Source organism: Bemisia tabaci, chromosome 7, assembly GCF_918797505.1.
Source record: "Bemisia tabaci chromosome 7, PGI_BMITA_v3".
Lineage (NCBI taxonomy): Eukaryota > Metazoa > Arthropoda > Insecta > Hemiptera > Aleyrodidae > Bemisia > Bemisia tabaci.
The window spans coordinates 21,365,639-21,509,817 of NC_092799.1; the positions used below are offsets into that span (position 1 = coordinate 21,365,639).

The 144,179-nt window shown below is 41.2% G+C and overlaps 1 protein-coding gene and 1 long non-coding RNA gene across 2 annotated transcripts; both read right to left on the minus strand.

Annotated features, from left to right (window-relative positions):
* Positions 1–2,096: 2,096 nt before the first annotated feature.
* Positions 2,097–8,567, minus strand: LOC140225014 (uncharacterized). Its single transcript, XR_011900215.1, has 2 exons — positions 7,984–8,567; positions 2,097–3,368 (listed from the first exon to the last, which is right to left on the minus strand). It is a non-coding gene; the product is annotated as an uncharacterized lncRNA (long non-coding RNA).
* Positions 8,568–10,810: 2,243 nt separating this feature from the next.
* Positions 10,811–97,759, minus strand: LOC109029692 (T-box protein H15). The gene is made up of 7 exons (XM_019040274.2): positions 97,378–97,759; positions 81,649–82,130; positions 76,950–77,214; positions 50,058–50,331; positions 47,230–47,394; positions 20,459–20,535; positions 10,811–13,994 (listed from the first exon to the last, which is right to left on the minus strand). The coding sequence occupies exons 2-7, from the start codon at positions 81,815–81,817 to the stop codon at positions 13,565–13,567; spliced, it is 1,380 nt and encodes a 459-aa protein (XP_018895819.2). The 5' UTR covers positions 81,818–82,130; positions 97,378–97,759; the 3' UTR covers positions 10,811–13,564.
* Positions 97,760–144,179: the final 46,420 nt, after the last annotated feature.

Sequence of the window (144,179 nt, forward strand, 5' to 3'; positions counted from 1 at the left end):
TAAACCTCGGTAAAAAACTCCCAAACCTCGATGCTAGACAAGGTGCACGAATAACATGCACGACTTCAGCATCCTGTTGAATAGAGATGTTGCACGTGTAAGGAATTTGCGATTTGACTTTGGATTCTTAAGTAAAAGTTCGTGAGAAACACGACGGTGCCACTGGTTTTCTCTGAAATCAACTGCCAAGCTCAAAAAAAGCTCTCAAGTTGAGGCCAAAATGGAGGGGATACTCCACGCTATCCTGAGAGTCCACCTCTACATCAAGCCAAACTCTCCATGCAAAGATAGGGAGAAAGTACATCAGCAGGTTTGCCGTGTTTTCAGTCGTGGAGTCCCCAAATAAAGTGGCAGCCCTGTTAATGTATTTATTCCTCCCTATCTTTGGCATGGAGAGTTCGTCTTGATGTAGAGGGGGGACTCTCAGGATAGCGTGGGATATCCCCTCCATTTTGGCCTCAACTTGAGAGCTTTTTTTGAGCTTGGGAGTTGATTTCAGAGAAAACCAGTGGCACCATCGTGTTTCTCGCGAACTTTTACATGAGAATCAACAGTCAAATCGCAATTTCCTCACACATGCAACATCTCCATTACAGGCGTTTCGTACGCCATTCGGAAGCAGAAGAACGAGAATGGCGGCTCATTTATCAGGGAGGAAAAGATAGAGGTCGATGATGTTATTGGCCGGGCGTGGCAGGGCGTAGAAGGTGTGATGAGTGGTGCAACGGAGACGTTCCGAACGAGGACGTCGGAAGAAAAGAAGAATCCCGTCCTAGGAAGCATTCCGAATCGCTCGACTCCCCGCAACGACCGTTGCTAGGCAACAGGGGCTGTCAAGGCATGCCCCGGGTCGGGTCGGGCAGCGCCGAGGGATGGTGTAACAACAGCTTTTCGGTAATCCTTCACACGTAAAGCGCTAAAACCATTTTCCACATTTTCCTTCGTCCTCCCCGATTCTCGGGCGAGGAAACTGCGGGACAGGGCGAGTTCCCGGGTATCCAATAACAACGGCAGTAAAACCTGCGGGCACGATACATTATTAAGATAGCTCGCCGGAGAGAAATATGGACGCTATTTCAGCGCGATAAGACGTTAATGGGTTCAACTTCGCACTCCATACCCGCGGAGTCACCGCCGCTGCCCAAAGCCGCCTCCGCTATTCTCGCGGGGACCCTCGCGTATCCGGGCACCGCTCCGCGGCCCCTCTCCTTTTATTTTCCGCGATGAATGACTTTCCTCGGCCGACCGCCTTCGCTTCTGCCATGGCTTTCACCGGATTAATTTTTCTGAGCTCCTGTGCTCCGAGAGCTACGCTTATCCCCTCCGAGTCTAGCTCTGCCTAGAGTACCTCTAATGTACCTCTAAAGGAAGAAAATTTGAGTTGTGACAGGAGCCGCGGGGCGGAAGAGTTAAAAGAGGTAATGCAAACTCGTGTTACACTCACCAAATCAGCTCGCAAACGAGTCACTCATGCTCGCAATCGAGATATCGTGTCCCCACGAGCACAATCAGGACCAATCCATTGGGGTCCCTGACCCAGTACGGAAATGTGTCCCGGGGGCGGTCTTCCCCAAAGTCAGAGGATCCATCCATCCCAATTGGACCCCTCTTCAGATTGTCTTTAACCACAATGGAATTGAATTTTACATGAAAAAATATCTTCAAACAAGAATTATTGCACATATATGAAATAACTTAACATAACGAGTTTCCTTAGCACAAGCAGCTCGTACTGTTAATAGAATCCGAGGTCGTGGCCTCGTGGCAAACATTTTTTGTTTTTGTTTTAACATCTCAATGAGCAAGGAAATCTTTACACAACGACTACAATTCTCATCGGAATTTTTACAAAATCTGGGGCCTAATTTCATGTAATTGAGTGAAACAGGAAGGAACCTAACCACATTTTGTAGGAGAATGCGTTAAAAAAATGTTAAGCTCGACTAATAGCACATTTTCTTCTGTCAAAGATCGACCCCCCCCCCCCCTAAAAAAAATTGAGTTAAAAACCATTCAGTCTTTTGCAGCTATGAAACTTCTATCATCCCTTTTCTCTCGGTTCAGTCTTGCTGTGGCTTGGTTCCTTTTTGTTTAACTCCGCCCATCTGGAGTACATGTTTGGAATACAATGGCATAAATAGTTATACAAAAAAGAGTTAAATAAAATTCATTTTTTTCTTTATATTCTTCCTTTTTCCTCTTTTTCTGTTTTTCTTTGAATTTTCTCATTTATCTTCTTTTGTTTTTCTTTTATTTTTCTCCTTTATTATTTTTCTTCTTCTTTTGTTTTTCTTTTCTTTTTTCTTTTTTTCTTTTTTCTCTTTTTTCTCTTTTATTTTTCTTTTTCTTTTGTTTTTCTATTATTTTTCTTTTTCATTTTACTTTTTTCATCTTTCTTCAGTTTTTATTTATTTTTGTCTCTTTCTTTTTTACTCCTGTCACGCACATAACATAAGATGAAAGTACAATAATAATATAAGTTTAAAATAATAAATAAGTTTATAGTCATAAGAAAATTTGCAGAATTGAACCGACCGTGAGACCTTTGTGGGGAAATTTTGATATAGGTTGAAATTGAATAAAATTAAAGTAGAATATTTGGAACACGAAATTTCGAATAGGCTGGATTAATATTATACAATGTATTTTTTTCTTTACTTTTTAATGCCTCTTTATTCTTTTATACTTTACTAAGAACTAAGAACTAAAGAATTATAAGTAGTATTATTATTATATTATTATTTGTATTGTTTGTGTATATAATGAGAAAACATATTTGTTACACTTTTAACTGTCTTGGTTGCCAAATTAGTATGTTTCAATTGTTTCAACTGTCTGTATTCGGTTTATATCATGGATGTTCACCTGTGTTCGTGAAAAATAAAATAAAATGTGTAGTTAAGTCTTAAATCTCTACAAATTTTATTTAACGTGACACCATCCCTTAAATTCACTGAAACATTCAAACGTACATTCATGTTCCTTGACTAAATGGTGATTTTTACAAGAGAGAATGAGTGAGGCCATTGCGTTGGTCATTGTCAAAGGAGTTTATGAATACATAGTCTCTAAAAATCTGTATGTTATTGAGTTATGTCCTTCTCATTCCGAGTACCATTCGAGCATTTTCATCGTCAAACGATTATAACTTCCTCGAACTTGGTATTTCTTACCTTACATCCAGAAATGAATCGAGGAAGTAGCCTTGCGAGGCCAGGTCTTTAGAATTCTTAACACCAATAAAATGCACGATCCGAATGAATGCCACATCCACCATCCGCTAGGTTCAACAGAGGGCACTGCTTGTTGGCTCGAAAACAGTTTCAATGGGCTCTGACGCTGTAGAATCTCTCGAAGACCGAACTTCCCTGTTTTGAAAAACCAAACAATTTAATTTAGGACTCTCAATTGAATATATGTTAACATACCATGCCTTTACGAAGGGGACGGACAAAATGAATATCATTTTCCTCAGATAATACATAATTTTTGGTGCGATTTTGTGAGATCGGTGAAAGACTTCCCCTAATTTCTAGCAGCATATGCTTTACGTTTAAACTCTGATGTAGTAAAAATACGACACATTTAACACATTTTCTTAAAAGTAATCACTATAGCCATTTCAACGTTTGATCGTCTTTATAAGATAAGGAGGAAGAAACCGAAAATGCGGAATTTCTGTAGCACATTCTTCTGTTATACCTTAATAATGTAGGAAGGATGAAAGCACTAGCAACACTTGTGAACAAAACCAGAGATTCTGATACCACTATTCAAACTCTTGAGAGCGCATATTGCCTACCTTCTTAAATGAAGGAAAATTAGAGGCAAGAAGCTGCACCGCAAACAACATTTCGTCACCTTCCGGCTAAAGTATCACAAACGTCATTTGACGTTTACAAATTTCTGCCGCCATTTAATTTGTTTACAGAGAAATTGTTCCAGAAAGCCGTCCAAAAATTTCACTGCATTTTCTTTGTGCTGCCGATAAAATTCAGTGAAATTTTCAAACAGACCAACCAAAATTGTTTATGTATAAAAATAAAATGGCGGCGGAAATTTTTAAACGTCGCATGGCGCTTGTGATACTTTGGCCGGGAGTTGACGATTTCTTAGATTAATATTCACGAATTTCATTTTCCACAAGAGATCACAAGGTAGGTGCAGATTCCAGCATTCTGATATACTTAATATTCAACTAACATTTCACGTAGAAAACGATTTGCGCAACAATAATAGGATGGCGTAAGCCGGAAGGTGCCTCAGTAATTAATAAATATTCAATACAACACCTTGGTTCTCATTCAAATTTCCAAATTAAAATGGTGGTGTTCCAATCAAACCTTATCAATAATAATTGAAATTGACTTCTAATTAAAGATAGCAACGTTTTCGGTTATTTACATTGAATACGGGAAATTTGAATTGCCCGGGCGCGAGAAAAACAATAGTCTACTTGAATCAAATCCCGTACTACAACGGTTCTGGCAGGCTTCTTAATCGAGCATTGTTCCTTCCCCAATTTGTGTTGTTCTAAGTGTTAACAACGTGCAACAGCTGCGCCAAAGCACCGAACTTGAGGTTGCCATAGGTTCTTACCGTAGAGACTGCCCGCGGCTGAGATATTTAGTGCGAAATTTGATCCACGTAGACTTGAATTTTTTTCATGATCGGAAAATTTAAATTTTACGCGTCATGGGGCATTCAATACCTTAGTTAGGAGTTAGTTTAAGTAATTTTCGTTGAACAAATCGTGTTCTTTGTGAAATTTCAGTTAGGAACATATAGTGGTCCTCCGGAGGAAGGAACATAGTTACATTTCAATGTTGCCAAAATTCACCTCGCAAATTGCAATTTTACATGGTGAAACTTGGATATTTTTAACTGAAAATTCTACTGATTTTTCTCATGATCTCATGCAAAAATTGAACAAATTTTGGACAAAACTTGCAAATGTACATTATTGTAAAACATTGAATTGTTTGAGTCAATTGTGCAACCTTGGACTAGAGTTACGTTCCTTCGACCAGATCACGGCGATATATCAGAATGATCGAATTTGCATCTATCTAGTGGCCCATCGCGGAGAATTAAATGTCATGAATATTGCCCTGATTAATGTTGTTTGTGGTGCAGCGTCTAGCGTTCAATATTCCTTCATTTAAGAGGGTAGGCAATATGCGCTCTCAAGAGTTTGAATAGTGGTATCAGAAGCCTTGGTCTTGTTCAAGCGCATGTTACCGCAGTGCTTTCACCCCTCCTACAACAATACGTAAACAGAAAAGAGGGTGCTACGGAAATTTTACATGCGTTTTGGATCCTTCCTCCACGCACCTGACAAGACGTGCTCAATGTTGAAATAGCGTTGAATTCTAAAATTTATACCTTGTACACTGGCACAATAATTAATTGAATCATTGAATTGAATTAATTGAATAATGAATTGATCGCGGGAATTTTGGATTCCTAGCTCACAAGAAAAACAATAGTGTACTTGAATCAATGAGCGCACTACAACTGTTTTGGCAGGCATCTTACCTAATTAATACCCTCACTAAATACGCGATTGACATTTGGCTCACGTGAACTATTGTTTTTTCATAAACTATAGGTTTTTAGTTCAGCATCAGAAAACGTTAAAAATCTTGGTCAAGAATTACTTTCAGAAATTTTAGTTGCCCAAATTGTGTTCTACGTAAAATTTTAAGTAGGAAACGTGAGTAAAAATGTTTTAATTCGTCCTTTGTTTACTGGTCCATTAAGAACTTAAAAAAATTGGAATTACCCCCATTAGATTGTCAAATTTTACTTCAAACACGTTTTCCTTCTCCTCCTCTTTATTTAAAACTCACTTCCTTTCACATAAAAAAGGCATCATATAAATTACGATACTTACTCTTAATCAATCGTCTGATTTAAAAATTTCATTTAAATTCCTCATTCGATTGCAAGTTTGCATTTCGAGGGCTGAGGAACAACTGCCTGCCTAACTGACAATTTTGCCGCATTCGGTAGTATAAAATACGCAAGCTGATAATTTTAGTTTTTCCCCCAGTTCTGTAGGGAAGCGCTGCAATGACGCTGTAAAGTATAAAAAAATTGCAAATCTGACTTCAAAATTACAAAAATGGAGAACTTTTCTCTTTGTTCTACAAAATTCTGTGTTTGTCGATAGGTGGCATCGTTCCCTAGCCGTCAATTTGCTTCACGTTACGTGCATTTTCATAAGCTCGCGACTAATGTAAATTAAATGAGAATATTTATAGTTAGCATGTTAATTTCTATAAGCATCATACATAACGAAGCGTTCTTTCAACTCAAAACATCGCGAAGAACAATGGAAAAATATATAAAGTTGGGTTCAAACCCAACATGCAACTATTTTAACTCCACGGTAGGCCGGGTTGCATACGCTAGATTTGGCGGGCGAAATATGAGTGCTGCACATGGCCTACGCGCGCTGGTCCCCCCAGTCTCCCTTTTTTCAAAAAGACGCACGTTTCTCCTGACTCCTACCTCCCACATTAAAAAGACCCTCTTACGCAGGAATGAACTAAGTCACATCAATCATTGCCAGATTGCACCGAACACCTCACTTTTTTACAGGAGGACGGTTCCAATCAACCTTCTGAAAGTTAAAATATTTCATCTCACAACACAATCGCCTGAAATGTTCAAAAGAATCTACACTTCCGTTCTTTCGTAATAAAAATGAATTATCCGATGAAATTTGGCAATGACTGCTGGTTCCTTGCTATACGTATAACTGTAACAAACCGGCCAAGTTACATAAAAATTGAGCAATGGGCGCATTTCCGTGGATAGACTGACTAATTTTAAAACAGTAATAATTTTGAAGAGCTATCACGTCACTTGGGTTTCTACTTATACATTTAGTTCAAACAAATTTATAAAACCTATATTTGACGTATAATATTACCTCCCTGTAAGTACAGCGGTGATATTGCGGAAAGAATAAACCATCACACTGGTAGACAAGCCAGAGATAGTCTAAAAGCCAACATTTTAACAAGGAGTTGTCACTATATTGATATAATTTTAATGAGAGACTTCTTTTTATTTTTTTTAAATTAAAAGAAACAATGGATCCTAATCATTGTTGTGACATATTAGTTGCCTGTACTCCAGGTTCAACTTGCGAACCAGACCAAACGAAAAGGCAAGATAAAGATGGAGGGGAGGGGAAAAAACAGAAATGAGTTGATCAGTCTTAGTAAAACTTTATGCATATCCTAACAAGCTTTTGAATGGGAAGGTCATTATTTAGTTTGATGCTTTTAATGTATAGGCACCCCACACAAAAGGGCGCAAATTCAGACTGACAAAACAAAAGTAAATAAACAGAGCCGACTCATCTAGGTAAGTAAAATTCATTTCCCTCCTTTTTCTAATCTCATTTTATTTTAACTATTGAAGGAATTATTTGTCGAAAAATATTTAAATTACTGTTTTTAAATTATTCGCTGTGAAGAATACTTTCCTCTTTTTTTTCGACCGACTGACTAAGTCAAGTGAAGATCCCCACAGTATTCCCTCGAGACAGGTTTGCCACTTTAATGCAGGAGAAGAAAACGAGGACTTTCACAGTGGCGTGCTTTGCGACGTATCGATTGTTATGCCATTTAAATCTATGGAAAAGGATCGATAAACAGGGTGTTCGCAGCGAACATCTTAAAAATCGATATTTTACCATAGGTTTAAATGGCAGAACAATCGATAAATCGCAATCCACGCCACGCCACTGGACTTTCATCAAAGAGGACAAAAATACATTTTTAACAGACATTAAACACTTAATCCAAAACTTTGTCACTGAATTCTTCAATTGTTTTGTTGGGATCAATAACGCACGGAAAATTCGAGACGAAAAGAATATTGAAAATTGAAAAAACCTCCAGCAAAGACTCTTTATTCGATGGGTGTTAGGGTTTGGGAATAGTTAAAATTTCAAAAATCACTTACCACTATTGGTTAATTGTAGCAAGCTTCATATTGCATCATGCTATTAAACGAAACTGATGGCAAAAACTAGGCCGAGCACAAGTCCAACATCGTCCTGCGAAGTAATTTCTGATGCGCGATTGATCACTTTTCCACGTTGAATACATCTCGACGACACCGAGATAAATCGATCGCAGTAAATTGGTGTGAAAACGAAAAACCGATCGAAAAATGTTCTTCACAAGTGTCCGTACAGTTAGAGGCGAGATATTGATTACGGCACTTCATATCGAACCTTTCAAATCAGATCGGCACTGCTGAAAACGAAAACTATCTAGTGATATGCGCGACTCGGGAGTAAAACGCAAGTCTTGATCGAATAGATAACCGTCAGTATCGGTCGGTATCTTGGATCGATGAGGTGATGCTGACTGGTAATCAGAAAGAAGACTGATCTGATGGTAACAGCAAGCCTTTACTCAAAGGCTCGGTTTGACGTAATACTTGGAGTGGGGAGGCTTGTGCGAGAGCGACTGAAAATTCCACTTGGGCGAAATTCCCGCCAACGCGCATTTTGGGGACTTCCGAAACCGCGACACGGCCGTCTAACCTCTAACCCGTGACCTGTGGATTAAGACACCCGGCGCCTATCAGCTGCGGTAGCCCATATCTTCGTTTTCAAAATAATTAGAAATTGTAGTTTTGATCCTTAGTGCCTTATATTGAATATCCTTTGAAAAAACCTAAATGTAAAAAATGTTAAATTCGGCGATATGCATCAAACATTTTTAGACAATTTTACTAAAAAAATTTAGTGTTGATGGGTGATTTTGACTCCTACTTTGAAGTAAGGAGCTAAATTATTCGAAATACTTTGAGTGCCCTATCAATAAACTCATTAGAGCGTCTAACATAGGAAACAGTTGAGGACTTTTTTTCGTAAAAGGGCGCATAAGGCTTGCAAAGCTGCTAAAGATTGTGCAATTTTTTACAGCATTTGCGGCAGATTAAATTCATTCACTGTCGACTTACTTCCTTATAATGGTGAGAAAAAATTCGAAGGAGATTCAGGGGAAAATGCATAGTAGAACTGTCCGATAAGTTACTTACAACTAGAAAACTACGTTGCAAAATCTTAGTAGCATTGGAAGTCTTATGCGCCCTTTTACCGAAAAATGCCTAACTTATTGATGCTTTTCACTCGATAAAATGTTTGATAAGCTTACTTCCAGTTTTGAGGTACACACCTTACGCTATGAGATACAAAATATTTCGATTTTGACCACACGGAGAAAAGCAAATTTTTGCATAAGAGTCAAAGTTCAGGCCATATGAATCACTGAAGTTTTCGGATTGTGCATCCGACAACTTGAGGTACAGGTGCCAATGTTCGGGTCTACTACTTCAATTCATACTTCAATGGAGTCAACCGAGGTAATTCAGATGTGCGACTCGAAATTCGGCAGCTAGACCTCAAGTTTTTGGACGCACCGATCATAAAAACCTCAGAGAACCTTATGACTTTAACTCCAGGTCCCACGCACGAAGCTTTTCTCTCCGTATGACCAACCGAGATGTCCCATATGATACGCTACGAAAAGTGTTCGAAATAAATTCGCTGCCCACCACCAAACAGAAAATTGAAATTGTTGAAGTGAAAAAATGAGCAGATTTCATTTCGTCCTGACATTGAAGTGAACGTCAGGACACGATGGCTGGTAAGTTTTCTGAGGTCAGTGTACATTTTCATGAATCGCTGTAATCGAGTAATTTTCATAGAGCCTCGATAGATAATCAAATTCCAAACCAATTCCGATCAAAGTATAGACCATTTGATGACTGTTGGAAATGTAGCATTCTTTTTTTATTTAAACAGAGATGCCGCCGTTCATCATTTTTTGCCGGACGGAACAGTTCTGCCAAGTTTTAATTTGAGGATCATCCAAAGTAACGTTTTTAGGACTGATGACTCTCGACACTTGGATGGAAATTGGTTCCTGCATTTGATAGTCTATCAAAACCTATTGGGCATTAGCAGATTTTTGCAAAAGGGTCTAAAATTTTCGAGTGTGTAAACTGCTTCGTCGGGGTCAATTTGCTTCTACATTCCAGAATATTCGTACTGAAAGATATTGGAATCATCACTACAAATAAAACTGTTTTCTTGAGAGTTTTTTGTTGAGCTAAGAAAAAATTATGTTCCATCAAGGTAACGACTTGTTGTGCCAAGTAAAATTTTGATTGTGACAAAAGTTTTCTCGTTATTGCGATTTTTTCAGATTTTTACAACTAAGAAAAAAAGGTAAATATACCAACAACTAACTGTGTTTTTCTTCAGCCACGAGATGACTTTTCCTATTCTCGTATAATCTTACTGAGAAAGGTTACTTCACTTGTATATGTTAAACTTCGTTCTCAGGTATTTTAGTATTACCATGCGCACTTTTGCATTAAAAGCCTTGGTCCAAATGTATTTTTTCATTAAACCGACGAGTGAAGGATTTAAATCAACATGGATGAAAAACGATGTTAGTGGCCATTAATTCCTAATCAATATTATTCTCAGGAAATATAGTGACCATTGGCAGATGTATAACAATGTTAATCGTGCATCTGATCACGTATGCCAGCCGACTGAATGACACTGTCAAAAATCTGGCACTGGCCATAAGATTTCCAGTTGATCATCATTAATTATCAAGGATCTGCTATGTCCTGCCAGTATTTTTTCCGAGTGTAGGAATTTTTAAAGTTTTATCACATGCATATTTTTCTCTATGCGAATATGAATTTTCGACCAGTGGATTGATCCATATTCTGGATGAGACGATTAAATGAAATTCACATGTAGACATTGCGATTAAAATTACTATATTCCATACAATAAATTACAAATAATACAGTTTCAGGTTCACTTAAAATTACAGTTTTTGGTATAGTTTGCAACTTCATTATAATATGTATATAGGATTTAAAATTTATATCACAAGGAAAGATTTCTACATGACTATGATACATAAATCAAAATATATGAGGGAACTTATCCTCTCAAAGAAAGTATTTGATTTGATATTTCATGCTCATAACGAGCAAAATTTGCTCATCACCGTTGGCAAGGGACCAATAGTTCAGTGCATTTTGACCCTCGCACTCTTTTGAAACTGCTTCAATATCGTTAAAGTACTCTTGCTTCCTTTGAGTCCGTATACAAACACTTTACTTATTGAATATTTGATTTGAATGAAACCTAATTTTTCTCTAAAACACTTAATTTTTCCTCAGGATACAAAGACACGATAAATTTTGAACGTAAAATAATTGGAGCAATGACTGACGCCTCTGATAAATTGAAGAGGGATTTTTACTGTTCTTAATAGGAAACGTGTAAAACTGTTTTCAATTAGAAATCACAACTGTTTTTTTTTTCTATGTATGCTTGATTTTTTGTGAAAAAAGTCTAAATTTTGCATCCAATGTAAACCCAACACCTGACCAACCATCAGCTATTAATTCTTCATCTTCATTAAAAACAAATTGGACGAGAGAAGCAGAATTATGACGTTTCGTTACTCCTCTGACGTAAGGGGTTATCTCAGTTTTAACGCGAGCCCTGATCCTCGTAAAACTATATGCTTGATGGAGCTCATATGGAAAAAGAGATACACCCTTGCGTTTCAGGAACGACGGTTTGCGACGATAATAATAATTAAATATGAATTTTTACATTTTTAACATGGCAAAATAATTTTCTGAGTATACTAATCATAAAAAATTCCTGATCTGGAATTAACTTTGCTTCCTCTGCACTTGATTCACAATTCAAGTTCAAGTTGATTTAAACTAAAAATAATGCAGTTATTGCATCGTATTCCTTTTTTTATTTGGTTTACTCACGAGTAAAATCATACGTCAATATTTCAGCGTGCTTCTTTACAGACCCTATCTCAGAAAATTCATTTAATCTTTCATTGTTCCTCGCTTATGAACATCAACAAAAACCATTAGGGAGAATAAGGACGACAAAGGTAAGAAAAGGGCACTGCCTTAGTAATGAATATTTTGTCTCGCATATTTTTCACCTGAGTGAAATGAATGAAAAAATACAAATGCTAGTTAAAGGATATGAATTTGCATAAATCGATAAAAGGCTGATTCCGTTCATTAAAAAATAGATGGCAGAATTAGAAAATGAGTGTTATAAACACCGTGATACTGTCCTTTCAAATCAAGAATAATCCCTTCGAAATTTCACTTAAAAGTATTGACCAATACAAGAGGGTGAATTTTAAAACATCAAATCGGGTCGTATTTCTCATTAAAAACCAAAACCTTTCACTTTAATGGCATTGAGCCGGATAAATATTGATAAAGAATGAATTAATTGACAGTTATACAAATGTAAGTTACCGATTATGTTTCCTTTTTGAATACATCATCTTGCATTAGATAGAGGCTCAATTTTTTTAGAAATGAACATGCGGCCTGAGAGAATCTTTAGTTACTTTATTGCAATTAATTTACCTCCCAGCTCATGAGATGACGAAACAATGGACTTTCCTTTCCAAAGTGCAAAATGGATTGTTCTAGATTAACCTTTGGTACAAAGTCAGTGGAATAAAAACTATAATCTTACGTCAGGGGTATCAAAGTAGTCTAATTTTAGAGATGGGGATACTTGTTGAAAGATCGCAAAATGCGCTCAGAGGGGATCCCCCAAAATTTTCAAATTTGCCTTAACATCGACCAAAATTACTCCCCGAAAATTAAAAAATTCAAATGTCCAATCCTCGCCTCTCTGTTTTCCCCGATGGATCTTCTGCAACCTTTTGAAGGAGGAAATGTTTCCTGAGAAAAATATCTTTAAAAAACGCATCGGTTGGAGGGTCTGAAATATTCTCCTGATTTTAAAATCTGCATGTAAATTTTGTGTATTTCAGAGCTTCTCACTCCAAAAAGTATAAAACGGGAAAGGCATACTTTTATATGAGCAACCCAGATTCCACAACTCCACGTTAAGCTATAAAAATGACCTTCATCATGTGTCACAGTTTTTCAATTGAAACAACCAAGGAGCATACGCCATTTTTAGCCGACATCCTCTTTTCTCTGTGTTTCAAATTAGGCTGCAGAAAAAAGAGGTCCTTGTTTAGTTTCTCCTTATGTAAGGAACTATCTCATATGACGACGACGACGACCATTTCTAGTTTTGTGTATGGAGATGTAAAATCAAGTTAATTCATCAGTTTCAAGTTGTCTTTGTCGTAGTGCACTTTTTGAAGTGTAAGCTGAAATGGACGTATTTCTGCCAAACGGATTTAGGCATGAGCCCTGAGACCCATACGAATGTATGCATAACAGGGCTCACGTCATTATGCACATAGATCCATTCGGTAGAGATACATATATGTCCAAATCTGCGCAAGTTTTTGCGCAGATTATGGAAGTAAGCGTGTACTTTTCACATTCTCCAATGCGTTCATCGTCAGTTTTAAGGCATTTTCCTCAAGAAACAATTTTAATTTTTTTTCTCCGGCAAAAATGTATGATGACACCTCTGACGTACGTAAGAAATGAATGAACAATGGTTCTCAAACAAGAGATTTTAGGTGGGGCTATGCGGAGATGAATCCTGCGTGTCTCTCAGACTGTCAGGTGACGAAACAGGCGACCTGCTCTCGGATTTGACGGGAATGCTATAAGGGGAGAAGCGATGTTGCTTAAGCACCGAAGGGGGAGGCAAAGGGGGTGAAAAGGACGAAGAAGACGAGGAAGTCGAGGCCATGGCCAACTGATGCTGGGCCGCGATGAGGGAGGGCGCTATGTAGGCCCACTGGTTCCAGAATGGGACGCTGTTGTTGCCGGCGGCCCAAAGGGGCCCCAGGGCCGCGTAAGGGCCCGAGGACGCTGCAGCCCGGAAGTAAATTTGTTGCCTAGCTAACAGGACCGCCCTGTCCTCCATCGTTAGGTTGTTACTCTCGAACAGCGGCGAGCGGAGCAAGTTCTGCTCGTTCAGCATCGATTCCATTGTCTCTCTGAAACAAAAAAATTGAGGAAAAATTAGTACTCGTAGTTTCAGAAATTTCAGAAGGAAGTGAATTGGCGGATCCAGCAAAATGGCAACATTGTTTTTCTCCATTCAATCCTCTATGGCGTATAGGAATTCGTAACGACGCATTTTTGGGGTTTTTAAAAATTTAATCTGACTCTTAATGACTCTTGACTCTCGACTCTTTAATCTCTACATAGCGTGATTTTGCAAATTTTCATTGTTTTTTTCTTTTTTCGAAAAACGAATACCCTTAAATTTAATATTTTGAAAAAAATTGGTACTCTCTGTTTTTTATGCAAGCTACAAAATAGATTTGTGTCCCCTAGAATCTGAGCTCCAAAATTGATTCATGCCATAATAGAGGGTTAAACCAATGGAAATGTGTCGATTCTTGGAGGGGCCAGGTGCTCCGACAAGAATCAATGTTTTAACGTAGATTTAAATGGAGGGAACCCAGTGTTGCCAAATTGCTGGATCCGCTTCTGAGAAAGAAGTGCGTATGCATAACACTCTGGGGAGAAAGATGGTCTAAGCCTGCGTTACGGATGCGTTACAGGGTGGGGAAAGAGCCCAGGGTTGCGGTGGCTGGCAGCTGATTTTTTGGATATTCAAGATAAAAAATCGACACGAGAAGGGAATTTTTCTTTCAAAAATCACTAGAAAACGCGATTTTGAGGCAAGAGGTCGAAAAGAGCTTTCCGTAATGTTTAAGGAGGGTATGCAGACCTCCAGGTGTATGCGGATAGTAATATGCGTGAATTATCTTAGATGTGCGTTGTGCGTTTTGCTTATTCAAAAATTGGAGGCGTTTCTGCTCAACGAAGACTAGACTAAATAACTGTAGCGCCTTGTTGCGACTATTCGTGTTCCATGGATGTGCGTGTTGCGTGTTTAAAATTGAAGGCGCTTTCGTGTTTCTCACTTCTTCAGAGATGCACGGGACTAATCAAACGGGGACGGCCAGTTCGCGGACGCACAGTGGATCGAGTCAATAGGAGAGGTTGGACAAAATTTAGAACCTTTAAAAGCTCATAACTCCGTTAACACAAAATTATAGGTCATGCAAGTAGTTCCAATGGTTTCCTCCTGAAATTTTCCTCTAGGGCTCCCCTCAAAATTTAAAATGTAACGAAATGAACATCAAAAATTGCAATTTTAGTCTCAAATTTTATGTCCGACCTCTATGATTGACTCGATTCACTGTGGGACGGGGCAAAACATTTGTTCAGTCCATGGACAGGAAAGAAAATTTATTTAGTCCACGGATTGGGCAATTTTGACAACAGAGCATAACATTCATCAGCATTATTTGGCAATTTTATTCGAAAAATTGCTTATCAATCTTTATTAGGCAAAAAATGTCTCCGACGCAACCGACCTGAACTTTCGCCCTACCCGATCAATTTGGCCAGATTTTTGGTTCCGAATCTTTGAAGTAAATAATCTCTGCTACCGCTGCACCATTGCCAAAAACGGGGCTTGAAAAACTCTCCATTTGGAAAAGTTCTTCATCACTTTCACAATTAAATTTAAAATAAATGCCTTTCGTCAAATTGTCATAATGACTATAATTTTAGTATCGTGTATGCGCGCCATAAGATGTAGTGAATTTCCTTGAAAATCCCATCAAACAGCTGCGACACGATGAAGACATGATCAAATGCGAAGGTGTTGTATGCCTTCGACCATCGCGATTATAAGCAACGAAGGAAACTTTGACAGTCAAAATGGTCTTCAATCAACGAACTGCATTTTCAAGGTAGAAAACTTTAGGTCGGCGTTGTCATATTTCTGAAAATAATTGTTGCAAACTTTTCAAATCTGCTACCCTTAACAGATCGGTTGAAACTACAACATGCAGGATTTCTCAGATGAAAATCGGTGGTTGTTCATTGTCAGCACTTCTGATAACGTATCAATGGGAACAGTGCAAGCAGAGACAACAAATTTTATAGACTCCTCACTGCTATTTTCTCAAGTATGTAAAAGTTCCAGTGGCGAGGCATACTTTGCGATATATTCACTGATCTGCCTAAACCTATAGAAGAGGCTAGATAAACAGGGTGTTCCCAATGAACACCCTGATAATCGAGTCTCTTCCACAGTTTCAAATGGAAGAATGTCGAAAATCGATCATTCACGCCTAGCCACTAAAAAGTTCCTCTCGATAGCCAACTCTCAGATACCGTTAATGACTGACCACCAAAAAGTTGAGCTTTCGGTTTAGCAATTCGAATCTAAATTGAAAAATAAAACTCGCCTAACAGAGTCCTCTCCCACATTTGGACATTTTGCAATTGGGATCTAACATTTCTAGCTCAGTTTAGAAAAATGTATGTATGTATGTATGTATGTGTATGTATGTGCCGCTTTTATAGCGCTCTTTGGCACTCTGTGACCCCTAGCCGCCAAAGTCCCCTATCCTCTCAAAGCCCCTCAGGCAGTTGGCAAACCCTCATTTCTTCTAAAACCCCCTGTCGCCACCCTTTCACTGGGCGTCCCCTTCGTCTCCTCCTAGGAGCAAGCAACTTCTTTGGCAGCCTTTTGTCCGTCATTCTATTGACATGACCATACCAGACAAGCCAGACAACGTATGTGCCATTATTTTTCCCACGTACATTAGTGTTTTTCAACTTGAGCTAGAAATTGTAGTTCCTACTTGCGAAATGAAATCCATTTATCATTCATTAGTAGGCAAAAATTTAATTCTTAGCTCGACAAGTTGCTCTTCAGCCATCTTAAGGTGGTAAATAGAATTGAATCCAGCGGCGAGGGGACTATCGATTCCGTTCGACTATCGATATTTCCCCATTTGAAGCTATGGTGAAGAGTCAATCATTAGGGTGTTCGTTACAACCACCCTGTTTATCGATTCTTTACCATAGGTTGAGATGACAGATCTATCGATGTATCGCAAATCACGCTACGCCACAGGTTGAATCCAAAATTTAACTTTCGCCTCACTCGACTTCATCAAATTGTTAGAACGGGGTCTCTAAAATATACTCTCCGAGTGCGAGTTTCAAAACGTGCGGGGAAAATGGGACTAGTTTCTCCACGATTTGACAACACCGGAGGAAATGCACACGTGCAATTTCGTGCAACTCGCGAGCTTCATCGCTCACCTGTCAACGCGCGCCTGCACCTCGTGTTTCACTCGCTCAGTCTTCTCATCGTCTATTTTTTTCTTTCCTCTGCATTTTCTTAAAACGCCTGAAAGTCATGTTTCCCCGAGAAGTTTAGACTTGTATGGCAGCTCTATAATGCTCTGTATTACGGTGAAACTGGAATACGAGGGAAACTTGGTCTGTATAACTTTATTACTGGGTGACATTTTGAAGAAAATTATTAACTTTCCTCCTACCCTTCCTCCTTGGCGGATCCAGCAATTTGGCAACACCAGATTTCCTCCATTTAAAACCTATGGAAATGTATCGATTCTTGGAGGGGCCAGGTGCTCCGACAAGAATCGATTATTTAGCATAGGTTTAAATGGAGGAAATCTGGTGTTGCCGAATTGCTGGATCCGCCTCCACCCTTCCTGGATGAATTGAAGTTCAGATGGCGATGATTTTGGTAAGGAAATCAATAGTTATTCTACCATTTACTCAGAATAAGTCAGAGCGTCGCCTTACATGGCCGTATGGGGGAAGTACAAACGAGCGGAAAATACCCCGTTCAATTAAGAGCGATGCATTCCCATGCACTTTCGGAACGATGTCATCTTAGAGGCAAAAGTGTTTTCCCCGTGTATTTACCCGTTAGTTTTACATCTTGGCATCGCTAAAATTACTGCTGCAGGAGTTAATTCAGCATTTTGTAAGTTCTCGCACACTTTTTTTTACATCCAGAATGTTAAATCAACTTCACTTTTTTTTCAGTGCATCCTTCAAATTTGTATAGGAATCGTCAGGTGAAAAAAGACGGATCCGCCGGGGATTTCGCGAAGCCGCGGCTTTTCTCGACTTGAAGAGGGACCGGAAGGTGGCTTTAATGGAACAATGGCATTCCTGGCGGCGCGGAGAGGAAAGACAGAGCAGAACAATCAGATTGACATCAAACATCGACAGGAAACAGAGGCAAAGAGTGGAAAAATGCAGGCTCCCGCACGAGTCGGAGCCGGACAGGAACAGCCGGAACGAATCGCTCGCGCCCGTCTTGGTCGTGGCTACTAATTAAAATGGCATTAGTAAATAAGGCGCTGAGTCCTCCTCTCCAGCTCCTCTCAACTCTGACAAACCGCACACCTATTCCGTCGTCCTAGGGAAAAACGACATATGAACAATGTTCAATGAACAAATGTTCATTGAACATTCGAGAGTTGCCAAATTATTCCGGAGGAAAGCTACACGGAGAAAAAACTTCGTGCGTGGGACCCAAAGTTCAGGTCATATGGATTTCTGAAGTTTTCAGATTGAGCATCCGAACACTTAAGGTCCAGCTACTGAGGTTTGAATCACACGTCTGAAACTTCAATTCTTACATCTGAGGTACTTCGGTTTTCGCATCCGAAAAACTTCAGTTCTCACATCCGAAAAACTTCGGTTCTCACATCTGAAGTACTTCACATGTAAGAACTGAAGTTTCAAATGTGTGATCCGAACCTCGACAGCTAGACCTAAAGTGTTCAGATGCTCAATCTGAAAACTTCAAAGATCCATATGACCTAAACTTCGGGTCCCATGCACGAGGTTTTTTTTTCTCCGTGTATGCATATTTTTTCTTGAAATTTTCACATACACGGAGAAAAGAACTTCGTGCATGGGATCCGAAGTTGAGGTCATATGGATCTCTGAAGTTTTTGAATCGCGCATCCAAAAACTTGAGGTCCAACTGCCGAAGTTCGGGTTAGACATCTGAACTATCTGAAGTGCTTAGGTATGTACCGGATACTTCGGGTGTCTGACCCGAACTTCGGCAGCTGCACCTCAAGTTTTCAGATGCGTGATCAGAAAAATTCAGAGATCCATATTATTACCTCAACTTTGAGTCCCATGCTCTAAGCTTTTTCCCCCGTATATTGTAGATTAAATTGCAAACAAAATTGTCTGAAAAATGTGCAGAAAAATATCCACAATATTCCCAGTCATTTCGTATTTTATTTACTAAAGGAAATATGACAACGTTGGAGGGCTCATACGGCATTCTTCCTCTGCACGGTAGTATTCTCCTGTGCTACGGAAAAACGACGTATTAATCAGAGTTGAGACATTTTATCGGATAAAACATAGATTTTCTAGGAATTTAAGATGGCAAAATATTCATGAATCGAGAATCTCCAAGAAAAAAGTGAATTGTTTCATCCGAGGGTGCTTCATGAGCTGAGTTCTCAATTTTTCATGATTTTTTTCTGAAATGGGAAATTGCAGGAAAATAAATTTGAAAGCTCGAAAATGTGCCGCTTTTCAACTTCATCTTGCGGCATTTCCAATTTTGATACATGTATTCTGACGGATTAGGTTATTTTGTCTTGCTTTCACTAAACATTGTTCAATTTAAAAACCAAGGATATCTTCGCACTTAGTTCTCTTAGCAGTTTGTCAAATTTTAGACACTTGCGAATTCTCCATTGAATGAAAAATGAGTGTTTCATCAGAGGAAATTCGGCAACTCCCTAATGTTCATACGGCGTTCTTTCTCAGCGGGGCAATATTCTTCAACGCGCGATTAATGATAAAACGAACCGTTACACTGCGCAAGAAACAGCGATGTAAAGATGAAAAAAAAGACATGAACATTTAAAAGGTGGGGTTGGAGACAGAGTGAGGAACAATAAAGGGAATGGCAAAATATCCGGCGGAAGAAAAATGACGCTCACCACGTATAGGAGATACTAAAACAGAGAAGGGAGGAGTGTAAATGAACGGCCGGGAAAACAAAGAACACCAAAAACACTGTTAGGTTGCGCCACCTCACAGCAACTAATTAAATAGTTTACTTTGCATCATCCATCCCTTTTTTTTATTCAATTTTTCCCTCGCGGATCAAAAGAGAACTTGAACACTTGGTGGATAAAATTCCTGTAATAGATTTCTAATACTGCCCTTATCATGACTATAGTAAACGTAACGAGATGCTGACAGATATCTAGTGGACCATACTGCCGTGATGAGGAAGAACGCCGTATGAGCATTCGGGGGTTGCCAAATTTCCCTCGATAAATCATTCCTTTTTGAGGAAAATCATGAATATGTTTCCTTAAAATTTTCGAGAATTTCAGGTGAAATTGCAAACAAAATTATCTGAAGAATTGGAGGAAAATTATTTAAAAATTTTCCCTGAAAATTCATGATTTATCAAAGGAAATCTGGCAACGCCAGAAGGTTCATACGGCGTTTTTCCTCAGCACGGCAGTATATACCTAAGTGCAAAGGAGCTGGCCAATAGATAATGTTTCCGCCTGATTTAATTGAAGCAATAAACGTAAAATAGAAAACTGTAGATTACCTTTCAAATTCAGTCAGTCTTGAAGAGTCTCTAAAACCTTTGGCGAATGGATTGCAGTCAATTTTCAACTTTGTGATCTGAAACAACGAAAACGTGAGAACTGTAATGAATCAGTCGTGGTAAATATTTTGATCAAAACGAGTAAGCATCTTGCGGGTGTAAAATACGGTCGCGTGAAGGTGTTCACCACACGTAATGAGAGAGGCCATCGCGGCTTCGATTCTTTAAGTAGGCAACATGGATGATTGTCAAGCACTTATAGTTGCATTGAATGGTTGTCGTGTTAAATACATAAAATCCGTGTTTTCAGCCTCGCTACTGGCTGATTTTCTTGAAACCACCTCTCTCGAAACATAGAAAGTTTCCTTTTTTTTGTTTTCCTCATTTTTCTGTATGGAGTTTGTACATCTGACAACTGAAGACAACCCACTAAAATTTCATGTGACAATCATTTGCCAAGGTACAGAATAAAATATACGATTATACCAATCGACATGTATTTTTATTCTCAAACCTCGGCCACCATCAAGTATGTCTCAGGTTTTTTCGACATTTTTTTTCCCATTTATTTCTCCGACCGATAATGGCTCAGTTCTGAGCCGAAACGTCTCGGTGTTTTGATGTGTATTTTTAGCTGTGTTTCCCGTTCTTTCTCCCTTTTTTTACATGTCGTACCATTGTCGCGGGCTGCTGTGTAAAAATTCGTATCAAAGTATTTTTTTTCTACGAATACTCATGAATGAATGAAAAAAAGACAGACAATGCTCGATAGAACTAATATCATTGGACGTACTGATGCTGAAAGGAACTACGTGCTAATGAGTGCTATTCTGAAAAAAACGATCGTCATTAATTTGTGACGATATCGAATTCCTTCAGTGTCATAACGCTCGTTAAAAGCCTCTAATATATTTGTAAAAGACAGCATAAAACTCTTGTAACCCTCAGCTCATGTATACAGAATGCTCTGAATGAGTGTCTTGACTTTACTAAGTAAATCACCAATAATAATTTGAATCTGCGTATGATTATATTCAGCCACCTATACCGAGGCATTTGAAAAAATGTTTAATCTGACTATTGCATGCGTCATGTGCATCTGAATCCCATGTGTTTCTTTTTTATTTTATTCTCGTGCACCCGGTTGCTTTCAGCATAAAAACACCCACGCTATCGTGATACTTGGATCGTTGGGAAGCTTCGAAGCTACCCTGATAGTATAATAATCCTGTTAAGTGCGCAGAGAATCTCAACCGACTCGTCTTCATTAGGCGGTTGGAAGAACATGATTCCAGCGAGAAATATTTGCATGGAAACAACATGAATATGCACACATGAAGGCCCATGTGCTCGGGAGTATATTCCTAGAATGTTCATAATCATAACGACCCTCGTTCAGCACGGACACCGTGTTGAACACGGAAAATAATTGAGGGAGCCAGAAGCGAGGCATGACTGATCGATTATCGATATTTCCCCGTTTGACACTATGATAAAGAATCGATTATTAAGGAACACATTGTTTATCGATCCTTTTCCATGAGTTTCAATGGCAGATCGATCGATGTATCGCAAGGCACGCGGAAAATAATAGACGGAACTAATTAAACAAGATAATTACACATAAATGATGATGACGGCGGCTGAAAGGTCGCGCGCAAGGGTTGCATCCGAGGGACAAAGTCGCTCACGATTAACCCCTCCGTTGGATATAATTCACGTTACATCTGAATTGGACTTGTTTGTGCTAAAAGGAACTATGAGCATAGGGTCGGCGTGGAGCATAGTTCCTTTTAGCGTGAATACGTCCAATTGGAATATGCATAAGTTGGAGTGGGTGTTGCGCCTGCGTCGTGTGTACATGCGCGTGTTCATATTTTATGGGCGACCGCCACGACGACGACCTACCGCCTCTCTCGGAGACATCTGGTGGACACGGGGCTCGTAAATCCTCTCACCGATCAATTGGACGGGTGAGAGGTGCGTGAAACCCGTGTTGTTTCATCGTAATAACACGTGGTTCCTCGGTGAGCGCCTACTGGATTGTCGTGTTGTCGGAGCAACTATGTGTGTCATAGGCCTAATTATCGGTGATAAGTCATTTTTAATGATTTTTAGATTTTTTAATATTTATATGATCTCTTGTGTTTGATACTGGATGGCCTGACAAAGTAGGATAGGCCCTGATAGAAGAAAGAGAAGAAAAAGAAGAAGAAGAGGAAGTCGTTTTTTGCTGTGAGCTTTCATTGAGGTTAAGTTGGACGGAGACAAAAAAAACATTAAAAATGTGGCCCGCGAGCTGTTTAAGTAACAGCGTAGTACAAAAGTGCTGGGTCCACACTCCTCTGCGGGGAGATCCACCCAGAATGCGAATGTTGCATGTGTGAGGAATTTGCGATTTGACTATTGATTCTTATGTGAATGTTCGCGAGAAACACGATGGTTCCACTGGTTTTCTCTAAAATCAACTCCCAAGCTCAAAAAAGCTCTCAAGTCTAGGCCAAAATGGGAAGAGATATCCACGCTATCCTGAGAGTCCACCTCTACATCAAGACAAATTCTTCAGTTTTAGAGTCCCCAAATAAAGTGGCAGCCCTGTCAATGTATTTTGCTCCCTAACTTTGCATGGAGAGTTTTTCTTGATGTAGAGGTGGACTCTCAGGATAGCGTGATAAATCCCCTCCAGTTTGGCCTCAACTTAAGAGCTTTTTTTGAGCTTAGGAGTTGATTTCAGAGAAAACCAGTGACACCGTCGTGTCTCTAAGAATAATTACCACCAAAATAGAGATTGGCGCCTCCGTGTTTTGGAAAATAATCAGTTCAATTGCCGTTTACGACGTTAATTGTTCATTGTAGCCAAAAGTCAAAAGAGGCAATCTTCGAGTACTTTCATCGTAATCCACATTCCTATATCGTATCATTCCTGATTCGAACAGATGATTCTTCGATCTTAGAATCTCGATTCCCTTGACAAGCCATCAAAACCAATTTGGCCGCGATAGAACGACACGACACGAGCGTCTACCCGCACAATCTCTTCATTTTTCAAGAGTGGACAAATCATTTCGAAACTGGGCTGCTTCGGATATGAATCCGTGCTAAATCATTAGTGCCGACACTTGCCCCCTCCACCCCTCCCCGTCCTCAAACAACGCAACCAGCGGCGGCAATGCCGGTAATTGCTTGAATTTATTGCGTACGCGACCATTTTTTCCTGTCTCTCTCTCTCTCTTTCGCCCTCCTCCAAGTGGGAGTTACTGCGTTTCATTGTTCCCGTTTTGATTTGTTTTGAAAGGAGACTCTAACCGTGAAACGCTCGCTTACTTCATCGTCGGACGGAGGTGAGGAGAATTATCCTCGCCACCCAGAACTCAGAGAAGTGTTAAAAATGATGTTTCCCCTCCCCCCCCCTCCCCTCCGGCCGCTCACGCGGGCACTCTTGCATTAACAATGACAAAAAAGAGGAGGTATTAGATAAAAATGACAATAATAACAGGTACGGCATTATGCAGCGTGCAGATATACGGGGGGTTTCGTTTTCTCGAGTGAGACCAGTAGCACTTGCAGCTCGGCCGCGGCCAAACATTAAAAATTAACATAGTCGTAAATTTCCCTCCGGTGCTGCTGAGGTGCACGGCAGGGCTTCCAAAGATTAATTTTTTTATCACTACATCTGTACGGTGGCAACTACGCGTTGGCTCTTCATCATCGGGCAACGTCCCCCCGCCACCCCCCCCCCCCCGAACTCCCCACAGGAGTTGGTTTCCAGACGCGGGTAAAGCCTGCAATTATTAAGATAATTTTTGCATGAAATATCTTCCCCTTTTCAGTCCGCATACGTGCTGGCAATCGGTGGGTGCTGAGGATAACGTTTCACGCGGGCAGAGAGGCTGCCTCACACTCGCGCGGTGGGTTCGCGCATGCGCTTATAAAATGAGCATCATGATGAGCACGGCACTGAGGAAAACGCCGTATGTAGCATGGAACGTTGCCGAATTTCCTCCGACAAAAGAGGAATTTGCCAGGAAAATTTTGGCTATTTTTCCTAGAATTTTTTATAGGGTAATCCGTGCGTTTCGCTCTCTTACGCTTACAAATTTTCGGGGGAGATATTCGTAACTTTTTTCATAAATAAATATTTTATCGAAGGAAGTCTGGATCCTTCAGAATGGACGTACGGCGTTCTTCCTTAGCTTGGCAGATAACGAGATGGGAGCCACGGAGCGAGAAGAATATAAGTTCAAATATTTTCATTGTTAACGACAGCTCACGCGGATCTGTGTGCACGAACTCTGGCCGTATCTTTGGTTTTTAACAGGTCTCCACGTCACTTTTGTGGCATTGCGTTCGTTTTGGACTCCCGGCTGATCTGGTGTGTCACTCCTCATAATGCTGGAGTAGAATTCGTCGCTTTTACGGCGAGAGGGAACAACTGCATTCCAAATTGGATCTTCGGAAACGAGGAGGTATATCGATGGTTATGGTAAATTTATAGCGAAAGTACGAGCAAGCATCGGAATATCGAAGCACATTTCGCTAAAATACTGTTTTTTTTTCTTTTTTTAAAAAAAAATTGAGGTTAGAATTTGGTCTTCCGGTGCAATGGTCCTTATGGATATAGCATAGTGTTTCATAGCCATGCTAGAAAAGAGCAGTAAAACCGATGGTGGGACTTGAATAATCGATTATATCGATATTTTCCGATTCGGAGCTATGGTAAACCATCGATTACTAAGGTGTTCTTTGCAAACACCCTTATAACCATAATAAACATTTCCATTATTAAATGATGGGACAGTCAACTCTTCGCGAAGGACACCACGCCTCTGAGTGACATCCGAATTTTTTAAATAAAGTTATCTTCAAAGTCCAACTTATCCAATAAAAATATATTAACTGATTCAATTATCACAGTTAGCCTCGTTTCATATATCGATGGCGAAAATGCGGAACCATGCATCTCCTTTCGCACCGTTGCAGACTTACCAGAGAAAAGACCAGTCAACGTTATTTTTTGAAAATTCCTTGAAGTTTTCTTCTTTTTTAACAGAATCTGTATAAATTTCAAGCCATGAAGTTGGCTCAATTTTCTTCGAAAAAATAAAATACAAGCGGAAATTTTGTAACGCCACGATGAAGTTACGAGGTTTCGCACTTTAGCCATCGATATGTAAGAAAACGAGTCATGAGAAAGCAGTGAGTGCGTACAAATTAGTGTTAATCCAGACAAAACAGTAGTATGTTCACATGTCTCGGGAAAAAGCATACCATGTCCTGCCAAATTCTAAACATAAACTTTGTCAAAACATGACCACGCAAGTATAAGGAAGATATCACATAAATACTACTGTCTTGCCTAGCATGAAATGTATAACGCCTATTTTATATCGTCGAATGTCAAATTTATCGATTTTTAACCACCTGAGCAATTTATAAGCCGCTTTTATATTGTTAGTGACATTGTTACAGCAGAGGCCTCGTTCGATTAAGTTTTAAGCTTGGACTCCACATGATCTATATTTTCTCGAAACTTCAATTTTGCAATTCGCTCTTCGGGAATGTGGCAAATCAGATGAGGACTACTACGTTGCGTAATGCCCGAATCGGGAAATTTGTAAACCGTATGGATTCCCTTTCGAAGGCCAATTGCACCTACTGCATCAAACCCTGGTTTTGGGTTTTCCCCAAGCCGCGATTTTGCAAGGACTCACTCGAATTTCAGTATCAACAAAATTTTGCTCAGGCCTAATTCTGGATATTTCCGATTTAGTATGATTAGTGTGTTGATTGGCATTATCAATCAGTGGCGAGGCGCGAATGATCGATTTTCGATATTTCCCCATTTGCGGCTATGTAAAGAATCGATCATTATAAGGTGTTCATTGCGAACGCCCAGCTGTTTATCGATTCTTTGCTATAGGTTTAAATGACAGATCAATCGATAAATCCCAAGGCATATCACGCCACGGGAGCGAATGGGTATTGCAAACATTACCCGGTCTACCCTCAGTAATGTAAAAAAGTATATTGATAATCACATTCCAATCATCATCCCTGAAAGTTGCTGAAAGTTTCAGCCTAGCAAGTATCAATCTGAAAGAGCTTTAAAATCGGAAAAATGGTAGGTTGGGTGGGTGCTGTTGCATATTTTTCTCGACTCTCATTCATACGGTGAACAGAAAAATAAAGGGACAGGGGGGGGGGGGGGAGGCCACGTGTAAAAAAGAGGGAGGGGGGCACGTGAGTGCGGCGCGGCGCGGCGTCGAGTCGGGCGTCGGGGTGCCGAGTGAACGCAGGGGCAAGGTCCCAGATTGCGTGCAAAACTGGATATTTTACGCTGAGTTAAGTCGAGAAGAGAGCACACTCTGGCAGCAATGCGAAGGGATCAAATATCGAGAGCTTATACGTAAGTAATGTGAGAGACTCTCCACAACCAGGATCGGAAACGGGGCCAAAAATATAAAAAATTAAGGGCTCGCGCGCTGCATCCTATCATTGGCATGGTAGCCAAGTGGTGAAAAAATTAATTGATGTGCGGCAAGTTTCAAGTTCACGAATGTCTCCCCTTAATATGTGGCAACGATGCAAAAATGATCAATATGACGATTGATTTTTGTGTTTTTATACAGTGAAAAAAAAAACTCTGGCCGTGTAAGCCGTGCTTACAGGTTATAGACATACCGCCCGCTTTCCGGGCTCAGAGACCGAATGTTCCGGGCGTAGCACCCGGAGCAGTGGAGGGTACGGCTCCAGCACTCGGAACTTTCGGCCTCTGAGCTCGGAACGAACGGTATGTCTATATAGCTCGTAACTTTTTTTTCAGTGTATTCGTGGGGGAATGTTAATGATTTGAAGTAAAACAAGTCATAATGCATAGTGCAGAGCCGCTGCCACCCTGCATTGGGGAAAAAGTTCAATTGTCGAGACTGCATTTTATTGGTGCATATAGAACATCAAACTTTTTTCGCTGAGTTAAGTAACTTTTGGAGAGTTGAGCTAATATTCGATTCCTATTCCAAAAACTTTGGTTACTTATGCCAAAAAGGTTCGGTGTTCAACATTAGCCAAATATTTTTCTCCGTATGGGCTGGTTAGAGCTACATCCCTGCATGAAGATTTGAAATTTTTAGAAAAATTGAACTATAAGGTCAATTTTAGAGCGTGAGATTTGACACTAACGCTTGGCTGACTGCTACGTGTGTGGCACGAATCTGTATCAGTGTCTAATTGGGGTTAAAATTCGGGACGAACTTCAGAAGGGCTGGCCGGGAGCCGGCAAAAAGACGGCATTGAGGGTTGTAACCCGATCAAATGCCCCTCCCCCTTGAGTAAGCCGATTAAAGTAAGTCAAACTATTTCCTTTTCGTTAGGTGTTTTTAATTAGTCACACTCGGGAACGAAAATAGGAAACGCCCTCATAAGTAGGTCAACCCACTGACTTAATCCTTGGGGTGTGTTCCTGGTGTCATTGAAAAAGCTCGAATGGCTCCTCCTGTCGTAGTGGCTCCAAATTTAACTATAAAAGAATGTAAATTTTATTCCGATTGGAACAAAATAAAATTCATTGAAAACTGTGCAGGCATGCAGCATTCAATGAAGTTTAAAACTTCTCGGCGGAGAAACAGTAGTGCCCCTCATACCCTCTCTGATCCGAATGATCCTTTCCCCGAAACCATAATTTTTACCTTTGACTCAATGGGATTATTTACCCATAATGGAGAATTTGCAGGTGTCTGCAATTTTGTGAAATCCATGTTTGAAATGAAACTTCTACGGACACTAAGCACGAGGATATCCTCGGTTTCTAATTGGAGGAGATACGACCGAAATACTGAATCTGCTGAAGTACATGTGTTTAAATGGGAAATGCCGTCAAATGACGTCACAAGGCGATGAATTTTCTCTCTCTTAAGTCTATTTTTATACCATTTCCCATATCAGAAAGAAATGCCTTAAATACTGTAAAACGCCAGCCTTTTACGCACTCTCAGACCCTGGTAAAAATTGGCAGTAGAACCTGTGTTCCAAAATACCATAGCCTTACGACCAGCTGTAAGATTTCCAATAGCTTCTATAGCCGGCTACACAATTTCTTACAGCCTTTTATAGCCGATGGCGATTAAGCAACTCACAGCCGGGCGAGAAAGTGTATGCTAAACGTCACTAATTACGGATGCTAGGACTTAGTGAGTTTTTGGACCACTGCTCTCTTTTTGGGCCATAGTATCTTGATTTATTTTGCGAGGAAAGCTCCGTACTTTTGATGGATGCCTGCCATTCCTAATATATTAGAGCGCTTTCAGTTTCGTATGATACTGTGCAATACCTCTGGTGTGAAATAGTTGCTTCAAGCGCCGTGGCACGCTGCGGTGCGGCAGGCGGGCAGCCAGCGCGAAACGCGCATTGGCGCCTACAAACCTAACAGGGATACTTCACGCGTTGCGCAATGCGTGAAGTATCCCTGTTAGGTTTGTAGGCGCCAGTGCGTCACCGCTCCGCTTTGTGTAAGGCTCTAATATGTATTTAGCGGAGTCAGCGTTATTCAACTCATGATTTTGAAATGTTTGCACATTCTGTATGGATTATTCTCATTTTAATTGATGAAAAAAAATATGTATTAAAGGAAAATATAACGCGTGTTTTGTAAGTATTAAGGTGGTTCCGTATCAAACTTAATAATTTCCAAAGCACACGAATTTTTACATAATTTCTTATAGCCTTTTATAATCGATGGCGAAAAAGCAACAGCCAGGCGATAAAGTGTAAAGCCCGGCTATAGGAACTATCGCCCGGCCCGGCTGCATGATTTTTTATCGCTTCGTATAGCTGTCCCTATGATTTTCTCCGCATTTTACAGCCAGCTAAAGGATTTTTTGTAGCCTTCTTTAGACGGCTATAAGATTTCCAATGGTATTTTGAAACGCAGCTCTCATCGCCAATTTTTACCAGGGGATGAAGCGATATAAAAATTTGCGAGCAAAGTCGCCATTAAGGGAATACGATAAATTGATATAGAGATGAGTATAAGAACGAGCCCTTCAATTGACAGAAATAACAACTCTGAAAAGACGAATCCGTGCCAAGTTAAATTTCACACATCCTAGATGCTCACGTTATTTTATTTTGTCTCTTCTTTTTGTATGTTTCGACCTCAAAGCAGTCGCAGACCTCACGCGTGTAAACATTAAACGGCACACTCGCTTGTTAGTCATTAAGCGGCGCTGTAACTGTGCCATGCCATTCCCTATTAAACAATCGTGACGAAATACAGGGTGTCCCCTCAGGCTCAAACCGTCACTCTGCAGGAATATTTTCTGTAGATAAAAATCAGAATTTTTTCCCTCAAGAAGTTTTATTCAAAAGTGCCTTCCACCGAAGCTGCGCCAACTAGCCCACCCATAAATTTTTGGTAGAACTATAGTTTTTCCTGAATTAAAACGATGGTCATAGAAGGAAGCTAATGGAAAATGGTAATTACTCATATTTTTTAGTAGTAAATTCATTAATAGCCAGAAAAATTGAAAAATAATAATGAAGAGAGATTTAGGGGATCCAACCGAAGGTTCAGTTTAACAAACCATAGTCTCAGTTCACCCAGCCGAAAACTTTGGCAGGTATGTACATAGAGAATACTCCGCACGTGCGAACCAAATTTTCTCGGTTCGTTAAACTAAATCTTCGGTTTGAAGAACTAGACTACGTTTTGCTATGAGGAACTACTTACGGCTCACCCATAAAAGCGCATACTTACACGAAGAGACTAATAGCACACATGGTTTTTCTAAAATTAGCCAGACATAGCAGTTTCTTAACCACGCATACTTCAATTTGCGACGTTACAAATCTCCTGTCACATAACAATATCCAAAGTAGACTTACTCGTTTTTCTCAACATATCTTCCGTTAATTCCAATTTTTTACGAAATATTTAAAAGTTTTTTTTTTTTTTTAAAAAAAAAAAAAAAAAAGTCGATTAGTATTTTTATGTAATGATGAAAAACGAGTGAAACTTTTCAAACCGAAAAATGAACCGTATCAGAGGCCCAATACTAAGTATTTTCGCTATGGCTGTGTATACTAAGCACCAGCGTGTGGCGCAGTGCGATGCATGCGCTTTGCGTGCATCTTGGTGCGAGCAAGAAATACCGCCTTCAATTTTTTTCACGCAACACGCGCATCCATAGAGCGCGAATAGTTGCATCCAGGTGCTTTGGTAAACTTAGCCTCCTTTGGCGCATCCATTGGATGCAAAACTAAAGACAAATAGAAGCGGTCAGTTCGCCCGACTGTGGATTCAGTCCCCTGAAAGAAAATTGTCTACCGAATAATTCGCTTCGTATGACCGATATTTTTTTCTCTCCATAGAGGAAAAAAAAGTAGTTTGCATTTCGGGCATCATGGACGTTTCCTGCCGTAGGTCGGCTCGGAGATTTTTATAATCGATTTCCTTGGTAATGGTGTAGTTTATGGATAAAATTCATACTATAAAAAGTGTTTGAAATTATATCACAAGCTGATTTAAGCAAAACAATCGGACGTTGTGGTCCATTTTTCAAACTTCGACTTTCGGATTTTGCTTGAGCACCTGTACCGACCTACGTCACGGGGTAAACAATCCTCAAGATGCAAACTCCTCCTTTTTTTTCTCCATGTTTCCTCCGCGCAAAACAAACGTAACCGAAATCTGCACTCCAATTAAAGCAAAAGTGACACGCTCGTTTTTTTGTTTTAAACTTCTCCTCCGGACAGCCCTCCCTCCATACTCTGAGCGATCATTATCCGAGCACACGACAGACGACAGAATCTGTAAATTTACAACCGCTCATTAATAGCCCGCGTGCCGGCTCGTCAAAAACCGCCGCGGACGACGCGAAAGCGCAGGCAGAAGCGGTGAGTTGTGGAAGTCGAAGAAATATCGACGTCCCTCTCGCGTAACCGCGTACGTCAATCCCCACGTGAGCCTTTCTCTCCATTCAACTACACGCATTTCAGGGCTCACGCGCGGGTAGAGTTACGCCCTTACGTCAGAGGAGCGACGATATTTAGTTGAGCATGGCAATTAAAAGTCGGCGGGAGTGGGCGCGGGGCCACGGGACCGGTGGGAGGGGGGGGGGGGGTCAGGTGAGGGCTTTGATAGATGTGTCGGGCTCAACGAGTAAATTTGGGTGGGACGCGCGACCGACGACCTTCCGCGGACGATTTGAGCCCCTCGCGGCCCCGGCGTCGCGCCCTCGCGCGCATTCTGGTGGCTAACTAACTCACTAATGAGTGCTAATGTGGCGACACATTGGGTTGGCACCCGCGCTTCTCCTCGTTTGCGATAGTCCTTGTTGCCCGATCGTCGGCTCCTCAGGTTTAGTTAGGTACACGATCGAATCGAGCCATCAAACTGAAGCTCTGATTGGCGGAAAAAGGCCTGAGGTGAGGATGCAACCAATGAGAGGCCCAATTTGATGGCTCAATTTGATCGTGTAACTGGACCTTTACAAATCAAATTTTGGACAGAGTACTATTGGTCAGGGATTGGATCGGTCTTGGATCTTTGAGGGTCAAAAGCTTGGGAAAAACCTCCCTCTTGGACCCCTGAAACCCCTCTCTATTTCGGATTTTGAATTTTGAAATCATGGAAGATTTCAGCGCTATGAATTGTGAAGATCAGCCAGTTTGTATGATTTTTGTCTGAATCCGTCCTTCAAAATTTAGAACAAATTGTGATTCGCCCCCAAACATTGCGAGAAGGGGACTGTGGTTCCGATTGAGGCACTTTTGAAGGAAACTTTTGAAGGAAGTCTTATTACTGAGCGTGAGCTTGCAATCAATAGTTAATGCTCACCAAAAACTGGAGTGAAAAAGTAATTTTGTGTAGAAGTCATAAAAAAGCCTTTATACGGGTGCTTATAAAAAATCTCCTGCTCGAGACCAGATAAAACAGCCTTCACTATTTGTTCTTGGTAGTTTCATCAATGTTTTTGTAGGAAAGCGTGAGCTCATCGGAAAACATGAAAATTATCAAAAACGGTTCATTTTTGCGAGATTCGTCGATTTTGAAACATTCTAGGAACGCATTTTATACAAACCACTGTGGTCTTCAAAAATATTTAACGCAGTAATTGTTAAAAATAATGCTCGTGAAAATTTTTGGATTATTTTTAGGTGAAATTTACGTATCCTCAAATATTCGTAAAAAGTCCCCAAAAAATACTGTGTATGGCGCAATGCGTGAAGTATTGCTGCACTCTCGTAGGCGCTAACATGATTTCTGCGCTGACTAGCGCAGTGCCTGCGACCGCACTGTGTTACGCGTAAAGCGTGAAGTATTTCTCTACCTTTGTAGGCGCTAATATGCGTCTCGCGCCGACCGCGGCGGCCGCACTATGTTTGGCGAAATTGGAAACGATGATACAGCAATGGATTTGAAAAAAACTGTAGAAATAGAGGAACTTTTGATACATTGTTCAAGTCATAAGGTAATAAGGTCAATAAATACTCTCAAAAAACTTTCAGCCATGGTTGACAAACATTTAGAGTGGTAAAAACTACGACAAATTTTTAAAGACTTTTTGACTCCAGAATTACAGCTTGTAACATCGCTTAGGAAAATACCTCAAACGGCCTCCAATCATCATCATTATTTATAAAAGTTATCATCTTAAAAGTTACGAGTTTTTTTCAACTTTTTATGAAAGTTATTGCTGCAAGGGATCCCACGAGCTTGCACTTTTGTAACTCATTTGAGAAAATTTCAACAGTGCACTGGAAAAAAAACACATTGGATCTAGAGTCCAGACTCTTAAAAACATCGACAAGAAAAAATACTCTTGATTCAATCAGATTTAAGTTTAAATAAAGAACCAAGCCTCTTAATTTGAGCGGATTTCCTTTTGATTTAAGCTTAAATCTGATTGAATCAAGAGTCTGGACTCTAGATCCAATGTGTTTTTTTTTCCAGTGTGCGAAACAATTTACAAGAATGAATTCCGACTCGGGAAAGTAGGCAACGTGGCGCTTCACCTTTCGCTACGCCCAAGTCTTGGCCGATGAATTGTGCCGCGCTTACGATCAATCGACTTTTGGCCGAGGATCAGCATACCTGAGGAACACCTTCCTCGATACGCAATAATTGTGACAGTTTAAACTTTATTTTTGGATCGGGCTCATCATAATCACCCGAGCAAATTAGACGTTTGGAATAAATCTCCGAGCCGCGCTTGGACTGGACACCTCATTGAAGAGGTAATTTTAACTCGATGGTCCGAACTGCACACACCTCAACAACACCGACAGGCATTTGTCGTCCTCGAGATGGTCGCAGAGGTAGATACGGACTTTAACGCAACGTTTAACCACCACATCAGACTGAAAATTTGTTGAAAATTTTGAAATTTCAAGTCATTTAATGGGAAACGCGTCCTATTTCGACAGGGGTGCTGATACTGCTCATCAGGCTTTATTGGAACTGCATTTTGCTTTTCGGAGCTATAAATTCTGGCTCATCTTCAAAAACACTTATATGCCTAGGAATACTGATGGTACATACGTTTTTTCTTATCTGAGCCAGAAATTGTAGTTGCAAAATGTAGTCCATTTTGCACTGAGAGACTACGGCATCTGGCTTATTTCAGAAACAAAAGCAGCTACTGGTTATATGCAGATAGATGCTTTTATGAATGCGCCGGAAAAGTTAGTTCCTAATTGCAAAATTCAATCCAAAATCGCTCTCAATCGAGAGGTAGTGATAAAATTATCGACGCGTCCAAGTGATTGTGGCGGCCGAGAAAGTTTTCCATTCATTTTTTTGTTTTTTGTCTTCCGTGCAACTATGCAATTTTCGCACTTACCCACCTCTGAATGACAACCCGTGATACGTACCTGATGATACGTACTTGAGGATTCGTGCCTGAAACCCTAATATCCTGCTGAAACGTATTTTATATTTTTAAGGAAACACAGGGCGTTCAAAAGTATCCCATCATACATCAATGAGAGCTTCGCATCGATTGTGAAAACTAAAGGTGTCATAATAGTGTCAAAAAATTTTAATCAAGTGTTGACTTTTTTTTGCAAAAATCTAACGCTTTGCAGAAAGTTGCGGAGGTCTCGACCTGTTTGCACCCCTTTATTTCACTACGCGCTACGAATCATCCATAATCTCAGAATAATAAATACTTGTATAAAAGAGCACTTAGAAAATGACGACGAAGAGGCCATTTCTAAGTAATTGTGAATGGACCATGACTTATTAGGATTCAGCTGCAAAGTGTTGCGGTCTAACCATAGGTAGAGTTCAGATGCAGCTCTAATTAATTGGAAATGCACTAGAGAAAAAACACACTTGATCTTGAGTCCAGACTCTTAAAAACATTTACAAGAAAAAATACTCTTGATTCAATCGAATTTTTGCTTGAATTAAAACGAAATCCGCTTAAATTAAGAGGCTTGGTTCTTGATTTGAGCTAGATTCTGATTGAATCAAGAGTACTTTTTCCTGTCGATGTTTTTAAGAGTCTGGACCATAGATTCAATGTGTTTTTTTTTTTTCAGGGTGGCCATTTCATCCAATAAATTGTGGCTGGAGCATAAATATAAGCATTTGGACGCAATTTTTTTCCACTCGACGGTCGCGTCTAGATCTGGCAATAGTGAAGGAGCGAAATGTAGAAGCTTGATGGCCCAACTTAAAAATGGAAGTTAAACCAGTGACACGCGATGGAAATTGAGGATAGATGCGGATGAAAGTGGTCAGTCGTATCGACAGCTGCGTGATGGCTCCAAATCCTACTTTCGTTAGATACGTATACGTATACACGTCCACGTCCAGCTACTTTTTAAGCCTTCCCAACAGCTACTCGCACTAATGGGCCAACTTGTCAACAATATGAGCGTGCATACATCTCCACGCGTCATCGAGTAATCCAGAGCCCTCATCGAAAACCCCCTTCCTCTTATCCCGCTGCCCCCCCTACCCCTGCTCCTGCGCACCAAGGCTTATCAATTCGCATCACTCAAAGTTTATCCTATCCCTAGCTGAAAATTCCCATTTTTTTCGCGCCTCTTTATCCCCTCTGATCTAAAAAATATTATTTATTCCCTTTTTCGAGCGTATCTCTGGCTGGCAACCCTACTACTGTGATAACAATCACGCGGTTAAGCCCTCAGCAGAATTTGTCCGGTTCGTTCGTTAAACAAAGGTTTCAGTTTTTCCGGCTTGAAAACACTTGACTGTTTTGTTCTCCTTTTTTACAATTTACCGCGCTGATAAATCTGGGATAAAGTACATTACAACAGGAAAATACCGAAAATAGCCGAAAACAGACAAAATTAACCGAGAATAAACATATCAAAAGCAACAGGTGATTGAAGACGTCATAGGGAAGAAATCCTGGAGGATCCACCAGCCCCCTCATAGATGTAAAGGGACCAGGAAATCAGGAAAAACCACAATGTTTTAAAGGAGATGGGAAGAACTTAAAATTTCCGCACCGATTCTCGAGAAGACTCAGAGGAGATCAAAACGACTACATTTTATACAATGAGGAACTAAAAAATCTCGCCCGTACCTAAAATCACGTATCCGCATAGAAAAACTAAAAGCACATATATTGTTTTTAAAACGAGGCAGTAATAGTAATTCTTATTTGCAAAATTAGTCCGAAAGTAATATTGCCCACTTTTTTCTCTTTATCTTTTTATCTTTATCTTTCTCTTTATCTCTTCAAATTTTGCGTACCTGACGTGCAATAAAGCAATGTGATGCTTGAAAATTCTTGCGAAAGTTTGTGCGACCGGACAACCCTTAGGGAAAAGATTACCTGGACGACCGTCTAAGAGATGGGCACAAAGCTGGCTCTCTCCTCCTGAGGATAATGGACGATTTTATGCTGTTTTTATTGATTTGATGAGTTTATTTTTTGGCGATTTTTAGATTTTTAATACTTATATATAGTTTATTGTGCTCGATACTGGATGGCCTGACAAACACGGCTATGCCTCAGGCCTTGTCTCCACGGGACGTTTTCATGGGATTTGTCCCAAGTTCGAATCGCAAGAATGAAACTTCTGGGATTTTTCCCAGTTACCATCTCCACGGGACGAGGCTCATGCGATCCTGCGACAAGTTTGCGCGGGAAGGTAAAGTTAGTAAAAATCGAATGTTTAACCGGGATTAACACAATTGACAATTAGATACATCATTTTAACTAAACAAACACGAACAATGGAGTTACCAACAAAATATCGTATATAGTTCGCTTTAACTTCTTCTCCCTCTCTCAGTTAGTCCTAGGGGTAGAGGGACCATACTTGGTACTGGAAAAAATATTGATTGACTCAATATTTTTCCCGACTTCGTAAGTGGGATTTTTCCCTGAGACAAATCCCGTGAAACGACCCGCGGAGACTAGGCCCAAGTCATTAGGAGAAGACGAAGAAGTAGAAGTAGAAAATTCTTAAGGAATGTCCTAAAACCCTAAAACGAACAGTTGATCGATCGACTATCAAATCGTTCTCCACAGCGCTGAGGAACCGAAGTAAAGGAGTAGAGTTGAACCCTTACGTCAAAAGTACACGGACGAGAACATCAACGATGAACCTGCTGAGGCCACTTTGTACCAGGTTCAATGTAGTTTCATCGAAGCAATGTTTAAGTTGCGAAGCTCTTCGGAGCAGTTGAGCGTAGCCGTGCGGCGGTGCGGCGGTGTTCTCAAACTATTGGGTCATCCCATTTAGTTAATTGCGGTCATTCGGGAACAACCCCGACAAGTTCACACTCAAACGCGGGGCGCGCAAATTGGTTGCGCATCGATGCGACGATTTATGGACTCGGGCAATCGATTCAAGCGCCATGTTTCCCTCGAGCCACGCTTCCACAAGCGAAGCGCGACGCCGAGTTGACCGCGCCGAGGGAATCGCGCTCTAGATTCCCTTTATGTACTGAAATGCCGGAATTGCACGCTGAATTTGTCCTGTCTTAAATGTTAGTTTAAATTTAAGTCTTACGCTCCATAGCGCCCAGATCGAATAATTTTAAAGGGAGAGCAGGAGCTGTAGTTTGCGCACCACGCGCCGTTTCCTTTCGGGCATCAATTAGAGTGCTTATGGCAGTGGCCAGCGCTCCAACCAGTTCGCCTTCAAAACTCGAGCAGGCAATATGAGTGGCTTAGGAGCTGTTTTAGTTGCTTGCCGTAGGTTGGCCACGATCAGAACGTTCATTCGGTTTCCGTATCATTCGCGCATCGATTAGAGGGCTCAGAGCAATGTTCAGCATCTCAACTAGTTCGCCTTCCTTGAGCATGCAAATTGAGCGGCTTAAGAGCAGTAATAGCCGCTTTCTGTAGTTAATCTGAGTTTAAGACGTTTATTCTCTTTCTATGTCATTGGCGTATCAATGGAACTCTTCCAATTTTTCACACGCAAAATTTCGCGACAAAAAAATGATGCTACTTGTTTTTTTTTCTGAAACAAACTCCCAAGCTTTTAAAGAGCTTTCAAAGTCGAGACCACATAATGGATGGATCTAATCTCTTGCGTTTCAGTGACAGTCCACCTTTATATCCAGTCAAACTCTCCATACGTAAAAATATCTAGGTAGCTGATACGTCAGCAAGATCTTTAATTTGTAATGGGATCCAAAGGCTGCAAAAACATCCACTTTACTGATGTATTTGCTCCTCATATGTTGTAGATGGAGGGTTTGACTGGAAATGGAAGGGGACTTTAACCATACCGTAGGCGACCTGCTCTTTTATGGCCTTAACTTCGAGAGCTTTTTTTGAGCTTGAGACTTTGTTCTAAAGAAAACCAGAGGCGCCACCGTGTTTTTCATGAAATACTACATAAGAAGTAATGCTTGATTTGCAAGTTCCTGCGGCGTGCATGAGCTATGCGTCTCCATCGTCTAGGGCCGTAGATGTTTAGGTTACACTGGTAAAAAAAAAACCTCTTGAACCAATGCCACGGTGCATTGACTTAAGAGTGCAGTTTCTTGTCGCCGGATTTAAGAGTCTTGAACTCTTGTTTCAAGCGGATTTTGCATTGAAACAAGAGTCCAGACTCTTAAATCCGGCGACAAGAAACTGCACTCTTGAACCAAGAGGTTTTTTTTACCAGTGATATAGGTTAGGTTAGGTTAGGTTAAAAATCCTTGTATCCGTTGCCGCAGTTAACTTCACGTCGCAAGCCGCTTGTGGAATCGTGGCTTCGCAGAGTAGTGCAGCGGTTAATAACCAAGCAATGATTGTCAGCGATGCACCTCTGTTGCGCTTCCCGCCTTCGAACAAGCTCTCTCTCGACGATGTAGCGATTTCCACGGTCCTCTCGGTGAGTCGGCACCGTCGCAAAGGCAATAAAGGAGCCCCGTGCTGAAATAAGTTGTAACAAAACTAAGTAGTTAGATGGTCGTCATTGTTTCTGGTCGAGCGATTGCGGCAGAGCGAAAGAGTCACTAATCCGAAAAAAGTAACTCCTTTAAAGGACTATGATCGTTTTGAATCCCTGTTGTCAGATTTTGGCTGTTGTTTCTTAGACTTTCAGCTTGCAAAAGTACCGCGACCTTTTTCCATCACTTTGTTGAATACTAGGCAAGAAAATAAGTCGTTTTTGGCGAACTAAGCAGAGCCTCTTATTCGTGTTTTCGTACCATCGTGTTTCTCGTGAAATTTTACGTGTGGAAAGATACATAAATCACAAATCCTTGACGTATGCAAAAACTCAATTGACGCGTGAATGATTCAGAATGCAAATAAACGTGGCTAAACGATGGCAAGCAACTATTACTGCTCATGAGCCGCTCAAATTGCTTGCTATAGTTTTGAAGGCGAACTGGTTGGAGCGCAGGCCACTGCCACAAGCACTATAGTTTACGCGCGAATTATGCGATGGCCAACTACAGCTCCTGATGCTCTCCTTGTAAAATTACTCGACCTGGACTCTCAAAATCACTCAATGTTCTTCAACCAACAATGAGGAAGTCAATCAAAAGTCACTGAGGAGGCCGATGACTTGCCTTGTGTAAATAATCGTCCATGAAGAAATAGTGAATCTCCGAAAGCAAAAGTTTCCATATTTCACCATAATATTACAGGAGAGTATGTCTTTTCATCTCTGGAGTTTTTGTTGGACCCATTGTTCATACAACAACCCATTGTTGTTGTTGTTGTATAATTCAAGTGTATAGAGACGCTTTCCAAAAAACTCCCGGTTGAGAAGCTCTCCAGGATCAATATAACCCACAAAAAAACTAACTAAAGATATTAACCATAGGTTATTCTGTGTTCTACCTACCATTTTAACACAAAATGTCGGTTACTTTTCTTTAATGTGCAGATTCATCTCTCTACTAAACCGTCTTTTTTAAAAGACCCGATATAATACGACCAGCGGGCTGATCATTGAAATTAATAGACAAAGAGGACATTGGGAGAATGGAGCAATCTCATCGGTTGAAACGGGTGTTTCCTATAACTAAGGGGCTAACTACAGTGTCTCTCGTGGGTTGCCATCGGTGAGCCCATTACTTACCCCTTTTGCCCATTGCAGCCACCCACCTCCTCCCATAGGATCGCTATATTTTCAGTTTGTCTTCATTGTCTATCGCTTTGTCTAGCAATTTCAATAATCGGCACGCAGTTCGCTCAACGCTATATTTTCTCCCTCGAATTTTGAATGGAGCATCTTACCTGTACATAAGGTAAAAGTTGGCAACGAGGTAGAGAGCGGATTCCCGTGAAATATCATAGGGAAACCCGGGCGTATTAAGTAGAACAATTAAAGGGAACCGGGGGGGGGGGGGGGGAGCGATGCGAAACAAAAATATTGTTGAACTGTTTGACTGATGGGGATCGGCGCGGCGCGGCGGCTGGAAAAAAGCGCATCCCGAAGCCAGGCGAAGTGTGGAAGGTAACGCATAAAGCAAAGAGAAGAGCAAAAGTTAAATGAAGCAATCAGGGGGGTATAATTGATAGCCGGGACGCTGTAGCTCCGCAGCTCCTCGACACGGAGACGGCGTGCTTTTCGATACATCGATTCAACTCCCATTCGAACTTAGGAGGAAGGATCGATTAGGAGGGTCGCACCTTGACAATCGATTCGTCACCATAGGTTTAAACGGGGAACAATCGATATCTCATGATACGCGCTTCGCCACTGACGGCGACGGCGCGAAAATTACAGGGTAGCCTATCTGCCGGGGCTAGCCTCGATCTTATTATTCATTACGGCCTATTATTTCTAACACTTACTTCTCAATCCTCCCCCTCGCCCCCTCCCCCTCATCCCCCCATCCCCCGCCGCGGCTATCCTTCCACCGATCTCGCATTTTTCTCTGAATTTAGCTCCGGAGAGCACTGATTCGCAACTAATGGTCGACAACGACAGCACGTCTTCACTTTTCCCCCGATCAATCCCTGCCGCGCTGCCGTCCTTAAGGAGGAACAACGTATGGGCATTCTAATGTTACCAAACGCCCCCGTTAAAATATTTATTTCCGAAAAAAATTGTGAATGTTGTTCCTTGAAATTTTCAGAGCCGATGGATAGAATTGCGAACAAAAAACTTGGGAGAATTCAAAGGCATGAAATCAAAAATGTTTGCGAATAATTCGTTTTCTATCGGGAGAAATTTGGCAAGGCGCAGTTGCTTATACGGCGTTTCTTCTTAGCGCTGCAGCGCGGCTCTGTATGCATCGTCTAGACGATTAGACTGGAAGCTCAAATTGGCGGGATCCGTGTGATCCCTCGCGGTGGAGGGTTTGACATGGATATGTCCTACAGCAAGAAGCGTTTGATTCTTTCAGATCTTTTATATTACACTGAAAAAAAAATCGAGGTAAGGCAATTGTTCTGCGGTTTTTCGAACAGAAACAACTAGAGGAAAGGTAGCGATAAGGGCCAAAATCGGCCCACTCCCGGAACCTCGAGATTTTTTGAACTTTTGCAGGTTTTTTTCTTCTTTTTTTTTGATGACGTGGTTATGTTTACCAGAAACAAGAGGGAGAAATGGTGCTGGGTCCACATCATAGCGCGAGGAAAGCATAACCAAGAAATTCCAAAAAAATTTCAATATTCCAATGCAAGCTGCCTGAGCTGACAACTCTCCTCCCCTCAGTCTTGTACTGGTACTAAGAAGAGCAAAAAATTTGTTGGAATTTTTTGGCTTTGTTATCCTCGCGAAATGGTGTGGACCAAGCATCACTCCTCCATCTTGTTACACACAGTTCGGGCCATTTTGTTAGCGTGTTTTACAGAAATATTTGTGTGTAGGCAGTACTCGTACTTTCAAGCTTCAGGACGGAGGCCCAAACCTAAGTCCGAATGCCAATTTCCACGGAAATTCACGTTTTCCAGTGTTCCACATAAAATTTCATCCAATTTTAATCAAAGTTCAAATAGTTGTTGAGCTTTGGGTAAGTCGTCTGGGACCACTTGAAGCGTAAAATGCCTTGTTTCTTTGGATCCAGCATGAAATCTGAATAATTTTATGTGGCCCTGGTAAAAATTGGCAGTAGAGTCGGTGTTCCAAAATACCATAGACCTAAAGCCGGCTGTAAGCTTTCCAATAGCTTCTGTAGCCGGCTGTACAATTTCTTTTAGCCTTTTATAGCCGATGGCAGCTAAGCAACAGCCAGACGATTAAGTTTATGCTAAACGTTACTAAATACGGATACCAGGACTTAGTTAGTTTTTGGACTACCGCCCTCTTTTTGTGCCGTTGTATCTTGATTTATTTTGCGAGGAATGCTCCTTACTTTTGAAGGATGCCTGTCATTCTCAAAATGTTGGAGCGCCTTCAATTTCTTATGGTTCTGTGCAATACCTCTGGTGTGAAGTACTTGCTTCAGATGCCGTGGCACGCTGCGGCGCGGCGGGCCGGCAGAGAGCGCGAAACGCGCATTGGCGCCTACAAACCTAACAGGGATACTCCACGCATTGCGCAATGCGTGAAGTATTCCTGTTAGGTTTGTAGGCGCCAGTGCGTCGCCGCTCCGCTTTGTGTTGGGCTCTAATATTTAATCTTGCGGAGTCAGCGTTTTTCAACTCATGATTTTGAAATGGTCGCACACTCTGTATGGATTATTCTCATTTTAATTGATGAAAAAAAATATGTTTTAAAGGAAAATATAATGTGTGTTTTGTAAATGCTAAGGTAGTTCCGTATTAAACTTAATAATTTCCAAAGCACACGAATTTCTACACAATTTCTTATAGCCTTTTATAGCCAATGGCGATGAAGTGTAAAGCCCGGCGATAGGAACTATAGCCCGACCGTATCCTTTTTTATAGCTTCGTAAAGCCCGGCTATATGATTTGCTCCGCTTTCTACAGCCAGCTATATGATTTTCAATAGCCTTCTTTAGTCGGCTATGAGAACTCCTATGGTATTTTGAAACGCAGCTCCTATCGCCAATTGTTATCAGGGGGACCACCAAGGAACCGCAAATTTTAGTGGATTCTGGAGGACACTTTGGAAGATTTGGAAGAGGACTAAATATGTTTATTTTTGCGTTATTTGTTTTTAATTTCATCTTTAATAACGAAAAGCGCGGATGAAGATGCGAATACTTCCCTTTGCGATGTCTGTATTCACATTTTCAAGGCAGTGTAACTGCATCATTTGATAATTCCACGCACTGCTGTCATTCTTGACGTATTTTGTATTTACATACCTACCTATTTATTAATCTTTCTATGGCGGACGCTTTAAACAGTTGTTATCAATAATGTAACCTCATTACGATCCTGCAAAACTGCGGTCCATGCACCGCACAGGTTTAACTCGATTGCGCCCATTCATATTTCATCAAAATTGCACATCCTCCCTATGTGTCCGTATTCAAAAACGGCGCCCATCCCCCAAAAAACGGACGTTAAATCACAAGTGAGCGACTAATTTGATTAAAACTTAACTCGCTGCAATTTTGACTCAACGGGCGAGCGATTATTTTAAATATGGACGTTTGTTGTGAATAAATCCTTGATCTGTTTTCCGGGTCCCCCCTCATTTGGACGCGTTTATGCCAAAAGGAACTATGTGCATAGGATATGCGTAGAACATAGTTCCTTTTAGCATGAATACGTCCATTTGAGGTTTCGCTTGAGGGCGGAGGGGCGCGAATTAGGGTTGAAACCGCTGTTTGACATAAAAATGGGGGCGGTGGGCGAGGGGGTCGCCATGGGGGTGTACCGATTCGCGTGAAGGTTCTCCGGGGAATTTCGCGCAAATGCTGCCCCATTAGTGCGAGGCTCGTCCGACGATGATTTAAAGGATAAAAAGAGCAATTAAAGTTATAAATGACAGGATTAGCCATTGAAAACTGTCGCTAATTGCTGCCACCACGAGTGTGTAAAAAAAGTCGTGCGCGTGGAAAATATTTCATTTTGGAGTTGGAGGCCGGATTGCCAAACCGGCCACAACCCACACTTGACCACTCACGTTATAACTTGATTGTAAACTCAAATATAGTATTTTGTACGCCAGGTATTTCGAGTCTAATCAACAGTAAAGAGAGAAATTCCTACAGTGTTGTATTTCTAATACTTTTTATTCTTAAATGTAATGAAATTGTTTGTATTGTCATGTGGTAGGTAACATTGTTTGAATTTAAAAAAAAAAAAAAAGTACTTTGAGGGAGCAAAATACGACGGATTTAAAAATATACGTTTCGCTTGCTGCATTTGTTAAGAAATACCATGGTGGTAGGATAGTGCTGCTGAGATTGCAAAATTGCTGCACTTAAGTTGTTTAAAATCTAAAGGTAGGCAACCAGCAATACTTTGAAGTTGAAACATATCTACTAGTTCCGACAATGTAAGCTCCTTCGGGGGAAAGAGTAGGTATAATCTGCACATCAATCTTTTAGTTGCAAGAATCAAACGATTTTGTTGCAAGTTGTTGCAACCTCTGCTACTTGGGAGATGACTTGTTCCTCTTCAGAGAAAAATAGGAGCAGAGATTGTGAAACATCGCAATGGAGATTAGTGGTTTTGTACTTTAGCCATCGATAGGTATATAGGTTTCAAGGCCCGGGATAAAGGTCGAAGTTCAACAACTATTTTTGCGTTGAAATATTTTGTATCGACGTCGATTTTTTGACGGGAGAAGATTTTTGACTATTTAAACACAAAATCACTTCTGCAGCTCATTTTCTCCCCAAACGTGACTTTGTGCGCTTGGATTAGACTCGAACCTTGTGGTAATGATGACTTTATGGATAAATATTCGATAGGTCTTATTGCCAGCAAGCGCCGAGCATATTTTCAGCACACTGGAATAAAAAACACATTAGATCTAGAGTCCAGACTCTTAAAAAAACATCGAAAAGAAAAAATACTCTTGATTCAATCAGATTTAAGCTTAAATTAAGAACCAAGCCTCTTAATTTGAGCGGATTTCCTTTTGATTTAAGCAAAAATCTGATTGAATCAAGAGTATTTTTTCTTGTCAATGTTTTCAAGAGTCTGGACTCTAAATCCAATGTGTTTTTTTTTTTTTCCAGTGTACTTCACATTCACTGTTGCAAACCGAACATAACACTTATGGAAGCGCCTCTAATTGGCATCAATCACTTCGAAAGCTTCGACCGGGGGGGGGGGGGGGGGGGAGCCCGCCACAGCGCCCTCCCCCTCCCACGAGCTTGATTAAGTATATGATTAACGCATCGCGGGTTCACGACCAATCTACACTGTAGCGGAGCGGTTTTAAAAAAATCCGAAAAAGAGGATCCCCAAATTGCTAGGTGCATATGCGTCTACCGCGAACTCCCCCCCCCCCTCCCGCGCCGTCAATACGGGAGGGGGGGAGGCGACGGGGCGCGTATTTTTCGCACCTCATCCGCTACAAGACCGCACACGGAGCCCGGGCAATTAACGGTCTCCCATCAATCCTCGCCCCGCGCACTATCGTCGTCAACTATTTCGGGGGACTTCCCTCCCTCGACCCCCCGCCCCGGGGTCCACGAATCCGAAACCGCGTCTCCGAGGACGAGAAGTTATTTATTGCGCTTTCGAAGGGAGGGCGGGGGCGGGGGTTAAAAAAACCGCCTCGTCTTTCTTTTTGAGTTCATGAATTTTCCCCCGGCTCGGGCGCGGATCGCGGCTTCCTTCCCCGTTTAATAATGTCATAATATTATGTTTGAGACTTGTTTGACGGACTCGGGGTCTCTCAAACCCGACTCGGCTTAACGAGGCCGCGCTTAAGTGCCCGACGGAGAGCGGTCTCAGACCCGAAGAAGAGGTAGTAGAGGAGAGGAAGAGAGACGTAAGAGGAGAAGATAAAGGATAGGAGAAGAGGAAAAGAAGGAAGACTGAGGGACTGAGGAAAAGAAACTGCCGCTCCTCATTCTTCTTAATTCTCCTCTTTTTCCCATTCTCCTGCCTCCTCTTCGTCTATCTCTACCTCTTTGGTCTATTCTTCCTCTACTACCTCTTCTTCCTTTCCATATTTTAGTATCTCTTCCACCTCTTTTACATCTTATACCCTTTATACCTCTTTTTTTCTCCTTCCTCTCCTTCCTATTTTCCTCTCCTTTCTTTTCCTCCGTTTCTTCATCTTCTTCCTCTCTTCTCCGTACTCCTCGCCTTATTTTTCTTCTCCTTCTTCTTTTTCTTTTCTCTTTATCTCTTTCGTCTTCTCTTTTTTGGTTTCCTCCTCATCCCTTTTCTCTCTACCGCCTCTCTTTCCTCTCCTAGTTCCGCCTCTTCTCTTTCCATTCTCTCCATGTTCTCTACTCCTATCTTTCTTCCCCTGTCTCCTCATCATCCTCATATTCCTTTTTCAATGCTTCTTCTTAATTTCAATCTTCATCTTATCCCTTTTTCTTCTTCCTCTGCTTCTTTTCCTTATCCTTCTTGGTCTTCCTTTACTCCTTTGCGCCCCTCTCACGCGTTTCCCAATGCGCCCTCATCTGCTCATCTTACACATGCCTCAGGAATTGTAAGACCCGATTCCGTAATAATTTCGTTTGAGACTTGTTTGCTCCCCGGCCCCTCGTCACCTCGTGTTCCTGTTTGATGTCTCTGTGTCGACCGCCGCACAGTGGATCGAGTCAACAATAGAGGACGGTCATGAAATGTTTTACTAAAATTGCGAATTTCCATGTTTATTTCGTCAAATTTTAAAGTTCAAGGGGTGCTTTGAGAAGGAAATTTTACGAGGAAAGCAATGAAACCACTTTCAGAACCTCGAAATTGTGTATAAATGGAGTTATAAACTTTCAAAGTTTCCAAATGTTGTCCGTCCTCTCCTATTGACCCGACCCACTGTGCGTCGCTGTTCGCCGTGGGCGCGCGCGGGGCCCCCATTGTCACCCCGTCTTGTTACAGCTGCGTTTTATGGGCTCCACTCGCTAAGTGAGATTTCTTTGATTCCGGATTAGGCGCCGAAGAATAGGGGTGCCATTCATCAATTTTCTTATGAGAAATTGCTCGAGTTTTGCAATTTCATAGCTGAGCCTCTCCAAGAAACCATCAAACCTTCGTGCAGACTATGAGGAAACACTTTTCTTTCTCTCTTTCGCCTGCCTTCATCCCATTCTCCTCCCTGCCTCCATCATCTTTCCCCCACTCCAGCCTTCCTTTCTTCCTGTCCGCTGCACGGATAGGAAAGCCCAGTGGTAGCTAACAGATTATACGGCCATGTATGATTCTAATGAAATGTAGTAGCCAACGCAAAATTGTCGGCAGCGAGAATCTTAAAGAGTCTAGTAAATTATCACTTAGATATAGACATACTTGATTACGGTTAAAAGTTAGTTGAAAAAGTATCGGCAAAAGATAACTTACGAGTTGATTCTGGTACGCAGTGACCGCTGTGAATATAGTTTCTGGGTAAATAAACGTTTTGTATTCTTCTTGCTCTAAATCAACGATTGGCTGAGTCATTGTCGATTCAGTTCTTCTTAGTATATGCACGCGAGGTTGATATTTATGCATTGAGTTTAGCACCAACTGAAACAGAGGAAAGTGAATTTGCATTCAGGCTCATTTTTTTTCTCTCTAAGAGAAGACGTAGCATATGTATACAGAATTTACTGAATGTCTCTCGATACAAATCGATTTTTTTAGAACGTTTACCAATATTTTCTTTGAATTTTCCAGAGAATTTTAATCCTGCCCTTTCTACTTTTGTGCGTTTGAACATTTCAAGGAGAAATGCTCATCATTTTTCATGAAAATGAACATTTTGTTTAAAGGTAGGCAACATCTGGATTTTCATTCAACATTTCTCCCGAGATTGTCAGTGCAGTATGTCGAGTTGCTGATTTTCAAAATTTCCTTGAAACAACGAAACTGTGATCGGTGATCGCGCAAAATAGTATGACTTATCAACTGGACTCTTCTTGTCTTTATTAGGTTTGCCGAAAGTTACAGTTACTACATCACCGTTTTAAAAATCAAGTAAAAGTGTCGTGAAGTCTACTGGTATTAGTGTTCTCGTGTTTTAGTAGGATTAGATTCGATCACATTCGCAGCGCATGGCCCAAAGTCTCCAGAATGACTTGTGAAATAAAATGTGAATAAAAGTTCACATATGAGGGGCTTGGAGGACAAGGCGTATAAGTGCGGCTTTTGCTATTTCGAGAAATAAATGCTTTAAGTATTGAAATTACATAGATCCTTATGGCGGAACGAAATGTCAAACTGAATTTCTTGACTCTTAAAAATTGGAATTTGGGAGAGAATTTTTCACAGCATATGCATTATTTAAGACTAGTTTTACTTGACACCGTTAATATCTCAATGTTTACAAAATCTGCACATCTGAGCCTTGTCCTCCAGGCCCCGCATTTAAGGCATACGCAAGATGTCAAGATACATTTTGCAACTGTTTGTGACCGAATATAATGTTATTCGAGGCAACTTTTATCGGAATCAGCTAACAATGCTAGATTAAGCTGCCAGGGACCAAATACTGAATATCTCTCATTAGAACCCTGCCCACGAATATGCTCAATTAGCGTCCATGAAAAACTCAGCAAACCAGCAGTTAAGTAACATTATAAACTCGTGGAGAATCTGGCCATACTTTACACCAACATTACGCGCCATTTATTTTTTACGTTCACACTCACGCTCAGCTTCAGCCATTTCATGGAATAAATTAATACTATCACTATAATAATTCAAAACTTCAAACTTGAAATTGTTGCACGGAAGAACTGGACCGGCTAAAAATGCATCGTTTTAATTAAGCATTTAGCGTAATTAGTATTAATATTGGTTCAATTAACCTCTGGGATAATGTTCGCGGGATAAAATATTCCTACCGTGAGTGTAGCTCGAATGGGCTTTCTTAGCGTCATAATTATCACAACCCATTAAAAATGGCTTCCCACCCACAGAAGACTTAATTAAGGAAAAATATCAGTTAGCACTTGTGTTGGATCGACCTACAATTTTCTACGCTCATAATCCTAATAATATGAACTTTAAAATGCTGTATTACGAAGACGAGCCTTACGAGCTTAAACTAAAACTTTTACCAGACGCCTAATTGTCTACGGGTTTCATTTTAAAGAGTCGATGGAACTCTGCGGTTTTCAATAAAAGGGAAAAAAGGCTCTTGGCTCCTAGACTCTTTTTGAGGTTTACTCTCACAGTTAAATGGCTTTTCGGAAAAACGGCCCGTATCAAAAATCGTCATTGAAAAAAATGCATCTAAAGTTCTAATTATTATTTTCTGGCCAATGACGATGACTTGCATCGGAACTTGGGCACTTAGATCAAAGTTTATACACTCTAGAATGAAAAACGGTCATGAGTAAAACTTCAGATGCAATTTTCTCAAAACGCTAGTTTTATTTTTCCCCCGGAAAGCTGCTCAATTATATGTGGGTTATGAATGAGGGGCTTGGAGGACAAGGCGCATAACATCAGCTTTTGCTATTTTAAGATATACATATTTGAAGTTTCGAAATACATGGATCCTTATTGCGCGCGGACAGAAAGTTCAAACTGACTTTTTCATGAATAAAAATTAGGATTTGGGAGCGAATTTTTCACAGAATATGCATTATGACAAGTTTTACTTGAAATCTTTAAAATATCAATTTTTTCAAAAATTGCACTTGTGCGTCTTGTCCTCCAAGCTCCTCAAATGAAGGAGCGTTTTAAGTGTATCTCTACTGTAAAGTCACGGCTAGAACCTTTCCAGGATGAGAGAAATACTTGCTCGCCGTTAATGACATGCCCCAATTTAATGTGTCACTTTTTTTTTCAGTTTATTTGGCTTTTATTCCTGTTTATTTAGTAACTTAAGAATCTACAGTACAGCCATATATAGACATGTCGGGACATGCTGAGGTGAACAGCGTGACATAAGATAGAGGAGAATCCAATACGTTGAGTACATTATAATTTACGAACTCACTCTTACTTACTTACTTGCTTGCTCACTCGGCTAAATTAATGTAAGTAAAATTATCATGTACTCATCAGCGTATTTGCTCCTCCTTGTTTTTTTGTTTATCTATAGACATGAGTTTTTTAACATAGAGATTATAATTTCATTGTCAGTAGACATAAGGGGGATTTTGGCACATCCATGCTCCGACTTTCAAATTTCCAGAGATTAAGGTCGAGTGGAATCTGTTTCTAATAGTGTCACTTACATGTCCGTGTTTATCCATCTCGTTGTTGGTAAGTTTGACTTTTTCGAAGGACACATTTTGTTTAGTGAGTTGCTCGCCGGTGAAGGGCGAATCAGGATGTTGGTAGAGCCGAGGAGGAGCCGGCGGATCAGCCTTGCCGGCGACCAGCCACGAAGACCGATGGTAGGCGTACCTATACCGTTTGTTGTCCACTGGCACGATGTCCATCACCACCGCGTACCTCTGGTCCGGCCTTAAATTCCCGAAAGTCACTCGCACCGTCGGAAACATCCGCCTGCAACATGCGGAAAAAACACTTTTGATAACATTTGAACGAAAATTAAACGCACTTGTGGAAACAGTGGGTCTGCTAGAACCCTTTGATGGGGCAAAAAGACACAGAAAAAAAAGTGAAGTTGATTTGACGTTCTGGATGTAAAAAAAGTGAGCGTGAACTTATGAAATGCTGAATGGAGATGTTGCATGTGTGAGGAATTTGCGATTTGACTGATGATTCTTAGGTAAAATTTCGCGAGAAACACGATGGTGCCACTGGTTTTCTCTGAAATCAACTCCCAAGCTCAAAAAATGCTCTCAAGTTGAGGCCAAAATGGAGGGGATAGCCCACGCTATCCTAAGAGCCCACCTCTACATCAAGACAAACGATACCTCCTATATCCTCTTTGTCTATAGCTTTGTCTATCAATTTCAATAATCGGCCCGCTGCTCTACTTAAATTTTTCAAGTATAGCCCGGGGAGCGTAGTCTCGGGATTGGACCGCGTAGAAGCCAGGGGACTTACCCCTATTATTTCTCATACGCAGCAGCAGGATGCGAAAATCAGATGCGATATCAGGGGTGGCTGCGTCCGAGGGTAAAGACAAGACGATTAACTGCGGTGCAGGCGGGATGAGGCAGGGAGGGGTGGAGTGGGGGCTGGGGGGATGCGAGGGGGCTAACTTTGGGGCAATGGAGCAGTTAATTGTGAGGGCTGAGACGGGGCAGGTTTCTCGGGAGCTTCCAAAGCTCGAAGGTGGCGGACTGGGTGGCGGGCAGAGGGCCAAAGCCTACAGCCATGCTGAAAACGGTCCCGTCGTAAATCACCCGCCCCCCTGCCAAATCGCCCGAAAATCCCGGGAACCGTTGGGACGCGCTCAGGAAAAACATAGCACGAACACCTAGACGTTGCCGGGCTCCTGCAGATAAAAACATAAATTCTTGCTGATTTGCGCACACTTCCCTTCAAAATTTTCGTAGAATTTTAGTAGCAGTATGATCTAATTTTTGTGGAGAATACCAAAAAAATATATCCATAACTTTAAGTGAGAATAAATCTTTTTTTAGAAGAAACTTGGCAACGTTTAAATGTTCACCCGACGTTTTTACCTCAGTATTGCTACGTTGGGTTTTGGAAAATTCGGCATCTCGGTGTCGCGAAGATTATTTAATTCGCGAGTGGAGGGTGTGGATCTCGTTTATTCGAGGAAATAATTCGGTAGGCGGGTTCTTTTATTTCGCGTTCGGTTCGATACGGCAACATTGCGAGGTTGTTATTTATGTGAAGATTCGGAATGGACGCCCAAATGCTCGACGCCCGCCGTGCAGTGACGCTTACCTTAGCTCGCAAACGTATTGCCAAAATTTATACGTGCTGTTAACGAAGTCTGTTTGGTGGGACGTTTTCGCGTGAAAGGCAATCAGCGAGGTAGTGCTGGAAAAAGGCATGGGTGTTACTCGTGTAACAATTGTGGCAGAAAACGCGCAACTACATCTGTAACAAGACGTCTCAAATTTTTGCAGGTTTTTTATTTCAATTTGGTGACAGTGAGATTATCGGCGACATATTATCTGTCGATGGCTGCGTAAATCGCTTGGATACTCATACGTCGGATTTCTGATTCTGAAGATATCACCACAATAGAATTGACGTTGATAATCACGGAATTCACAAAACAACGTCTGCGCCTACTAAATGTCTGTGTTGCATAGTCGAAAAGAAGATGTTGCACTCACTTCAAGTGCGTTTACGGTAACGTTCACTGTGCAGAGGAACAATCAACTCGGGATGCATCTATTCGTGTTCGACGGATGTCCGTGTTGCATACTCGGAAAATTGTAGGCGAACCGACTTCCAATTCCTTCACACTCACATGCGCTACGTTCATCGAGTTCATGTCAGGGGCCTGGATGCATCTATTCATGCTCGACGGATGGCCGTGTTGCATATGTATAAAATTGAAGGCGTCTCGGGAGGCATAAACTCAGTATCACGCACGCGCATTTTTGAGACTCATGCTTCAAAACTATATCATAGTAAAGACATAATTTAATACAGATTTCTCAATCCATCAGTTTAAAATTCCTTGCAGTATCCATTAAGAGCAGTTCGTCCTATCGCGCTGTAGCTGTAATCTGTGACAGACCCATTCCTCTAATCAGACCCTCTCGTTAGATAAAATGAACCGAGTTTAGGAAAAACCACAAAGCACCACATCAAATCAAGCTTGAACCGAGAGCACGGAATTAGAAGTTCTTTTAAAGAAAATTGTTCAGGACAACGTGTAACGATTATTTTCTCGTTCAAAATATTTGTTCTCGACTTTCAATTTTGGACATGATAAAATTTTCCACTCCATGTTATTCAAAATGCAACTTAGTGGATTTCTGTTCAACTTGGTCCCGAACTGCCGCACAGTGGATTGAGTCAATGGGAGAGGTAGGACAAAGTTTGGAAACTTTAAAAGTTCATTACTCCGTTTTTAAAAAATTTTGAGGTCTTACAAAAAAATGGTTCCATTGGTTTTCTCGTAAAATTTTCATAGAGAATCGCCCCTCAAAAGGACTCTATGCACGGACCCCCCAAATGTGCCCGTTTCAAAAGTTAACGAAATTCATACCAGTGATAGAGGGGCACTTCCGGTCTCCAAATCCGGGGTTGGTTTAGTCCCCAGCCCCCGAGTGCGACGTTGCCATTTTTTAAAGTTGAAACATGTTAAACCCATAACTTTTGAGCAATTGAAGATACGAAGGTGCGGTTTGTTTGAGTCGATAGAACATAAAAAGAGCTATCATTTCGTATATAGTTTTCATCCATTGTTGCCAAATTTACCCAAAAATCGACACTTTTTCGATTTTTTCAAGGTGCAAAAATACGGTTAACCTAAAAAAGTCGGTATTGGGACACCACGTAGGAAAATAAAAAACACGCGTAATTAAAGCCCTTAATGTGAGCTTTCCAACGGTATATCGGTTTTTCCGGGAAACGATTCTATCGTGAGATACAGGCCTTCAAAGTCCGACTTGGCGTACTTTTTGGAGGTCCCGCGTCATTCGCACCTCAAAAAATTAGTATTGTGAACGCTGGTAAAAAAACGAAACTCACATGTAATGAAAGCTATTTATGTGAGCTTTTCAACGGTATATTGGTTTTTCCGGGGAAACGATTCTATCGCGAGATACAGGCCTTCAAAGACCGACTTGGCGTACTTTTTGAGGTCCCCCGTCATTCGCACCAAAAAAAATCAGTACTGCGCACGTCCATAGGAAAAAGAAAATTACACGTCATGAAAGCCCTTTGTATGGGCTTTCCAACGGTATATTGGCTTTTCCGGGGAAAAATTTGTGTCGCGAGATGCATGCCTTGAATGTTCGTTGTAGCGGTTCAGGTCCTATTGAATATTACATGAAACAGGGGAGTTCTTATCAAAGTAGGCTGCCGTTCATGCAGCGGCGAGCAGGGAGAGAAAGATGCAGATATGCAGAGAGAGATGCAGATATAGAGACGAACCTGACACATACTGCCAACTGTATATTACCAAATTTTAAACGAATATTAAACATAAAACTTCAATGGAATCTCAGAGACAACGGATCCATTTCTATGTATCATGTCTCCCCTATATAACACAATCCCTGAGATTGCGACTTTTTTCTTGCACCCTTTATGCGTTCTGAGTGTTTTCATTCACGTTCATTGTTTGACACCATCGATTTTTCCGAGGCAGGGAATCGATAAACAAGATCGAAAAATTGTCTATTTAGTTCCCTGTTTCATGTCTTATTTAATATGACCTGGGACTTGCACCATCACGATGGGCGAAGAAACAAGCCGCGCAGGGTACCTAAAAACCCCGCTACAGTGAACATTGAATGCATGTATCTCGCGACAAAACTGTTTCCCCGGAAAAGCCAATATACCGTTGGAAAGCCCATACAAAGGGCTTTCATGACATGTAATTTTCTTTTTCCTAAGGACGTGCGCAGTACTGATTTTTTTTGGTGCGAATGACGGGGGACCTCAAAAAGTACGCCAAGTCGGACTTTAAAGGCCTGTACCTCGCGATAGAATCGTTTCCTCGGAAAAACCGATATACCGTTGGAAAGCCCATACAAAGGACTTTCATTACATGTAATTTTCATTTTCCTATGGACGTGCGCAGTACTGATTTTTTTTGGTGCGAATGACGGGGGACCTCAAAAAGTACGCCAAGTCGGACTTTAAAGGCCTGTACCTCGCGATAGAATCGTTTCCTCGGAAAAACCGATATACCGTTGGAAAGCCCATACAAAGGACTTTCATTACATGTAATTTTCATTTTCCTATGGACGTGCGCAGTACTGATTTTTTGAGGTGCGAATGACGGGGGACCTCAAAAAGTACGCCAAGTCGGACTTTGAAGGCCTGTATCTCGCGATAGAATCGTTTCCCCAGAAAAACCAATATACCGTTGAAAAGCTCACATAAATAGCTTTCATTACATGTGAGTTTCGTTTTTTTACCAGCGTTCACAATACTAATTTTTTGAGGTGCGAATGACGCGGGACCTCCAAAAAGTACGCCAAGTCGGACTTTGAAGGCCTGTATCTCACGATAGAATCGTTTCCCCGGAAAAACCGATATACCGTTGGAAAGCTCACATTAAGGGCTTTAATTACGCGTGTTTTTTATTTTCCTACGTGGTGTCCCAATACCGACTTTTTTAGGTTAACCGTATTTTTGCACCTTGAAAAAATCGAAAAAGTGTCGATTTTTGGGTAAATTTGGCAACAATGGATGAAAACTATATACGAAATGATAGCTCTTTTTATGTTCTATCGACTCAAACAAACCGCACCTTCGTATCTTCAATTGCTCAAAAGTTATGGGGTTTAACATGTTTCAACTTTAAAAAATGGCAACGTCGCACTCGGGGGGCTGGGGACTAAACCAACCCCGGATTTGGAGACCGGAAGTGCCTCTCTATCACTGGTATGAATTTCGTTAACTTTTGAAACGGGCAAATTTGGGGGGTCCGTGCATTGAGTCCTTTAACAATTGACGACATAAATATCAAAACTTGCAGTTTCAGTGAAAAATTTCATGTCCGACCTCTCTGATCGACTCGATCTATTGTGTGCCGGAGAAAACCGAGAGATCGGTAAAGAGCGATCCAAGGGGCGTAACTTTCCCAACGGATCTGGACCGAATAGAAGATCATTCCTCGCTACCAGGAGCCATGGTGGGGCCGGAACAAAGTATCGAAAATTGATTGTTGGGGGCCGTTACCAATAATTTAATCAATGGACCACCTCTACGTGGATCCCAGTCGCCCAATGTTGCCGTTCCCCGATTAAGCTCCACAGTCTTCCGTTCGGTTCTCCGTAAAATCCGCAACGCCGCATCGGCCCATTCACTCGGGGACTCGGCGATCGAAGCTCGTAAAAACTTTGCCGCGGAACGTAGAACGCAAGACGCAGTGCTTTGCGATACATCGATTGATCTGTCGTTTAAACCTAGGAAAAAGGATCGATAAACAGGATGATCGCAACGAACGCCTTAATAATCGATCCTTTACTATAGCTTCAAATGGGGAAATATCGATAATCGATCATTCACGCCTCGCCACTGAACGTAAGACGCTCTCGAGGATCTCTTTGACAATTTTTTACGGTAATTTCGTGCACCGCTCGGCTATCGAACACCACGGTAGTCGCTTTAATGAACCCCCGCGCACACTCGGGTTTGAATGACTTTCCTACACCAGCAAAGCACGCATTTCGAATCATGAATAGTTTATTTTTATTTCGAGAAATCATAATCTTGGTGGATTCGTTACAGGCGTGGCTTAGCTTGCCGCCTCGAACCAGAAATCACCACATTTCTCGACTCGTTCAGTTCTAATGTGAGTCCTGAAAAGTATAGAGTCAAACGAGCCACGAGGCTCATGTAAAAATCGATTTCATTCCACGAATGAATTCGAAATTCGGTCCCTAACGCGTGGCATCGCGACGGAGGCCGCCTTCTTTCCAAACATCAAAAAGTCCAATAAAAACACTTCCTTTTTATTCTCTGTCCCGGCGAGAGCTTTTTATTTGCAAACGAGGCTCTGTTACGAATTTCTTTATTGAGTCCGTCCGATCGTTCTATGATCTTAATTACCGTTTGATTTGCATTCAGCGATCCACCACTTTGAAGTAGCCTCCGTGGAAAAATAACAACGGTCGTTCTCGGTTGATGGTCGCGCAGTAAAGTGCTTCGGGAATTAAGTGACTGAAGTTCGCGTTTCGAGACCGCACCCTGAACTCCGGTAGGTTTGAACCCTGAATTAATGAAGTATAAACGTCGATCCAAGTGTATCATTAACGGTGCTAGGAAGTATGAAAAGATAAAAGTAAATAAAAATATACGTCGATGAAAGTAATTAAAAACAGTAAGCGGCAATTTTAGTCCTCGCGAAGCCAACCTTCAATATGGGCTTGTGCACGAAGTTAAAACGTCAGTAAAAATAATTTTTGCTCGGACCTTTAAGATCGTCAAATTCCCCGCCCACGAATTCCAATGAGATAATAATGAAACTCTGAGGTATCTTGTCATCCACAAAGATTTTGTAATTTCAAAGAAAATCTCAATGTGCTTATCCAAACGGAGATTCGTCTTCAGAGACGGAACGATCATAAAATGTTTTCACATTGTAATGAACCGGGATGGGCAGAAGAAACGCTCGATACACCATAACTTTTTCAATTTCCAAGTTGACATGCTCCGATTTAGACTACTGTTCTAATCATTGTGGGGTGGGGTGTTGGGGGTCACGACCTCCTGACCCTCCAGGAAGGGTCAGAAAGAGGGACACCCTCCAAAATATCAACATTTTCAAAAGAAAATTCCTCATTTTTTAGTTTTGACACGCGTATCGAGATTTTCTCTTGCAGTAGAAAAACAAAGGGGGAAAAACGGGAAACAAGTTTGTTATTATTTTTCTCTTTTTCTCGGATCCCGGCCACCACCATGTAGAACTCAAGTTTTCATCTTTTTTTTTTTAATTTGTATTGTATTCCCGACTGAAAATGACTCAGTTGTGAGTCGGAACGTCTCGGTTTTTCTTAATTGTGTATTTTAGCCTTGTTTCCCTTGTTCCCCTTTGTTTTTTCCACTGTTATCATTGTCTCGGGCTGCTCCAAAAAATGTGTATCTATGGTTTTCTCTTGCCCAGCTCGGTACCATCAATATGCATATCCCGTACGAAGTTCAAGCGACTTTCTTCTTGATTCAAAAGAGGATCTATCCGACTGAAAATTCTAGAATATTTCTGCTTAAATGAATTCATTATGTACCAGTGTAAATTTGAAACACTGCAAGCGAGTCGCGTCTGTTTTAACTTTCACCGGCGTTGCATCCCAAAATATTGGACACTATGAAGGCTTTTCGTAACCTTCGCTCATGAAGGAAAGATAAGGTGTCAATATGCCGGACAGCTGCTCAAATTAAGCAATGAAGGGGGAAAAATGATAATACTTGAGCCACGGTTCAACACTCACTGGAGGCGCTCGACGGTTATGATTTGTTGGTCTCCGATGGTATCAATTTTTATGCGCATTTTATTCAAAAAAACGGAATCATGTTATATTACACCAGTAACATCCCGAGTCTCCGTGACCGACGCACAGTGGAGCGAGTCGAAAGGAGAATTCGGACAAAATGTGGGAACTTTCAAAGCTTATATTTTCGAAGATTAGAAACAAAAAAGTTTGCTCCATTGGTTTTCCGTGAAATGTCCTTTCAAGAGCACCCTTGGAAATTGAATTTGAGACGAGATAAACATAAAAATTGAAATGTTAGCCGAAAATTTTGTGTCCGACCTCTTCTATCAGTACGTTCCATTGTGCGACGGCGTGAAGTCGAACGGAAATTTTATGACTTACTCGGCTCGATTTTTATATTTTATTTTTTGTCGGGCCATAAAATGGGCGTGAGGAGCAGCCAAGTTAAGTTGCCACGGATCGGACCCTATAGATCTGTATCGGCGCAGCGACAGGTGAGGGCAGGTGAGCCGGCCTGACGCCTGCGCTGACGTCCTATGCAAAAACCACCTATCTCTCCGCAGTTTGCATTGCAGTTACGCGGTTCTTCCCTGAGCCAATGGCCGCGCGTCAACGCCACGTCAAAGTGTTGGAAATCCTTTCGTCGCATCGCACGTCGGAGCTGTACGAATCAGTGGCGAGGCGTGAATGATCGATTATCGATATTTCCCCATTTGAAGCTATGGTGAAGAATCGATTGATGGGGAACACACTGTATATCGATCCTTTTCTATAGGTTTAAATGTCGGATCAATCGATGTATCGCAAAGCACGCCACGCCACTGGTACGGATCTTGGCTCTGAAATACATCAAAGGGGAGGTGATGCTGAAGGCGCGGCGGGAAATTGTTGATAGATCAGGGACTCGCACCTCAATTTACGTGACCTATTCTTTTTATGTGTGTCGTACATCATGTTTATTTTATTTTTTGTTTGCGTCGAGGAAAATAACCACTCCTCGCCGAATCATCATGAAATTCAAGCGGTCTATGAGTTACGAGACAGTTTTTCCTTGGCGTTAAAAGTCCCTTTTTCTGAAAAATTATGGTACTTATTTAACTGCTACATGAGCACTCATGAGATGAATTTAGAGATGACGTTTATTTACTTTTTTTCTGGAGAAATATGAAATGTGCTAAGACAACGATCAATCCGTTCGGAAGACAATTTAGTTATGAAGTTACTCAACTTCTACATAAGCAAAGCAATCTTTTTTTTCTCTTGGAAATTTGAAGCAGTTGGTAGCTAAAATTTTCATTTCCTCAAAACCGTGCCTTGTATGATTTATTTTGAACTTTTTGGCGGGAACAGCTCAAAATTGCTCCTGTGATGATTCAATTTCTCAAAATTTTTGGAGGAGCACCCCTGTACCCCATCGATGTTAGAAAAAACCCCCGAAACCCCTCTTTGGCGCTGGGAGAGTCTTTCTTGTGCCTCCCCGCCCACGTAAAAAATTCCCAGTTCCGCCCATGAATTTTTTCAGTATCGACCTCCTGTGGTGTAGTGGTTGTAGTGCTGTCCCTATAACTAAGAGGTCTCGGGTTTGATTCCCGGCCAGGTGACCTGAGCTTGATGGTCTTAGACAATGGTCACCCGGGGTGGTAGTGACCGTGGGATTAACCAATGAGTGTTACTAAAATCTTGTAAAAAAAATAAATAAATAAATAAAAAAGGGGAAAAAAGTGTTGGGCTGTTTTTTGTAATAAAACACTAAAGCTGGCAGCACCGTAGAAATATGATTTACTCATTCAAGCCCGCGGCGAGCATGCGCCACATCATCCGAACACTCAAAACTGGGGTGAAATCGGACCGGGCGAACTGGTGTGTGGCCATTATTACACCCGAGCTCGCCGATCGCACACGACTCGGAGGGCCCCATCAAAGATTAGAGATCATAAGCAACGCATAAAAGCCTCACCAAAATTTTTAGGGCATTCCGGGGCTCTTACCTGTGGCTCTCACAAAATCATCGTGAAGATCTTCATTTTCAACACGGATTCTTATCAACATCATGTAAATTTCGAGCCGCTGATCAAGTCCTTTGTTTTATGCTCATGCTTTCCCTCGTATCTTTCTCAAGTTATTCATTCTGTGTGTTTACACTTCTGAGTCGAATTTGTATGGAAATAAACAGGTTTCAAGAATTAGTAGTCGGATCTTAGTAAAATACGGTCCATAGGTCAATTTGCCTCACACGCTGAGAAAAATACTGAAGACTCATGTAAAATGCCATAAAGCCACAGGATTTCGTTAACAGTCAAAATGTGACTTTCTGCATGCCATAAAGTCACAGGATTTCGTTAACTATCAAAATGTGACTTTCTGCCTAGGCATTTGATAAAATGCCTAATTTGACTAAAAATTACTCTCAAAAAAAAAAAAAAAGAAAAAAACGCCGGCCTTGGAAGCCGTAATTACGGGCTGAACAGACAAACCGTCCGCGTTCCGGGCTGGAAGGCCGAAAGTTCCGGGCGTAGTGCCCGGATCCATCGAAGCTACGGCTCCAGCACCCGGAACTTTCGGCCTCTGAGTCCGGAACGAACAGTATGTTTATATAGCCTGCACTGGAAAAAAAACACATTGGATCTAAAGTCCAGACTCTTGAAAGCACTGACAAGAAAAAGGACTCTTGATTCAATCAGATTTAAGCTTAAATCAAAATGAAATCTGCTCAAATTAAGAGGCTTGGTTCTCGATTTAAGTTTAAGTCTGATTGAATCAAGAGTATTTTTTCTTGTGGATGTTTTTAAGAGTCTGGACTCTAGATCCAAAGTGTTTTTTTCCAGTGTATGTTTATATAGCCCGTAACTTTTTTTTCAGTGTAGTTGAAATATTTTTCAGCGTGGTTGGAAGGAGAACAATGATAACATTTCGAAACGGGACAAAAAGCGAAATTGCTGCCGACACATAACGTCATTGCGTGGAGGAATCTCTCCCGGCGGCAACAGACGCGGAGGCGTTGGCGTCAATGTTGGCGTTCGCACCGTGCGCCTGACAGGAAGGGATCCCTCTGCTCCTGCTCCACCGTCTAGTTTCATCTTTTATATAATTCAGGGACCAATCTCATCAGCGGCTTCGTTGAAGGGAGAGACAAGACTTACAGCCCCACTCAGCTGCTACGGGACCGTCGGGTAATGTCCGCCCAGGTAGAAGCAGTCACCAGGGTCTTAACGTGTTGAGACGACATTGTTGACATTGTGGACATGTCTGGGACCCACGTTAAATTCATTGGCGGATCCAGACATTTCTGAGGGAACGGACTTTTCAATGGCCCCACCAGCGAGCAGGCTAATTATTGAAATTGATAGATAAAGCTATGGTCAAAGACTAGAAATTTTCTTGCTGCGCATAAAATTCCTCTTACTTCAACAATTACTTACAAATATTATGTCAGAACGCTTGCAAGTTGTTGCGTCACCGTTACCATAGAAATGCAGGTTTAATCATCTTTTCAGTAGAGTGGAGGCTTATGTGTTTTTTGGATTTTCCTTGTTTGACGCGCAAAATTCAGCAACGATCGGACCAATTTTGGATTTGTCTGAGCTATTCGAATAGATTTGACACACAGCTGGATGAAAATAACTCAAATTTGCGAAATTTCAGCCGTTGGGCGATGACTGTTGACTTCCACATTCAGGTGCTATATTCAGCGTGTGATTGCGGCATAAAGTTCCGAACCTCTTTTGGAAGTTCTGCCCCGGTTTGTCTTATCAATCACCACCACTAGTGGACACTGTTAGACATATGACTTCATCATGGGGTGATGGAGGACGGGAGCGGAGGAATGCACTGATTAGAGTCCGGTCCGGCTGGGGCTGATCCTGCCCCAGTCAGTCGTTGTTTTGCAATGCCCGAGTATGTCTTTCGCATAATAAATCACATTCAACTCAAGATTTGAGTGCTCTTTTTTTTTCTGCCCCGACAGGTTATGGGCCCTCTGCTTCTTGTGCGTGTGCTCAAGTGCAACATGGAATTTGTGGCACGGTCAGGTGCCTGACTTACGCGAATTTTTTTTGCGGGAATTTTTGTGGCGCGGTTAAGTGCCTTACGCGAATTTTTGCGGAATATTTTTGTGGCGCGGTTAAGTGCCTTACGCGAATTTTTGCGGGAAATCTTTTTGGCGCGGTCAAGTGCCTCACGCGAATTTTTGCGGGAAACCTTTTTGGCGCGGTAAAGTGCCTTACGCGAATTTTTGCGGAATATTTTTGTGGCGCGGTTAAGTGCCTTACGCGAATTTTTGCGGGAAATCTTTTTGGCGCGGTCAAGTGCCTCACGAGAATTTTGCGGAATATTTTTGTGACGCGGTCTAGTGCAATCAGATCCGTTGGTTTTCGATGACACCTTTTTTGAGGCGGTACCAACATCACGCACCAACGTTGCGATTCGTTAGTCACCGAATTGGAGGTTCCGAACTAAAATAAAATGGCAGCTCGGAGGTTCGGGCGCAAAAGTAGTACCGAATCACTAAATAAAACTCGCTTTTAGAGGGGATTCAGAATAGCTTTGGAAAAAAAACACATTGGATCTAGAGTCCAGACTCTTAAAAACATCGACAAAATAAAATACTCTTGATTCAATCAGATTTAAGCTTAAATCAAGAACCAAGCCTCTTAATTTGAGCGAATTTCCTTTTGATTTAAACTTAAATCTGATTGAATCAATAGTCTTTTTTCTTGTCAATGTTTTCAAGAGTCTGGACTCTAGATCCAATGTGTTTTTTTCCAGTGAGGCGTTTTTGGGAGGTGAGACAATAGGCTCCAGGAAAGCGAGATACACAAAGGATCGGGCCGAGATTTCTAACAGTGTGCACTCTTCCAAGCTTTTTGAGAAGGGAAAATTTTGTCATGCATTCACTCGTCCACGTGACAACGTGGAAAAGCGCGTCGAGACATCGGTTCTGTTGCGGTGAAAATGTATGACGCAGCTCCTCGTCTCTGACAGAAGTAAGACGGAAACGCGCCGGGAGCAGACTGCTATTCACCCACAACTCGTAACATCTTCATCAATTTAACATTCCGCCCGAATCCCGAATCCCGCATCCTGAATCCGAGTCAAATCTCCCATTCGCTAATTGACTTCCCCCTCCCGCCCTTCCGCCGCCGTTCCTGCATCTCCATCCCTTTTTCGCCACCCTCCCTCGTGCCTGGGAGTCAGCCTAATACGTCACTCTGAGGTTTTCTTTTTCAGATAACCTGAACTTGTAGTCAAATAGAGCAGCGTTTTGAGAAAGGAGATTAACTTTTAGGGAAATCTACCCGATGAAAGTGGCCCGCAGACTTTCACATTTGTACACTCTAAAATAACGTTTTTAGTGTCATAATTTTAATTTAAATTTTTTAAATGAGGAGATTTTAAAAATGGAGATTTTGCATGCAAATTTTTTATTGCTTTATCTGAAAGTGATTTAAGAGCGGATCTCACGGTATTTTTTATAATTTTTTTCTGATATGGGGAATAGTACAAAAATAGATTTAAAAGTCAGAAAATGCACCACCTAGTGACATCAGCTGGCGGCATTTCCCATTTAAACACACGTAGTAGCAGGTTAAATCATTTTGTTATATTTTCTTCAATAATTGCTCAATTCATGAGTCAAAGGTATATCCTCGTGTTCAATTCACTCAGTAGTTTCCACTTAAACATGAAATTCATCAAACAGACACCTGCAAATTCTCTATTGTGGAATCTTGTTTCTGCAGAGATGAGTTATTCCTTTCTCACAAGGGTAATTTAATATCTCAGTTCGAAAACTGCCTAACCCAGGTTTATTTACAACGTCAATTATCAGTAGTCAAGCGACTTTTATCATCTCCTCAAAAATTTAATTTTTCCGGGATGGGCCGTTCTCGAACTGACAGATTCAATCACAATTAGTCGGTGCATAGTGCTCGCTTGCACTCGCGAAACGCAAGCAGTCGTCGAAACGCCCTCATTGTCACCACGGTGTGTGCGTCGGAGGGCGCGTCGGTGTGAGTGCGCACAGAGTGTACATACATCCAATTGCATCAACACGCGTCCCGGATTACGCCGCGGAACTTGTCTCCGCTGTCAATGATATCGCCATTATCTGCCACACGTGATACCATCCCGGCTCCCCCTCCCCCCGGCAAATTACCCTCCACTCGCTCGGCTTAATATCCCGCTCCCGATATTCCCGTTGATAGTGTCGGTATTTTCTAGTCCTAGAGTGATTCAGCCCCCTCCGCGGGCCCCTCTCCCCCGCAGCCCCCTCCGCGGGATTTTCGTGCGGGATTAATCCCCGAAAATGAATTTTCACGCGCTCGCGGCTTCGCTCGGGCGATATTTTCGCGGGAACGTGCTGATTTGCATGTCCGCTCCGGTTGCTATGTTAATTGATTTTTTAAGCCGCCTCGTTTGCTGCCATCTTTCATTCGCGGCCTCCTTGCTTTCGCGCTCGCTGATCCGCTGTCAACGCTCGGCGAGCGGTTTCCACGCTCGCGCCGCACAGTGGAACTTCTTCTATCAGCTCGAAAGAAGAGGTCGCACATGAAATTTTTGGCGAAAATTTCAAATTTTCATGTTTATCTCGTCACAATTTTAATTTTAAGGAGTGCTTTCAATTGAAAATTTAACGAGAAAACCAATGAAGTTACTTTAAAAACATCAACATTTCATCAAACTGTGGGCCGATTATTAAAATGTATAGACAAAGCTATAGACAAAGAAGACATAGGGAGTATAGAGCGATCCTATTGGTTGAAATGGGTGGTTCTCATAGACTAGGGGGTAAATGATGGACTAACTATCGGGTCTCTCGTGAGTTACCGTTAGTTAGTCTATTACCTACGTTCTTTGTCCATTGTAACCACCCGCTTCCACCAATAGGAACCCTCCATACCCTTGTTATCTTCTTTGTCTATAGCTTTGTCCATCAATTTCAATAATCAGCCTGCAGATTGCGGTGGACGCACGGGTCGTAAGTAAGTTGAAGTTTTTTTCGCCAACGTGCGTTAAAAAGATAGGCTGCACTGCACTGAAGATTGGCCCAACAAGGCTGTCTGCAGTTGCCTTCCTGAATGGACGTAACTAGTGTTGCTCCGAACAGCATATCCCTTTGATCTCTTTGATGAGTTTTTCCCTCTGTAATGAGAATTTCAGCCAAATGCTGAATTTTTAACGCACGTTGGCGAAAAATACTCCAACTTATCAACATTTCATGTTTATGCAGTTATACGTTTCTAAAGTTTTTAAATTATGTCCGACCTCTCCCATTGAATCGATCCACTGTGCGCCGATCGACAAGGCATTGCTTCGATGTATTTTCAATCGCGAGCTGTTCCGGCTTTGATTATCTCACCCGTCGTGCGGGGCACAAAAAGTTAGCACTAGCGAGGGCTCCAATCATGGAAACGCCAAAAGCTCTCGCTTTTCATTTAGGTTCGCAACTTTTGAGGGATTTCCATGTGTGTTTGCTTCTTCTACTTCTGCTTCTCCTTCCCTCACCCTTCCTGTCCTTGTTTTCTTTCTCACCCTGCTTCTCCATGTTCTCTGTCTCCTCTTCCTCCTTTCCCCCTCCTTCCTTTTCCTCTTGTTCATTTCCTACAATTTGTCATCTTTCTTCTTGTCCCTTCTTTCTTCTGCTTCTCCCTTTTCTTTTTCAACTAATTCATATTCGTCCTCTTTTTCTAGTTTTCCTCCTCCCCTGCACCTCTCTCTTTCTCCTCTCCTTTTTTCTTCAACCATAATATGTTTACGTACCCGAAAATGCTTTAAATAGAAACTTGTAAATAAAAAATTTCAGCCCTGAAATTTAAGAAGTGGATTCTTAATTCTATCTAATTTGTTATCAGAAAAATATCTTTACACCGGCCGTAATTTTTGTGCCCTCTACATTGACCCGAGAGCGCCTAATTTTACTGTTTGCGTGAGAACAGATGAAGCAATATCCAGGGCCGGATTAAGGGGGTAGCCACATGGGCCACGGCCCATGTCAGCAAAATTAGGGGGCGACAAATTTTGCAATTTTTTTAAATGCAGGTACATAAAAATCGGATTCAGAAAAAAATTACAAACAAGAAAAGGTGACAAAATCTCTCATTTCCTGAGAGTTCATAAATTTCTAATTTTGTCGTATTTCGGTGATGCAAAAGACTGCGCACCTTTAATTAGTTGAGTTAAGAGAGAAACCAAACACATAATTTGGCCTGGAGCGGCGCAAAGAGAAATGATGTCGAGGACTTGAGATGAAAAGGAGAAGCCCTCGACGCGGCGGTCGGCATGTAACACATACTAGCGCCTACGAGACTGCATGAATACTTCACGCATTGCGTCAAACACAGTACGGTCAACAGCGGTCAGCGCGGCGTGAAACGCACAGTGCCTAAAAGACTACATGAATACATCACGCATTGCGCCAAACACAGTGTGGTCAGCGCGGCACGGCGGCGGAAGTTAAAATTATTAAACCACATTTATGTTTGTTCTTTATTAATTTTTTAGTTCATTTCTTACAAATGAAAGGCCTTGTCCCCACAGAGATAGGTTTACGGAACTGAACTTTCGCGCGAAGTTCCGTGAACTTTTGCTACTAGTGGTCACAGGGCACACGCAAAAAATGTGTCCAACATGAGTGAACGCGTCTTATGCATCCTTCTCCCTCCGGCACGTTCACTTGATGGTTTTTATTGATGTTTCAAAATGAATGAGAAGATGGCGGTAAAATACAGGCGGCCCATGGGCGGCAATAGGTAAATCCGGTCATGGCAATATCTTCGAATAAAGTTCCAATGAAAGTTCATATCTTTTCTAAAATTCTATTTAAAATTAAAAAGTATGAAGGATGCGATTCTCCATTAATGCTGGAAATGAGTGTGTATCCGTGAACAGGAATACTATGCTCGAAAATATTTCTGCAGATATGTTCCTGTAATCCTGAATGTTCTTAAAGGCTGTCGATACTTTGTTGCTGTTGGCCTGCCTTTGAGAATGTCATTTTTAGTGAATATGGTAGAATATAAGGCACGGAGTGTATCACCCTTAATTCCTGCAGTCTATTCTTGAAATGTATTTCAATCATCGACCCTCCAATGAACAACTGAAAAAATTGGGCCCTTGGATCTATTTTCTTTTACTTTGAACAGCTGAGTTCCTATATTCATACTGTCGATAGAAATTACAGACAATACACCAACTCGGTGCAGAATCTTGACACCAGGGGGTAACGAGCCGCAAATTCGCGCGTTTCACACCGCAAAAAAGGAAGGAAAAAAGGGGGACAAGCTTTGGGAAGACGTCTAAAAAATCAGATAATACCGCATTAAGGGAAGATGCGCTCTAATAATGGTTTTAAACGATTATTAAAATACCATTCATCACGTTTAATTTCGCATGCGACTACCCTTGAGCATCAATCGAACACGTCGTGGCCAACCAATCGGTCCGACCCTCTTTTATTCAAATTTCATCGTTTAATTCCGCGGGGTGGTTTAGAAGACTACACCGATCCATCCTCTCCGCAACAATGAATACTAAGCAGAAGGAACCGAACAAGGCCGGCATGAAAAAAAAAAAATATCATGTAGGAATACATATTTGAATAAACGAGAATAAAATCATTGTGTGTTTTAAGAGCGGGTCGGGCTTGTCCGATCGTGCTCACAAATCCTGCTACAACGCTCAAATCGACTAATTTCGCGCGAAATTTGGTAACACTGGATGCAGAAAACGGGGTGGGCTTTGCGCTCCTGTCATCTGCGGGCTGGTCGCTCCTGCGCCGATGATTCTCTGTTTGCTTTGGTTTTAGTTGGATTGACATCGTCCATTCATAATCTAATTCCGGCCGGATGCGCAAAGTGTTGGTTGACTTATGTCACCGATGCTACAAATATTTACTTAATGCTTCTGTAATTATTGTTGCATATGCGCAACCCTTTTTAGCCGCCCTGTCGTGCCGCGGGGGTGAAAGCTGTTGTTTTTGACATGTGCGGTTTTTGAATACAATGAATGCTCCGTCGAATCATCCACAAAAAATGTACCAGCCTCCCATTCTATTTTTAATTTGAGGATTTTCCTTGCAATTTCTCACTGGTACCGAATGTTTGATTTTTGAACATATTGCTGTTGATGTGAAAACTGATCATGCGCAGAGTCAGGGAAATTTGGTATGTTACAAGAGGAGAGAGCCTAAAGCTCAAAGTAAACATCACAATCGAAATATGGAAAATAAAAAGTAAAGAAAAAATCGGGTATTTTTAAAGCTAGAGAAGGAAGATCTTAAGGACATTGGTCGAAAAACAAATGGAAATGGGAAAAGGTCTGGAATTTTACCCCAGAGCATCTGTGCGTCACGAGAGGGGTGGGGGTTTAAAATAGAGGAAAAATGTAAAAAGTAAGGATGTGATAATTGGTGGGGGGTAGTAGTAGACTAGAACGATTTTGCAAGTTCTAAAGATATCACAAAAAAAAGTATAATTCGTATACTTTATCATCAAATATTTTGCGCCCAGTGCTTAAAACTTAAATATAATGTTCAAACTAAATTGTTTTTTAGATTGTTGAGAATTTTCAAATCTCGGGTGCGGCTTCTATTCTAAATAAAAACTGTAATAACAGGCACAAAAAGGTTAAAAACAAATGTAAATATTTTTGACGTTACCCTCTTGAATATTTGATAGCACTCACGATAGCATATACAAAAATACAAACATATATAAATATATAACATAGTTAGTTAGTTAGTTTTAGTTAACGACGATCAGCATCTAGGCTATTTACGTCGGGGACTAGGCAATTTTAAATTTTTAAATTTAATTTCTTGAAGAGTTTTAAAATTTCTGTTACTACCATTGGACTATCTGAACACAAAGGGTACACATATACTACATATATTACATATATAAATATTCTGAATACATTGTTTATTTACACTGTAAATATATGGTGCCCAAACTCTGATTTTCTCGTGTATCCACATAATAAAAACGAGAAAGTAAAAATTGGAAATAAGGTGAGTACCATCTGACAGTATGTGGATGCAGTTTTTTTTTTAGAGATCGGGAAAATTGAAACATAAAATTTATTCCCAGAGACATAGAATTAAACTGCGAGAGGTCGAAGACTGCTGTGGGTGGAGAGAAGAAACCGCGATGGCATCCTTAAATTGAAGCTGCGTCTAGCAGCTCAGGCAGACTGTCATCAGATGCTGAGATTGGGTTCCTCCGATATTTTCAGTCCCTTTTCGAGGAAAAAAAGAAAGCGAAAGAAAAAACCACCTTTTTTTATCGCGCTATTTTTATTTTCACTCCACGTTTTCCCCCCTTCCCCGGTGTTTTTCCCCATTTTTTTTTCTCTTTCGGAATTCCGACGAAGAGGAGCACCACGTAATCCAGGCGGGTGGCTTGGTTGCTACGCGACGGCTCGATTTCAACATGGCTCCCGACATGCACATCATTTGAATATTTTACATCCGAAACAATACGGTTTCAAGGGTCTGTCTTTTTATCATCGTCACACAATGGATCGAGTCCATGAGACAGGTCGGACATAAAATTTTTGACTAAAACTGTACATTTTAACGTTCATTTTGTCGCATTTTAAAGTTCAAGGAGTGCTTTTAAAAGAAAATTATACGAGAAAACCAATGAAACCACTCTCAGAACCTCTAATTTTTTTTATAAACGGAGTTATAAGCGTTTAAAGTTTCAAAATTTTGTCCGACCTTCCCTATTGCCTCGATCCACTGTGCGTCGGCGCGCTCTCGGCTCCCCTCCTTGGAAGCGCTAAGGTGAGTCCGCTTATCCAACGCCTCCCTGCCTCTCAACCCCTCGGAGAAGAAATATAAACTTGCAAATTGAGGTAGACGTGGCGAAGTGAGCTAAGTGCGAAGCAGGGGTGAATTTCGAGAGGCGGTACCGTGCCTGCGCCCGGATCTTTCGCCCAAACGAGGTTTTGATAGTCTAAAGATTCGCCAAGAAAGACGTTCATAAATCAACGTTCAACACGAATTTCCCTTATCATCTCGGGACGATGAAGAATGTGCGAGTATCGTTTTCCCTTACCATTTTCACAGACAATTTTTCACTTAGGCAACCTTCAATAAAGGATAAACGTGCACTAAAACAACAACGAACTGTGCATTTGTCAGAATTAAAGTTTTACGAAAGTAAAAATGGCCGGGTTTCAGGTTTTTTACATTTGACTGGCGGAAGACGGAAAAACGGCTACCAGAGGGACCGCACTGCAATGCGGATTCATTTGAGAATTTACTCAGGGGTGTTTATAGACTTCTTAAAAAATATTTAGTGCATCCTCTTTGTGACCTGATAGAAATTTCCCGATATTTTTGGCATATAACGTGCACATGTTAATGTACGAGGGAAAAAATTGCCGGGTGAAACTTGGAAACGTTGCAGTCGAATCAAGCTCTCCTGGCTTTGAATTTTTCAACTTGACTGGGAAGTACAAATCAGGAGGACCTATTTAGGAATACATTACTTGATCACAGTTTCAGCTTGAAATTTAAACTTTATTAGAGTGTACAGCTTCAGAAATTGAAACATTATTAGAGTGTACAACTTCTTTGCGCAGAAGGATACACCATGCTAAAAAGATAAAGGCACATAATGGCTGCGCGATTGATATAGTTTCTTGAAAATTGTGGAGTTCACTTTTGTCGCGAGATTACAAGCAAATGAGACGAAACAACAATTCACGCCTCAGCGTTATGCTTGTAGTATCTTGATATATTGCTATTGTCCTGTAGGCGTCATAAATGTTCCTTATTTTACGCATAACTTCTGCTAAATGTAAATTTAATTGAATTTCGATCTTCTTCTAGTGAATGACAACGGAGGACGAGTAATAGTAGTGGTATCTAGTGTCAACGTTACATGCAAAAGTACCGTCGCTCTGGTTTTTTCAAAGACAACGCCTGGATGCAACTATTCGGGCTCTACGGATGTCCGTGTTGCATACGCAAGCAATGAAGGCGCTCTGGCTTTCTTAATGGCCACGCCCGAATGTAACCATTCAAGCTAAACAAAAAGTTGTCATTTGAGGAGAAAAAAGTTGCTTTGGAAACTTACATGGTCATACCTGCAGTTTGGTTTGACGCTTTTTGATCTATTGTGTATTTAAATGATCGAGAAAAATTTATCCGGAAAATGGTACCAATATCTAAATCTTGGCGATTAAGCCCCCTTTTTTATAGACGGTTACCGTATACTCGTATCATTGAAGAATAATTCGGACTTCCTCAATTTTTTATAGCTCTCACGTGTAATCAGCGCTAATTATTGTGAACAGGTGAACTTAAAAAATTTGACTATCTACCTGTAACGCGCAGACACAAGAAACTTTCGCTTAAAAGTAATTCAAAGCTGAGCTGAGCTATGAACAGCTTATCTAAAAATTTACTGACTGCATTTTTTTAAGAAAAAAGAGTAAATTATAAATGGACGCACTTACATAAAAAGGACATATATCCATTTTGGCATGATCCCTGAGATTCATAAGAGTATCAAAATGGATATACCTACAGTTCCTTTTGATTTAAATGCGTCGAATTAATCTTAAGAAAGCTTATCCAGTGCTCCACTCTTTACTCTTACATTCTGTTACCTTGAAGTATACCATCAAGGGCACACATATAGGTCAGCCAATCCCGAAACGATGTCAAGGATTAAATTTGTTAAAACGAAGAAGAAGTGAAATAGATCTCGCAGGAGAAGGAAGCCAGAGAGAGAGAGATGCGCTCTAATTTGAGGTTGGGAAAAATTCGTTGCACATGACTGCATCGAGCATCAACTTCACAGCGCACGGACGGACAAACGGACGACTCCTTCCTTTTTCAATTAAGCCCCCTCCCCATTGCCCCTCCCTCCGCATCTTATCTCACCATCATTAACCATCATGATAATGAACATGTTCCATTCAACTGCTATTAAAAATCATTCGAACCGTTCTTCGCCATCCGCTCCCCCCCCCCCCTGCTCCAAGATTTATCCGGTTCTGCTCCCCCCGACACGACCCCCCTCCTCCCGCCTCGTTTTGGTCAGTGCCCCACATTTCCTCCTGAGATTCACCTCGTGATCCCAGTTTTTCGGGGCCCTTGGGACTTGGAATTTATCGCGCGTTTGCGCCTCGCGTTGGGACCTCGAAACGATCTGCTGGGCCCGAGGACGCGGAAAAATATCGTCCGTTTCCGTCTTGCATACTGCTGTTCTAAGGAAAAACGTCGTATAAACATTCGAGAGTTGCCAAATTTCCATCGATAAAATGTTCATTTTTGAAGAAAATTATGAATATTTTCCCTTGAAATTTTCAGGACTTTCCGGTGGAATTGAGAGCAAAATTATCCGAAAATGTTAAGGAAAATACTCATAAGTTTACCAGGAAATTCGTATTTTATCAAAGGAAATTTGGCAACGCCTGTGGGTTCATATGGCGTTTTTCCTTAGCATGGCAATATATTTCGTCGTTTCTCTGGGTGTCAAAGCGCACAGAAGCGCTTTAAGAGTGGCTTGTTAGTAGTAGTTAGTATGAATATTTTCCCATGATATTTGCGAATATTTTAGATTAAACTGCGACAGACTTAAATATAACTGATTAAAACCCTAAAAAATTGGAAGAAAAATACTCACAAGTTTCCCGAAAAATGCGTATTCAATCAAAGGAAATTTGACATCGTCCGGAGGTTTATGCGGCGTTTTTCCTAAGCACGGCATATGCCTATGCATTTTGTTTTGGGTGTTACTTTTAACCTCGCTACAGGGATGAGCGTTGTCGTCTGAGGTTAAAGTAGGTCAGCTAGGGAGGTAAATCTTTGTCAAATACTCATACATCAGAGGCAAGCGTTAAACTAACCTATTACGCCTTCCTTTAATTTGATGACAAGTTTATTCCCTTATACCACCCTCAACAGCCGTCCTTCCGTCCTCCAGATGTTAAAATACCTTTTTTTCTCATACTTCCAAGGGTGTATCTTCAATTTGAGTTTTTCATTGGCTAGAATCAAGTCTGACAACTGTTCACCTCTATGAAAAAACCCGAATAATTGATCTCGCTACGCGACAAAACTTACCTGAACAGCATTTATTATGCATAATGATTAATGCTATTCAGCTAAAGGCAATATAGAACTGTTTGAGAAATAAGCATCCTTTTTTCCATTGACATTTAAAATGTTACATAATTTTTAGGTAAGTGAATATTATTCGCACAGAGTGCGTCCGGATAGAGGCTTATGATTTATTACTCGAGAGAAGAATGCTCAATTCATTACAATGTTTAATTTGACACATTCGTCTGCGTGATTTTGGCCATATTCAAGCCGCGACGACCATAACTTTCCAGTTTCCATACATCATGTTGCGCAAAATTATTCGTATCTCAGCTTAAAGTCTGGCGTTCGTAGCTATGTAAATTTTTTCAAAATTCCTGAACCTTATTTCGAGGCTCTGATTTACTTTTTCTACTTTCCTTCCTTTCATTTTCTGACTTGGAAAGTGACCTGCGAAAATGGAAAGGGTGCGAAACACTTCAATTTGGTAACATAAGACTCGTCGATTTTGTACTGGCAAGGATTATCAAAAAATGAAGAAGAAGAGAAGTCCACAATTTTGACCGAAAGCTTCCAAAATATGCAAACAACATTTTAAAACCGCTTTTAAACGGCAATTTGCGCAAACTTCAAATAAGGAATCCAATACTTTTGAAATTATTTGGAAACCATATGCCTAGCTGAGCTAATACGACAGTATTACAAGACAATCCGAACATCCAGAATTCACATCCAAAAGGATCACTCTTTCAAAACCTTTTTGAAATTCTAATGGAATGAGAACTGAGAACGCCATAAGAAAAAATGCAGGTATTTTAGAGTTGGGTATGGTATGAGTTAAACAAGGTTATTAAATAAAACTACTTTGTGAGTTCATAAGAGGAATTTTGCAAACCCTGTCGACGACAGAAGAAAAATTCAAGTTACGTAGATCGGCCAGGTGACTGGCTCCTGACAACTGGAAGAAGCGTCCGCCTTCAAGTCGAACTAATTATATATGCTAGGGCTTCATAATTCAATTGAGTCATTTCATTTCTTACGATTTCCGGCAAATATAACGAACAGGAGAATAGGCTATATGCCACGAGTCGTTAGGTGCCTCGACAGCAGCTCTTCTGTATGTACTCATTCAACATAGATGATGCGGGATTGGTAGCACTGCCGTGCTAAAGAAAAACACCGTATGAGCCTTCAGGCGTTGCCAAATTTCCCCTGGCAAACCACTACTTTTCAGGACATTTTTTTAATATTTGCCCACCAATTCCTCAGATAATTTTGTTTGTAATTGGATCTGAAACGTCTGAAAGTTTCAAGGAAAAATATTGCATAATTTTCCTGAAAAATAAACATTTTATCGAAGGAAATTTGGCAACTCTCGAATGTTCATACGGTGTTCTTTCTTAGCACGGCAGCGCAGTTTGGTTACAGGAAAAGCAAATGGAAGCTCAAGCTTTTAATAATCAAAGATTATTTTATTTTAATTAAAATTAGGCACGCTCAATATTTTATGATGCTGCATATTTATTAATTCAAGCCTTTTTTATTAATGATAGAGTGATTCAACGTCCAACTTAATTTGAATCGTTCAATTCCAAAACGACCCAACCTTTGAGGACAGAATAATGCAGAGCAATGAAGAAGAAATGATTGGAGGTGATGGATTTTCATGATCCGAAAATGTTTAGAGTACATATTGTAAATCTACCATAAAAAACTATAGACAAAGATACCAAAATATTCACTTATCGTCTGTTTTGGATCTATGAGCGAATGAGAACTCCAGAGATGAATAGTTTTTGAGCCGAACTAAATCCACCAATTTTAACTTCCTATGTGATTCAATCTTTTTTGTTGAGGGGGAGGGGAGGGCAGACCCCAAAGAGTATCCATTTTTTTTTCCTTTTTGTCTGCAGAAACAAAATCTGAAAATTCCCGGAGCTGGGCGTTACTGAACTGTTTCTTAATTAACGCCCACCATATGATCACTTTTTTTTCGTCCTCCTCAAAATGTCTGCAAATTAGAGAATCGGAAAAGCAATTTCAGCATATTCCTTCGATCGAGTTTAACAGAAAAGAACCAAGTTTGCTTGTTTGTTTTTTTTTTTTTTTTTTTTTTGAAAAAATGTAGTTAGGCTATGTGAAATGGATGTATTTCTATCAAACGGAACTATGTGCATTGAGACGTGAGCCCTGTTATGCATATATTCTTCTGGTTCTCAGGGCTCATGTCCTAATGCACATAGTTCCCTTTGGCAGAAATGGTCCGAATGCAGTTAGGCTGATTCTGAATTTAAAAACAATAAAAAAAAAAAAAAAAAAAAAAAAAATGACGAACTGACCCAATGCTTTCCAAAATTTGGTTCCCTTTTGTTAAACTCAATCCTTTTTGTATTAGAAAAAGGAAAAGGAGAACTTCCAGGACATCGTCACTTTTGCCGCGGTGGGAGGACGTAATTGCATGCGTTATGAATTTAATGATAGCCTACTCCAAATAAAGAGCGGACAAATGACGATAATCAACGGAGTTTAAAAACATACAGCCACGCGGAGGGAGGGAAGCAGATCCAAGAATTTGAATAATACAAAATACTCGCCCTATACCCATTCAACATGCACGTAAACGAATGGGCGATTTCGAGTTGTGCGAACACGTAACACTATTAATTCAATTTAAACTCCTGCTAATTAGAACTTACGACACAGTCGCGACTGATTATTAAAGATCATGATTATTAGGTCTCATAAAATCTTATGAAGGGTTTCTTGACAGGCGACGCGCGGTGGATCGAGCCAATCAGAGAGGTCGGACATGAGATTTTTAACTTAACCTGCAAATTTTGACGTTTAATTCGTCAAAGTTCAAATTGTAAGGGGTGTTACTGAAAGAAAACTTTACGAGGAGACCAATGGAGCCATTTTTAAGACCGTATATGAACAGAGTTACAAGCTTTTAAAGTTTTCGAATTTTGTTCGACCTCTCTCATTGACTCGATCCACTGTGCGATGTCGGCTTTTGTGATTAGATTTGACCAGAACAACGCGTTGCGTATGAAGTTCAGTTGGGTACTTGAAATTGAAAGAATTTCATAGAATTTTGAACTCTGTAGTGGGTACGTCGCGGTGATCGACGAGTTACATTTTTAACACACTTAAGTATCTAGTATTTTTTCGATCAATTGATAAAATGAGAATTGGACTGCGTTAAGCAGAGGGGAATCAAAACACATCAGCTGTTACCAAATTTAAAGGGGCAACTCAATTTTTACGTGAAAACGGCTATACCGATTTTTGTGCGAATTTCAGTGACTTTTCTGCATGGTACGAAGCGAATTCCTTAAAATTTTCGAAGGAATCCACACAAACGTTCTCTTGTAAAAAAAAATTAAATTGTCCTGTTAAATTTGGCAGTAGCTTATGTGGCTTGATTTCTTTCTGCTAAACGCGGTTCAATTGAATCGTTCTTTCATGGGAAACTTTGGTGGTAATAGAGACACAAATACACTGCAGAGCTGCAAAGAGAATCACTCTAGTCTCCGTTTCGAGCACTTGAATTGAAAACTATGCTGCAGTGACTAAGGAAGAATGCCGTATGAACCTCCAGGCGTTGCAAAATTGTCTTTGAAAAAATAAGAATTTATTGGAAAAGTGTTGTGAGTTTTTCTCTCCAATTTTTTCGGACAATTTGTTCGCGATTTAATCTAAAACACCTGAAAATTTCAAGGAAATATATGCATAAATTTACTCAAAAATACATGTTTTATCCGGAGAAATTTGAAAACTCTCGAATGCTCATACGGGGTTCTTCCTTAGCACGACAGTGTGAGATCCAAACGCGATAAACCGTACCCCCTTTCTCCGCGGAAAGTCGCGTGAATACCCTAATAAAAGTGAGTCAGCCTGACGTCAGGGTACGTTTCATAAACTACCCTGAGTCAGACTGATTCAGGCTGATGTCAGACTGATGTCAGCCTGAATCAGTCAAACATAGCCCGACGTCAGGCTGATTCACCTTCACGAGGGATATCGTATCATGAACGATAGAAGAAGACACTCACCTGCCGGTTTTCGTGATGATCATTTCGGTTCCTAATTTATTAAACTTATCCCATAAGTCTACACCCTCCAGGTGACAGGTAACATGTTTAAGCTCCTCACAATTACATCGTTCTTGGAGCAAGGGGTTGGGCCCCGGGCCCGGTGAGTTGGAACTCTGGTCCTCCGTCCCCGACGTGGAAGAGCTGATTTCGGGCGGGGTCTCCCGATCTTTGGGCTTCAGGTGGGGACTCCGCCTTCTCCTTTGGTGTCCCGAATTTGAATTTTCTGAAATAAAAAAAAAATAAATATTCAGTGAAAGAAACAGTGACACGCCTGATGACAACAAATGCAATAAAGCGGAAACGCCTTCAATTTTGAACATGCAACACGCACATCCCTGGAACACGAATAGTTGCATCAAGGCGCTTCAGTCAACTCAGTCTAGTCTGCGTGAAGCGGAAACGCCTCCAAATTTTGAATATGCAACACGCACATCCCTGGAACACGAATAGTTGCATCAAGGCGCTTCAGTCAACTCAGTCTAGTCTGTGAAATGCGGAGACGCCTTCAATTTTGAACATGCAACACGCACATCAAGAATCAAGCATTAAAACACGATTCTCAGACTAACACATCTTCCAACTGATTATTGAAATTGTTAGACAAAGCGATAGACAAAGAAGACATAGGGAGTATGGAGCGATCCTATTGGTTGAAATGGGTGATTCCTACAGACTAAGGGAGTATCGCGCTGACTCTCTCGCGGGTTGCTGATGGTTAGTCTATCACCTACCTCGTTTGTCCATTGCAACCACCCGCTTCCACTAATAGGATCCCTCCTGATCTCTCTTGTCTTCTTTGTCTATAGCCTTGTCTATCAATTTCAATAATCGGCCTGCAGACCCATTATGACCTGATAGCGTCAGGTAAATTCTCGAGCGCCCTATTGAATCCTCCGACCTTGAAACGAGTCCTGGCAGCACGTGAAGTCTACCATGAGCCGCAACCCACTTGGCGAGGTGTGACGCGGGCAAGAAAGCGCACTCCTCGGGCGAACAATATGAGAGCAACGGAGCGGTCGCGGCGAGTCAAAAGTTGGAGGACGACTCCTGGACTCATGCTCAGATGCACAATTGACACGAGGAACATGCACCTTGAGCGGCGTTGATGAGTCCAACGGAAGCGCATCTGGGTGGTGCAGAGTTGCAAAATTCGCTTCCGCCTGTCCCGTCTCGAGAGTTGTGTGCTCTGCTCGGCTGCCCCGGCCGGTCGGTCACCGGTCGCTCCTTGTCTCGTTAGCAGTTAGCACACGTCACCCGTAACAGATTTCGCGCTTCATAGGTGTGGTCCCCCCAAACCGCACGCGACCACGCTCCGCTTCCAACCCGCGATGCCAGTCTCACTCGTAACCTGGATTAATTTGACCATTTCCTACAGCGGACCGATTATTGCAATTGATAGACAAAGCTATAGACAAAGATAACAAGAGGGGTATGGAGGGATCCTATTGGTGAGAGCGGGTGGTAGCAATGGACAAATGAGGTGGGTAATAGGCTAACTAACGGCATCCCACGAGAGGCCCTATAGGTACACGGAGAGAAAAACTTCGTGCGTTGGACCCGAAGTTGAGATCATATGAATCTATGAAGTTTTCGGATCAAGTATCTAAAAACTTGAGGTCCAGCTGCCGAAGTTCGGGTCAGACATCGAGGCACTTCGGTGTGTTCCGGAGTACTTCAGATGTGTGACCCGAACCCTTCGGTATGTATCGAAGTACTTCAGATGTCTGACCCGAACTTCGGCAGCTCGACCTCAAGTTTTTAGATACGTGATCCGAAAACTTCAGAGATCCATATGACCTCAACTTCGGGTCCCACGCACTAAGTTTTTTTCTCCGTGTAGTCCATCATTTTCTCCCTTAGTCTTTAGGAACCATCATTTTAACCAGTAGAATCGCTCCATATTCCCTATGTCTTTTTGTCTATTGCTTTTTCTATCAATTTCAGTAATCAGCCTGAAGACAAACCGATGACCAAAGTGCAAAACCACGTATGTCTATTGCGTGACCGATTGCTCCATCTTCAGAGTTTCGGCTCCTATTTTAGTTTAAAAATTATGCAGAATATTCCGCGGACAGAGAGGAAAAATCATGGCTATTTTCGAGAAGTTACGTTGATCAGTTTTCCGAAGAAAAAATGAAGGAAGACAGGAAGTCTGCAACGTCACAAACGGAGATACATGGTTTTGCACTTTGGCCATCGATATTAACCTGCGATAGAGATCCATGCACAGGTTGAAATCGAGGAAAACTTTGCTATCATTTACTCCATTCTCGCGAAAAGACAACAATGGAGAAAAGCGAGATCCATTCATTTCACCAGCCCCGATTTAAGTCCCTGTCCGATTGTGCAGCTAACGAGCTAAAGCAGCGATGCGCGATGGGTATGCGACTCAATTCAAAGTCTCAGACTGTTCAAACCTCTGCAGTCTTGTTGTTTCCTCTTGTCTACCTAGTTCTTCATTCACCTGAAGTTTTAGTCATGTCATGACTCAAATGAACAATATTATTGTCAAGACGTGGCCAAGTTTTACATCCACCTGCGACCATACTGTCGTGCTGACAGAGAGCACAGTATCTACTGGATTTTCTGTTTTGAGATGATCCATCAAATCAACATAATCGGAAATGGAGAGTCTCCTGGAACCTGTAGCGCCATCAAGTTATAATTAACACGAACAAAACACCCTCAACATTGACGGATCCAGCAATTTGGAAACATCGACTTTCCTCCATTTAAACCTATGGAAATGTATCGATTATTGACGTGCAAGCTGATAAGAACATTTACAAACGGATAAAGTTCCTTTTGGAGAATGGCGAATTACATTTCGACTGAGCGCTGAACTCGTTGAGCCCATGCTTCAAGGCCTGGAATTGGACGCCCTTAGTCAAGACTGACGAAATGAGAAATTCAGTGTTGCCAAATTGCTGGATCCGCCTGTGAACCTCAACTTTGAGAGTTTTTTGTTTTGTTTTGAGAGCTTTGACGTTGGTTTCAGAGAGAACCAGTGGCACCGTCGTGTTCTCGTGAAATTTTACACAGGAATCTCTGCTTAAATTGCAAACTCCTGACACATGGAACAGCCCCATTCCCTGAAAAGGTGCACTTTTAGACGGATCTTCCAAAAAATATCAGTTATGACGTCAAGACTCATCCCTAAAAACTTTCAACGAGCATCATCAGGGATACAGGAACCATTAGGTAAGTGTGAACTCCAGCTCTCATCTGCGTGGATCATTACGCTCCTCGCCGATTCCTCAGGGAGTACGGTGAGATGTTGATGGCGTGGCGAGGGTTCGAGGGGGGGGGGGGGGGCTGGGTGGGAGCCAGGGCGCGGACACGGGCTCACGGAATGACACCAACGCGGCCTCGCGCTCGCGCCACGTCATATGACAATCAAACGTCCAATAAGTACCCGACCTCCACCCCCCTCCCCCTCAGCCCGAGCGCCCATTGTACGAATTCACGCTTTTAGTTTGATGAAAGACCGACTTCTTGATTTGTCGAAACGGAGCTTGACAGAGAACTCTTTATCGCAGTTGTCGGTTTGTCCATTTGGGAATAACGATGGAACACTTGTTCGTTCGGATCACTATCTGAGATCCTCATAGAAGCGCATCTTTTCGTGACGAATTTACCGTATGGCGGCGCACAGTTGGCCAGCTAATTAAATGAGTCAGATATGGAATTATTAAAAAAAATGGCAAATTTTGATGTTTGTTTCGTCACATTAAATGTCAATGTGTCTTTCTTGTGAGAAATTTTACGAGAAAATCAATAATATCACCGGTAAACATCTCAAATTTGTAAAAACGGAGATATGTGCTGTTAAATTTTCCAAACCATGTCTAAACCTGTCCATAATGGTTCGCCATTCCATACAGCGTTCCCGCTGATAAACTGTGCAAATAAGAGGGGATGGGAGGGGCTTACGATAACTTTTATTAATTGGACGTTTCCATGCTGACAGGGGCTATGTTCATATGATTTTTGGATAAAAACGTTCTAAGAAAGTAGTCGAGAATATATTTTATGCTATCAGGAGACACTATCTCCACCCTCAGCTTCGCACTGATACTCAATGGAGTTCATTTTTGTACTCTAATGCTAATTTTTGGGATATTAGGCCTTGAATGGGTCAGTTGCGCTGGTTAGAGAATCGTGTTATGATGCTTAATTCTTGTGAATTAGCTAAAAATATTGAGATCCGTCCGAACTGCAACTTTCTATGCTCAATATTAACCGAGATATAGCGCTTTGAAAAATTTGGTTTATGACATCATCCACCGTGGTAGGGACACCCTTGATTTCTTCCATGGCTTTCATCAATCAGTGAGACACCCATTGGCACTCGTTACTCAACGTGAAACTCGGATGAAAGCTAGGTGGAAGAAAGCAAGGGTGTCACTACCGCAGTGGATGACGTCACAACCCCGACTTTTCAAAGCGCGTTGTGTCCAACGCGCGAATGGATTAGCCAAGAATAATCACATCGACAGATCTGATTATTTTTGGCTAATCCACAAGAATCAAGCATCAAAACCTGATTTCATGATCAGCGCAACTGAACCATTCCTTGAAATATAGTGTAGACCCAGCCCTATTCTATTATATCATCCTGTTCAGTAATCAAATAAACGACAAAAATGCCACGTACCAGAATGTGCGGTGGTGGTCTCGTATCCAGAGCTGGGGGTCGCGGGTTCGCACTCTCCGCTCGGTGGGGACTTGAGCGAGCGTTTCCGGTCGCGGCGCGCCATGATGGCAGCGATCGAGAAATCCGTCGCACAACCCCGCAAAGCACAGTGATCCTCCATAGGCACCATATGGAAAAATTCCACTCACGCTCAACGCTCGAAAATCCGATGTGGCTCAAACTCGCAAATTCACACCGCGAAACCGAGAAACCCGGTTTTTATGTTACGAGGGACGATTTCACTCAAAAATCCGTCATCATGCGTTATAAATGATTTTTTAACGCGGAGAAAATTAGAACTCGGATATCATTGGAGGTAATATCACTTAACGAGTCTTCTGTGGACCCGCTGAATTGTCCGAATGGATCCAGGTGATGAGTGGTCCGTACGGAGTATTGAGAGATTTACAAACATCCTTCGATCTGAGTGTCCAGGCTGATTCCTGCAACAAATGTAAATCATAAAACTTTTAGAAATTTGGTGGGTGGGGAATCGGTAGCTTACGTGTACATTCAACTAACAAAATAAGCAATGAGACTTCAAAAACTCGCCTTGAAACTAATTTGTTCACGTGAAAATTTCTCATTCTTAAAATCGATGGAAATCAAAAGCCTCAAATTAACCCATGCTAAGGAAGAACTCCGTAAGACCATTCAGAGTTGCCAAATTTTCCCGGATAAAACATGTATTTTTGAGGAAAGTTATGCATTTTTCCCCTCGAAATTTTCAGAATATTTAGATTCTATTGTGATGAACGAAAACGTCTGGAAAAATATGAAGAAAAATACTCACAATTTCCCGGTGAATTTTTCATTTATTTAAGGAAATATGGCGACGTCTGAAGGCTCATACGACGTTTTACCTTAGCACGGCAGTCTAAGGGCACTAAATATATTCCCGCTAAAAAAATGATTTGAGAACCTTCAGATGTTGACCTATTCTCTGAACACGCCAGAAACTTCATTTCGTCGCCTACCTGACATAAAAGCGTAACTACACTCTGCAGTGAACCCTGTCCACCATACAATTCAAAGCTTTTCCGGGTTCATCTCAATGTGTAGCTACGCCCTCATGTCAACCAAGCGACGATTTGATTTCGCGTACTAGCGCTCATTCATCGGGAACAAAATCATTTAAGAATCCGTTTGAAACTAAAATTTCGGACGAGGATGTGGCTCGTCTGAGAAGGGTGAGACAGATCGCTCTTGAAGATCATTAGAGGAGCTGAGTCTGTGTTCGCTGTATAAGAAAGTCATTAATATAAATCTGCCAACGACAAGTAACCACTGACAGGAGGACCAACTTGACACTTTCACACCAGAATGCAGCCTCGAGTGTCAAGAGGAAAGGTGCAAATCTGGAGCGTGCCTCTTGTGAGTTTTCCCCTCGGACCTTGTCTCAATTTATTATCCGGAGAGAGGAGAAAGTCTCCTAAGAGAGATGAAACATGCCAAATCGGTTTAAGTGTTTGTAGTTTCCCAGTTTCACATGTTACGGAGAACGAGTGCGATCGGTCGCGAAGCATGTATTCGATAGCAGACATACAGAGTACAAGATATGTCTCTTTTACCGCCTTCGCGAAAAAAAATTGGATGTTGCTTTGGCATTTAAATGTTAAAAAAATGCGCGACAAGTATTGATGCTGACTTTACAATAAAACAATGCTATAGGTTAACTACGTCCACGGTTAAATGGACAAATTTAATGTTGAGGTAGCAATTTTTTTAATTTAAAATCAGCATTTAATACTTGTCGCACATTGTTTTAATTGGTGTAAATGCTAAATCAACATTCAATTTTTTCCGTAGTTGTGCATGATTACGAATTTTGTTAATTTTATAGTTCTTTTGTAGACAAAATGAATGAATTTTACAAACTTAGAACAAACTTACCCACTTGTGCATGACTACCGATTATATGAATTTTACAAAGTTGGGAATATAAATTCTCAGTGATATATGTTTTGCGTCTGCCTAAAGAGTGACATCACATTTTTATATGAAAACAATTTTTTTTTCTTTTTTTTAGAAAGTTTTGAACATTTTTCCTTGAAATTTGCAGAGGCATTAAATTAAAGTGCGGACAAAATTCTCTGAAAAATCTAAAGAAAAACATTCGCAAATTTTCCTAAAATTCCGCGATTTGTCGAAGATAATTTGGCAAAGCCTGAAGGCTTATACAGCCTTTTTCCTTAGCACGGCAGTCATGTAGGTAGAAAAAAAAACCCGGAGCGGTCGCCACAAAAAAAGAGGATAAGTGATAATTAATTGCCTCGCAGGTTTAGTGTTCCAAAACAATGGGCTAAAGCGGCGAGGTGGTGGCTTGATATCACTGGAAATAGAGGAGCGCGGACTAAATTCACTTGACTCCCTTCCGTGCCTCCCAGCCTCCCTCCTCCCTTCCACGGCAGTGATTTGCCCTCCCCCCGCCACCTCCCCACTGTGTGGCACCTCTGCTTGATGAGGGATGCGTGTTAATGTGCCGGCGCACATCCCGGATAATTTATGAGCTCTCGCTGACTTTCTCAAATCTACAGTCGGGTTGGCGAAGCGGCGGATGAGGGGCAACGGGGGGCGAGGGGTGACCGGGGGAAGGGAGGGCACGGGGGAGAGAGGCAAGTAAGAGCGAATGATTTTGAAATTACTGCGAGCCGGGAGGCCGACTAAAGCGCCAATTAACTGCGCCTTTTTACCCCGCAAATAATTTACTCGCCGAATTTACAAATTGTCGAAAACGCTGCCCGACCAGCGCAGCGGCGTCGGGAAATGTTTCCGCGAGCGCGGTGCCGACGAGGTGATGATTCAATTTATGTCGGGCCTCGACGGGACGCCAAGGGGGTGAGACTTTCCGATTTGGATCGGATCTTCGCTGAGGTGTGGTTTAGAGAGATCCATGCGAAATAATCTTACTAACTTTCAAAAGAAAAACAACCAATTCTTGTGTGCGTCGCTATATTCATGCTAATTGATTGATGAATTAACCAATCGTTAAACGCCATGGAATAGCGAGGATGACGTCATTGGGATAAATTCGTTTATGACGTCATCGTGGCTTTTTCGATGACGTTTTCTGCAGCGTAATTAGCAGGGGCGTGGTGTGCTTTGCGATGTATTGATTGGTTGCCATTTAAACTTGTGGGGAAAAAATCGATGAACAGGTCGTTCGCAACGAACACCGTGGGTTAAAAAGTATCAAAAAATGTTACTCCCTTTATAAGGCCAAAACTGGAAATAAATTCTGAAAATTTTGGAACCGTGACCTTTTGATAGAAACTGATTTCAAAATATTTTACTCTCCCTCAACTTGACAAAAAAATAAATGAATGTATAAAAATTCTGGAAGCGTTTTATCTGCCTACTCGGCAAATCCGGGCATGAAAAATAGCACTGGAAAAAAAAAAAAAAAAAAAAAAACACATTGGATCTAGAGTCCAGACTCTTAAAAACATCGACAAGAAAAAGGACTCTTGATTCAATCAGATTTAAGCTTATATCAAAAGGAAATTCGCTCAAATTAAGAGGCTTGGTTCTTGATTTAAGCTTAAATCTGATTGAATCAAGAGTCTGGGACTCTAGATCCAATGTGTTTTTTTTTTCCAGTGTACGCACAGCTTTCTGGGGTAATGAGCTAGGTACGTGTTTTTTGTGATTTTTTTAATCACGATAAGCGTTATCTCCTCCCAAAATCATCGGTTAAAAATAGTAACAAGCGTCTTTAAATATTCGAAAGGTTTTTCAAACGGATCGAACGTAACAGAAACGGGACCGGTTAACTTCCTGGGGGTAATGAACTAGGCAAAGCTCGCCGAGTCCAGATCTGGGGAGTAGTCCAGTTCAATTACGTGTGGGAAATCAGCCCGGGCACTTGAAAATCTTCGCGGAAATGACAGGGATCGGACGGACACTGGACCGGCGCCCCCGCCGCTCCGACCCGGGAGTCCCGGTTCCTCCTCCCGGTTCCTAATTACCGTTGTCTTTCATTATTTGCGCTTGGATGCTTCAATGAGCCCGTTTCTTGATTGTTTACCCGTATTCCCTCCGCCCCCCCCCCCTCGGCCCCCCGTGTCCTTCGCCGGAAATCTTGATGAGTCTCCGCAGTCGCAAAATTAGCGCCCGAGAAATTAAATTATCCAGTGCCCGGAAAAGTAATTTAACATATAGAGAGGAAAATTCAAGAGGATGAGTAGTGACCTCTCTCATCGATGGCACAAGCCGATGTTTTTTGGCGTTATCAAATCGGTTCAGAATGTTTCGTACCTCTCAGTTGGCTGCATATCATTGCTTCGGGAATCCAATGATTGAATACCACTGTTGAAGCTCGCAGGAGCCCATTTTGCCTACCCTGTTGGATGAAGGAAAATCGGTTATCTAAAACATCTTAACTATGTCACTTTGTATGTTTAAATTATCTAGTGCCCGGAAAAGTAATTTAACATATGTATAGAGAGGAAAATTCAAGAGGATGAGTAGTGACCTCTCTCATCGATGCCACAAGCTGATGTTTTTTGGCTTCATCAAATCGTATCAGGATGTTCGTACCTCTCAACTGGCTGCATATCATTGCTTTGGGAATCCGATGATTGGATACCACTATTGCAGCTCGTAGGAGCCCATTTGCCTACTCGGTCAAATGAGGGAAAATCGGTCATCTAAAACAGCCTTACTATGTAACTTAGGATATGAAAGAAGAGTGAATGTGAAAAAGAGGCTTTTGAATCGAACCGCACTAGCCAAACATCAGCCTAACTATTTGTACATTAAAAATTGCCTGTTTTTTCACTCATATTTTAATGTTTTCTGAGAAGACTAAACAATGCTGTGCCTACGGCAACTTTTTGAAGAATTCAAAAACGTCATATCGATGACCAAAAAGCGAAAATACGTACATCCGTTTGCGATGTTACAAACTTCCTGTCATACCTAACTTTTTCTTTGGGAAACCAATCAACGTAATTTCTTAATAACTTCCTTGATTTTCTTTCTTAGTTAGCAGAATATTCTGTTCACATTTACCCTCGTAAAAATTGGCGATAAGAGCTGCGTTTCAAAATACCATAGGAATTCTTATAGCCGGCTAAAGAAGGCTACAGAAAATCATATAGCTGGCTGTAGAATGCGGAGAAAATCATACGGCCGGGCTATACGAAGCGATAAAAAATTATGCAGCCGGGCTATAGTTCCTATCGCCGGGCTTTACACTTTATCGCCTGGCTGTTGCTTTTTCGCCATCGATTATAAAAGGCTATAAGAAATTGTGTAGAAATTCGTGTGCTTTGGAAATCATTAAGTTTGATACGGAACCACCTTAATATTTACAAAACACACATTATATTTTCCTTTAATACATATTTTTTTTCATCAATTAAAATGAGAATAATCCATACAGGATGTGCAAACATTTCAAAATCATGAGTTGAATAACGCTGACTCCGCCAGATTAAATATTAGAGCCTAACACAAAGCGGAGCGGCGACGCACTGGCGCCTACAAACCTAACAGGGATACTTCACGCATTGCGCAACGCGTGAAGTATCCCTGTTAGGTTTGTAGGCGCCAATGCGCGTTTCGCGCTGGCTGCCCGCCTGCCGCGCCGCAGCGTGCCACGGCGCTTGAAGCAACTATTTCACACCAAGGTATTGCACAGTATCATACGAAACTGAAGGCGCTCTAATATATTAGGAATGGCAGGCATCCATCAAAAGTACGGAGCTTTCCTCGCAAAATAAATCAAGATACTACGGCCCAAAAAGAGAGCAGTGGTCCAAAAACTCACTAAGTCCTAGCATCCGTAATTAGTAACGTTTAGCATACACTTTATCGCCTGGCTGTTGCTTAATCGCCATCGGCTATAAAAGGCTATAAGAAATTGTGTAGCCGGCTATAGAAGCTATTGGAAATCTTACAGCCGGCTGTAGGTCTATGGTATTTTGGAACACAGATTCTACTGCCAATTTTTACCAGGGTAAAGCTTTAAAAATGGCTTGTGCCTCTCCGAAAAAAATAAAAAGAATCGGAAATTTTGAAACATCGTAATGGATATACATGGACGTGCGTGGTTTTGCACTTTGACCTTCGATGTGCACCTTACTTTCCTTACTAAGAAATGAAATATCGGAGGAAATTAGGGAACGTAAAACTCAGTATGGCTGCTTCCGTAGCTAAATTCGTTCAATTTGACCGACAAGACGTTAATTGCAGAGATATCTGATTCTACGGAAAATTTTAAACATTTTCCTTAACATTCTCAAAACAATACCATATTAAAGAGAAAATTAGATTCTATGAAAGGGGGAAAAACATATACACAAGTTCCAAGAAAATGAAAATGCTATTGGTAGAGATCTGGTTTCGTTGAAAAGTTAATAGGATGTTTTTCCTTACAGCCGTTTTATTCTGCCGTGCTAAGGTAAAAACGCCGCCGCATAAACATTCGAGACTTGCCAAATTTCCCTTGATATAACAAGTATTTTGATAACATTCATGCATATTTTTCTTTGAAATTTTCAGATGATTTAGATTAAATTGCGTACAAAATTATCTGAAAATTTTGGAGCATAATATTCACAATTTTCCCAGTTAATTCGGTTTTCATCGGAGGAAACTTGGCAACGTCCGAAGGCTCATACGGCGTTCTTCCTTAGCACGGCAGTATTGCGGTTCAGACACGAAACGGGGGGCACGAGGCGAGGAGGTCTGCTGAAAGGATGGAGCACGAAAAGCGGAAAACGCTCGCAGCGCTGCGGTGGCCGCTGAGAGCACCATTTACTTATCGCCAGCTCGATACTGCCGTGCTCGGCAGAAACAACGTATCCAGCATATAGGACTCCCATCAGAGTTAAGTGGTTTCCACCGAGTAGGGCAGAATGCTCGACACACGAAACTCACACGATAACGTGTCACAAAAAGCGCTCGAAAGCGCTAACGCTCCTGGATGATGGCGACGTTATCAGCGCTTTTATGCTTTCTCGCCTCCCGCCCCTCGCGGAGAGGGAGCGAATAAAATAAAACTAGCGTGCCGGCGGGAATTTATGCCCTCGCAACAATAGTTTTTCATACAATAGTTGGTGAAATGATAGCGAGATGGTGATAATATGATGATTAGCGGAGGAGACTCGCATGAGCGTCACAATTTGTTCATGTTCGTGGCTCGAACGCGTGATTAAATTAGTATCGCCGGTCCCACTTAATTAATATTCACGGGCTTGTAATTTTTCCCTCCTTTTTTGTTCCCGAGTTCCGATGAACTGCCCATAAAAAGGGTGCATGGGAGCGCTGCCGTTTGGAGGATAAACGACGCATGATCAATTTACTGTTGTCAAATGGACGGAGTTAAATAGAAAGGAACCAAGCCACATTGGGATCGAACCGAGAAAAAGAGGCTTAAAGTTTAGCTCCTGCATAAGACTCAATGTAAAAGTTAAATTTCAAGTTCAATTTCTGCAAAATTTGCTCAGACAAGAACTTTGAATTTTCGGCGATAGATAGTAGAGCAGTGGTTGAGTTCAAAACCACTCATAACTCAATTTTTTCCAAAATGTGGGTTGTTTCCTTTCTGCTTAACTCAGTCCAAATTGCCTCTGATTGGGTAAGGTTTTACGAAATATTTGTGATTTTTCTTCAGAGAGTTTTATTCTCAGCGGAGAATTTCCAGGTGTCCAAAATTCCATGAATTAAATTTAGACCACATTTTGAAAGAAGGAACTATTATGCTTAATTTATTTTAGAAACAGCACGGGTGAAATTAGTTTCTATAAGTACTACTACTACTTAAACTAATGGCATATATTTTGTTTCTAAGATAAGTGAGAGATGGTGATTCCTTACTGTGAAATTTAGGTGGTCCATTAATGGACGCAATGGAAAATTCTGAGTGAAACATAGAAAGGAAATACTCTCGGTTTTGAAGTTGAAAAATGAATGGAGGGGTAAAAAAAAACAACTTAATCCAGGAAAATACAGCTGCAAAACAAACAAAAAAACTTGACTTTCCAAGATAAGAGTTACAACCTCACTTTCAACCAGAAAAAAGAACGCAAAAATTCGTAGTCGATTCGCTGTTATTGCAAGACTAAGGAGTCATGACGGAATGAAATTAGTCTCCTAAAATTTAAACTTAAAATAAAATAAGAAAAGCCGCCCTGTGGCGTTACAAGGCAGTTTGTTTTTTTTTTTACATTGAAAACTATGTTTTACAAAGTCCTATATTATCAAAGAATTATCATGAACTGAGCTTAGCGAGCACTTTTATGCAAATAAATATAATTTGCTCCTGCAAATTTTGCCATCCCTCTGGAGCATCTCAAAATTTTCAGGAAGAATCCCCATAATTTTCTTCAAAAATAAATATTATTAAAGGAGAAGATGGTAAAATAGTGCTGGGTCCACACTATTTTGCGGGGAAAACAAAGCCAAAAAGTCCAGAGTTTTCCCCGGAAAATAGTGTGAACCCAGCACTATTTTACCACCTCGTCGCATGAAATTCGGGCCACGTTTCTCAGTGTTTTTTCTCGTTTATAAGGGAAGATTTGGCAACATTCGAATGTCCATGCGATGTTTTTCTTAGCATGGCAGTGCGGGAGTGCAACTTGTGTCGCTTGAGCAGCTCAATGGGACATAGCCTGCTTTGCCCATTTCGGAGTAATTAGTTCTCCTTATTTATTGGGCTTTTGTGTCTCTGTTCATACCTGTTTGACAAACAAGACTCAAAGCTCCCACAAAATCCACAACGGTGACCCGTTTAACAAGTTTGAACCATCTACTTTTCAGCCGGTTTGAATGGTGAGAGTCAAGACATCTACACGGTACGACTCGACTGAATCCCCCCCCCCCCCCCATACTTTGCCTCTCCCTCACGTTTCCGGAGAAAGAGTCGTGTAAGACGCTTCAAGAAAAAATTACGGCCGTGACGCGCTTTAAAATTGAACAGTTTTGACTGAAATTAGTCTGATTGCGCACTTATGACGTTGCATAATCTCAGATTTCTGCTCTAATGCTACTTTGCAACTGCTGCTTGCAACTTAGTTCAACTGCGTTTTTTTAATTTTCCCTAGATTATGAAGAATGCCTTAAAATTTTAATGTAGAATGCGCAGGTTTCTGTTGAAGTAAAATGAATGCAATCAAAATAAGAGGATAATAGGAAACATGAAATGAAGTAAGGCTGGTTCTAGGTTGCTTATTCTCTCATCTGCTTACTTTTTCGAAGAAAAGTAAGAGGTGGAATGCATTTCAGCATTCTGTGGAGTTCCTATACATTTTTAAGTATATGTTCCAAGAACGTCTTTAGAAAGCGCTGAATTAACTCTTTTAAACAAATGAAATTATGAAAAACAAGGCGGGATCAAGCTACGTGTAATGCAGTTAAGTCAGTTCTACATTCCTTCGGCTCTCCTCGCGTTTCATTCTTCGGCCATAAAGCACAAGACAAAATGCCTGGAAATTTTTCTGTATCCCTCATAGGGTGTAAAAATATACTTCCAAAATTTCAATGTAGAACGCTCATTTTAATAGAATGGATTATTACAATAAGGGATACAATTAAGCAACGTTGGATGTAGTTAGGAGGATTCTGATTATAGTCGTCCAATCATTGCAATGATAGCTCGCTGATACTGACTGATGTTTCCTGTTGGGAAACTCGTTAATGACAAGATAAACTTAAGGAGGCAACTATTCGTACATCGCAGTACCCGATTTCTAACTCTACGATTTGAAGGAATTTTTCTCTATCATCACGAGCATTAATTGAATCCGTTTACAATTATTGTAAGTGGCTCAAGTGCTCAAGTGGATTGGCACTTTCTCAACAGTCGTCATGAAAAACATGTTTTACCGAATCGCCAATCGACCCTCTGGTGACGTTTTTTTCAAGTTTAAAATTGTGGCATATTATTTTTGCTTATTATTATTGTTTAGATATTTGCTTATTATAGATAAAATTTCAAAATACTTAATTCAAAAATCACGTTTCGTTTTTACCCTCCTGCACGGTGATGCAATATTTTCCTCTTCTCAATTAAGAATGAAAGATTTATTGCCTTTTTTATTCTTTTTCAGTATCAACGTCAATTATTCTGAGCCGCATCGTCTATTAAAAAAATGGGCATTCAGTTTCATAAGGAGGATCAGTTGAACTGAATTTAACAGAGAGGTATCAATTCTTATCAAATATGACTGAGAAAAATGCTTCCAAGTTTTCTCCATCATAACTCTTGATCTAAAGAATAAACTTTAAGCCTATAATTGAAGTTTTAGAAATCATTTTTTAGCTTTGATCCAATTACGAGGGAATGTTATCAATCATAACTCATATTTCTTGAAAGCTTGAATTGAATCTCTTTTTTTAAACTCAGTTTAAATTTTGTAGATGTTTCCTCGATAATATTTTTTCGACTTTTTTTTACATACTTTTCATCGGACTTTGTCAAATAGTTAACTCATCTGTTAAATTAAGTCAAGTCATTTCCTCTACCTCTCTGCTTTTGATGCTCTCTGCATTCGCATGACAAAAAAAATCGTTTCGGGAAGCATCAAGATATTGAAATTATAAAAATTATTGTATACCACATTGGGCTAAAGGGGGTTTCAAAATTTTTACATTTAAAAATAAGCATTTTTCATTATGTAAAATACATGATGATTAGAATATTTGAAAAAAACCGGTCATCAGTGTAAGTTGCTTTGAGTGATGCACGTAAGGAATCACCTCAACAAAGCGCTTGTTGGAAGTTACATACTTTTTATTTTTAATTTTTCAATTTAAGTGAAGTTTCAAACTGCTGGTTATGTGTTTGTCTTTTTTCTTTACACATCTACCAAAACTCAAAACATTTTGAAACATGATATATTCATTCGAGGAACGCGTTTTCGTCTATAATCAGTGCTCTCCGAACAAAAGAAAAAAAATAAGATTTTTCACGAAGAATTGGACTGAATTAAACAGAAAGGAACCACATTTTGGAAAAAATTGAGTTATGAGTGGTATTGAACTCAACCACTGCTCTACTATCTATCGCCAAAAATTCAAAGTTTTTGTTGGAGCAAATTTTGCAGAAATTGAACTTGAACTTAATCTTTTAAATCGAGTCTTATGCAGGAGCCAAACTTTAAACCTCTTTTTCTCGGTTCGATCCCGATGTGGCTTGGTTCCTTTCTGTTTAACTCCGTCCAATTTAACCGACGGGTATTTTCTGTAGTGCCCTGTGTGAGGCAACTTTCTCAGCAGAGAATCGTCACGCAGCAATCAGCGGCATCGAATCTCGACTTAATCTATAAGGACATTTTATTTCGATAGATTCTCCCATCCAGGATGTAAGAACTATCGAAGTTCGATCCACCGCCGTGCGATTTGATGCGATATTGCGCAAGCCTCGCGGGCTCGACTTGTGGTGTCGGAGGCGGCGGCATGGGTGAGTGTCGGCCCCTCTTTGTTCGAATTTGGGGTCTCGGACGATAATGAACGGGTTCGATATCCCCCGTTTTGAAACGCAACCGGTGAGGCCACGAAGCTAACTGCACCGCGCTCGACCCAAGTTGCACCCAATTTAATTCTCTCACCTCGCTTAATGAGGGCATCTGGGTCAGCTCTGATTTTTATTTAAAGGTATCCTTCTGCGTTCGCCCTTCCCTTCCTTCCACCTCGTTCCTTCTTTGCGTTATCCCTCACCACCCCCCTCCCCTTCACCCTCGAGGGTAACAGGTTTTGGCACAACGCACGGACGGGTGAAACTTTGATATGAACATGAAATAGTCCGTGTATAGTTTCAGTCACCCTCAAGCAGGAACGCAAAATTGTATGGAACTTTTTAAAATCAAATTTCATGATTTTTATTTTTTTTTTGAAACTTCTGCCATAGACTTGGTATGTCGTGAAACGCATATATGGTAAATTTTAATTTTGAAAATTGTTGGAAATAAAATAATGAGTCAAATTTTGAATTTTCCTGTGGAGTTCTTGGATAGTTGTTGCGGGTTGCATAAGCAGCCCCTGAAAAATTGATGACATTTCATGGAAAATGAAGTGTCACCTGTTGGCTACATGAAATTTCATGTTGCATTTCTACCTCTCCCTCCGGTTAATAAGAAAACTATGTTAATTACTCGCTCAAGACAAGGTGCGAAAATTTAAACGCAAAACCCTTACCCTTAAAATCCACTATGAAATTTACGCATAAAAAAACACAATTTAATAAGTTTAAAAATTTAGCACTCTTTTTCTTCTCTGAAACGAGTTTCCAGGATAACATAGTGATTATTTCAAGAGCTGACTGATATCAAAGTGATTCATTCAGACCTTCGATGAAATACACGTCTTTGATTGACTGCAAGTACGTAAAGTCCGCATCGTGAATATTGAAAATTTACCTGTATTTGATGCGACTTCCAATTCTTATCTCTAGATTCTTGAGAGAATATTACCAGAATTTTAACGAAATATGAAAGACAAAGATAATCATACGATTGCGCTAGAAATAATCAGTCATCTTCACCGAGACCACTTAAAATAGCTTATTCTGAAGCACGTAACCGTTACAACGTTTCAAATCTTGTTTGTATTTTTTAAGATAAAGACATATGTAAACTCGAAAATTTACGAGTAAACTAGAAGGGAAGACATTGAATAAATTCAAGAATAATGTCTTGTTTTTTTTGTTTTTTTTTTTTTTTAATAAAATACTAGAGGAAATCTGCAACTTAGCATTATGAGAGACGAGTTTTCAAATTCTAGCCATCATAAGCGTTTTTTGCATTTCCGACATCGTTATGCTTTCTCTATAGTATGACTAGAGCAACACTGGATTGAAGTCCATCGAAATATGGTTCGGCTAATAATTGAAAGGGGATATCACACTCCCAAAAAAATTGGAAAACAAACATTCGGCATTTATGCATCGTGCTGTGGTTTAAAACCTACAACCTGAACAAAATATGTAACTGAAAAAAATATTCATTGTATTTGTGTTTCGCAAACTAGTGAGTATTATTTCATCAAAACTACATTACTAGTAATGGAGGACTATATCGACGGTGAATATACTAGACTACGTACCTCGATTTACGCCGTTGCAAAATTCCTGTCAAACTATTATTTTTTAAATGAAAAACTACGTCAATTTTTGAATTTTTTGATGATTTTTTTTGTGATTTTTTTTTTTTCAGTGCGAAGAATACTCAGTGAAAACTTCAAGAAATGATATTGACTTATTCTTCTTCAAAGCAATAAAATGGGAGCGGAGATTTTTAAACACCGCAAACGAGATACGTGGTCTGGTAGTTTTACTTATCGCTGATTAATTCTGTATCTGACATAAAAAAGTTTTAAAATTGATAATACGATTTCATGGTATAGTCTATACCAATAATTTATAATACCCACCTATAATGAAATTTTCCAATGCACCGTGTTTATTTTTTCCCTTGCGGACACATTTTTTTAATTTTCAAATTTCGCACGAAGGCCCGCAATATATTCCCGTAGCTGCTACACTTTCGTTTCCGCTTATGGAAGAGGCAATGCGCGTTTCAATTATCTAGGTTTCAACAGGCAATACACCAATTTACAGGTTGATGTCAACGATGCCTTATTTTCATCAATTAGATTAAGGACGGATTCCACCTTCGACCGCGAGAATAGTTCACATTCAAATAAAAAATTCCAAAGGTCGATCATAAATTGATACTTTAAAAACAAGTTTAGTTCGCGTAAATTTTCAGGATAGCAGAGACATTTTTTTCATCTTAATGATTTTTTGGAGGCTTCATTATTTGTGACGGATGGATTCCTATGCAACAAGGTCAAAATTCGAAGAGGAGAAATTCGAGTCGAAGGAGGCAAGAAAAAAGGCGGCGTCTCGAATTAAGTGCTGCACTTTTTAATGCCAATCAACATAATTTTTTGTCAAAGCGAACAATTTTCAGACTGTGTGTAGACGTGTCCTTTGCTTGTTGAATAAAGAGCTCAGCAAACTGTGTCGCTTGAAATTTAAATACAAAGGTGTCTTCTGTTGGTTACAGTTTCTTTTGAATCATCTAGAGTTGAAATTAAATATCATTTCAGTAGAGTAGTTGCAGCGAATTTTCGAGAAATACAAAAGAGTAAGAGTTTTTTAAAGTAACTTTTACTTTCAACACTTAGTGCACAATTTTCTTGTTAAAGATATTTCGCGACCTCAATGACAACGTTTTATAATTTTTATGGCCAACTCGTTCACTTGATTTTCCGTGTCATTACGTTGTGGTGAAAAGTTGAACTTCGATCCTTTAATTACAAGAAATAGGATGATCATGATTGATAGGGTTATATTTTCCGTCCGCTTTGACCTCTAAAACCCAACGCTTGGAAGCATTTTTCTTCGCATTTTTCTGTAGTTTGTATGAACTAAATTTTTAATCAAAAACTCGTTCATCCCAGAAAAACTCTCAATATCTTCATTTCACATGAAGAAATATGACAAAAAAATAGATGAAAAGCATTAGCAAAATGGACATCAAAAGCGATTTCATATCTCTCACACTAACTTCCTTTCTTCTTTTGGCCAAGAAATGAATGTCTCTCAAATTTTGGTTAACATTTTTATTTCAAACAAACAGATGTAATATTATCACAATAAAAATTATCTGTGCTCTGTGTGTAAAATATGCACGTTAAAATTTACGAGACACGTGTCAGGTGACGTAATTAGACTCTTTGGAAATGTTTCCAGAAAGGTGCCAAGGTCTGTTCACACGAATTCAATATTTCGCGGATAAAAATGGTACTTTTGGTCAATTTAATCATCACTTATAAATGGCTGGATGCGGAAAATAATTCATCTCGTGATATCTGCTATGCAATGTTTTACATGAGGTTGTACTCTAATTTTTCAACTTTTTTAGATGACCTCCTTTCCACATTAAACAGGAAATTAAGATTTAGCGAGTTTTAGTGCATGATGATATATTTGAAGGTTAAAACACTGCTTATTCTTTTCAATTTTTTTCAAAATCAATCCAAATTAAATGCTTGACATTGCTTTTAATAGACCCTGATGATTGTTTATTTATTGTTGTTTCTTCATATTTCTCTACAAAAGAATGTATAGAGATGTAAAAGCACAACTCCTTTTCAGAGACTTATTAAGTTTGCTTAATTTCCCCTGAAACGAACAGAAATAGTGTCGAATAGTGTGTGAACAAGCAAAATAATTTTGCTTGTTTGAGAGTCTTACCTACATACTTATTTTCTTGTTTTAAATACTTGTTACATTTCAGATGATGCGTTAACTTGTTTATTAGAATGTATTTTAATGAATCAGCCCCCTTTTTTTCCTCTGATGGTTATCCGCATTCATCTGTGACCTTTCTCCCAAGGTCCACATTTTTGGTGCTTTTATGTGTCTACCTCATAGGTACCTCAAAAGCTTAAAAAAATAAATATGATGGCCAAATAAAATGGCTGAAAGATAATATAAAATAAAAGACAGTCAATTTTTTTTTCTGTGTTTCGAAGAGTTTCTTCAAAATCCAACTATACCGCAGCAAAAAACCGGACGACTTTGCAATACTGAGTTTGAGCCAAGACTGGTTAATAATTTATGCTCCCGCAACCTTTCTCATATCAGTGATGGTCCATCACCACACTACCACAGCCACCTCATGCAGATAGTAAAAATTCGATTTAAAAAAAATATTTAAAACATATTTCAGAACACACCTTTATTCGTTTTTTAGACAGTGCTCCTCGCTTTCAAACTGCGTTCTATTCCAATCGGATGACCTGATAAATGGTAAACATACGAGGATAATGCACTAGCCGTCGCGAATGACACGAATCAGAACCGGAAAAAAACAAGGGACAATTGAAATCAGCTCGTCTGAGACACTATTTTTTTCTTATCTTGATAGTCAAACTACAATTTGTTCATTCACTTCCGCGGCAGTTTAGATACCGACATGACGCACAATTATCAAGCTCAGAATTAAAAAGCAACGCACGGAGCAATTTTCGATTGATGCAAAATTAAAATTTTGCAAATAGGAATATCCAATAGACCAGGTGAGCGCCAATTGATGGATTTTAATACCGTTCCGACAAAAAGGACAAGCGCAAATTTTCCGATTGATATTAGATCTGAAAATCCAAGAACGGAAACGTCTATATGGGAGGAAAACCACATAAGGAAAAAGAGTGTTTCGAAAGGGGTTCAGAGAGAAGCCGAGAGGAGGTCTTGGCGGCGCGGAGTGATTAATTAGGAACGGAAAGGTGAGTGCCGGAGGGCGGAAGGGTGAAAATTCGGGCGGGCGAAGGGCGCGAAAAGGGACGCGGGAGACCACGTGGAGCCGTCGGGAGCGGAGCGCGCGGCGCGGCGTGAGGATCGCGCTGGAGCCGTATAGGGATACTGATATACTCGGCCATTTTTGCCGGCTCATAACAAGATTTACGGACGGAAGGTGGGCAAGCTCCCCGGCTGGGAGGGAACTAAGCGACACGAGGGCCGCCGTGGAGGGGGGCCGACCGCACCGCACCGCGCCGCGGAGAAGCAGAAGAGGCTGCTCCGGAGCCGGAACCCAGGGGCACCCACCGCCGAGCGGCGCAGCTCCCAGCCCCGAGCCGCAAGAATAGAGATATTAAACGGTATTAACGTTTTGTTGACAGACCCCACTCGCGTTGTCCCTCGCGGTCGCCCTCCGCCGCGGCTGCGTCGCCGAGAAAGACCCCCCCGAGTTACGACTTTCGCCGCGGCGCCCGACCGTGCCCGAGCCCTAGGAACACCCTCCAGGGCCCGGAGTCCCTTCGTACGAGAGGAAAGACGATACGAATCCATCCTGATTGGTTCCCTATATGGGTACTCTATGATTGCTTTACAGTGTCAACTGAGAGTAAAGACGATACGAATCCATCCCTGATTGGTTCCCGTATATCGGGTACTCTATGATTGCCTTTACAGTGTCAACTGAGAGTAAAGACGATTAGAATCCATCCCTGATTGGTTCCCGTATATCGGGTACTCTATGATTGCCTTTACAGTGTCAACTGAGAGTAAAGACGATTAGAATCCATCCCTGATTGGTTCCCGTATATCGGGTACTCTATGATTGCCTTTACAGTGTCAACTGAGAGTAAAGACGATACGAATCCATCCCTGATTGGTTCCCGTATATTGGGTACTCTATGATTGCCTTTACAGTGTCAACTGAGAGTAATGACGATACGAATCCATCCCTGATTGGTTCCCGTGTATTGGGTACTCTATGATCGCCTTTGCAGTGTCAACTGAGAGTGAAGACGATACGAATCCATCCCTGATTGGTCCTCGTGTATTGGGCACTCTATGATTGCCTTTACAGTGTCACAAACGGGAATAAAGATTGCACTTTCAACAACTGCAAATATTATGAACTGGAATGGACCGCGGAATGGAGATGTTGCATGTGTAAGGAATTTGCGATTTGACTGTTGATTCTTATGTAAGAGTTCGCGGAAACGCGATGGTGCCACTGCTTTTCTCTGAAATGAAGTCCCAAGCTCAAGAAAAGCTCTCAAGTTGAGGCCAAAATGGAGGGGATACCCTGGTAAAAATTGGCAGTAGAATCTGTGTTCCAAAATACCATAGACCTACAGCCGGCTGCAAGATTTCCAATAGCTTCTATAGCCGGCTACACAATTTCTTATAGCCTTTTATAGCCGATGGCGATTAAGCAACAGCCAGGCGATAAAGTGTATGCTAAAGCATTACTAATTACGGATGCTAGGACTTAGTGAGTTTTTGGAATACTGCTCTCTTTTTGGGCCGTAGTATCTTGATTTACTTTGCGAGGAAAGCTCCGTACTTTTGATGGATGCCTGCCATTACTAATTAACTACTAGAGCGCCTTCAGTTTCGTATGATACTGTTCAATACCTCTGGTGTGAAATAGTTGCTTCAAGCGCCGTGACGCGCTGCGGCGCGGCAGGCGGACAGCCAGCGCGAAACGCGCATTGGCGCCTACAAACCTAACAGGGATACTTCACGCGTTGCGCAATGCGTGAAGTATCCCTGTTAGGTTTGTAGGCGCCAGTGCGTCGCCGCTCCGCTTTGTGGTAGGCTCTAATATTTAATCTGGCGGAGTCAGAGTTATTCAACTCATGATTTTGAAATGTTTGCACATCCTGTAAGGATTATTCTCATTTTAATTGATGAAAAAAATATGTATTAAAGGAAAATTTAATGTGTGTTTTGTCAATATTAAGGTGGTTCCGTATCAAACTTAATGATTTCCAAAGCACACGAATTTCTACACAATTTCTTATAGCCTTTTATAATCGATGGCGAAAAAGCAACAGCCAGGCGATAAAGTTAGTGTAATGCCCGGCTATAGGAACTATAGCCCGGCTGCATAATTTTTTATCGCTTCGTATAGCCCGGCCGTATGATTTTCTCCGCATTCTACAGCCAGCTATATGATTTTCTGTAGCCTTCTTTAGCCGGCTATAAGAATTCCTATGGTATTTTGAAACGCAGCTCTTATCGCCAATTTTTACCAGGGTATCCCACGCTATCCTGAGAGTCCACCTCTACATCAAGACAAAATCTCCATGCAAAGATAGGGAGCAAATACATTAGCAGGGTTGCCGTGTTTTCAGCTTTAGAGTCCCAAATAAAGTGGCAGCCCTGCCAATGTATTTGCTCCCTAACTTTGCATGGAGAGTTTTTCTTAATGTAGAGGTGGACTCTCAGGATAGCGTAGACTCTCAGGCTATCCCCTCCATTTTGGCCTCAACTTGAGAGCTTTTTTGAGCTTGGTAGTTGATTTCAGAGAAAACCGGTGGAGAAAATCGTGTTTCTCGCGAACAAGAGTCAACGGTCAAACCGCAAATTCCTCACACATGCAACATCTCCATTATGCCGAATGGAATTTCTGATCAGTTAGCTATGGTTTGGAAGCGTTTAACAATGTTTTTAAAAGTCTGGACTCTAGATCCAATGTGTTTTTTTTTTCCAGTGTTTATAGGATTGCTAGAAAAATCAAGTTTTTTTTTACTGGGCTTTAAGCGATTACGCTCTTCTTCATCAATTCCGCTCAGTTCTGGTCGCAAATTACGAAACGTCGCGCTCATTCTCATCAGTTCGCCTTCAATAAGCTGGTAGGCAATGTGCGTGACTCAGGAGCAGTAATAGTTGCTTGTAGCATTTTGCGCGATTCATCAATTTCAGTTCTGGTGCAAGGGCGACTTAATAAAATTACTCACACTGTTGCGCGCTCATTCTCACCAGTTCGCCTTCAAGAAGCTGATAGGCAATGTGAGCGGCTTGGAAGCAGTGATAATTGCTCGGAACAGTTTGAGTATTTCGTCGGATTCGCGGTTGAGCGGGTTATTAGAAGAAGAGTGTATAATCTCTAATTAAGCAATTAAGGGATGTGAATGTGAGCCCACGCCAGCTCCGAAAAAAATCGAGGGAAATGGACTGAATATTATCACAATCGATAATAAACATTCTCTCGTACGTAAAGTATTGAGTTGCACCAAAGCAGTGCAAGAAAATGCAAAAATGAATTTTAGAGAATATTCGCCAAGGTCATGTGAAATAAATGTTATAAAATAATGATTCATGATCATCAAAAAAACCATGAGAAATTTTTCGAGTGATTTTAAGCCAACGGATTTTTCGACTGTATACTTTTTTTACTTTAAAAACTAACTTAGACTCATCAGAATCCCTTGCATATTTTATGCTGAAAATTCCATTTTTTTTAAAAAAAAAAATGTCATAAGATTTGTGATGCCATAGTTCCGTTTGATAGAACGTAAAATCCCGCTTTTCTATTTCTCAAAAGGGAATCACGCCCACTTTTGCATTGTTTCTTATAAAGCTTTCTATGGGACACCCCATCTTTTACTCTTTGTCTATGGTTCCGTTTGGTAGAAATACGTCCAATCAACAGTGGAGACTCTGACACGCCGCAACCAAGAAATGCCCTTTCTGCACTCAACGCCTCAGTTACGTTCTTTGGTCCGGAGAACGGCGTCATCTCCGACGAATCCGCAAGAGTGCGCTCCGGTAGGTAGGACTTTTCCTGAATGAGTGCTATCTCTGAATCTGTGGGGTTGCATGAATGAAAAATTGTTACTCATTACCATATGAAAAATATGAAGATGAGGCATCCGCGGCGTGGTGCGATGCTCCAGCCCGAGCACTAGGAATAATGAAGGCAGTGGAAGATGGTTGGAAATAAAACCAGTTGCTAAGTAATGGCTCGCCTACGCGTTAGCAACTGACTGGTTCCAGGTTGCGCTGCCTGCGGTAGGCACTATCGAACCAGTAATCTCGATGAATGGCCGGTTCCACGATCTAGCGACGTGCTCGTTTGAGCCACCACTTGAATTATGACGAATAAACAAAAATTTAACGATGTTGAAAATTTTGAAGTGAACTGAGGTGAGGCCTCGCAGCAATGTCGGATTTTGGGCATCCTCCTGGCTCCGATTGTCGAACTTCGTATCATATATGTCGCAAGTAAAGAGTCCAATCGGACGGTTAAATGCCTAGGCAGATTTTCAAATTTGGACAGTTTACGAAATTTTTTTAAATTCATGGCGAAGATCTCGCGGTTTTTTAATGTTTTGAAAAAACGACTCGTCAAATCTACGAACTCTCCATGTTCCTGCCTTTCCAAGTGATCCTCATATATTTGAAAGTAAAACTTGTAGGAATTCTGTTTTCTATGACTCTCTGAAAATTTCAAGATAAGTGTCGTACAGGAGCTAAAACTGGTTTAAAATACTATTTTAGGATGTCACTATGTTGTTGCATATTGCACATTTTTTTAAAATTTTATCGGCACTACACAAATTATTTGATTAACTTCAAACTTTTTTGAAAACCGATTATATATAATAGGTTTTCAAAAAAGTTTTAAGTTAATCAAATAATATTTTAGGATGCACATTTTTACAGATAGTTTTTTCTCTCGAGAGCAAAGAATTATATTTTGTCTAAAATTTAGAAAACAATTTTTATAATAATAGACCTTTTATATACTTTTTAACCACGTTCCGTACTTTTGAACTCTCCTGTCGTTCCTTTCAGTACAGTTTCGGAGAGCAAATATACTATTTATTTTTGTACGATAAAAATACAAGTTGAATTGATAGACATTAATTCAGTTTGGAGTATGACGGTAGAAACAGGAGTGGAGTTTCATTCGCCGGTGGTTTTTCCTAAGAAATCCACGGACATCACAGCCTAGTCAAATGCTATGCCGTGAGCAGTCATTCATTCAACTTTTGTCGGTTTTTATTCTTCCCGTTTCTTTTATTAGCTTTGATGATGATAGTTTAACTGACACGATAAGAAATTCAGGAGCTTTTATGATGCGATTTTATCTCCGAGGCAGTAATTAAATGGCGTTTTTGCTGTTCACTTTTTATGAGGATGTTTAATTTCATTTCCAGTGACAGAATTTCAGTGAATCGAACAGCTTGGACTCGAATAAAGGAGGTGCTCGAGGAAAAGAAAACAGCAACGCATCATGTGAGAAAACTCCAAAGGGCACGCAATGAAAGGATCCTTCACATCAACATGATTCACCCCGATTCCAAATAATCACTACTAGCTGCTGATTGTGGGAACATTTGGACGTATTTGTGCTAAACGGAACTATGTGCATAGAGATTGCGTGAGACATAGTTCCTTTTAGCATAAATACGTCCATTTTTGAGTTAGAATCAGAACAAATCATACTCTATAATATGACATCATAAGAGTAACGCAGTAACGTGTAACGCGTAACGCATATCGCCCGAGGCGCAAATTGTTTCGGGGGATGGACCTCGAAACGGTTAGGGGGCATAACTCCCTAATTTTTTTTTTTTTTTATCGTTAAGAATTTCTTTCGAAAAATATCGCGGAAAAAATGGATTGCTGATTTAACAATTCCATCGCTAAAAAAGGCGACTGCAATGTCTCAAATGTATGGCGTACATTTTATAATAGTGGAAAGCTAATTTAACCACGGGGGTGGTTAAATCAGCATTTTTTGTTGTTAAAGTGTTTTTTTGTTATAAAATCTACATTGAAACATTGCAGTCACTTTTTTTAACAACAAAATTGTTCAATCAGCAAGTTAATTTTTTCAGTGTAACAAAATACCGAAAAATACATCGTAACTAGGTCTCACTCACGCGATCTGATAAGAATATAATTGCTATTTTTCAGCCATTTTGGGCACTTAAATGAAACGCATTCTCTTTCAAAAGAGCAAAATGTTTGTGGTCACTTCAATCCAAAAAATCGGCAATAAATAAACCTTGACAACGAATTTTACATGATTAAGGAATTTTATACAATTTTGTCTGTTCGACTTTATAAAATCCTAGTGCTACATCCTCGTCTTGACGAGTCGCGATTCACCCTTTTTTCCAGTATCTAAAATAACATTTTACCGATAACTCTGGACTATCGACAAAGGCTAGTTTCACTAAACGAATACTCCATGAGTAAAGTAATGTACTTATTGTTACTCCATAATTATTAATCTATTGTTCTATTTTATTTTTGAGATTTAGGAGTAAGAATCATTCAAGGGATCTGCGAGCTTTTGAAGGAGCAAAAGAAACCATCAGTCGCATTATGACCACCTAAACGAATAAAAGTTACTTGTAGATATACGATATACTTGAAGATATAGTGTGACTAATGCTGCCGTGCTAAGGAAAAACGCCGTCTGACCCTTCAGGCGTCCCCAAATTTCCTCTGGCAAATTACTAATTTTCAGGAAAATTTTTGAATATTTTTCTGCCGATTTCTCAGATAATTTTTTTTATTTGATCAGAAGTGTCTGAAAATTTCAAGTAGAAAAATTCAGAATTTTCCTCAAAATTAAACATTTTATCCGAGGAAATTTGGCAACTCTTGAATGATCATACGGCGTTATTCCTTAGCAAGGAAGAGAATGGGTGAATGAAAATATAGTTGACACCATATTTTAATCAAAGTCGATGTTTTTTAACCTCACACAAAGCTGCAAGTCAGTTGAAACGAGTGCCAGTTCGAAAGATACAATCTGCGAGTGTAAAATATGTATCAATCGCAATCAAAGAATAAGTCAGAGGAAATTTCGATCGATCACACCTCACGCTCAAATTTCATCTCTTACTAAGGAGTGTTAAAAACGAAATCGATTTTACTTCTAGACGGAAGGGAGGACAAGCAAGAGGAGGGTCGAGGGTGGGTGAAAGATGGCAATGAATCACAATTTCGACAATAGCGGAAATATAAAAATAACGATAATAAATGTTAACATTTTTGAGGGATGCCGAGTAAAACAACTAAATAGAGGAAACAATATTGGTATTTCAATCCCTCCGAAGAGGAAAGAGGGAAGAGCGAAGATGTCACGCGCTCGAGCGGGGGGAGGGGGGATTAGGGGGTCAGCTTTGAGGAAGTGTGGAGGGATTGAAAGTATATCCCGCCATGAACCTTCGAACGTTGCCAAATTTGTCTTAGTGTATATTATTTTTCCATGGAAAATTTTAGAAATACCCTCCTTGAAATTTACAGATGCACAAGATTAACATGCGAGTAACGTTTTCCGAAAAAGTCAAGGAAAATGCTTCAAAATTTTCCCGCAAAATGTGTATTTTATTTGGGGATATTTAGCAACGCTGGGGGGCACATACGGCGTTCTCGCCGAGGACGGCGGCGTCGGTCGGCGATGCACAACAACCGGCCCGGGGTGGAAGCGGCAACTTTTTAGAAAGCGCTCGAAAAGAAAACCAGTAAAAACTAGGATTATTGCGCTCGTATCGCGGGCTCCCCTCTCGCTTCACTTCCGTGGATTTTTTTTTCCAGCACTCGTTTCCTTCCTCTTTCGTCTCCTCTCTCTCTCTGGCGCGGCCGCGAGACGTAGCGCCATCTCCCTCCCTCCGCGCCTTCCCGCGACGAGGCGGAACCTAATCGAAACACACCCATCGAAGAGGCGGACACATCTCTCAAAGCGCTCCGCGTCTAGGGGAACTTTTTTTCTCTCCTCCCCTTCCTTCCCGTTCGCGCTTGGCGCTTTTTTGCCTCCCCCGTGAAGATATCGCAATTCCACGCTTCGGAGCCCCGGCCGCCGTTTGTCACTGTCCTATCGCATTTATCAACGATTTTCAATTACAGGGGCTAACTTGAACCAAAACAACTTCAACACCCCGCGAATAATTAGGACACCATTTTAAATGGACCACTAGACAAGGTACGAATTTCAGCATTCTGATACATGCTTCTAAACCAAAATTTCACGTAAAACACGATGCGCACAACGAAAATTACCAAAATCAACTCCTTACGAAGATATTCCATAACTCTTGATGCGTGAATTCAAACCACCCGCTCATGAAAACTCAATGCTCTACGCGCGCTAAACGTTATCATGACAGTCTCTGCGATATAAAATCTGGCAACCTCAATCTTGACGCTTTGGCTCAGCTATAGCAAATTGCTTATAGTTTGAACAACACATGGTGGGAAATGAACATTGCTCGATTGAGAAGCTTGCTGAAACCGTTATAGTGCGCGATTTGACTCACGTAGAGCTTTGAGTTTCTTGTGAGCGGGCAGTTCAAATTCCTCGTGATCAATGTGTAATAAAAACGTTAATATCTTCGTTAAGAGTTGGTTTCAGTAATTTTCGTTGTGTGAATCGTGTTTAACGTGAAATTCTGGTTAAGAAACATGTATCAGATTGCTTAAATTCGTATCTTGTCTAGTGGTCCATTCCGAACCACCGATCGCCGTCAGCTAGGTTTTGTCTAATCAGATTGACAGCATTTCGGTGGCCAAAGTGCAAAATCTCGTATCTCCATTCTGCCGTGCAACGCAAAAACGCCGTAAACGTCATTTTAATTTTCTTGGAAACAATGTACCTATCATAGCAGAAAAACTCATGTACCTTGGGACAATGTTTTTACAGAATTCTTTCGCAAATACTATCAAGAACTTAACCTGAAAATTTGAGTTGCATGTATAAAACATTTTTTATTTTATGATGTGTTAAGTTCCAAAAAAACGCGAGAAAATCTTGAAGGATTTACGGCGTTCTTGCTTAGCACGGCAGCATTGTGGTGTTCATAAATTCCTTTTCTATTTTATTTTTTTTGAAGAGGGACAAGTCATGAAACTCACACAAGAACAAGGCTTGAAATTTATACAGAATATGCTACTAACTGGGAAGGAAAATCAAGAAATTTTTCAAGAAATTTCGTTGACTACTTTTCCACAGAAAAAATAAAGTGTGACAGGGGTCTGCAACGTCGCAAATGGAGATACGTGGTTTCGAACTTAGGCCATCGATTCAGCAAAGAGGAAGCATCTTTCTTTACTAGGTACTATCATGAGGGTGCGCATTTGCTATGACCACAGTTCAGCGCTAGACTAGACTTGTTATTTATCTTTAAAAAAGTAAGGTCTAGGCTTGTTATTATCTTAAAATTATACTAGTTATAATAAGAGGAATCAGGCGGACTTATTGCTAAAAGAGGATGAAAGTTGAATCTTACCTGTTTTTGAAGACTCCTGCTCATACCCCCCCCCCCTCCCATTACAAGCCTCAGACATTTTCATCTCCAAATATGCACCATATGAGAAGAATGTGTTAACCAAGTTAAACATTAAAGCTCGCGACAATCCAAAATGAACTTAGATCTAAACAGCAATTGAAGGTAAATTACAGTAAATAACCAGAGTTTCGTTAAAAATTGTCTAAAATCTAATTTGTCTGTGATGCTGAACTGTCAAAACGTCACAGTGAAATACCCATCGCAATGCAAATATCATTTGTGACCAAGTGACCAGTACTAAATTGGCGAGCGATAAGTTTGCACCGACAAATACAGAAAACACTAATTTCTCATTTATGAGATAGATTGGAAATGCTTGATGCGTACATCCTTTTTCAAGAAACATTTTGGTGAGAAAACGGACACTGTGATATATTTTATCCTAATCTAGAAGGTCTCGGTGGTGACTGATTTTCTTAAAAATAAGAAAGCTCTTGATCATTCTACGAGAGCAAGGGAAAGAGCAAGTTGATGACGGCGCAGAGATACAACTATTCGTGCTTGATGGATGTCCGTGTTGCATCCGCAAAATTGAAGGCGCGATGGCTGTAGGCGTGAACTTGCAATGCTATGCGCTCTACGCTAATTAACAGGGCTTTCGTTCTGTATTTTTCAACATACTGTATTTTTCCTTTTGTAAATTCAGATCAGATATTATTATTTCTTCTATCAAAATTATTTCCTCGTAATGCACGCTGAGACTTATGCGGTGACCAATTTAACTCGGGAAGGCTTCTGTTCTTTGCCCAATGAGACATTATAATCACGGAGATTATAAACCACTAATTTCCTTCTTATTAATAGAAATATTAGAAAAATTTCAACGTCCTACGTGAAATTTGAACGAGAAAAGATCTATACTGGTTGTGGTACGCCCCGCGTCCCCATCACGACTCCATCGTACTGAGCACCACTGGATGCCAGAGTGGCCCAATATTGGGGCACACTGGCATCTGGTCAAGAGTATGTTTACTCTTAGGCTCGGCTGCATCTTATCACTGCAACCCTTATCAGAGTTGCATTGATATAAATGCAGCCGGCCGCCAAGGCGCGAGGCTTCTCTTCACGCCGTTCATCTCGCGTCCGCGTAGCGCCGTGCTCCTGCCGATCCCTGACTCACCGTCCGCGCTGTCTCCGCTCGGTTCCGTCCGCAAGTTCGACTTACGTTTGTCTACCCTTCCTCACGCTACCTGAGGGTAAGACACTGGTGCTTCATTTCTGTTCTGTCTTGAAGTCTTTTAAAGTGCCAAAAATTGTCTCTCGATGAACCAAATTTGCAATTAGGAACTACAATTTTTGGCTCATCCGTAAAAACTTTTATGTGAACAGGGAAACTAATGTTACCTACGTTATTTCTAAAATGAGCCAGAGTTTGTATAGTCTCTACTACTACTGCGAAAGAAGTTCCGTTAACCTATCTCTGTGTGGATAAGGCCTTCCATTTACATGAAATGAACGAAAATATTATGAAAGAACAAACATAAATGTGCTTTAATAATTTTAACTTCCGCCGCCGCGCCGCGCTGACCGTACTATGTTTGGCGCAATGCGTGAAGTATTTCTACAGTCTTATATGCGCTATGCGTTTCGAGCCGACCGCTGCTGCACGCACTAAGTTTGACGTAATGCGTGAAGTATTCATGCAGTCTTGTAGGCGCCATGCGTTTCACGCCGCCCGCTGCTGACCGCAGCGACCGCGCACTGTCTTTGACGCAATGCGTGAAGTATTCATGCAGTCTTGTAGGCGCTAATATATGTTACATGCCGACCGCCGCGCGCCGCGCCGCGCCGAGGCGCGAGGGTTTTTCCTGTTCATCTCAAGTTCTCGTCATCATTGCTCTCTGCGCCGCGCCGTTCCAGGCCAAATACTGTGTTCGGTTTCTCTCTTAGTCCTTAATTCGACTAATTAAAGGTGTGTCTATGATCACAGGAAGACGACAAAATTAGAAGATAGGTACTCTCGGGAAATGAGAGATTTTGTCACTTTATCTCGTCTGTAATTTTTCCTCTGAATCCGATTTTTCTTTACGGCTACATTTAAAAAAATTGCAAAATTTGCCACCATGGGCTGCGGCCCATGTGGCCACCCCCTAAATCCAGCCCTGAGTCGACGCGAATGTTCCATCCAGACTACGCGTGACTTACCGAACAATCGGGACTCAGCGAATATGCCGCATAGTCTGGAGCCGGCTTTACGGTCCTCTACTAAAAGAGCACACCGCTTCTTTCCCACCTGTTTGTGGAACTGTTCGGCAGAAATACGTCCATTTTAGGGACACCATGACACTGATGAGTAGAATCAAATAAGTTTTGCTCTACCATGTCACCCGACTTTTTAGACCTTCAGAATGGAAAAATCTGACCATTTTTTTAAATTTGTTCAAAACATTACGCTAAATCAGATTGTAACATCGTTTTAGGGCAGTTTTTCATCAGAATTTTGGCCCTAAGCAGCTGGAATGTCCTGTACCGTAGCCTGTCACCGACTCAAGTGCGCAACTTTAAAGGCTCATAACCATTCACCTTGCATCTAAATACCTCCACAGTCTCCACCAATGCCATTCAATGGCGTGGCGATGCTTTGGCGATATATCGATTGGATACGCCACTCAAACCTATGAAAAAATATCGATTATCAGGGTGTTCGCAGCGAACACCTTAGTAATCGATTCTTTACCATAGCTCCAAATGGCGAGATATCGATAGTCGATCATTTAAGCCACGCCACTGCCATCTATGGCCCACTGCCACACCCTGTATTTTCAAGTTGCCGCGAGAATCAGCCACGAAAACGCTGAACTCTTTTATTATTCCCGTGAATCTCGGCCGCGGCAGACGTGGAGGGCGAGGATCGGATTACGTCACGTATCGCGCAAATCGGATGAGCCGAAAGTCGAAAGTCGGAGGGAATAAAAGGACGACAGAGGTCGGGTCGGGGCTCCGTCGCTTCCTCCACATCATCACCGAACGAAAGATTCCGAACAGGCCGCGACGTGGAGAAACGCTCGCAGATTCTCGCGTTCGTCGCCGCATTTGTCACGTGGCCCGCGAAAACCGCCCCCGCGAGCCGGAACCGCGCAAGTGACTCGGGAAACCCGGCGCGGATACGCGGGTTGGGCCGGGAAAGCGGCGGATTTTCGGAGACGGAGCAACGGGGCCCCAGCTACGCGGTGTTAGAGCGGTAATCCCGTTTTAATGGAGTTCTTTCCCCGACGACCGCCCCTCCCCCACCATTAAGCGCAGATTGCTACAGATATCAACTGATTAAATTCACTCCGGGACAAGGGATGCTGCCTCCCCCTCCCTTGTTAGCCCCGGTTTCCTTCCTCCAATTTGTCCGCTTAGCCGCGGCTTAGTCTCGTCGCTTTCTTGCGCTGATTCGGAACTTTTTTCCCGCTTCTCAGCGCTCGAGCTCCACCGTCCGCGACGCTCGATAAACCGAACGGAACTAAATTTAGTGCTCCGGTTTGTGTGCACCATGACGCAGGGAAAAAGACACTGCAAAATTGTTATTAGAGGGATGATCGGAGCTCAGAAAAAACTGTATAATTGAAACGCACTCCAATTGACTACACGGAAAAAAGGGATTGCTTATTTAACAATTAAATTGTTGACAAATATGTCCGACTTGTTTGAAATGTACATTTGATAAATCGAACGCAACAAAATTTTGTGTTTCGGTTTGTGTGCACCATGACGCAGGGAAAAAGACACTACAAAATTGTTATTAAAGGATGATCGGAGCTCAACACGAAAACTTAACACGAAATCAACTCCTTCCGAAGATATTTTTGAAATTTTCGATGCGATTCTCGTGTTCTCGTCCGTTTGTGAACACCATATTGAGTTTATAAATAATACCACGAAACTCAGTGGACTGGTGGAGGGGGAGATAGCTCAAAAAATGCACCCCGATCCATATAATGCCACTATATCTTAGAAAAAACTTAGTTTTCTAAGTATCCTCTCCCAGAGGAAACAAATTCAGGTTGCTAAGTCAGTAAGGGAAGATGGTTGATTTTGAACCATAGCACTCTCATGAGGCACGGAGTTCCCGGATCCTAATGGAACTTTACACCCTTTTTTGGAAAATTTAAATAAAAAGGGTCGTAACTTGTTATTCAGAGCACTAGAGCGAGCTTCTTTTTTAAAGCTCAAAACCCGCCTCCCTGTCTAGCTCTACTAAAGTCGCCCCGCTGAAAATGTTGCCCCCCCTCCCCCAGAATATGGTCTCTTTTCCCGGCAAATCGGACGAGACGGGCCAATTCGATGGTTAAACCGTAGAGTCTATGCTTTAAATGCACCTTTCAAAGAATTATCGATCAGTTTAGTTCAAAAATTCATTTAATGACAGTATTTATACAACAAAAATGACACAGAATACGCGTAGCGAATCGAATTTCTCCTCAAAAATGGAATCCATTTCACAGCGCCCGCCGTATAATTCGGCGCTCCTCCGACATGACGGTGCACCTCAGTTTCCAGTTGAGCCCTGTTTTAGGGGTGGATACATGCTTCCCATGGCTCATGCGAAGATCGAGATCCGTCCTTACAACGGAGTAGCGACGAATAAATTGACGTGCACCGGTGCAGGACTCGGGAGACGCTCGGAATTTTAATATGAGCGAGGAAAAGACTTGGATTCTTTTACACTCATCAGGGACTATTGTCATCGACGTGTTCTGCCTCGGTGGGACCCTTGGGACGGCCGAAGAAAAGTGCGGACACTGATCAGTCATCTTCGGCTTTAGACCCATGATTTTCGATTAAAATTGTAAAAGGCATTGTCAACAACGCCAAAACACCGCAAACATCCCAACTCATCTTGAAATGATGCGCTCTGGGCCGCCTTTCGAAGGTTCAAAGGCGTTTCAAAGGTGTTCGCCCGACTCTTTCCATCCCCCGTGCTTCGTATTATTCGCTCGACGGATATGACTGGTAGTTTTCACGCTTCAATTTTGATTGACGGCTTTGAGTGTTTATGATCCGCACCTTATCGACCTCCATTCGTCAGGGCAAAATTTTTAGGTCCGCACGAGGACGGAGATGCGGCAACGTTAGCGCTCTCATTTTGTAGTTCCTCAGACAAATGAACGTAAATTCCTTTTGAAGATGCAAAATTGACTTGTAGAATTCATTGTCTTGTAAGAACCATGGGTACGCCCCTGACCGCATCGCAGCCCAATAATCTCCCGAAACGCTTTGCGCCTCGTTTGTTGTGCGTTACACGTTATTTTCATGATTGTACGTTATATAGAAAAAAAGGACTGTACAGTTACGGACAATTTTGTTGATGTTTGGGTACAATCGGAAGGAAAATTAGTAAAATCAAAATGCTTTTGGGTGATACCATTGGCGAATGATGAATATTATCGATCCGCGATGCGCGATCTCTCGGTTTGAATGATAACTTTGCCTAAACTTTTGCAATGCTTCAATTATATGGGCAAGTTATGCAACCGATCTCACCAAAATTTGGGCAATATTTAGTTCCACAAGTATCTAAAAAAGCGACTGGGTCAACAAAAAATGGGGTTGGTTTTAAACGGTTGAAGCGCGGAATTTTTGCATTATAATACAAATTCGTACCTTCTAAAAAAATTAATAGTCACTCGTAACCCCTCATTAAAGGCAGTAAAGCGAACTTTCCAGTGTGCCACAGAATTTACAAGTGACAATTTATTTGGATAAAAATAAGGCCCGTCTCCAACCTATTTTTCGTTTTCAAGCGTAAAATTGATGAAGTGAGTCAACTCAGCGAGAGCTTCTCCTAAAAGTTGACTTCAAGTTTGGGCTCAATCTCTTTTAGAATGAAAGCCATTCTCAACTGAGGAAGAGGGAAATTAACATGGTGTCTTAACTCGATCGAAACAAGGGCCATAAGAATCATTAAGAGTCACTCGAGGTCCCCGAGCGACTTAAATGGCCTCAATCAATAACGGCGGATGCTCGAAACGAAGCGTAAAAAAATAGCATAAATCGTCAACTCGACGCGAGTGTAATGTCGTGAAACATTTCGGAAGGGTTTTGATTACCCGTCTCCATCCCCAACCCTCCTTTGTTCCCTCCTTCCTCCCTTTTTTCTCCCGGCTCTCCCAGCTAATTATCTCGGTTTTTGAAGCTCCTGCAAGCTAAATTTTTATTATTCCGTTATCTCTCCGTTCGGGGGACGAGGGGGAACGACGGCTTTCTAATTACTCGCGTTTTATTGTCACTTGAGTCTCCTGGATGCTTTTAATTCAAATTGTCAGAGGCGCTTTGCGACTTATGACCGTTCCTCGAGCGAGGCTTAAAAGCTCTTTACTTATCTCGCCGAGGAATTGCCCTCCGGAAACTCTACGCACCTCAGGTGTGGACTTTATGGTGCGGCAACATAAGCAGTGCCCACGCCCATTCACTTGGTGAAACTGCCAAACCATGTATTTAGCTTTTCGACGTTGCAAATCTCCTTCCGTATTTTACTATTTTGAACAAAACACGGTCATATTGTATTTGCATCTAATTTCGCGTGAATTTTTTTTTGTTTGTTCATCTAAAAATATTCTCCAGAAATTTCGTGCAAAAACATCGAGGAGCGTTCTTATGAATGAAATTTAAGTGGGAATTTTTAAAGACCCCAATTTAGTTATAGATTCGCCTTAAAGTTGCTAATATTAAAGGTCGTGACGTTGAAAATATTGGGTTGCAAAAAGGATTTATATTATAGGGAGGCAGGGCTTTTATATTATAGCAACTTTAAGGCGAATCTATAACTAAATTGGGGTCTTTAAAAATTCCCTTTTAAATTTCATTCATAAGAACGCTCCTCGATGTTTTTGCACGAAATTTCTGGAGAATATTTTTAGATGAACAAACAAAAAAAAATTCACGCGAAATTAGATCGAGATGGGATGTGGCGGGCCTGGCTGAAAAGCTAAAAAACTTCAAGCGATGAAATTTTTAATTCACACATCGCTTTGGTTCCTTTTTATTATTTTATTTTTTGTTTCCCGTTCACAATAGCGGCATTTTAAAATCTATTTTAAGCAGTTGACTTTGGAGGAAAATTTAATTAAGATTCGAGGGCTTTTAGGTTTCGACTATAATTTCCTCGCTCCTCACAAATGAATCCAATTTCATACCGTTCCTCGCATAATCATAGTTATCAACTTCAATTATTCCATTCCGTAGCTTCCTTAAAAACTGCATTTCTCCCGCAGCTTCTAGACTTTTCTTAATGCACGTTCGTTCTTCATCTCAAAACGGTGATCGGTGAGTGGTTCGCCATGGGTTTGGCACATGCAAACCCGGACCCGCGCGGTAGCTAACCACCAGTTTTCAGTCTGCATTGGGCACGCTCCACGATGGCTCGTGAAATTAATTCAACGCGAAGGAGCTTCTTCCAGCAGCTTTGGTAATTGTGTTCACCGTTTGTGTGTCAAATCAGGGAGAGGAGACCTCGAAGACAAAGGCGACGCGGAACCTTCATTACGCTTTAGTCACGGTCATTTTGAGCCCAAACGCCGCGCTCAAAATGCACGTGCTCGGGCAATTTAGACGCGATTACGTGAGTTATTCGTTTAAGGAACAATCGCGGCGCATTTCATGGCGTTTAGCCACTGCAGATTTTATCATGTCTGTTTTTGTCGACCTTTTTGACTTATTTTGGAGTGATTAGAATTTATTTTATGGCGGATCTTCGGGACGTCGGAAAACAATTCAGTAATCAATTAAGTATCAATTTTTGATAATCTCTTGAATTCAGGGCATGTTAATAGAAACACACTGGGAAAAAAACACATTAGATCTAGAGTCTAGACTCTTGGAAACATTGACAAGAATACTCTTGATTCAGTCGGATTTTTGCTTGAATCAAAACGAAATCCGCTTAAATTAAGAGGCTTGGTTCTTGATTTAAGCTAGATTCTGATTGAATCAAGAATACTTTTTACTGTCGATGTTTTTAAGAGTCTGGACTCTAGATCCAATGTGTTTTTTTTTTCCAGTGCACGGAAAGAAATGGATTGCTAAAAAATAAGGCTGACATGTTTCAAATGTACATTTTACAATAGTGGAAAGCTAAATTAGCATTTTTTTATTCTAAAATCTACATTGAAACCTGTCGGACATTTTTTTAACCACAAAATTGTGAAATCAGCAATTTTATTCTTTCCGTGAAATTCCCGTATGTCACATCACGCCGTAGTCTATTAAGTGTTTAAGTACCCAAGACTTAGGCTGATTTGATGGCTGCCATAGTTTGTGTCAGAATGACATTTAATATTGCATTGATTAGTTCCATGTTTTTAGTTACTGGTCATCTTCATCGAATACTGAGATTGAATTCCTGTCGTCACGAGACAACATAATTCACTGACCAAATTTGACAAACCAATTCAACGGAATAAAGGGAGGAATTCTTTTACGGGAAAACTATCTCACTCAAGTGCAGTTTTGATATCAGTATCAAATTAGGCTGATTCTTGAGAAAGGCATCCAATCAACTTTTAAAATTTCCAATGCGTCCAAAGTGTTGTTTCGTGAAATTAAATGAGAGATAAATGAATTCTGGTGCATTTCGTCGTACCTGACCTAGTGGTTCACGGAGAAGTTAGTCGCAGATGGTATCTAAGCATGCGAATGGAAATCCAAAGAAAAGACAGATGCGTCAATAATCTCCAATACTTTATTGAGCAATGAACTAGATCATCTCAAGACTCTTGGCTCCGAGAGCCTCTCCGAATCGAGCCCTTTTTGGCCCGTGCCATACCTGATCGGACCCCCCCTGGCCTATCCCGGTCAACAGGAACGAACATCATCAGTTCGATTGAGATTGTTGTGGTCGTGATTTCGGAGAGGGCTAGGGCTCGTTTGCAATCGGAGTTATTCATTCTAAAACGACATACGTGCATAGAATTTGCATGGGACATAGTCCCTTTTGCATAAGTACGTCCGATTTTCGTGCGTGGATGATCTACTGGGGAGAAAGCAGGGCACGTGAGACGCCGACAGGGGGCAGGGGTCATGTGGACCCTGTTGGCGGTTGGAGGTGTGATTAAGTAGCCGATAATTTAATGGCCGATATTTTGGCAGTTTATTATCGATCGTTTAAAAGGTGAGAGTGGAACAGTTGTCGTTATGAATGGGCCCTCGGACACAGGGACGAGCGTAGGCCACAGTTTCGGGCTGGAAGGGACAAAACCAAGCCAGTTGTCACGATTAAGATATCATTGAGCCCCTACTTAACATGACGCAGCGGCAGGGAAATTTATGACCGTAAAAAATCACTCCTGTCTCGATTAAGGGGTGTCCGCGGGCGAGAGGGGCTCCGGGGGGAGGTGGGCAGTTCTCAACCGAACTGGACCAGCACACTTCTCGATCAATAAGGGTATTTGTTTTATTGACCACATACTGATTCGCCATCTGCTCTTCCTTTTCCTCGCTCCCAAACCACAATCGGGTGGTCAACGACTGAGCATAACTTTATGTTTATCCCCCCTCCCCCTCTTCCACCGCTGTTAATTGTACTAAACTGGCCTATTATATATGTACATATATTTCTGTCCCCTCGGCACCTTCCTTGGATTGACGCATCTATCACTGCGCCTGCGCTGCGCCTTCTTCGAAAATCGTAGTCCCTCCGACGTAAAGGCATGTCTCAATTTCCCCGTGAGCTCTGGAGAGCATAGAGTTATAAGGGAAACAGGACTCAAGAGATACGCCCTTATGCCAGGGGAGCGACAAAATATGCCATTGACTTCTGCGCTCGCCCAGAAACTTGTTTCTAACTCGTTTTTCCCGCCAGTTTTTTCAACCATGCAGCCACCAACTATCTTGCGACCATCGACTATTTTATATCCGAAGCCCCTCCCTGCATTTTTTCTTCCTGGTTTGAGAGAGGGGGGACCGGGGGTCGAGTGATAAATTATATCGCCTGCGTGACAATCCGTTCGTTCATTTCCTAAGTGGGAAATAATGTGTTCGAATAAAAAACTCCATATTTTCGAGGGTCATGACGGCGGCTTTTTACCCTGCCAGATAGGAATATTATGATATCAATATTGTGATCATGCCACTTTGACTGTGTTACAATGACACGGTTCCTTTTTGTCGCATTAAAATCCCGCTGAAGGACCAAGGATTATCTGTGCTAGGATTTGACATGAGCAACTCTAAGAATTTTTTTCATACGTGGTACTGTAGTATTACGCATCCGGGAGAGATGAAAAGAATGCCTGGGTATTTGCGTCAAAGGGAAAATTTATTGATCCTTCCATATTATTACAAATTGGATGGTCATAGTGTTTGTAAACTGGACTGTATTTTGTACAAAAAACGAACTTACCACTGCAGTGTTGTGATTATATTTCTAGCTTCGTTTTCTTCTCTCATTTTCTCGATAGAGAAAGTTAGCAACAGGCCTATACAAATTCCATTCCGTTTAAAGCAATTAGGTATGATAGGTCAAAATTTTGGGGCAGTCCGCAGAGATAGTGAAATTTCACGATTTGAAATTTCATTAAATTTAAAAGGCTCGAATGAATTTCACAAAATTTGAAATTTATTAATTTTTTTCATAATTATTAATTGAACCCTTGGAGATCCGGAAGCTTTTCAAAGGGCCTTCCTGTTGATGCAACAGCATTCTCACAGGGTAGATGTGTAAGAGTCGATTTGACCATACATGACATTATTCTGAGCTGTTCCAATTTTCGACCAAAGTTAGGGCCAAAATACCATCCTTACACATCCTCTCATTGAATTTTCCTCACAGAGAAAAAAACTTCGTGCATGGGACTCGAAGTTGCAGTCATATGGATCTCTGAAGTTTTCTGATCACGCATTCGAAAACTTGAGGTCGAGCTGCCGAAGTTCGGGTCAGACATCGAGGCACTTCGGTATGTACCGGTGTACTTCAGATGTGTGACCCGAACCCTTCGGTATATGTTGAAGTACTCCAGATGTCTGACCCGAACTTCGGCCGCTGGACCTCAAATTTTTAGGTACGTGATCCGAAAACTTCAGAGATCCATATGACCTCAACTTCGGGTCCCGCACACGAAGTGTTTTTTTCTTCGTGTTTAAAAGAACACTCCTCGATATTTTTGCACGAGAAATAAAATTCGTGTGTGGGACCCGAAGTTGATGTCATATGGATCTCAGAGTTTTCGGATCACGGATCTAAAGACTTGAGGTCCAGCAGCCAAAATTCGGATCAGAAATCTGAAGTTCACCGGTACATACCGAAGTGCCTCGATGTCTGACCCGAACTTCGGCAGCTGGACCTCAAGTTTTTAGATACGTGATCCGAAAACTTCAGAGATTCATATGACCTCAACTTCGGGTCCCATGCACGAAGTTTTTTTCTCCGTGCATCTATGACAGTCCCCCTCCTGACCTGCTCCCTATTCCGCTCATGACTACAGAGGGACTTGTAATCCAAGCATCACTGTTATTTCCTGTAACATTGACAACAGCGTCGAAGGCGGAGGAGGGTGGCAATGAGGACTTTGTTATGACAATTCGTCGAGTGGTCTTATGACACGGGGCACTCTCACCTCCCGCCACCCGGACCGCGGGCCGCCCGCCTGCGCCTGCGCTTCGCGGGGGACCAATTGGACCAATCACACCGATACCCGGACCCACCAGGGCGACCTAAATAACCTTTAAATGGACTTCACCCAAGTCCCGGGCGCTCTGTTTGGAAAACAGCTTAGAGATTATTGATCAAGTTCTTTTGAGAGATTATCCCCGCACTCCTGGGGCTGATTGTTGTGAATAGCAGAAGCAGAGCGTCGCATTCAATAAAACCCACAATGCCCCCGACGATGCAAGTGATGAATTTGTTGCCTCCGTTCACGGCGCACAGTGGATCGAGTCAATCAGAGAGGTCGCACTTGAATTTTTTTACTAAATCTGCAAATTTTGACGTTTATTTCGGCACATTTTAAATTTCAAGGGAGTTTTTTGATGACAAGGAAGCCAAAGGAATCACTTTTAGAACCTCAAAGTTTTGTATAAACGGAGTTATAAGCATTTAAAGTTACCAAAGTGTGTCCGACCTCTCCCATTGACTCGATGCACTGTGCGACAGCTTGGAGGCTCGACCTCTGGACTACTGTGACTGAGAAGAAACGCCCTGTGATCATTACAGTGCTGCAGAATAACTCCTGCTATAACATTTATTTTGGGGAAAAGTTATGGATGTTTTTCCTTGAAACTTTCAGATGCGTTTGATCAAGCTGCGGACGAAAATCTCTGAAAACTTGGAGGAAAAATACTAACGAGTTATCGTTTGTGATGTTTGACTTAGCCAACACAATTTGGAAACGTTCGACGGTCCGTGCGATGTTTTTTCTTAGCAGGGCAGTGGAGGTGAAACACTTCGTATTAACACTTTTATCGACGTATTGTGACTTGCCCGATAGGTAATGAGCTCAAACTTGATCTACTTTTCTATCTCGCTACGGAAAAAACGTAGTATGTACTTTCAAATGTTGTCAAATTTCCCTCGATTAAGACTTATATTTTGCCAAAAGTCAAAGTCATTTTCCCTTGAAATTGTCAGGGATGCTAGATAAACCTGTCTGTTAAAGTCTCGGAAAAAGTAAAAGAAATATATTTACAAGGTTTCCAGAAAATTCGTATTTTTACTGAAGGAATTTGGCAACGGCCGAATGATCATGCGACGTTTTACCTCGCTTGAGCAGTTTTCGTATGTCCTCGTCTCTTTGATGGTTGCATAAAATCTAACTGCGGATATAATGATGCGATGAATACAAAAACGGAGATGGACGATGATCTGGATCCAGCGGCGAATGTCTTTCCTAGCGAGGTTTATTCCATTATTTATTACATTTCGAACTGTTTCTCTTCAGCATCCACAAGATGGACGTAGCCGATGAATTGATTGAATTGCAGTGGTCAGAACTTAAGAAATTGGAGGGTTGATTGCGGGCTATTAACGTCCTTTGACGCAGTCAAAATACTTATAAACAGCTGGTTCAATGGATCAAAAGAAAGTATCCTTCGTCGGTGTCACCCAGGCACCATTAACCAAGTTCCATTGCATGCTCAAATTCCAGGTCCTTGAAGCCAGGGCCAGATTGAGGGTGACACGTGAGGAACGGCTGCACTGGGCGTCATCACAAAAAATGGCGCTAAAATCAGATGAAAGAAAAAAGATGAGGAAATATAGGAGAGAAAATATGTGCTAAAGAGTAACGACAAGCTATTTTAATTCTCGCCTTTGCTTTCACCGCATGGGCGACGAATCTACCTGAGAGTGGGAACAAATATCTACTCAGAAACTTACAGCTATTCGGGTTGGTTCAAATAACTTTCATAGCTTTTTAGACTTTTTGTCCTTCAGTTATGTAGATTGCGAGCTAAAGAATGAGTCTTAGACTTTTTTGATCTGACCAACGTATTTTTGTGCGATTTTACCTGTTATTACTTAAAAGTGTACTTATTTGGCTGTGTCTATTGCGTGCAACAGACCCATCGGAAACAGTAATTTTGGCTTTGTTTTAAATCTCTGGAACATGATTTTTGGAGGAGATCGCCCTTCTATAATTTATCTACGGACTTAAATTTAGATTTTTCCAAAATAATTCACCGACGGTCAAAATTTGAAACATATCGATCGTACCCAGATTGCATTACGCAAAATCTGAAGATCCACTCAGTCCTCCCATTTCCTGGAGCTAGTTCCATTTTCCGGAACTTTCGAGATTTTCCTGAATTTTTTTGCGGAACTTTTGAGATTCCCGAAATGTTTAGGATCTTTTGCGTTTTCCAGAACTTTCTCGGAACTTTTAAAAAAATCTAAAAGGAATCCCGGAACTTTTGACGGTCATGGAGTGAGAGAAATTGGGGGCAAAAAGTTCTGGATTCCGGGATTTTCGACGGGCATAGAATGGGCGCACTGGATCTACCTCACTGGAAAAAAACACATTGGATCTGGAGTCCAGACTCTTGAAAACATTGACAAGAAAAAGTACTCTTCATTTTAATCAGATTTAAGCTTAAATCGAAAGGAAATCCGCTCAAATTAAGAGGCTTGATTCTTGATCTAAGCTTAAATCTGATTGAATCAAGAGTCCTTTTTATTGTCAATGTTTGTGAGAGTCTGGACTCTAGATCCAAAGTGTTTTTTTTTTCCAGTGTAGATCCAGTGCGCCCATTCTATGTCCGTCAAAAATCCCGGAATCCAGAACTTTTTCCCCCAATTTCTCCCACTCCATGACCGTCAAAAGTTCCAAGATTCCTTAAATTTGAATCAAGAGTACATTTTCTTGTCGATGTTTTTAAGAGTCTGGATTCTAGATCCAATGTGTTTTTTTCCCAGTGTACCTTAATATCCAGAGCGTTAAATGAATTATCATGTAGAATGCCTGGATTGAGGATTCCATGTGAACATTTCCCGCTGAAGAATGCAAAATGGAGGCGGCGGGAGGCGAGGGGGTACATTAGGAGCGCAAATGTGCAGAAGGGAGCGAAGTGTCGGGCCCGGGCGCGTCTGTCCGGGCTCGGCGGGAGCAGCAGGTCAAGTCAGTCTAGCGTCTAGACGTGGAAGCCCGTCTTGATAGGATTTGATGAGCGGCCACTTAATTCCAGCTCGCACCGAAAACATAAACACGAAAACACTTAAACGTCCGGCCGCCGGGGTGGGGGCGCAGGGGGTGGCAAGGGTGATAGCTCATTATTAGACGGAGAGGTGGTGCGAGTAATTGAAACTTTGCCGCGCGGCCTCTAATTTTCGAGACCGCCGAATAGCGCCCCCCGGCAAGAATCCGACTTCACATGTTCACAGCTTATTCCCACCTACCTTTCCGCCACTAATCTACCGACCCACCGGGGCCGGCTCCGACCCAGGCCTCCCCGGCTTGTGTCTCCCGAATCGGGCCGAGGTGCTGAGGGGTATCCCAGGGCACGGATAAAAACACATGAGAAATGAGGGGCTTGGAGGACGAGGCGCATAAGTGCAATTTTCGAAAAATCATGGCGCTCACGATTTCAAGTAACACTAGTCTGAATGTATATTCTGCGAAAAATTTGCTCCTATTGTCCAATTTTTAAGCATCAAAAAGTCAGTTTGAATTTTCCTTCACTGGAAGAAAAAAAAAAAAAAAACACATTGGATCTAGAGTCCAGGCTCTTGAAAACATTGACAAGAAAAAGGACTCTTGATTCAATCAGATTTAAGCTTAAATCAAAAGGAAATCCGCTCAAATTAAGAGGCTTGGTTCTTGGTTTAAGCTTAAATCTGATGGAATCGAGAGTATTTTTTCTTGTCGATGTTTTTAAAAGTCTGGACTCTAGATCCAATGTGTTTTTTTCCAGTGTTCCGCCATAAGAATCTATGTAACAGAGAATTTGCAGGTGTCTGAAATTTGATGAATTTTGTATGTAAGTGAAAACAACAGAGTGAACTGAACACGAGGATATCCTTGGTTCATGAATTAAACAACTGTCGGAGAGGATTTGACAAAATTATCTAATCTGCTAAAATGCGTGTGTTTAAATGGGAAATGCCTCCAGATGACGTCACAAGGCGGTGAATTTTCTAACTTTTAAATCTATTTTTATACTATTTCTCATACCAGAGAAAAAGCACAAAAAATACTGTGCAATCAGCTCTTTAAACACTTCCAGATGAAGCAATAAAAAATATGCATGCAAATTCTCCATTTCGGAACTTTAAACACGTTTTCTCGAATTAGCAAAAACCATGTGCACTAAGTATGCCAAATCTTATCAAATTCTGAGGGGGTCACTTTTTCAAAGTGGCACCAGTTGATATAGAATGACCCTCCACTCAAAAATCACAATGATCGCATCGAGAAGGACGGACAATGAAGACAACGCTTTAGCCTAAAATGTAACAATTACGGTAACGCACAAAAAGTGGTTAGCCAAGGGTAAGAAATTGTGATGTCTAAAAAGGCGAAAAAAATTTCAGGTTACTTAGCCAACCTCTGATGTGATATGTGATATAGAGCGACTCTGGCTGAAGGGGGGCATCGAGTCCTTTACTCACTGTGCCTGTGCTTCACGCTCAGGTTGACTAGTTCGCCTTCAAAAATTTAACAGGCAATATGAGTGCTTCAGGAGCAATAATAGTTGCTTGTACCAGTTTGAGCATATCTAACTGGAAGAAGGAGGGCATACTTTAGTTACCGCGCTTTCATTTCCAGATTTACATTTTTAACACCCTTGCTCTTTTATTTCTGACCTAGAAATTCAAGTTTCCTGCAAAAATCATTATTGTTTACAAAATTATAACATAGAAAAAGAGAAATCAAGTTTTTTTATCTTCGTAACGCTCCACAGAAAAGTGAACTTTGATATCGCATCTTTGGAATGCTACAGGTTATTAATGGGCTTTATTCTTTTGCAAGATGATGTAACTACTCGTGCATGGAGTCATTTTTTACTTATTTCTATTGAAAATATGATTAGGTTCCTTTCAGTCAACTCAGACTATTAGTATCAATCAATAATGGCAGAATACAGAAGCCAAGTTCTAGGGAACACAACGGGTATGCTTCTTGTAGAATTTCTATTTTATTTCTCACGATGAAAAAGTTTTGATTTCAAAATTTTAATTTTTATAAACTGTAGAGCTTTCGTTTGTTTATATATGACTAAAAATTCTTGTATGTTTCATACTTTGGTGATTCCCCTCTTAGTTTCACTAATGATACGGAGTAATATAATATTGGATGCCCGTAATAACGATAGTATTGCAGACACGTATAGTAGTTTGCTAATTATACTGGATCAAATGAGCATTGTGAGCAGAGGCAGACGTTTGATACGACTTTCAAGCTTCTGTCCTTCTCGTGATGATTTATCGCCATAAATATGACTCATGACCCACGGGAAAAAATGGATTGCTGATTTAACAATTCAATTGTTAAAAAAAGTGACTGCAATGTTTGAGATGTACATTTCACAATAGTGGAGAGCTAAGTTAACCACGGGGGTGATTCAAGTGACATTTTTTTTTTTTATTGTATAATCTACATTGAAACATTGCAGTCACATATTTTACCTACAAAACTGTTATATAAGCAATTTAATTTTTCCGTGTGATATATACGAAAGAAATATTGAATTTCAAAATCATTGATCCTGATATTACGTATTATCTGTTCTTTCTACCCTTTTTTAAAAACCCGGACCTGGGAGGAGCGGTATATAGGAGAAAGGAGTGGTTAAAATTGACAAAGATAAAATGAGTAAATTGGGTCGCCATTTTGAAAATTGTGCATGGTAAATTATTCCATCGTGCCATAAGCACACATCCACAGCACAAAGAGAACGGCCGCACCACGGGCGGGCTTCGGTTAATTTCAAGTGTAATATCAAACACTTGCACCATGTGCCGGCCAAAATATAGTTCCATTTTCAGGGTAATACGCCAGTCAACATTGAGCGTAATTTGTTTCTCTCCCTCGAGCATAATTACAGTAATATTCACCCGCATGGTGGGGACGAGGGCGGAGTGAACGCAGGTAAGAAAAGGGGTGTAATATTGTCAAATATTCAGGAGACGAAGGCAGAGAGACGAAGAGTCGGAGGGAGGAAAAAACGTACCCATATGCACGGGGTTTTGTTATTCTTCTTCGTAATGGAGGTGGAAGCGTATTATGCACATCGTGGTCAAAAGTGCAAGGAGCGAAAAGAATTAAATGAAATTAGGAAGAGGCGGTAGAAGAAGATAGGGCGGCGGATAAGGCCACACTCTCGTATAATATGTTCTGAAAAAAAGATATCAAATAATGAAAGTTCGTTCTTGGTGAACCTTACAATTGAGTTGACGGCCCGCTCCTGCATCCTAAGAAAAAACGTCGTACGTTCAGCCGTTGCCAAATTTCTCCCAACGTATTATTCATCTTTGAGAGAAGTTGTGAGTATTCCTCTTTGAACTTTTTAGATGCTTTAGATTGAATTAATAAAATTCTCTAAAAATTGGGAGGAGATTATCCAATGTACCTCCATAGGAAGATCTACGACATCTAAGATTCTGAATGTCTCCAACGGGCAGTAAGATTAGATTAGTGACTTCTTTGTATAATCTTCGGTCAACTTATTCACGCATTCCTTTTTCAAATTTTCTCCGTTATTTCGCTCATTCCCTGCCGCCGCACCGCGCCGTGCCCTTGCGATAGTCCATTCAACATGTAGATCGAGCATACAAAAACTTGAGTTCCAGCTGCCAAACTTCAGGTCATGCGTCTGAAGTACTTCGGTGCTTCGGTTGTGACTTCTATGGGATCAATCGAAGTACCTGAGTACCTCAAATGCATGACCTGAACTTTGGCACTTTGGGTCCCCAGCATGAGGTTCTTTTCTCCGTGCATTTCAAAATGGTTCTTGGTCACATTTGGGGGGCTTGGAGGACAAGGCGCATAAGTGCAGTTTTTGAAAACATTAAAATAATAATGAGTCAAAATAAAACTAGTCTTAATGCATATTCTGTGAAAAATGCGCTACCAAATTGCAATTTTTAAGCATCATGAAGACATTTTGAACTTTCTTTTCGTCATAAGGATCCATGTCATTTCGAAACTTCAAACACGTATTCGTCGAAGTAGGAGAACCTGCACTTATACGCCTTGTCCTCCAAGCCCCTCATTTTGGGTACAGTTACTCGACGTGCCACACCAAGGTGTGATGCTCAGAAATTCTCTAGAAATATCCTTAAATTCAGATCTTTTCAATGATCAGGGGGACATCGAAGCGTTCGCCACAGAGAAGAACCAGAAGTTTCCCTGAAAATTATTGTTTCATGGAAGGCAATTTGGCAAATTCTATTGGCTCATACGGCGTTGTTCCTTAGCACGACATCGGCGGCCGCCACCGCAGACGGGAGAATGGCGAGGACTAATCTTGAAAATTAATAGAGGAGATTTAATGTACGGTTAGGTCTAGAATAGAGGGGTAATAATGATCGTCGTGCCGTTGCTTTCCCGCTCTGGATAGGAGTAATCTGTGGATCTGAACCACACGGCCGGTCGCCAACATTATCGGAGACCGCTCTCGATCTCGAATTTGGAAGCGGATCGGAGACTGCCCACGCGCATGCGCGGTCCGTCCCCGTTCCGGAAAAAACCCGCGAGTAAATTTCAAGATGAGCCCCGGGACCGATAAGTGCATGTGCTAACCATGGCTCATACAGAAATGCGCTCGCGGCTCTCTTCGCTATCACAGGAGTCCGTTCGTGTGCGGTCGGGCTTCCATGCGCACGTGCTCTGCGCGCATTAAAGGTGGTCGCCTGGTCGCTCTGAAATCATTTTTAGAGAGGCCCCTCTCATGTGAAGCGCCTCGATTTTGGAATAAGTGCTCTACCTGGAATCGCTGGCTATTTTTCATTGCTCGGGACCCCGGCTGTAATTCACCTCAAAACTTCCATTTTTTACTTCTACCCGTGTTTCTTTTCGTCTAGTTTCTTGATGAGTGAGGAAACGAACCCTATGAGCCATCTCTCGTTGGATCGGACATCTTAGACTTCATAGAGCTCTCAGGATCCAAAAAATGGAGGGAGTTGTATGCAGGTGACTCAAAATGACAGAAAACGGGGGGTTTTCTGCTTGTTTCACTATGATTTCCACTTTTGAATTGTAAAAAGTAAGGCGTGTTTATTCAGTCTCAAAACCGACCGTGTATGTTACAAACCGTTTACGGACCACCCGAGCGTGGCACATAGTATCACTCGAAATTGAAGGCGAACGTAACGCATCAACTCTGTAAGCCAATACTGGACATATTCCTGCTCTTTGCCTCTTCCTCCTTTTCTTCCTTCTTCTTCTTCATCTACTTCTTCCTCTTTCTCCTTCTTCTTCTTCTTCTTCTTCTATGTCTTCTCCTTACTCTTCCTCCTTTTCCTCCTCCTCCTTCTTCTTATTCTTCTACTTCTTCTTCTTTCTTTCGCCTGCCTCCTTCTCCACCTTCTGCCTCCTCCTCCTCCTCCACCTTTTTCTTCTTGTTCTTCTTCTTCCTTATCTCCTTCTCCTTTCTCCTCATTTTTCTTGTATTCTTCTTCCTCCTCCTCTTCTCCTCCTCTTCCTCCTCCTCCTCCCTCCTTCTCCTCTTCCTCTTTTTCTCCATCTCCTTCCTCCTCCGCCTCCCTCTCTTCATACTCCCAATGCGTTCTCACAGGACAATACCCCTGCAGCCGGATTGTTGAAAGTTTAACTTGCTATGTGGGCAAGATAAGACAAGACAAAGCCCTATCAGCGACGTGTAATATATCGATTTTCGATTCCTGTACTGACATAAATTTGAACAATCAGGCTGCAGGAGTCCTCAGACCCGAGTCCATCAGAAGGCGGCAAAGCAGCTCAACAGCACAGGCGACGAGGGGGGCCTGTTCGTCCGAGCTAGAGACCCAGAAACATTTCCAGGCTAGAAATTCAATCAAAAAATTTCTCCCGGCTCGGAGATTTCAGGGATCGTGATCGTTGGCAAGACCAGGAGCTCGGTGCCGGCGACAGCTCAAAAGGGCCGCCATCCTATAAATGACGTACACGGGTATGCATGAATGACGACCATCATTCGCAGCGCCCGGTGGCGTGGTGTGCTTTGCGATAAATCGATTTATCTGTCATTTAAATCTATGGAAGAGGATCGATAAATAGGTTGTTCGCAACCAACACCTTAACTATCGATTCTTTACCACAGCTTCAAATGGAGAAATATCGGTAATCGATCATTCACGCTTCGCCACGGCAGCGCCCGATCATTCACGCATCGGAGCGTCATTCGCGATTGTATGCCGCATAGGCATGGGCGCGGAAATCCAGCCGCAATGATTCCGATTTCAGTTGCTTTGAGTAAAACACGCCGTATGATCATTCGAATGTTGCAAAGTTTCCTCTCGAAAAACATTTGCTTTTGAAGAAAAATATGAATAATTTTCCTTGAAATTTTTAAGCTTTTTAGATCAAAATCACGGAGGAAATCCTCTGAAAAATCGGAAGAGAAAAATTCACAATTTTCTCAGAAAATCCGTGATTTGTGAGGGAAATTTAGCAACGCCTGACGGCTCGTACGGCGTTTCGTCTTAGCACCGCAGTGCACTCACCATGCGTGGCCAATCGCACCGCGAATGCCGCTTAATAGCCGACGATTGGTGGAAGAACGTCGTATGAACATTCAAACGTCGCCAAATTCGATCCGATAAAATCGTCTTTTACCAAAAATTTAAGAATATTTTCCATAAAAATCTTCGTCAACGCTAGAATGGATTACGACTAAAATTCACCAAAAAATTCAAATGGAAATTATCAATAATTTCCCGGGTACTTTGAATTTAACCAAGAGGAATTTGGCAGCATTTGAGTACCCATACGTCTTTTCTCTTTAACGCGGGAGCTTTGGGCTCGGCCCAGTCAAGAAAATCCAGGAGGCGCCTACGCAAATCCGTTGAGGCCTCGACTCGAAGCCCAGGCCTCCATAATCGTGGCCGTTCGATTAGATTTTTCCCTATGGGGCTTTTGATCGCGCAGAGAAAGTCTCCTACCGTTTTCTCACAGTCGGAATGATGACTGTTGACCTCATCGATTAGCAGTGGCGAGGCGTGACTGATCGATTATCGATAAATCCCCATTTGATGCTATGGTAAAGAATCGATTATTAAGGCGTTCGTTGCGAACACCTTGTTTATCGATCCTTTTCCATGGGTTTTAATGACGGATCAATCGATATATCGCAAAGCACGCCACGCCACTGTCGATCAGTAGCAGATAGGATTTAAAGTTTTCCCGCTGGTTCACAAAACTGAAAATGGAAGCTCCGGGTGGATTGTTGAATCGTTTTCCAATGAGCTGGATCGATAAATTCCTTAATTGACAATGCGCTTTATCAATCAAGATCATTCGATAACGATTCGACAATTAAAACGCTTGAAAGGCACTCTGTCGTGCTATAGGGAAAAACGCCCTATGTTAATTCGAGAGTTGCCAAATTTCCCTAAATTAAGCATGTATTTTTGAGGAAAGTTATATTCATATTTCTCCTTAAAATTTTCAGACATTTTAGATCAAATTGCGAACAAAATTGTCTGGTAGGGGTACACGGACTTGACGTTCACAGACTTTTTGTCCACAATTTTTACGTCAACAGTTCTAAAGCCCACACTATTGTTAAGTCCATTACTTAAACGTCCACTAAGTTAAGTCCACAAATGTTAAGTCCACAAATGTAAAGTCCACTAAAATCAAATTCAAGCGTCATATTTTAGTCCATGTGTAAAATTATATTGACAATATCGAAATGAGAAAATTAAGAGAGAATGAGGTGTTGTTATCGTAACTCATATTTTAAATGAAATGTTAATTTCTTCTTTTGATTCATCTTTTCAAATTGTCTTTGGTAAATACTTGGTTTCATTTCTATCCTTGAAATTTCCGATACAAAATATGCCTTAAATGTACATTCTTTTTTTTTAATGAAATTGATTACTTCATTTTTAAAACATTTACATTTTTAAAACGTGGTAAATATTTGTAAAACCATTTCCAAGCAATGGCATCGATACGAATCTCAATGAGCCGTAGTTGTGATGAAAGAAACTATACAAAAATTAATAAAAGAGGAAAAAAACTAAGAAGCACGCAATTTTTTGTTTTTAACTTATTTGTACATCGACCTCCTTGAGTCAAATACTTCCAATTTTGAGCGTTTGGTCGCGCCTACACCACAGTAAAATCCCAAAACATAAAAGAATAAATTTGAATGCTTTGGAAATCATTAAATTTGACACGGAACCACGATGATATTTACAAAAAACACATTATATTTTCCAGTAGTACATATTTCTTTTTCATCAGTTTAAAAGGGAATAATCAATGCAGAGAGTGCAAACATTTCAAAATCATGAGTTGAAAAACGCTGACTCCGCGAGATTAAATATTGTAGCCTAACACAGAGCGGAGCGGCGTGTTAGCAGTGCAGAACGCGCACTGGCGCCTACAAACCTAACGGGATACTTCACGTATTGCGCAACGCGTGAAGTATCCCGTTAGGTTTGTAGGCGCCTATGCACGTGTCACGCTGCTTGCCTGCCGCGCCGCAACGCTTTAAGCAACTATTACGCGTCAGAGAAGTTGCTCAGTATCCTACAAGATTGAAGGCGCACGAAATAACTAGTTAAAGAGAACTTTCAATTTTGACTGCATCTGTTACTGAAAAATGTTTAATTTGGCATTGGAGCGTTTCCTAGGCTCCCGCTTTGGTTTTCATCTTATCATATCCGTACAGTGTACACATGAGCATATGTTTTTATTTGCTCTTAGAGTCTGTTCTCTTTCATGACTTGATTCATGGATGAAATGTTTTTAAGAATGAAGGTAATAGTAGTATGCATTTGTTTTTGAGGTGGTTCCTGTCATTTACATGAGAAGAAAAAAATATGGACATAACGTGTCCACAATTTTGACAATTTTGGACATATTCATGGTTGGACATTAAATCATGTGGACTTAATAAAGACTGGACTTAACGTTTAGTGGACATAAATAGCGGTGGACATTTATTTAATGGACGAAAGGTAGGTGGACATAAAGTCCTGGAAGCCTGAAAAATTCGAGGAAAAATATTCAAAATTTTCCCAATAAATCATTTTTTATTGCAGGAAATGTAGCAACATCTAAGGGCTGATACGGCGTTTTTCCATAGCACGGCAGAATAAGCCCAAGCCTGTGTGGAGGGTATTTTGGCTTATAATTCCTAGAGTTTCAATTTTGGTGGGACTGCATGACTCACGATACCGTAAAATTATTCTATTGGTAAATCATACGAATTTTAATAAGTATTCTTCTGTAAGTATTCATGCTGATGTATGAAAATCTGAATCAGTTTTTGACTCCTTACAGCCCAAAAAATAAATAAAATATCGTTACATCAATTTTTTGTTTAAGGTGATTCGATGGACGTCATATTTTGTGTCAGAACGGCATGCGATATATATCGCATCAGTCGGTTCCATTTTTTCAGCTACTCGTCATTTTTCTCCAATTTTGAGATCGCAATTCTGTTGTCAGAAGACTGAAGCACTCACTCACCAATTTTAACAAAGAAATTCAACCTAATAAAGGCGTCGTTTTTTTAGAGAGAAAACATCGCATTCGATACTGATATCGAAACTGCACTCGAATGCGACATTTTTTCTCTAAAAAAACCATGTTATTAAAATTGGTAAGTGAGTGCTTCAGTCTCCTGACAACAGAATTGCGATCTCAAAATTGGAGAAAAATGACGAGTAGCTGAAAAAATGGAACCAATTGATGCGATATATCGCATGCCGTTCTGACACAAAATATGACGTCCATCGAATCACCTTAAGAACTGTATAAACAAGCTATTGTTCAAATTCAGTTAAAAAATTACCGATGATTTTCATCGAAGTCTATATCACGATTGAGACGATAAATTCTGAATCATGTTTGCGTGCTCCAGTAGACCCTGAAAATTATTACACTTAAAGCACTCGTCATAGGCAATAATTATCAGTTTCTGATACTAATTGAGGGAATATGCGCGCTAATAAACGGAAGCAATGGGCGCACTTACAAAGCATTACGTCTTAATTAACTGAGACTCGAGATAATGTTCCCAATGGCTCATTAAATTATTAGCATTAGCAATTTTTGCTCGAGTATTGTGCCCAGAATTGATAAAAGCCGAAATCTTCTTCTTGGAACCTCTCAGCGTATCGCATTGTCGTTAGATTTTATTCATTTTGCTGTTGAAATACAGTGTCCCAAAGCTAAATCACCCGACTGCATGCATATGTATGTTCTGCGAGTCAAAAAATGACTTTTTTCTGAGAAAGCTTGTTTTCTAAAGATGACCTTAACCCTCTATGGCATAGCGTTACAAATTCGTAATGACGTATTTTTGGGGTTTTTAAAAATTGAAGCTTCCCCTGTGGCATGATTTTGCAAATTTTCATTACTTTTGCTTTTGGATAACTGATCCCCAAAAATGTAAAATTTTGAAAAAAAATGTCGTACCCTACGTTTTTTATTCAAAGCTACAAAATAGATAGTGTCCCCCAGAATCTAAGACCCAAAATTAATTCGCGCCATAGCGGGTTAAAGGGAGCTACAGCTCCCAAAATTTTATTTTACGACGAGTTAAACTGATTTGAAAAAAAAAATTAGAGGATCAATATTTCGCGGCAAAACAATCAATAAATTCGACTACATAGGGCATGATCTCATCCAAGAAAAGGCAGGTTCACCCTTAAAAGAGATAATTTTTAATCCCTTGAAATTCCGTTGAACCGTCACCTCCAACACGCGACACTTCCCTCTCCCTTCTTCGAATTTTCAGAAGGGATTGAGTAGTCCCGCCTAAGTGAGTTATACAGGCTGCGGTTTCGAGGGACGCGGAATGTGTGGATCTTAAAATTCCCTTATAAACACATTAAAGGGTTTCCTCGATGAGGGAGTCACGTGAGGGGATAACCCTCCCTAACTGGGCGCCGGAGGTGTGAGAATAAACTATTTACTATCCTGGGAACATCAAATATTCAAGGGAGACCGCGGTCAAAATTGAATTTGCTTTTCTTTAGTCCGGCCTCATCAATTATAGAGAGTGAGTTCGGGCATTGATTTTCTTTTACGTCGTCGTGAGGAGAGTGACTTAGGCTAGATTAGGTTTATCACTCATTTATCTGAAAGTGACCAGTTGAAAACAAACTCACAGCTATAGGGTTTAAGGTGATTCGATGGACGCCATATTTCGTGTCAGAACGGCATGCGATATATCGCATCAATTGGTTCCATTTTTTCAGCTACTCGTCATTTTTCTCCAATTTTGAGATCGCAATTCTGTTGTCAGGAGACTAAAGCCCTCACTTACCAATTTTAACAAAGAAAGTCAACGTAATAAAGGCGTGGTTTTTTTGGAGAGAAAAGTCGCATTCGAGTGCAGTTTCGATATCAGTATCGAATGCGATGTTTTCTCTCTAAAAAAACCACGCCTTTATTACGTTGAATTTCTTTGTTAAAATTGGTAAGTGAGTGCTTTAGTCTTCTAACAACAGAATTGCGATCTCAAAATTCGAGAAAAATGACGAGTAGCTGAAAAAATGGAACCAATTGATGCGATGTATCGCGTGCCATTCTGACACAAAATATGGCGTCCATCGAATCACCTTAAGACGGGTAAGAAAATGATTCATTCTCGGCTCTAAAAAAACCGGCCTTTTAACATTTCTGTTTCCTCACGTCCCCTCCTCATTTCTACCTAGTCTGGTTTAAAAAATCCTTTAAGAAGGGGATTCCTTTGTAAAATCAAGTTAATATTTTTTGCAAAAAATTCGAATACCATGTACAGTCTTTAAATTATTTCTGGAGAGGTTAAAATTCTATGAAGGGTTTCAATCAGATTTTATGCTGCCTATCGTTATTTATCTCGCGATGATGATTGATGTATAGCTAATGCTCAGCAACTCTTGCACCAAATTAGGCTTAGTTTGACAAAAGTTCATTTCAAATCGCCCGACACAACTTTGATCAGTCTTTCAAACAGAAAAACGAGCGTGAACATACCCTGATTTTGAGAAACCAGGTAATCTCTAAAGTTCTCGTGCTAAGAACTCTGTTGATCGTTCCAACCCGGCAGAATTTTAGTTCAAATTAGCGTGTAAAATCGTTTACCTTGAGTCCTCTTCTCTGTTTTATGCGTAATTCGTCGTAACTCCCACAAAAGAACGTAACTCCATTTCAGTTTTGCTACATTTCTCCCCGCAAATTGCATATGAAACAGGGGATCTTGAGCATTTCTGACTGAAATTTTCTCTGATGTTTCCTCAGATTTTACGCAAAAGTCAGTCAAGTTCTGGATAAAAATCGCATAGGTACAGTTTTGTTAAATAAATGAATTGTTTAAGGTGATTCAGCAATATTGGAATGGAGTTACAACCCTTTGTCCGAGAGACGACGCTTTGTAGTGTTTGATCAAGTTGTTACGTAGAGTTACGTGGCGGATCCCGCGTTCCGTTGGCAATGAAAAGTTGACGAATAGCGATATAGAAGCGTGCGGTAGATTCGGATACTGATAAAGGGGAGGAAACATGCCGCGAAGTAAGGGCAGAGCATATATTTTTATGTGGCAATGTAAATATTTTAACTCTTCGACCAACACTTGCCGGAGCCGAGTACACACTTTGCATACCTCCCGGGCGAAGGATTAAGTCAATTTTCTTTCCCCATCCGCCCCTCCCGGCTGCCGTTCATGACAAGGGGTTGCACGGTGCGGAGGGAATCATCCGCATCCCCGAGGGAGGATAAAATATCGCGAGTTCTTGTTTTACTTTTATTTATTTATGTTTTTTAAACACTTTTTTTCTCCATTCATTTTTAAATGGATTTTTTTTCTCGCGTCGCGTCGCACCCTTCCTTCGCTCAAAAACATGCTAATATGTTTCGAATAAAAACAGTCGTTCCCGTAATTGAGTATTTAGGATAAACAAGAGGAATATTATAATTAATTGTTTTCGCCCTTCTCTCTCTCGCTCTTGGCCTTTGTCTTTCTCGTTTCCTCTCTCGCTCGCTCTCCCCTGTCTTTCGCTGCTCTCTCGTTACCTTGCGGGTTCTCCGGCAAAGCCACAACCTGCACGGTAGGAATTATGTGTTGCCCATCCCCTCTGACGCGACCCTCCAATTTGTCTCCAGCATCATTTTATGACCGCCCGGCTAACGAGCAGATTAAATGAATGACACCAACTCGCGTATCGACTTCAGCCGCAGCCTGATTGAAGGAGGATTAATCTCTTGAAAATACTTTCAGATCTAATTGATTTCATTCGCGATGCCCGGGAATTTTCATAGCAGGGGTCTCTCAGAGGTAATGAAGGAAGGGTCGTCCAGTGCCTTGCTTTTGATGTCCAAACCGCTGGGTTTCTAATGATGAAAATTGTATGATGCGCTGCGGCTAAAATACAGCTCGAATTCCTCACGTTTTCCCGTCGTAAAAGTCCATTTATAGAAACCGTTCATTATTTGCTGCTAGACAAGTCGTATACATTCGAAAAGGATTGAATGTGCTTGAAATTGAGGACGCAAATTTCATAAAGCTTGGAATGAGTTTATATACTTTTCTCTGTGAAAATTTTTGGAGCCAAGTAGTACGTAGTACCCGTACTAGTGAAATGACTTTAGATGTATTTAATTTTTTCCCCCCAGAAATATTGATCAAAATCCATTATTGAACGTCCCCATTTGCGATTTCAAAGTTGTACGTGGAAAATGTTGAAGACATTATCACTGAAGTTGCAAAATTAGATGTGTAAATTATCGGAGTACCGTCAATCAATTCATTCACTCTTATATACGTTGATCCCCAACAGTAACTTAATCATGTCACGTCACAATCAAAAAAAAGAGAAAAAAAAGAAACAAAACACACGTTTCTCAAAATGCCCATTGGAAACAAACTTACCGTTCAGCAAGCAAGTGGATGTGAGATTCTCTAGAATGCTTTTTCTTCCTGCCCAGTAGTCTTGTAGACTCGTCGAGTCACATTTGTTCAATAATGAGAAAATTTGTTGAACAAGCTAAAATGAGACTAAAAAAGCAGATGGAAATTGGTAACCACGGCTAAGAAACATGTTTTTAACATCGGCTCCCTTTTATCTTCTTTTTTTTAGTTGAATTATTAGGGATTCTTCGTGTATTATTGTTAAAATTAGATCCGCGCCCAGATTGATTTGAGTGGACTTTGGATTCTTCTTCCTACTACAACATCGAGTTTTTTTCTTCTATACCCAAAAAGTTGCTTTTTGCCTTTAGACACGGAGAAAAAAACTTCGTGCGTGGGACCCGAAGTTTGGGTCATATGGATCTCTGAAGTTTTCGGATTGAGCATCTGAACACTTTAGATCTAGCTGTCGAGGTTCGGATCACACAGCTGAAACTTCAGTTGTTACATCTGAAGTTCTTCAGATGTGAGAACCGAAGTTTTTCGGATGAGAGAACCGAAGTTTTTCGGATGTAAGAACTGAAGTTTCAGATGTGTGATCCGAACCTCGACAGCTAGATCTAAAAAGTACAGATACTCAATCCGAAAACTTCAGAGATCCATATGACCTAAACTTCGGGTCCCACGCACGAAGTTTTTTTCCTCCGTGAAAGGTGAGAAACGAGATCCCGCGAAAACTTCCCGAAGAGACACCTACTTTTAAGATAATTCCTGGAACACGCATTTACAAACTCAAAAAGGCCAGCCTGATTTTGATCAGAAACGCGTCGAGGCATTTTCGACTCCGGTGATGCGAGCACAGCTGACCACCCTGTCAACCGATGACCAACGTCCATTCATTCAACCTCCTTGCGTCAATGGGGGGACCCCACGACCATTGACCAAGTTGATGAGCCATCGTAACGGAGCGGCTCATTGACAAGTTGAAGGCGTTAAAAATACATCATGAATGGAGCCCGCGGTTTGTGAAAGGAATCTGAGAAAAAAAAGAAGAAAAAACTGAGATGACCAGTCGAGGATGCGCGCCGGACGAGGAGATGAAATTAATTTGAGGAGATCTGCTCCCAAGAGACCGCCGCTGGTCCACCGCCGCATCTTAAATGTCGACAGGGAAATTAGGAATCCGGTTTTCGGACCGTCGCACAGTGGATCGAGTCAATTAGAGAGGTCGGACATGAAATTTTTTACTAAAACTACAAATTTTGATGTTTGCTTCGTCACATTTTGCATTCCAAGGGGTGCGTTCGGAAGAAAATTTCACGAGAAAAGCAATGGAGCCACTTTTAGACCCTCTAAGTCTTGTGAAAACGTAGTTATACGCGTTTAAAGTTTCCAAACTTTGTCCGATCTCTCGTATTGACTCGATCCGCTGTGCGTCGGTAACGATTTGAGCCAAGCAGTCTGCCGCGCCGAGTAAAAACGCCGTATGAGCATTCGAATGTTGCCAAATTTCCACTTGGAAAATATTTTTTTAAAGAAAGTTGTCAATATTTTTCCTTGAAATTGTCAAGAGTTGCAGACCAAGTCACGAACGAATTCCTCTGGTAAATCGGAAGAGAAATATTCTGAAAATTTCCTGAAAATTCGTGATTTGTCGAAGGAAATTTGGCAACGCCTGATGGCTGATACGGTGTTCTTTCTTATCACGGCAGCAGTCTCGTCAGGAAGAGGATGGGCGGGAAAAGTGACGAGGCACTGATTGAAAAAGTCAAGCGGGTCGAGACGCCTGAAGCCCGATGCCGATGCTGGACCCAGGCCCGAAAACCTTATGAATTGAGAATATGACAGTTTGGCTCTAAAACAACGTATCGCGATTGAATCGATTTTTTGTGTAAAGGCCTAAGTCTATATCGGAACGTTTGAAAATTGCGGAGGACAGTTGGGCTGATTCTGGTGGAAATATTGGTGTGAAATCCTGAGTGCATTTTACTCCGGAGTATATTTTGCCCACCGGTGTACTCAAGTCATAGGTATAAATCCACCTCGTAGAAGCGGAATTGACTTTGCAACACAAGTTATTTATGATGGTGAAGAATGAATCTCACTCCGCCGAAGGAATAGATACGGCTCCGCGTTCGTGTCCCTTGAAGTTTTGAGGGCAGCACAGGCAAAACACTCCAGATTTCCCCTCGATACCTCAAACAGCGCAGAATCAGCCGCATTAGAATCGACATGGTTCCGTTTGATTGAAATACGTCGAAAACAAAAAAAATTATCACTTAATTTCCGTAAAATTCTAGAGGGTTTTCATTTTTTTCTGACTCGTCATCTTCTCCTTCCTTTTCCTCCTCTTCATCTTTTCCTTATTCTGTTAGCTTCTTTGCAATCCATCTAACCATTGCAAGCCTCGGTCAGTTGGGTCTTGAGGAATTTAATTCCTCTTGGAAACGTCGTACCGTTGGCGAGTGGGATACGCGGTTTAAGCTATAGGTCATCTACACAACGGCTCACACAATCTCACTCCGCCAAAGGAATAGATATCGCTCCGCGTTCGTGTCACTTGAAGTTTTGAGGGCAGCACAGGCAATACACTCCAGATTTCCCATTGATATCCCAAACAGCGCAGAATCAGCCATTAGAATCGGCATAGTTCCTTTTGATTGAACTACGTCGAAAACAAAAAAAAAACGTATCTTTTAATCGTCGTAAAATTCCAGAGGGTTTTCATTTTTTCCGACTCGTCATCTTCTCCTTCCTTTTCCTCCTCTTCATCTTTTCCTTATTCTTTTAGCTTCTTCGTAATCCATCCAACCATTGTAAGCCTCGATTTAATTCCTCTTGGAAACGTCGTACCGTTGGCGAGTGAGATACGCGGTTTAAGCGATAGGCCATCTACACAACGGCGGACTCCACGCTGCGCGGGTCACTCCCATTAGCCGGATCAGCATTGTGTTATGATCCACTCATATTTACGTCAAAAAGCCGCTTCCTGCGCCCTGCGCCCGAGATTTTTGTTTGAAAAGCGTGAAATGGTTTTCACGGATCCGGACGGCCGGACGGGGGATTTTTTCCTCCTCGTGATTTCGATGCCGCGTGTGAAAACATGTCAAAACACCGGCTCTCGTTTCTCTGCTTATTTATTTTGACAGACCGATCACCGATCCTGTTGATGTTAACACGTCACGCTGGTCCAGCATCAGCCTCGGACCTCGCCCCCTCTCGTCGCACGGTGGGTTGGGTCAATTAGAGAGGTCGGACATGAAATTTTTTACTAAACTGCAAAGAAAGGGCCGTTTTTGGGCCCACCCTAACTGAATTTTCCCAGCTCTACAAGGTTTTGCATATTGGAAACAGTGTTCGAAACTCACCTTGGAGTTTCAGGAGCCATGTTGCGCATCAAGCTCAATTTTTAGGGGCGATTGAAGATTTTTTAGGGGCCAAATTGACTTTTTGCCTTTGTATCACGGCTTATTTAGTGACAAGTAAGACGCAATATGTTTTAGTTACAGAACTAGTAGCTGTTACTTGCGGGAAATTTCGAAAAATCACCAAGCAGAAGAACTAGGATTTTTTTGTTTGGGGGGGGGGGGGGTTAAATTTGTAGGGGCCACGATGGCGCAGAGCCTTCATTTTTTAGGTGCCATGACCGACTTCTTGGGCGCATTTGGCGCGTTGGTGCGTGTAAGTTTCGAACACTGATTGGAGGTCTATTTTCTACAGAACACATCGTGATATGGTCATATTTGTCCTCTTTTTGGGTCTACTGGTCTAAATATGCTTCTAAGGGCTGATTTTAGCGAAAATCGCGACTTTTCCGGCACTCTTCCGCAAACTTGCAAAACCCGCATTTTTCGCAAAAATCGACCTTCAGACCGAAAACGACCATACTATGATGCATTCTGTATGATATAGACCTTCCAAACTTTCAATGAACTAAAAATCGTTGAGTCGAGGAAATTCAACTAGGGTGGGCCCAAAAATGATACTTATCGATACCCCTCCTTTTAATGTTTATTTTGCCACATTTTACATTTCAAGGGATGCTATCAGTTTCAAATTTCATGAGGAAACCAATGGCACCACTTTTAGAACCTCAAAACTTTGTATAAACGAAGTTATAAACGTTTAAATTTTCCAAATGTTTGTCCGACCTCTCCTATTGACTCGATCCACTGTGTGTCGTCGTTTCTTTGTCAGTGTGGTCGAGGAATTTTTACCGAATCGTCTCCGATTAGTGAATCTATTTTCAAAAGATATGTGGTTCGCAGGCAGCCAGCAATCACCGGCAAATTACAATCTATATTTATATCAAATAAAAAAAATGTGAAAGTTTATACGTGAAGGAAGAAGATGAAGAGGATCGATTAGTATGCTTGGAATTCAAAGAGACGCTTCCTCCATCTTAGATTTGTGGTTCCAATCAGTACACTCGCAAGTGCGAGTAGTGGGCTTAGTGACCTTAGTTGGGCTTGATTCGGATAGGCAACTAAACTAACCGCCTTGCAAAGCGGAGAGTATCGCCGGGTTTGAAGGCGCTCCAAGCCGTGATCGTGCTTTTGAAGTTATTCACCGATAAAACCTTTATTATTTCAGATGCAAATGATTTAAATTTTTGACAAGTGAATATATGTATACATGCCGCATGCAATTTTTTTTTTTTTTTAAATGTCTGGAATTCTACTGTGTTAGAATGTTCAAGATCTTGTTTTTTGTAGTTAGAATCTGAGAGCTTCACAATTCTAAAAGGATTGGGCGAGTTGAATGCAAAAAGCTCATGTTAGCTTCCGGGTGCTCTAACGGAATTTAGAAAAAGTTTCCAAGGATACAGGGGGTTTTCAAGAGGGACCAGTTTACCTTTCATAAATGACGGGTTGAAGTCGGATGAGTTCCTTGCGTGGCGTGGCGCGGCGTGGGTGAGTGGGTGTGATACTCGTGCGTTCAACCGGTCATGCATATTACACGCTGGGATAATTCCTCAAAAGAATAACGCACATTTGTTCACGTCAAGTTGCGCACCTCATGCCAACCGACCCTGCTCAGCTACTGTGCACTCGACTCGTAGCTGTAGCCACGAACTTCGTATTGTAAACGACCAAATGAAATCTGACGTTCAAGACTGGAATAAATACCCGGGATGATACCTAGCTTTTCAAAAACCATCAATGTGATGGTCTACTGGCAAATGTCATAAGAATACAAGTAACCATGGCATGCCGATGGCAAAAGTGCAAAACAGCGTATCACCATTACGATGTTCCTATTTTATTTTTTCGATAAGAAAATAGTCAACTTTATGGCTTGAACTTTCGAACTTTACATATAGAATACTCAAATGATAGAGGGGGAAAAATAAGGATGTTTTCTAGTAATTACGTTGCCAAGCTTTCCAAAAAAAGAAAGAAAGAAAAAGCTTGATAGGTAGTCTAGAACATCGCAAATGGAGTTAAGTGGTTTTGCACTTTGGCCATTGATGCGGCGTTACTCAAAAAATAACTTTCCAAACAAGTTGAGAGGGGGGATATCTGAAAATTTCTGAGTAAAGATCCAAATTCGCAGAGGCCATTAATTTGGCGTTAGGTAAACAGGGCCGGATTTACTTAATTGCCGCCCATGGGCCGCCTGTATTTTGCCGCCCTTTCTCATTCGTTTTGAAACATCAATAAAAACCATCCAGTGAACGTGCCGGAAGGGAAGGGGTGCATAAGACGCGTTTACACGTGTTGGACACATTTTTTGCGAAAGCCCTGTCAACACTACCAGCAAAAGTTTACGGAACTTGGCGCGAAAATTAAGTTTCGTAAAAATATCTCTGTGTGGACAATGCCTTCCATTTAATGAAATGAACGAAAAAATTATGAAAGAACAAACATAAATGTGGTTTAATAATTTTAACTTCCGCCGCCGCGCCGCGCTGACCGTACTATGTTTGGCGCAATGCGTGAAGTATTCCTACAGTGCAGTCTTGTATGCGCTATGCGTTCAGCCGACCGCTGCTGCACGTACTAAGTTTGACGTAATGCGTGAAGTATTCATGCAGTCTTGTAGGCGCCGTGCGTTTCACGCCGCCCGCTACTGACCGCAGAGACCGCAGTGCGTCTTTGACGCAATGCGTGAAGTATTCATGCAGTCTTGTAGGCGCTAATATGTGTTACATGCCGACCGCCGCGCCGCGCCGAGGGTTTTTCCTGTTCATATCAAGTTCTCGTCATCATTGCTCTCTGCGCCTCGCCGTTTCAGGCCAAATTCCGTGTTCGGTTTCACTCTTAGTCTTAACTCGACAAATTAGAGGTCCTGTCTATTGTATCATAGAAAGACCACAAATCCAGAGATATACTCTCAGGAAATGAGAGATTTGGTCACCTTTTCTCGTTTGTATATTTTTTTTCTGAATCCGATTTTTCTTTATAACTACATTTAAAAAAATTGCAAAATTTGCCGCCATGGGCCGCGGCCCACGTGGCCACCCCCTAAATCCGGCCCTGTGGGTAAAACTGCGCACGAGAAAAAATATATGACACGTTTAAAAAAATGCAGTTTTCCCCATTTTTCTTTCACATACAATCCATCGCTTCCCAGACGAAGAGACGTAACTCGATCTAAAATTGCAAAATTGACTAAAAAAATTCAATCTTTCACATGAATATGACAGTCCAATTTCTGACCAAATTATTGCTGATTATAGCTAAATTGGATTAAATTTTGCAGTAAGGAACTACTATCTCTGGTTCTTCCATAAAAGCAACTTTCTACATGGGGAGACCAATGGCATATATTTTGTTTCTAAAATGGGCCCGGAATAGTGGTTCCTTATTGCAAGATGTAATCCAATTGATCCTGAGAAAAGTTAATGTACTTTCCAGCAAGAAATGACCAACGATTTCCTGATGAAAACCCAATTTACGAGTGAAAATTTTGCAACGTTGAAATTTAGTTACGTTCTTTCGTCTAGGAAACGACGAATCACACTCCTTGGTAAACCTGCAGGCCTACTTATGGAAATTGATAGACAAAGGTATGGACAAAGAAGACAAAAGGAGAGGAGATACGGAGGGATCCATTGGTAGAAGTGGTGGTTGCAATGGAGGTTACAGATTAACTAACGGCAACCCACGAGAGACCCTATACTTGGTTCATCATTTTCTCCCTCATTACTTCATAGAAACCACCCACTTCAACCAATAGGATCCCTCCAAACTCCCTACGCCTTCTTTGTCTATTGTTCTGTCTATCAATTTCAATAATCAGCCCGCTGGAGGCCTCTTACTAGACTTAACTGTGCAGTGTTTATATTCTGCGTAAAATTTAAAAAAAGAAATAATATTTTACAGTACTATGCTTACTACCGTTTTTGTAGTCTATTCTCAGCGACATTGAATGCTGTAGACTATTTTTTCGGCACTAAAACTTAGCCAGCTTTGATGTGTTGCACGGCGATCCCACTCTTCAAATAACATCCTGCAGCAGTATGCCAGCGCGAGCGGTGTTCATTTGCTCTGCAAAAAGCTCCGCACTTTAACGATCTGAGAATACTATTCTATAAACAGACGCGTCGTTTGTGTATTAATTTTTTTACGATTTTCATACACCGAGATCAATCTCGTGTTCAAAGTCCTGTGCCCCCACCCACTCCGCGTTTTAGTTTCTGTCGGCGAACTGAGGCCTTTGATGAGGTCGCGTTTTAAGAGGTAAATATTTACTCGAAGGCTCTCAGTGTGTGTCTAATTGCTCTAATCAAAAGATCTTCGCCCAACAGCGTTCAGAATATGAGGTCAGCTCATCGCTTTCATTCTATGACTGATGGCAGGGCCTGAGTGCTTCGAATCTCTCTCAGTGACGTCACTGGAAGCTACGATGATTGGCCCGGGGAGTGACTGGCGGAATGAGTTTTACCGGCGAACTCAATAATTAGTCGTAAACATGGTCTGTGGATGTGGAGTGGCCCGACGAGTTTATCATGGAGTCATGAAAGGCGAGCGTAAATAAATCAAGTGAAAAAGTGCAATGAAAGATCCACCGAGGTGCAGCGCTGCTCGGACACTTAGCTGGATTCGGCGAAATATGTTTCGTAATGACTGCTCCACAGAGCACAGAGGAAAAACACAGTATGAACATTCGTATGGTGCCAAATACCATTCAGTAAAATATTCATTTTTAGAAAAGATTAGAATATTTTCCCCTAGGAATTTCAGGAACGCTAGATTAAATTAGGATTGAAATTCCCCAAAAAATTAAACACAAAAAGTTCAACATTTCGCCAGAGAATTCGCTTTTCATGAAGAGATATTTAACAACGTCCGAAGTCTTATACGGCGTTTTTTTCTCTAGAGAGGCAGTGCATCTGGCATTGCATGTTTTATTGGTTCGACCGGTGCCACACGCCTGTCTACTCGCTATAAATTCGCGAAAGCATGAGCTCGCAATTCACGCTCGCAATTTGTACGTTTTCAGTGATTCGCAGATGGCGGCAGGAATTGCAGTTTCGTTGGCGGCAGCATTAGAATGAGGAGGTGTTAAAA

Bases quoted from the DNA above. Each gene is read 5' to 3' on its own strand.
- LOC109029692 (XM_019040274.2), bottom strand. From the start codon at position 81,817: ATGGTGCCTATGGAGGATCACTGTGCTTTGCGGGGTTGTGCGACGGAT. The intron at 47,395-50,057 runs GTAAGTGACACT...CCTCTGTTTCAG, and splicing joins AGATGGATAAACACGGACAT to TTGGTGCTAAACTCAATGCA. The intron at 13,995-20,458 runs GTAATCTACAGT...TTTTTGTTTCAG, and splicing joins AGACTGACTGAATTTGAAAG to AGAGACAATGGAATCGATGC.